The 140,247-nt window shown below is 52.8% G+C and overlaps 3 protein-coding genes and 1 long non-coding RNA gene across 7 annotated transcripts; 3 read left to right on the top strand and 1 right to left on the bottom strand.

Annotated features, from left to right (window-relative positions):
* The first annotated feature begins 11,711 nt into the window (after positions 1-11,711).
* On the top strand, positions 11,712-14,282 carry LGALS7 (galectin 7). The gene is made up of 4 exons (XM_003780309.5): positions 11,712-11,763; positions 12,147-12,235; positions 13,219-13,420; positions 14,108-14,282. Exons 1-4 carry the CDS (start codon positions 11,758-11,760, stop codon positions 14,219-14,221), a joined length of 411 nt encoding a protein of 136 aa, XP_003780357.5. The 5' UTR covers positions 11,712-11,757; the 3' UTR covers positions 14,222-14,282.
* A 26,236-nt stretch (positions 14,283-40,518) lies between these two features.
* CAPN12 (calpain 12) lies at positions 40,519-56,301 on the top strand. Its single transcript, XM_054540365.2, has 21 exons — positions 40,519-41,014; positions 42,057-42,126; positions 42,937-43,055; positions 43,572-43,705; positions 45,273-45,441; positions 46,844-46,918; positions 46,989-47,074; positions 47,145-47,219; positions 47,852-48,015; positions 48,103-48,332; positions 50,574-50,585; positions 50,807-51,015; positions 51,317-51,359; positions 51,432-51,491; positions 52,021-52,078; positions 52,501-52,577; positions 52,692-52,754; positions 53,114-53,192; positions 55,687-55,803; positions 55,888-55,946; positions 56,031-56,301. Exons 1-21 carry the CDS (start codon positions 40,778-40,780, stop codon positions 56,055-56,057), a joined length of 2,163 nt encoding a protein of 720 aa, XP_054396340.2. The 5' UTR covers positions 40,519-40,777; the 3' UTR covers positions 56,058-56,301.
* A 75-nt stretch (positions 56,302-56,376) lies between these two features.
* ACTN4 (actinin alpha 4) lies at positions 56,377-139,137 on the bottom strand. Of its 4 annotated transcripts, none has more exons than XM_054538473.2 (21): positions 138,845-139,137; positions 86,128-86,242; positions 85,726-85,845; positions 81,807-81,893; positions 80,695-80,782; positions 78,745-78,823; positions 77,464-77,545; positions 76,603-76,688; positions 72,367-72,459; positions 69,610-69,840; positions 68,851-68,998; positions 65,208-65,358; positions 63,163-63,271; positions 62,808-62,948; positions 62,546-62,728; positions 62,320-62,454; positions 60,982-61,161; positions 59,790-59,936; positions 58,524-58,952; positions 57,763-57,921; positions 56,377-57,644 (listed from the first exon to the last, which is right to left on the bottom strand). In XM_054538473.2, the coding sequence occupies exons 1-21, from the start codon at positions 139,004-139,006 to the stop codon at positions 57,486-57,488; spliced, it is 3,084 nt and encodes a 1,027-aa protein (XP_054394448.2). In that variant the 5' UTR covers positions 139,007-139,137; the 3' UTR covers positions 56,377-57,485.
* On the top strand, positions 102,480-104,720 carry LOC129051965 (uncharacterized). The gene is made up of 3 exons (XR_008516578.2): positions 102,480-102,700; positions 102,961-103,096; positions 104,458-104,720. It is a non-coding gene; the product is annotated as an uncharacterized LOC129051965 (long non-coding RNA).
* Positions 139,138-140,247: the final 1,110 nt, after the last annotated feature.

The following is a 140,247-nucleotide window of genomic DNA, read 5'->3' as shown; positions in this document are numbered from 1 at the left end:
TCAGGTGATCCGCCCACCTCAGCCTCTCAAAGTGCTGGGATTACAGGTGTGAGCCACCGCACTCAGCCAACAGGGTCTTGATCTGTCACCTAGGTTGGAGTGCAGTGGTGCAATCACAGCTCACTCCAGCCTTGACCTCCTGGGCTGAGGTGATCCTCCTATCTCAGCCTCCCAAGTAGCTGGGACTACAGGCACATGCCACCAGGCCTGGCTACTTTTTTAATATTTTGTAGAGATGAAGTTTTGCCACGTTGCCCTTGCTGGTCTTGAATTCCTGGGCTCAAGCAAACCTCCCACCTTGGCCTCTCAAAGCATTGGGATTACAGGCATGAGCCACTGCACCCTGCCAGACATTTCACATAAATGGAACCATACAGTATTTGCCTTTTGTGTCTGTCTTCTTTCACTTAGCATATTGGTTTTGGTGGTGGTGATACATTTTGTTTGTTTGTTTTTGGAGACAGGGTCTTGCTATATTGCCCAGGCTGGAGTGCAGTGGCTCAATCACAGTTCACTGCAGCCTTGAGCTTCTGGGCTCAACCTATCTTCCCACCTCAGCCTCCTGAGCAGCTGGGACTACAGGTGTGCATAAATAAAAGTTTTTACATGTTTTTATAGAGATGGGGCCTCACTATGTTCCCCAGGCTGGTCTTGAACTCCTGGGATCACATGATCCTCCCACTTCGGCCTCCCAAAATGCTTCGATTACAGGTGTGATTACAGGCGTGATTACCCAGCCAGCATACATCCAAGTTGTGGCATGGATGGGTACCTCATCCCTTTTTATGGCTGAGCAATACTCAATTGTATGAATATACCACAGTTTGTTACACATTCAGCACTGATGGAGAAGGGTGGGTGAATAGGATCTCCCCAAATACACCATTTTGGCATGAGGATTACGTGGAGCTAAAGATGCTTGAGAAACAGTAGATACAAGAAGAGCATTCTAATCCCCCTTTTCTTCCTGAAACAGGAGATCAAGTCTAGGCGCAGTGGCTCAGGCCTGTAATCCTAACACTTTGGGAGGCCGAGGCAGGCAGATCATGAGGCCAGGAGTTCAAGACCAGACTGGCCAACATAGTGAAACCCTGTCTCTACTAAAAATACAAAAATTAGCCAGGCGTGGTGGTGCATGCCTATAGTCCCAGCTACCCGGGAAGCTGAGGCAGGAGAATCACTTGAACCCGGGAGGTGGAGGTTGCAGTGAGCCGAGATCGCGCCATTGCACTCCAGCTTGGGCAACAGAGTGAGACTTTGTCTCAAAACAACAACAACAGCAAAACAAAAAACAAACAAAAACCCACGTGGAAGATGCCCTCCCAGTACCAGAAGAAAAGAAGTATTCTTCAAAGGGGGCTGATAGCCATGAGAATTATGTACCAATAGACCTTGTTCAAATAATGCTTGTCTTCCTTGAGCCTCCCCACGTAATTCGGTTACTTTTCCACAATCGTCTTTCTTTGTTCAACCTCACATGAAAGCATTCAGGTTTTGCCTGGGTGTTAATTTCCTTATGAAGGCTCCCAGGTCATGAAAAACTTACATTCAATGTGTGCTTTTCTCCTGTTAATCTACCTTATGTCTATATATATATATATAGAGAGAGAGAGAGAGAGAGAGAGAGAGAGAGACTGAGAGAGAGAGAGAGAGACTGAGAGAGAGAGAGAGAGAGAGACTGAGAGAGACTGAGTTTCTCTCGTCGCCTCGGCTGGAGTGCAATGGTGTGATCTCAGCTCACTGCAACCTCCGCCTCCCAGGTTCAAGCAATTCTCCCACCTCAGCCTCCTGAGTAGCTGGGATTACAGGCATGTGTCACTGCGCCTGGCTACTTTTTGTATTTTTAGTAGAGACGGGGGTTTCACCATGTTGGCCAGGCTGGTCTTGAACTCCTGACCTCAGGTGATCCACCTGCCTTGGCCTCTCGAAGTGCTGGGATTACAGGTGTGAGCCTTCTTATGCCAGTTTTGTTTGTTTGTTTTTTAGACAGAGTGCAATGGCGTGATCTCGGCTCATTGCAACCTCTGCCTCCTGGGTTCAAGGGATTCTCCTGCCTCAGCCTCCCAAGTAGCTGGGATTACAGACATGTGCCACCATGCCCGGCTAATTTTGTATTTTTAGTAGAGACAAGGTTTCTCCATGTTGGTCAGGTTGGTCTCAAACTCCCGACCTCAGGTGATCCGCCCGCCGTGGCCTCCCAAAGTGCTGGGATTACAGGAGTGAGCCCTGCGCCCGGCATTCTTATGGCAGTTTTATACTCAAGCCCACTCGAGACCATAGGAGGCAGAGGTAAAGTTTTCTTTCCCCTGAAAAGGACATTCGAGTTGTTTCCACTGTTTGGCTGTTATGAATAATGAATGCTTCTATGAACATTTCGTTTAAATATTTAGCGTGAACATGTTTTTATTCCCCTTGGGCATATCCCCAGGAGTAGAACGCCTGGGTCCCAAGAGTAACTTATGTCACACCTTCCTCCCTTATTCATGAGTCAATAAAGGCTAGTAAATTTCATCTGGCTGTCCTGTCATTCTCTTTGAATTTGGAACAATTATCCACTCTTTTTGGTTTATATGACATTGACTCTTCAAAACTCCCAACTATGGCCAGGTGTGGTGGCTCACATCTGTAATCCCAGAACTTTGGGAGGCTGAGGTGGGTGCATCACCTGAGGTCAGGCATTCGAGACCATCCTGGCCAACATGGGGAAACCCTGTCTCCACTAAAAATACAAAAAATTAGGCGGGTGTGGTGATGCACGACTGTAATCTCAGCTACTCTGGAGGCTGAGGCAGGAGAATCACTTGAATGCGGGAGAATCGCTTGAACCCGGGAGGCGGAGGTTGCAGTGAGCCGAGATCATGCCATTGCAATCCAGCCTGGGTGACAGAGCAAGACCTTGTGTCAAAAAAAGACATGGGACCTTCATTCAATTAAGATTCATAGTATGTGGCAAGATAGAATCCCCTAGTAGGGAGCGGTGGCTCATGCCTGTAGCGATATCAGAGGCTGAAGCAAGAGGATCATTTGAGACCAGGAGTTCAAGGCCAGCATCGGCAACATAGCAAGACCCCCATCTCTAGAAATAAAAAGCTGGACATGACCAGGCATGGTGGCTCATGCCTGTAATGCCAGCATTTTGGAGGTGAGGTGGGTGGATCACCTGAGGTCAGAAGTTTGAGAACATGGCAAAACTCTGTCTCTACTAAAAATACAAATATTAGCCAGGCGTGGTGGTGTGCGCCTGTAGTCCCAGCTACTCGGGAGACTGAGGCAGGAGAATCACTTGAACCTGGGAGACAGAGGTTGGTTGCAGTGAGCCGAGATCCTGCGCTCCAACCAGCCTGGGCATCAGAAAGAGACCTTGTCTAAAAAAAAAAAAAAAAAAAAAAAAAAAAAATCCCTTGTTTAAGAAAGATGGATTATTTCCTTCTGTTTCTGTCCATAGGCTCTTGATTTCTTCTTAGGACTTCTCCAAAAGTGGGAGAAACCAGAACACGTCATTCTAAAACATCTGTACTATTTTTCTGAGGCTGCAGCCTCGGCCAGCCCGCAATCTGCCTTTCCAGGCACAGCAGGTGACAGTGTGAGTGGATAATTTGTTACCATGTAGCAAGAGACACTGGCTTTCCACCCTGCAAAACAGGAGTCCTTCCTATCAGCCTCTCCTCTATCTCCTCCAGCCACACCCTCATTTTAAGTTCTGCTGCCTGTATCAGCCACTTCTCCCACTGTCATGTTGGGGTTGCTGGTTGCTGGCACCAGAACCCTCCTCCGCTAGTTTACAGAGATTTTTAGGGGCTATGACAGCTTACAGAATTTTTTTTTTTTTTTGAGACGGAGTTTCGCTCTTGTTACCCAGGCTGGAGTGCAATGGCACGATCTTGGCTCACTGCAACCTCCGCCTCCTGGGTTCAAGAAACTCTCCTGCCTCAGCCTCCCGAGTACCTGGGATTACAGGCATGAGCCATCATACCCAGATAATTTTGTATTTTTAGTAGAGAGGCGGTTTCTTCATGTTGGTCAGACTGGTCTCGAACTCCCAACCTCAGGTGATTTGCCCGCCTTGGCCTCCCAGAGTGCTGGGATTACAGATGTGAGCCACTGTGCCCGGCAATAGCTTACAGAATTTTCAGAGGACTAGGGAATAAGCTTCCGTGCTGCAAAGCTAGAGGGTGGATGCAGAGAGCATTCCCTGGCCAGAGCTTCCTAGGCTGTTCTAGACAAAAATAAATACCTCCATCACCTAACTAGCCAGAAGGTTAATCTCCCTCCCGTAAGTGTTACCTCATTTTCACCTTCTAAATTTTGCAGGGTGTGGAGTGCAGTGGCTCATACCTGTAATCCCAGCACTTTGGGAAGCTGAACTGGGAAGACTTCTTGAGGCCAGGAGTTTGAGACCAGCCTGGGCAGCAGAGAAAGACCCCGTCTCTACAAAAAAAAATTTAAAAATGAGCCAGTTGTTGGCCAGGCCTGGGGGCTCACACCTGTAATCCCAGCACTTTGGGCAACTGAGGCTGGTAGATTGCTTGAGCCCAGGAGTTCAAGACCAGCCTGAGCAACGTAGTGAGACCCCATCTCTACAAAAAACAAAAAAATTAAAAAAAAAAAATAGCTGGGCACAGTGGCACGTGTCTGTAATCCCAGCTACTCAGGAAGCTGAGGCAGGAGGATTGCTTGAACCTGGGCTGTTGAAGCTGCAGTGAGGCAAGATCACACCACTGCACTCCAGCTGGGGTGACAGAATGAGATCCTGTCTCAAAAAAAGAAAAGAGCCCGGTGCAGTGGCTCACGCCTGTAATCCCAGCACTTTGGGAGGCCGAGGCGGGCGGATCACGAGGTCAGGAGATGGAGACCATCCTAGCTAATACGGTGAAACCCCGTCTCTACTAAAAAATACAAAAAATTAGCCAGGCGTTGTGGCGGGCGCCTATAGTCCCAGCTAATCGGGAGGCTGAGGGAGGAGAATGGTGTGAACCCGGGAGGCAGAGCTTGCAGTGAGCCCAGATCACGCCACTGCACTCTAGCCTGGGCGACAGAGCGAGACTCCATCTCAAAAAAGAAAAGAAAAGAAAAGAAAAAATTAGCCAAGTGTGGTAGCACACAACCGTTGTCCTGCCTACTACTCCAGAGACTGAGGAAAATTGCTTCAGCCTAGGAGTTCCAGGCTGCAGTGAGCTATGATGGTGCCACTACACTACAGGCTGGGTGACAGGGCAAAAAACCACAGAGCGAGACCACTTCTTTCTTGGCTCTTTCTTTCTTTCTTCTTTCTTCTTTCTATTTCTTTCTTTCTTTCTTTCTTTTTCTTTCTTTCTTTCTTTCTTCTTTCTTCTTTCTTCTTTCTTTCTCTTTCTTTCTTTCTTTCTTTCTTTCTTTCTTTCTTTCTTTCTTTCTTTCTTTCTTTCTTTCTCTTTCTTTCTTTCTTCTTTCTTTCTTTCTTATCTCTCTCTCTCTCTTCCCTCCCTCCCTCCCTCCCTCCCTCCCTTCTCTCTCTTTCTTTTTTGGACAGTCTTGCTCTGACACCCAGCCTGGAGTGCAGTGGCACAAATTCAGCTCACTGCAACCTCCACCTTCTGGATTCAAGTGATTCTTGTGCCTCAGCCTACACAGTAGCTGGGATTACAGGTGCGTGCCACCATGCCAGGCTAATTTTTTGTATTTTAGTAGAGACGGGGTTTTGCCATGTTGCCCAGGCTGGTCTCAAACTCCGGAGCTCAGGCAATCTGCCCACCTCAGCCTCCAAAGTGCTAGGATTACAGGCGTGAGCCACAGTGCCTGGCCACGAGGGCATATCTTTAAAAAAAGAGTTTTCCAGGGGTGCAAATTCAGCTTGGGGAAACCCAGTCCTATGTGAATCTAGCTACAAACAACTCTGGGAAATGTAGTTTTTAACTTCCTAATGCAAGAAAGCAGGCCAGGCTGGGTGCGGAGGTTCACACCTGTAATCCCAGCACTTTGGGAGGCCAAGGCAGGAGGATCCTTGAATTCCAGAGTTTGAGACTAGCCTGGGCCACATAGTGAGGCATCAGCTCTACTAAAATAAAATAAAAAATAAATTAACTGGGGGTGGTGTCACATGCCTGTAGTCCCAGCCACTTTGGGGGCTGAGGCAGGAGGATTGCTTCAGCCCAGGAGGTTGAGGCTGCAGTGCATGATGATCATGCCTGGGCAATAGATTAAGGCCCTGTCTCAAAAAAAAAAAAAAAAAAAAAAAAAAAAGGTGGGCCCGCTGGGGAGTGAGTTAGAAGCTGAGTAAGCCAATCTTCAGTGGTGGTTACCAAATTACTTGGAAAGATATAATTAGTTACATAGTGGGTAAATGTCTTTAACTGTGGGAGCAGTTAGAATTCACTAAAAAGATTTTTACCTGTATCATTTTCATCACTGGAATGTTAATATATAAAACCAAAGGAGTCCCTCAAGTATCTTCACTGTGTTTAAAAAATAACCAAAACCACAGGGCATGGTGGCTCACGCCTGTAATCCCAGTACTTTGGGAGGCCAGAGGTTGGAGGATCACTTGGGCCCAGGTTCCAGACTAGCCTGGGCAACATAGCCAGACCCTTGGCTAGGCGCAGTGGTTCACATCTGTAATCCCAGCACTTTTGAAGGCTGAGGTGGGTGGATCACTTGAGGTCAGGAGTTCAAGACCAGCCTGGCCAACATGGTGAAACCCCATCTCTACTAAAAATACAAAAATTAGCCAAGAGTGGTGGTGCATGCTTGTAATCCCAGCTACTAAGTAGGCCAAGGCAGGAGAATCGCTTGAACCCAGGAGGCAGAGCTGAGATTGTGCCACTGCACTGCAGCCTGGGCGACAGAGTGAGACTCCGTCTCCAAAAAAAAAAAAAAAAAAAAAAAAAAAAGAACCCATCAGGGACGTAGATCTGTTATCAGAATGAGTCAAGACTTCAGGCTGATAACAGAGTTAATGTGCAAAGCCTTGGCCAATTAGCAAAGGCACGTTGGGACTTGCAGTATGTTGGCTACATGTGAAGTTACATCCAGCCACAATGAAGCAATCACTAAAAAAACTCAAAAATAAAACAAAACAAAACAAAAAACCCAAAATATCACTGACAAAATGGCATTGACAGAACCTGGGGTTTTAAATCCCTGCAAACAGTGTGCAATTAGTTACTTTTCACCTAAATTATATCCTGAAAGAGGCCTAAAATCAGAAAAATCAGTCTGTCCCAACCCACTTTCTCATTTTCACAGCAAATGAACTTATTTTTCTTTTCTTTTTTTTTTTTGAGATGGAGTCTTGGAATCTTGGAATCTTGCTCTGTCGCCCAGGCTGGAGTGCAGTGGTATGATCTCAGCTCACTGCAAGCTCTGCCTCCTGGGTTCACGCCATTCTCCTGCCTTAGCCTCCTGAGTAGCTGGGACTACAGGCGCCCATCACCACACCCGGCTAATTTTTTGTATTTTTAGTAGAGACGAAGCTTCACCATGTTAGCCAGGATGGTCTCGATCTCCTGACCTCGTGATCTGCCCGCCTTGGCCTCCCAAAGTGCTGGGATTACAGGCGTGAGCCACCGTGCCTGGCCTTTTTTTTCTTTTTTGAGACCAAGTCTCACTCTGTCACCCAGGCTTGAGTGCAGAGGTGCGATCTTAACTCACTGTAGCCTCCGCCTCCCAGATTCAAGTGATTCTCTTGCCTCATCCTCCCCAGTAGCTGGGACTACAGGCACGCGCCAGGCTGTCGCATTGGCCAGGCTGGTCTCGAACTCCTGACCTCAGGTGATCTGCCCGCCTTGGCCTCCCAAAGTGCTGGGATTACAGGTGTGAGCCACTGCACCTGGCCTGACCCTTTTTTTTTTTTTTTTTGAAACAGGGTCTCACTCTGTTACCCAGGCTGGAGTACAGTGGTGTGATCTTGGCTCACTGCAGCCTCGACCTCCAGGGTTCAGGTGATCCTCCTGCCCTAGCCTCCTGACTAGCTGGGACTACAGGCACATGCCACCACAATGGATCAAAGGAAACTTTGTGGCTACTAACTGCTCAGAAGTGACAGTGGCTTCATGTGGCAGAAGGAGCAGTGACTGTTTCCAGGGGCACCAGGAAACTTGATTGGAGAGGTGGTTACACAGGTGACTATATGTGTCAAAACTCATTGAACTATTCCATTAAAATCTGAACCCTGAGCAGGGGCTCACACCTATAATCCCAGCACTTTGGGAGGCCAAGGCAGGTGGATCACTTGAGTCCAGGGGTTTGAGAACAGCCTGGGCAACATGGCGAAATCCCATCAGTACAAAATAATACAAAAATTAGGCAGGTGTGGTGGCACAATCCTGTAGTCCCAGCTACTCAGGAGGATGAGGTGGGAGGATCACCTGAATCTGGGAGGCAGAGGTTGCAGTAAGTTGAGATCATACCACTGCACTCCAGCCTGGGTGACAGAACAAGACCCTGTCTCAAAACAACAACAACAACAACAAAATCTGAACCTTTTATTTAATGGGAAAAATACCTCAATGAAATAACAATTGGGAAATAAACACATTAGTTATTTAAAACTGAAAAAAGACTCACACAAATATTACCGTGGCCAGCCCTGTAATCCCAACATTTTAGGAGATCAAGGTGGGAGGACTGCTTGAGCCCAAGAGTTTGAGACCAGCCTGGGCAACATGGTGAGACCTCCTCTCTAGAAAAAAAAGAAAAAAAAAAAAAAGCTGGGCGTGGTGGCGTGCACCTGTAGTCCAAGCTACTCCAGAGGCGGGAGGATTCCCAAGCCCAGGAGGCCAAGCCTGCAGTGAGCCATGATCACCGACAGACAGAGCCAGACCCTGTCTCAAAAAAAAAAAAAAAAAAAAAAATTATTGCACAACTAATGAGAAAGATAACACAATTGAATAAGAACCCATCAAGGACTGGGTGCAGTGGCTCATGCCTGTAATCCCAGCACTTTGGGAGGCTGAAGTGGGTGGATCACTTGAGGGCAGGAGTTCAAGACCAGCCTGGCCAACATGGTGAAACCCTGTCTCTACTAAAAATACAAAAATTAGCCATGAGTGGTGGCACATGCTTGTAATCCCAGCTACTCGGGAGGCTGAGGCAGGAGAATCACTTGAACCTGGGAAGCGGAGGTTGCAATGAGTCGAGATCGTGCCACTGCACTCCAGCCTGGGTGACAGAGCAAAACTCTGTCTCAAAAACAAACAAACAAACAACAACAACAACAAAAAACCCATCAAGGATGCAATCAAGGATGCAGATCTGTTACCAGAAAGGAGTCAGGACTTCAGGCTAATAACAGAGTGAATGCAAACCTTTGGCTAGTCAGCAAAGGCACGTTGGGACTTGCAGCACGTTGGCTGCATGTGAAGTTACATCCAGCCACAGTGAAGCAATCACTAAAAAGTTGAGTTCCTGGGAAACACGGTACAGAGCATGAGGCGTCAGTAATGTGAGGAGTGTGTTCTTTAGAATGGTCAATAATGTTAGAATGATGGAGTCCACCATTCAAGGGAACATTCTCGGGAACTAACTGAGCTGGGCTGGTGGTGTGATCACCGGACACCCTGCTGTCCTCTCTGTCCGTGCCCATGACATGTCCTTGGCACAAAGACCCCTCTGGAGCCCAGGGCCTGCCGCTTCCTTGGCTGAGAAGCTGTCCCTGTCTAGGCCTCAGTTTTGTCCTCTGCAGAATGGGGGTGCTTGCAGCCCCCACTGAAATGCAGCTGCCAGCCTCTCTCTCTGAGCTCATGTCCCTAGGAACTGGTCCCCCCACCTTGGTGCCTTGGAGTGTGTGGGGAGGGGGCAAGAGGCTGGGGGCCTGGGACAAAGAGGGTGGAGGATGGTTCTGGGTCTGGTGTCTCCACCCAAACTTTCCACTGCCAGCCTGCCTCTGCCCAGGCCTCTCAGCAGCCTGCTGGGTGGGGCAGGAGTGCAAGAGTTGGGTGGGGAGTGGAAAAGGTCCAGGGCTGCTGCATTGCTAGAAGTGGTTTATTTTTATTTATTTATTTATTTGTTTATGTATTTATTTATTTTTGAGACGGAGTCTTGCTCTGTTGCCCAGGCTGGAGTGAAGTGGCGCAATCTCAGCTCACTGCAAGCTCCGCCTCCCAGGTTCATGCCATTCTCCTGCCTCAGCCTCCCAAGTAGCTGGGACTACAGGTGCCTGCCACCATGCCTGGCTAATTTTGTTTTGTATTTTTAGTAGAGACGGGGTTTCACCGTGTTAGCCAAGATGGTCTCGATCTCCTGACCTCGTGATCCGCCTGCCTCGGCCTCACAAAGTGCTGGGATTACAGGCTTTATTTTTATTTTTTGAGACAGAGTCTAGCTCTGTCACCCAGGCTGGAGTGCAGTGGTGTGATCTCGGCTCACTGCAACCTCTGCCTCCCCAGCTCAAGCAATTCTCCTGCCTCAGCCTCCCGGGTAGCTGGGATTACAGGTGTCTGCCACCATGCCCGGCCAATTTGTTGTATTTTTTGTGGAGAAGGGGTTTCACCATGTTGGCCAGGCTGGTCTTGAACTCCTGACCTCAAGTGATCCACCTACCTTGCCCTCCCAAAGTGCTGGGATTACAGGTGTGAGCCACCACGCCCAGCCAGGAGTGGTTTCTGTTCAGCTCCCACACCATCCCTACCTTTCAGAAACAGATTTCAGTCCTGCCCCCCTGCCTCCCCCAGTCTACTTCCCCAACCCTGGATTTTCTTCTAGAGTCTTGGGCCCAAGTGGGCTATATTGGGGCTGGCGGGAGGGTCCTCACTTTGCTCTGTTTTTGATATAGATGGTGCTGGAATGCTAGGCCACCCATCACCCTAAAACCCACCTCATCCTGACCTGCAAAATTGGTGGGAAGATGGTAACAGTCCTGGAAGGAGGAACAAGAGAGACTTGAAGGAGAGAAGTGGGACAGGAATACACGGTAGACAGAGTAATAGACAGAGACAAACAGAGCCAGCCAGACGGCCAGCCCCAGAGACAGAACCCACAGGAGAAGCACGCCCAGAGGTGAGGAGAGGCAGAGGTTGGGGCAATGGGTCCTGCCCGGCTTATGGAAAATCACTTCCCATCCCAGCCTCAGCCTCCTCCTCTGCACAATGGGGGTGACCCATGCTTCTCCCTGTTGGAATGGTGGGGTCCCAATCAGTGATTTCCTGCATATCCTTGGCAGCCCAGGGGCCTGGGAAATGACAAGCGTAGTCCTAGTGGATCCCCTCCTTTCACCCCTCCTGACTGAGGACTTCCATGAACTGGGCACACTCCAGGACCCAGGGGTGCAGCGCTGAGCCAACCAGGCCTCCCCCTGACCCCATGAAGTCGCCCTGTCTGGCACTATCGCCATTGTTGCGGCTGCTGTTCCATTAAAGACATAGAAGCAGGGATTTCAGCGCAGACATTTCCAGTCCAGGCAGGAGGTTCTCAGCTGGAGAGAAGGGTCTAGAGTTCCCGCCGGGCTCGGCTTCTCAGGACCCAACATGTCTGTATATAAAATGAGCATGAGAGACTCTCCTGTGCGCCAGGCAGTGGGAAGACAGGGCTGGAGGGGCGGTGGCTCTTATTATCAGCTCCTAGGAGAGGGGCAGTGCACCTGGGCCCTGGGTGATAGGGGGATCAGGGCCCCCAAGAAGAGGCGCCACTCCCACTTCGCCGGGCTTGCCCCAGGGCCGGGGTCCATGCCAGGTGTGGGTGGTGGGTGGGAGGGGTGGGGTGAGTCATCAGGGCCAGCCCCGCCCTGCTTTTATTTAAGGTCCCCAGCAGGCCCCACCACCACGGCTGCCTGACCCGGTCCCAGCCATGTCCGTGAGTGCTCCAGGGGCCCGGGGCGGGGCCAAGCAGGGAGAGGGCTGGGGGCTCTTCTTTCAAAGGAGCAAGTGGGCAGTGGGTGTGCCATGGACGGGCCTGGGCTGTGGCCTCCGGGTGACCCCCCATCCCGACTGTCCCCTCTACCTCTTTGTGACTTCCTCCGGGGCCCTCTTTGAGGATTTGTCTGTTTTCTTTGTTGCTCTCCCCATCTGTGTCCCTGTCTGTTTCTGGTCTCTTTCCTGCCTCTCCGCCACCCTTTTCTCTTCCACTGATTTCTGCCAGTCTCAGCCCTGGTCGGCTCCTCTGAGGGGTGACCCACCTTCTGCCTCCCTCCCTCGGTCTCACCGGCTCACAGTGGCCCCTGCACCCCACTCTTGCAGAACGTCCCCCACAAGTCCTTGCTGCCCGAGGGCATCCGCCCCGGCACGGTGCTGAGAATTCGCGGCTTGCTTCCTCCCAATGCCAGCAGGTGAGGCCCCAGGCCCTAGGGGTAAAGGGTACAGGTCTCAGGATCAGCTGACCCCCAATTTTTGCAGTCCAGAAGTAGGGGCCCAAGGCCATCTGTATCCACCAGGCTAGGAGTCTGAGGCCATTTCTGACCTCAAATCTGATGTATTCATATTTGCCCCATGCCTTTGTGGCTGGGGTCCCTAAGTTTCCCTAAGAATTTGAGGTTCCTGGGTAATCTCAGGGTTCCTAGATATAGTCCTATGACTGCCATGTCTGAGTCCCAGGGAACTCTGGAAATACTCCAAGTCCTGGAGATACCCTGGACCCTGGGAGTCCTTGCCAAACCATCCTTTGACCTCCTGGCTAAGGAACTTCAGGCCTTCTGGATTCTGGGGTACCCTGGAAATGCTGGGGTTCCTGGTATTATTCTTTGTCCTGTAGAACCTGAGGGTTCCCTGGGCATCAGGAGCACCCTGGCCATCACCCAGACCTCCTGGGCAGGTCCCAGGCTCTTTGGAAATGAGGGCACCCTGCCCTAAGCATAGTGACTTTGGTCTGGGTAGGTTTCTGCCAAGGGCCTCATGATATTTTGGCTGCCTTGGGAATCTAAGCTCCCCGGTCATTAGTGGGCCACCGCTCCTTCTGCGGTGTGTGCCTGTCTTCAGGTCCCTGTTAATTTGGGGGTCCTCTGGGAATGGGGAGTCCCAGCCCATAAGCGTTGCACTTTGGTCTGGGTGGTTTATTTTTCGTCTGTTCTTTCGTTTTTTTGTAAGATGGGGTCTTGCTATGTTGCCCAGGCTGGTCTTTAACTTCTGGGTCCAAGCAATCCTCCCTTCTCCACCTCCCAGAGTGCTGGGATTACAGGGTGAGCCACTGCACCCAGCCAACATTTCATTTACTTATTCATTCAAAGTAAATTGTAGACATCCGTATTCCTCACCCTCAACATTTCTCGGTCTGGGTGGTTTCTGAGCCCTGACGGCCACCATCCCTCTCTTCCAGGTTCCATGTAAACCTGCTGTGCGGGGAGGAACAGGGCTCCGATGCCGCCCTGCATTTCAACCCCCGGTTGGACACGTCGGAGGTGGTCTTCAATAGCAAGGAGCAAGGCTCCTGGGGCCGCGAGGAGCGCGGGCCGGGCGTTCCCTTCCAGCGCGGGCAGCCCTTCGAGGTGCTCATCATCGCGTCAGACGACGGCTTCAAGGTGCGTCTCTGCTACAGGGGCATGGACGCCAAGACTTAGGTCCCTGGAGCAGAGGGTTGGGCAAAGCCAGGCTATTGGTGGAAGGCAGGGAGGTTCGGGGCGGGGTGAGGGGAATAGGGAAGGCGTGGCCAAGGCGGAGAAGGGGGTCCTTCGACCCTCTGTCGCCTAAACAACTCCAATTTGGGTCTGAGGGGCAGAGAGACAGCAGGGTCTGGACGAGGCGAGCAACAGCCAAGTGTCCAAGGGGTGGGCGTCCTAGCTGGAAGGCGTGGCCCAGACTCGCCATCCCAGACCCTACTCCCAGTTCATTCCTTCCTGAGGTCCGGGGTTTGAGGCATGGGGAGGGATGGGTTGGAGACAGCGCCCAGGAACTCGTCCTAGCAAGGATTAGCGGGCGGGGGTGGCGGCAGATCCTCCACCACCCAGACCTTACGCGAATTCACCTCCCTCCTCTGCGCTTTAACAGCGGGTAATGGTCGCGGAAATGAGAATATCCATTACCAGCACTAAAAAAGCCGTTTTTTACTGTGCCACACAGTAAACTCGTTTGATCCTCACGCAAGAGTTAGAATGAACAATAGCCCCATTTTCCCAGTGAGGAAACTGAGACCCAGAGGGGATGAGTGATTTCCCCAGGGCCACCCAGCAGGGGCCTCCGGAATCCTCACCACCGACCCTCCCCTGCAGGCCGTGGTTGGGGACGCCCAGTACCACCACTTCCGCCACCGCCTGCCGCTGGCGCGCGTGCGCCTGGTGGAGGTGGGCGGGGACGTGCAGCTGGACTCCGTGAGGATCTTCTGAGCAGAAGCCCAGGCGGGCCCGGGGCCTTGGATGGCAAATAAAGCGTTAGCCCGCAGCGCGACTGTGTCTGTGTCCCATTCACTGAGATGAGCAAACTGAGACCCAGAGAGGCCAAGATACTGGCTCCGGGCCACACAGCGAATCCGAGGCGGAGGCGGGCTCTGAGCCTGCCTGTGCTTAGGACACTTTCTGTCTGCGAAGGCATGAGGGTCGCGATCTGGGAAGGAGTGGGTCTGGGGCGTGTCCTGGCGCAGCATTTGTGCAAAGCAAGCCAGGCGGGAATGCGGTCGGGCGGACCTGCTGGCGTTTGGGGCGCGGAGGCGCTCACCGCAGGTCCTGGTGCCCCCACTGCAGATCTACGGGGTGCCAACATGGGTCCATCTGCAAAGGGGGCGAATGAGTCCCACCTTTCTGGTCATTTGTGGGCCCCAGTCCTACGCGTGGAAAGCGTGTCATAATATCCCCGGGTCCCTGGGTCCCGTATCCCCCTGCAGCTCATCTCTCCCATCCTCTTCTCTCCTGGCCTCCCGCCCCCAGAGACGTCCCGGGTGGGGCTGGGAAGCCCGACGGGCGTCTCCAGGCTCCCGCTGTTCCCCGAGTCGGGACAGGTACCCGCCTGCGCACCCTCGGGGCAGACGCGATGGCAGCAGCCCGGCTCTGCGGAGCAGCGGGGAGGACTCCAAGGGCGGCGCGGGGTTTCCGTGGCGCAGCGAGCCCCATTCCCACGCGCCCTCCGCTCTCCCCGACGGCCCCGACTGCAGCCCTAGCCCTGGTGACTGTGACGGGAGGGGAAGCGGACGCCAAGTGCAGCCCTGGCCCCAGTGTGACTTTCAGGGTTCAGGGAGTCGCTGGGGCTCCCCTTAATGGCGGGGTTGGGGTGGGAGAGGCTGGGAGCACTGTGCGCCCCGAGCCCGCACCCTCGGCGAGGCACCCTGCAGCGGTCGCGGGTCTCTCAACTGGGGACCGAGGAGCCAGGCCAGGGCTGCGATCGGAAGCTGCACGTGGGTGCTCGGGACCGGCTGTTCCGGAACCCTCGTCCGGAGCCACGCCTTGGTGGGCGCGCCGAGGCTTGGGCCTGGATCCCGCCCTTGAGCTTCCGTCCCCCTGGCGGCCGCCGCCGGCATTGCCGCCTGGACCAAGGCGGGAGCAGGAGGCTGGGGTGGTTCCTGGCCTGGCCTGAATCTGATCCTGGTGTCGGGTGGGGACGCCAGGTTAGCAGCGGGGCCCAGGCGCGTTCAGGACCCGGGGCGCGTTCTGCCCCTGCGACCCTCGGGCTGGGCAGTCCCTTCCCGCGTCCGGCCCTGGAGTGGGTGGGCAGCAGTCAGGAGGGAGCCTTGCTCAGGTGAGGAGGCCTGGGAGAGTCCGGATTCTCTTCGTCCTCCAGGGCTCCTGCTTGAATGAGTTCGCTCTTATTTCATTTGGCTGTGACGAGTGGTTTCAACATACTATTTTTTTTTCGTAAAAATAACATATGCGTGTAGTACACATTTCAAAACATACAGTGAAATGAACATATTATTGGCACAAGTGGTGATTGTGGTTGGGCCTTCGGATTAGATGGTAGCGATCCAGCCGTGTTAATGTCCCGATTTTCACCGTGCCTTACAGTGTACACGTGGGAACCTGTCCCTGTTTGTGGAAAACATAGTTAGGTATTTGGAGGTGCAGCATGTTTGCGATTTATTCTCAAATGGTTCACCGAAAATGGAGATTTGGAGCTGGGCGCGATGCCTCAGGCCTGTAATCCCAGCACTTTGGAAGGCTGATGTCGGAGCATCGCTTGAGGCCAGGTGTATGAGACCAGCCTTGATCATATAGCAACAGCCCGATCGCTACAAAAAATTTAAATATATAAAAAATGGAGATTTATACTGTGTTATTTTTGTGTGTTTGTCATTTATAAATATACGTGTATATGTGTATATGCACATATATGTACACATACATCTATCCTCTTTACTGGGAGAATACTGCTGTTTCCCTGGTCTTCATTTCATGTGTATCTTTCAGAAAATCCCCTGTAGACCTCTGCACATATGCACGGGTAGTTTCTTCCCCTCCATGCATAAATGGTAGCACCCTCCACCCACTGGACCGTTTTCATGACTTAGGAACGTGAGTCCCAGCAGCATTCCCTGAGTTCCTACTGTGTGTAGCCGCTGCGCTAACCATTCCTTCAATCCCCGAAACAACCTTCTGAAGGAGATCCTCTATGCCTAATTTCCCAATGAGGAATTTGATGCCCACGAAGGTTGAGTGAATTGGTTTAAGATCACACATCAAGTAGATGGTGGACCCAAGTGAATGCGATTCCTCTCCTTGGGGTCTTAGCCTCTGGAAATTACATTTTGTTTGCTTTCATTTGTTACTTTATACATATGTGTGTGTGTGTGTGTGTGTGTGTATATATATATATATATCTTTTTTTTTTTTTTTTTTTGAGACAGAGTCTCGCTCTGTTGCCCAGGCTGGAATGCAGTGGCGCAATCTTGGCTGACTGCAACCTCCACTTCCTGGGTTCAAGCGATTCTCCTGTCTCAGCCTCCCAAGTAGTTGGGATTACAGGTGTGTGCCACCATGCCCAGCTAATTTTTGTATTTTTAGTAGAAATGGGATTTCACCATGTTGGTCAGGCTGGTCTCAAACTTCTGACCTCAGGTGATCCACCCACCTCAGCCTCCCAAAGTGCAGGGATTACAGATGTGAGACGTCTTGCTCTGTCTCACCCAGGCTGGAGTGTAGTGGCATGATCCCAGTTCACTGAAGCCTCAACCTCCAAGGCTCAAGCAATCCTCCTGACTCAGCCTCCAGAGTACCTGGGACTACAGGCATGCACCACGGTTCCTAGCTAATTAAAAAAAAAAAAATTTTTAGAGACAGGGTCACTCAACCTTTGTAGGCATCAAATTCTTCATTGGGAAGTTTCCCAATTGGGAACTCAAGGAAGGGTTGGCACAATGGCTAGACACAGTAGGAACTCCTGGACTCAAGCAATCCTCCTGCCTCAGTCTCCCAAAGTGCTAGGAACAGAGGCGTGAGCCACTTTGCCTAGCCTTGGTGTTTTTAATGTCAACTTCATTGAGATGTCATTTACACACAGTAAAATTCTTCCTTTTAAAGTGTACAGTTTTGGCTGGGTGGGGTGGCTCATGCCTGTAATCCCGGCGCTTTGGAATGCCAAAGCAGGTGGATCACCTGAGGTCAGGAGTTCGAGACCAGCCTGGCCAACATGGTGAAACCCCGTCTCTACTAAAAATACAAAAATTAGCTGGACGTGGTGACGCATGCCTGTAATCCCAGCTACTATGGGGGCTGAGGCAGGAGGATCGCTTGAACCTGGGAGGCAGAGGTTGCAGCGACCCAAGATGGTACCACTGCACTCCAGCCTGGGCAACAGAGCAAGACACCATCTCAAAAAAATAAATAAATAAGTAAATAAAAAAAATTTTTTTAAAGTGTACATTTCCATGAATTTAGACAAACACATCCCATTGTGTGGCCACCACGATCAAGGTAGAGTCTACTTGTGAGATTTCCATCACCCATCACCCCTCCCAGCCACACCCCTGGCGCCTGGGTGGCGACCACTGATCCGCTCTCAAGCTTCATAAATTAGTTTTTCCTGCTCTAAAACTTGGTGGAGGCTGGGCACGGTGGCCCTCTCCTATAATTTCAGTACTTTGGGAGGCTGAGGTGGGTGGATCACCTGAGGTCAGGAGTTCAAGACCAGCCTGACCAATATGGTGAAACCTGTCTCTACTGAAAATACAAAAATTATTTGGGCATGATGTCACATGCCTCTAGTCCCGGCTACTCGGGAGGCTGAGGCAGGAGAATCGCTTGAACCTGGGAGGCAGAGGTTGCAGTAAGCCAAGATCACGGCACTGCACTCCAGCCTGGGGGACAGAGCGAGACTCTGTCTCTAAATAAATAAATAAATAAATAAATCTGGGTAGAAAAGTATAGTACTCTTTTTGTAAAAGTCTGGCTACTTCTGCTTAGTGTACATAATGTTTAAGTTCATTCATGTGTTTTCTTTATGCAGTTCATTTCTTTGGGTTGTAATCCATTGTGTGAACCTGAGTTTGCTGATCTGTTCACCTGTTGATGTACACGTGAGTTGTTTCCAGTGTGGATATTTATGAATAAAGATTGTATGAAAAGTCTTTTTGTGGGCTGATGTTTTAATTTCTTTTGGATAAATACCCAGGAGTTGAGTTGCTGTGTCATACAAGTGTATGTTTAAGTTTATTTGTTTATTATTATTATTATTTCAGCCAAGGTCTCTCTCCGTCACTGAGGCTGGAGTGCAGTGGCACCACCATAGCTCAATGCAGCCTCCAACTTGGCTCAAGCAATCCTCCTGCCTCAGCCTCTAGAGCAGCTGGGACTATGGGTGTGTGCCACTACGCCTAGCTAATTTTTATTTTATTTTATTTTGTTTATTTATTTATTTATTTATTTATTTTTGAGACGGAGTTCCACTCTGTCACCCAGGCTGGAGTGCAATGGCGCGATCTCTGCTCACTGCAACCTCCACTTCCTGAGTTCAAGTGATTCTTGTGCCTCAGCTTCCCGAGTAGCTGGGTTTACAGACGTGTGCCACCATGCCCGGCTAATTGTTTGTATTTTTAGTAGAGGCAGAGTTTCACCATATTGGCCAGGCTGGTCTTGAATTCCTGACCTCAGGTTATCCACCTGCTTCGGCCTCCCAAAGTGCTGGGATTACAGGCATGAGCTACCACGCCCAGCCTAATTTTTAAATTTTTTTTAGAGGCAAGGTCTCACTGTATTCTCCAGGCTGGTCTCAAACTCCTGGGCTCAAGCGATCCTCCTGCCTCAGCCTCCCAAGATGGTGTGATTACAGGCATGAGCCCCTGTGCTGCCCAATATGCTTACCTTTATAAGAAACTTCAGGCCAGGCGTGGTAGCTCACACCTGTAATCCCAGCACTTTGGGAGACTGAGGCAGGTGGATCATCTGAGGTCAGGAGTTTGAGACCAGCCTGACTAACATGACGAAACCTCATCTCTACTAAAAATATAAAAATTAGCCAGGTGTGGTGGCAGGTGCCTGTATTCCCAGCTCCTCGGGAGGCTGAGGCAGGAGAATCACTTGAACCCGGGAGGCGGAGGTTGCAGTGAGCCAAGATCGTGCCATTACACTCCAGCCTGGGTGACAGAGCAAGACTCCATCTCCAAAAGAAAACAAAACAAAAAACAAAATGAACAACAACAGAAAACACTTCAAGTTTGTGATCTGCTCAGGAAAAAAAGAAAGAAACAGCCAAACTGGTTTTCAGTGTGATTGAACCACTCTACACTCCCACCCTTCAGTATATGAAAATTTCAGCTAAGCTTTATCCTTATCAATACTTCGTATTGCCAGGTTTTGGGGTATTTTTGTTTGTTTTAATTTTATCCATTCTAGTGGATGTTTATTGATATTTCATTGCTGTTTCCATTTGCATTTTCCTTTAATGTTCTTGACCATTATTCGACATGCCTGTGGCCATTCTATATCCTCTCTTGTGAATCATCTGTTCAAATCTGTTGCTCATTTTCAATTGGATTGTTTATTTTCTTCTTATTGAGTTGCAAGAGCTTTTCATATTTTTTGGATATTTCCTTTGCCAAATATATGTAATATGAATATTTTCTCTCCTTCTGTGGTTAGCCTTTTCATTTTCTTTTCTTTTCTTTTTTTTTTTTGAGATGGAGTTTTGCTCTTGTTGCCCACGTGCAGTACAATGGCATGATCTCGGCTCACTGCAACCTCCACCTCCCATGTTCAAGCAATTCTCCTGCCTCAGGCTCCAGAGTAGCTGGGATTACAGGCTCCCACCACTACGCCTAGCCAATTTTTGTATTTTTAGTAGAGACAGGGTTTCACCACATTGGCCAGGCTGATCTCAAACTCCTGACCTCAGGTGATCCACCCACCTTGGCCTCCCAAAGTGCTGGGATTACAGGTGTGAGCCACCGTGCCCAGCCAGCCTTTTCATTTTCTTTATTTTTAGTTTATTTTTTGAGACAGAGTCTCTCTCTGTCGCTCAGACTGGCGTGCAGTGGCACAATCTCGGTTCACTGCAACCCCCTCCTCCCAGGTTCAAGTGATTCTCCTGCCTCAGCCTCCCGAGTAGCTGGGATTACAGGCACCTGCCACCATGCCTGGCGAATTTTTGTATTTTTAGTAGAGATGGGGCTTCATCATGTTGGCCAGGCTGGTCTGGAACTCCTGACCTCAGGTGATCCACCCACCTCAGCCTCTCAAAGTGCTGGGATTACAGATGTGAGCCACCACGCCTGACCGAGCCTTTTTATTTTCTTAAAGATGTCTTCCTCAGAACAAAAGTCTAGTTGTGATGACGTTCATTTTATCAGTTATTTTTTCTGTTATGTAGTGTGCTTTTGTGACCTACTTAAATCTTTGCTTAAGAAATCTTCATGAGAAACATTTGTCACAAAGATTTCTTTTTACGTTTTATTGTAGAAGGTTTATAGTTTTAGTATTTAAGTTTAGTTTTTAAACCTTAGTTAATTTTTTTTTTTTTTTTTTGAGATGGAAATTCACTCTTGTCACCCAGGCTGGAGTGCAATGGCATGATCTTGGCTTACTGCAACCTCCACCTCCCGGGTTCAAGCAATTCTCCTGCCTCAGTCTACTGAGTATCTGGGATTACAGGCACCTGCCACCAAGCCTGGCTAAGTTTTGTATTTTTAGTAGAGACAGGGTTTCGCCATGTTGGCCAGGCTGTTCTTGAATTCCTGACTTCAGGTGATCCACCTGCCTTGGTCTCCCAGAGTGCTGGGATTACAGGCGTGAGTCACAGCACCCGGCCTATCTTTAGTTAATTTTTGTCTCGTTAGTTAATATATTATTTCTAGTTAATTTTTAGTTATTTTTAGTTAATTTTTGTGTGTGGTATGAGTTAAGGGTCAAGGTTCTTTTCTCACTCTATAGACCAGTTATTTCAGCACCATTTGTTAAAGTGTCTGTCTTTTCTCCTCATTGAATTATATTGGCAATTTTGTTAAAAATTAATTGACCATTTTTGTTGTTTTAAATCTGGACTTAATCATTCTTCTGATTCCTTGATTTATGTATCTATCCTTATGCTGATAGCATATTCCTGATTAGTGTAGCTTTATAGTGAGTCTTTCTCTCTCTTTTTTTTTTGAGACAGAGTCTTACTCTGTCGCCCAGGCTGGAGTACAGTGGTGCGATCTCTGCTCACTGCAAGCTCCGCCTCCCGGGTTCACGCCATTCTCCTGCCTCAGCCTCCAGAGTAGCTGGGACTACAGGCACCCGCCACCAAGCCCGGCTAATTTGTTTGTATGTTTAGTAGAGACGGGTTTTCACCGTGTTAGCCAGGCTGGTCTCGAACTCCTGACCTTGTGATCCACCTGCCTCGGCCTCCAAAAGTGCTGAGATTACAGGTGTGAGCCACCGTGCCTGGCCGTTTTTTTTTTTTTTTTTTTTTTTTTGTAAAAAAAAAAAAAAAAAGACGGAGTCTCTCTCTGTCACCCAGGCTGGGTGCAATGGCTCAATCTCAGCTCACTGCAACCTCTGCCTCCTGAGTTCAAGCAATTCTCCTGCCTCAGCCTCCTGAGTAGCTGGGATTATAGGTGCCCGCCACCATGCCCAGCTAATTTTTGTAGTTTTAATAGAGATGGGGTTTCACCATGTTGTTCAGGCTGGTCTCGAACTCCTGACCTCAGGTGATCTGCCCACCTCGGCCTCCCAAAGTGCTGGCATTACAAGCGTGAGCCACTGCGCCTGGCTTCTTTTTTTTTGAGACAGATTCTCACTCTGTTTCCCAAGCTGGAATGCAGTGGTGCAATCACAGTTCATTGTGGTTTCAACCTCCTGTGCTCACCCTCCTCAGTAGCTGGGACTACAGGCACATGCCACCACACCCAGCTAATTTCTATATTTTTTGGAGAGACAAGGTCTCGCCATGTTGCCCAGGCTGGTCTGGAATTCCTGGGCTCAAGCCATCCACCCACCTTGGCCTCCCAAAGTGAATAGTGAATCTTAAAGTCACATTATATGCTTTGCAACTTTGTTCTCCTTTCTCAAAATTGTTTTGTTTATTCTATGTCATTTTCAGTTTTCAATACGTTTCAATGGATACTTGTACAAAAATTGTATCTGTGTTTCTATTTTGTTCTTGAGTCAGTTTTGGTAATTTGTGTCTCTCTAGGGATTTGTTCATTTCATCTAAATTGCCTAATTAGTTGACCTAAATCTGTTCATAATATTCCTCTATGATTTTTTAAAATTTGTGTACCATGTTAGCGTTTTTTTCCTTTTTCATTCTTGCTTTTGGTAATTGACAGCTTCTGTCTTTTTTATTTTTCTTACTCTTTTGTTGAACTTTTTAATGAGCTAACTGATTTCATTGAAAACCAGTATACATACTAGTTTTGTTGATTTTTTTTTTTTTTTTTTTTTGAGACAGTCTCACTCTGTTGCCAAAGGCTGGCGTGTAGTGGTGTGATCTCGGCTGACAGCAACCTCCACCTCCGGATTCAAGCGATTCTCCTGCCTCAGCCTCCTGAGTAGCTGGGATTACAGGCGCCCGCCACCACGCCCCACCAATTTTTGTATTTTTAGTAGAGACGGGGTTTCACCATGTTGGCCAGGCTGGTCTTGAACTCTTGACCTCAGGTGATCCACCAGCCTTGGCCTCCCAAAGTGCTGGGATTACAGGTGGGAGCCACTGCACCCGGCCCAGTTTTGTTGATCTTTTCTTTTTTTGAGGCAAGAGTCTCACTCTGTCACCCAGGCTGGAGTACAGTGGCATGATCTTGACTCACTGCAACCTCGGCCTCTTGGGTTCAAGTGATTCTCCTGTCTCAGCCTCCAGCTGGGATTACAGGTATGTGCCACGGCGCCCAGTTAATTTTTGTATTGTTAGTAGAGACAGGGTTTCTCCATGTCAACCGGGCTGGTCTCGAACTCCTGACCTCAAGTGATCTACCTGCCTTGGCCTCTCAAACTGCTGGGATTACAGGTGTGAGCCACCACACCTGGCTTGTTAATCTTTTCAATACCGGTTTTGTTGATGTTTTCAATGAGCCAATTTCAGTTTCATTGCTTTTTCTCTATAGTTTTTATATTTCTGTTTCATTGCTGTCCATTTAGATCTTTATTACTTTCTTCTTACTATTTTCTTTGAGTTTGATTTACTCTTCTTTTTCTAGCTTTGGAGGTGGAAGCCTAAATTATTGATTTTAGGCCTTCTTTCCATTCTAATGTGTTGGGGTTTTAAAAATTTTCACCAGGCTGACTCAACACTAATATGTTTTTTAAGCTATAAGTTTCCCACTAATTACTGCATTGCCTGCATCCTGTACATTTTTATTTCCTGTGTTTTTGTTTTTATTCAGCTCAAGATATTTTCTAAATTCATTTTGGATTTTTTTTTTTTTTTTTTTTAGATGGAGTCTCATTCTGTCACCCAGGCTGGAGTACAGTGGCGTGATCTCAGCTCACCACAACCTCCACCTCCCAGGTTCAAGCAATCCTCCTGCCTCAGCCTATCAAGTAGCTGGGACTACAGGCATGAGCCACCATGCCCAGCTAATGTTTGTATTTTTTAGTAGAGACGCGGTTTCACCGTGTTGGCCAGGCTGGTCTCGAACTCCTGACCTAAGGTGATCCACTGGCCTTGGCCTCCCTTGGCTGGGATTATAGGCGTGAGCCACCACACCCAGCCAGATTCCTTCTTTCACACATAGGTCATCTACAAGTATGTTGTTTAATTTTCTCATATTTAGAGATTTTCTAAATTTCATTTTATTGTTGGCTTTTAGCTTAGTTCCATTATAGTTAGAAGTAATACTTTTTAAATTATTTTTTATTTTTACTATTATTATTTTCTAATAGAGATGGGGGTGTCTCATTATGTTGCCCAGGATGGCCTCTAACTCCTGGACTCATGAGATCCTCCTGTCTTACCTCACATAATAATTTCTTTCCTTCCCTCCCTCCCTCCCTCCCTCCCTCCTTTCCTTCCTTCCTTCTTTCTTCTTTCTTTCTTCTTTTTTTTTTGTGAAATGGAATCTCTGTCGTCCAGGCTGGAGTGCACTGATGCAATCAGCTCACTGCAACCTCTGCCTCCTGGGTTCAAGTGATTCTCCTGTCTCAGCCTCCAAGTAGCTGGGACTACAGGCAGGTGCCACCACACCTGGCTAATTTTTGTATTTTCAGTAGAGATGGGGTTTTGCCATGTTAGCTGGGCTGGTCTCAAACTCCAGACCTCAGGTGGTCCACCTGCCTAAGCCTCCTAACATGCTAGGATTACAGGCGTGAGGCACCATGCCCAGCCCAACCCTATCTCTCTCTCTCTCTCTCTTTTTTTTTTTGAGATGGAATCTCCCTCTGTTGTCCAGGCTGGTGTGCAGTGGCGTGATCTCAGCTCACTGCAACCTGGTTCGAATGATTCTCCTGCCTCAGCCTCCCGAGTAGCTGGGACTACAGGTGCCTGCCACCACACCCAGCTAATTTGTATTTTTAGTAGAGATGGGGATTCACCATATTGGCCAGGCTGGGCTCGAACTCCTGATCTTGTGATCCGCCCATCTTGGCCTCCCAAAGTGTTGGGATTACAGGCATGCGCCACTGTGCCCGGCCTCTCCCTATCTTTAACAAAAACAAAAAAAACAAAAAACAAAAAAACAAGAGACTGAGGCAAGGTGAAGTTTTAAATTTTTAAATAATAATAACAATAATAATAATTATGATTTTGAGACAAAGTCTCACTCCGTTGCCCAGGTTGGAGTGCAGTGGTGCAATCTCGGCTCACTGCAACCCCCGCTTCCCATCCTCCCACCTCAGCCTCCTGAGTAGCTGGGACTACAGTCGCACACCACCATGCCCAGCTAATTTTTGTATCTTTTCTAGAGACAGAGTTTCACCATATTGCCCAGGCCGATCTCAAACTCCTGGACTCTAGGGGTCTGCCTGAGTCAGCCTCCCAAAGTGCTTGGATTACAGATGTGAGCCACCATGCCCAGCCAAGGGGAAGTTTTCAAAGACAAAATGAGGAGGATTACATAAAGTGTTTTGAATCAATTATCCTTGGCTACAAGCCTTGAAACAAGGGTGGCATCAGTCCAAGGTTGGACAGGCAGTTACTGGACAAAAGTACTTTCTGTGTAACGTTGCAGTGGACTTCGTGCGAGGTTGTGGTTTTTGGAGAGTCTTCCGCAATCGTTCCTATCAGGCATTTGTGCATGAGCACCCTCCTTTCATGACCTTCCCAGTTCCTTTTTTTTTTTTTTTTTGAGACGGAGTTTCACTCTTGTGGTCCAGGCGCTGGAGTGCAATGGTGCGATCTTTGCCTCCTGGGTTCAAGTGATTCTCCTGCCTCAGCCTCCTGAGTATCTGGGATTATAGGTGCCCACCACCAGTCCCGGCTAATTTTTTTTATTTTTAGTAGAGACAGGGTTTCACCATGTTGGCCAGGCTGGTCTCCAACTCCAGACCTCAGGTGATCCACCCACCTCGGCCTCCCAAAGTGCTAGGATTACAGGCGTGAGCCACCACACCTGGCCCAGTCTCTGGTTTTCTATATGGTCATCTATACGGTCTTAAGTTCTAAGAAATGCATGGTTAGGCAATTTCATCAGGGTGTGAACATCATAGAGTGACTTATGCAAACGTAGATGGTACAGCCTACCCCACACCGAGGCTATATGAAGTAGCTACAGCTCATAGGCTACAAGCATGCACAGCACTTAACTGTACCGAACACAGTGGGCAACTGTAACACAATGGTACGTATTCATGTATATAAACATATCTGAACATAAAAAAGGTACAGTAAAACTATGGTATAAAAGATGACAAATGGGCCAGGAGCAGTAGTACACGCCTGTAATCCTAGCACTTTGGGAAGCTGAGGTGGGCGGATCACTTGAGGTCAGGAGTTTGAAACCAGCCTGGCCAACATGGTGAAACCTCATCTCTGCTAAAAATACAAAGAAGTTTGGGCCAGGCACGGTGGCTCACGCATGTAATCCCAGCACTTTGGGAGCTGAGGTGGGCAGATCACGAGGTCAGGAGTTTGAGACCAGCAGGGCCAGCATGGTGAAACCCCGTCTCTACTAAAAACACAAAAATTAGCCAGGCATGGTGGCGCGTGCCTGGAATCCCAGCTACTTGGGAGGCTGAGGCAGGAGAATCGCTTGAACCCGGGAGGCTGGTGTTGCAGTGAGCCAAGATCATGCCACTGCACTGCAGCCTGGACAACAGATAGAGACTCTGGCTGAAATAAAAAAAAAATACAAAGAAGTTAGCCAGGTGTGGTGGTGCACGCCTGTAATCCCAGCTATTTGGGAGGTTGAGGCAGGAGGATCGCTTGAACCTGGGAGGTGGAGGTTGCAGTGAGCGGAGATCATGCCACTGCACTCCAGCCTGGGTGAGAGAGTGAGACTCCATCTCAGAAAAATAAATAAATAAAAGATGACAAATGGTACACCTGTATGGGACATTTACCAGGAATGGAGCTTGCAGGACCAGAAGTTGCTCTAGGTGTCAGTGAGTGAGCGGTGAGTGAATGTGAAGGCTAGGACAGTATTGTACACTCCTGTAGACTCTATAAGCACTGTACTCTTAGGCTACCCTAAATTAAAAATAAATAAAGTAATTGTGCTACAACATTGTGATGGCTGCAGCATCACTAGATGATGGGAGTTTGGCTTTGTTGTAATTTTACGGGGCATTGTCGCATGTGCAGTCCATCACTGACCGAAACGTCGTGATGCAGCACCTGACTGTGTATGTTACCTAGTCAGGGATACAGGCCAGGTGTGGTGGCTCAGGCCTGGAATCCCAGCATTTTGGGAGGCTGAGGTGGGATGATTGCTAAAGGCCAGAAGTTTGAGACCAGCCTGGGCAACATAGTGAGACCCTGTCTCTACCAAAAAAAATAAATAAATAAAAAATTATCCAGGTGTGGTGGTGTATACCTGTAGTCCCAGCTACTAGGGAGGATAAGGCAGGGGGATTGCTTGAGACTGGGAGTCTGAGGTTACAATGGGTTATGATCATGCCACTGCACTCCAACCTGAGTGACAGAGCAAGATCATGTCTCTAAAAAAATACAGTGCTATATAACTGGTTTTTTTTTTTTTTTTTGAGATGGAGTCTTAGTCTGCCACCCAGGCTGGAGTGCAGTGGCATGATCTCAGCTCACTGCAACCTCTGCTTCCTGGGTTAAAGTGATTCTCCTGCCTCAGCCTCCCAAGTAGCTGGGATTACAGGCACCTGCCACCATGCCTGGCTAATTTTTGTATTTTTAGTAGAGATGGGGTTTCCATGTTGGCCAGACTGGTCTTGAACTGACATCAGGTGATACCCCCCACCTCAGACTCCCAAGGTGCTGGGATTACAGGCGTAAGCCACTGTGCCTGGCGTTTTTGTTGTTGTTGTTGTTGTTGTTGTTTTTGAGACAGAGTCTCGCTCTGGAGCGCAATGGCATGATCTCAGCCCACTGCAACCTCCACCTTTCAGGTTCAAGCCATTCTCCTGTCTCAGCCTTCTGAGTAGCTGGGACTAAACGCGTGCACCATCACACCCAGCTAATTTTTTGTATTTTATTTATTTATTTTTATTTTTATTTATTTGAGACGGAGTCTTGCTCTGTCGCCCAGGCTGGAGTGCAATGACGTGATTTTGGCTCACTGCAACCTCCACCACCTGGGTTCAAGCCATTCTCCTGCCTCAGCCTCCTGAGTACCTGGGACTACAGGCACCCACCATCATGCCTGGTTAAGTTTGTATTTTTGTAGAGACAGGGTTTCACCATGTTGACCATGCTGGTCTCATATTCCTGACCTCACGTGATCCGCCGCCTTGGCCTCCCAAAGTGCTAGGATTACAGGCGTGAGCCACCATGCCTGGCCATTTTTTGTATTTTTAGTAGAGACTGAATTTCACCATGTTGGCCAGACCTCGGCCTCCCAAAGTGCTGGGATTACAGGCATGAGCCACCATGCCCAGTCTTATAACCTTTCCTTTATTTATTTATTTATTTTTGAGACGGAGTTTCGCTCTTGTAGCCCAGGCTGGAGTGCAATGGCACGATCTTGGCTCACCGCAACCTCCGCCTCCCAGGTTCAAGCGATTATCCTGCCTTAGCCTCCCGAGTGGCTGGGATTACAGGCGCCCGCCACCATGCCCAGCTAATTTTTGTATTTTTAGTAGAGACAGGGTCTTGCCATGTTGGCCAGGCTGGTCTTGAACTCCTGACCTCAGGTGATCCACTGTCCTTGGCCTCCCAAAGTGCTGGGATTACAGGCATGAGCCACCGCGCCTGGCATAACCTTTAAACAATTTTGTGTATATATATATGTGTATATATATATATATATACACATATATATATTTTACAATTTTATTTATTTGTTTGTCTGTTTATTTTGAGACAGAGTCTTGCTCTGTCACACAGGCCGGAGTGCAGTGGCACAATCACAGCTCACTGCAGCTCCGACATCCCAGGCTCCAGCAATACTCCTACCTCAGCCTCCTGAACAGCTGGGACTGGACTATAGGTTTGCACCACCACGCCTGGCTAATTTTTGTATTTTGGGTAGAGATGGGGTTTCACCATGTTGCCCAGGCTGGTCTTGAATTCCTGAGCTCAAGCAATCCACCCACCTTGGCCTCTCAAAGTGCTGGGATTACAGGTTTGAGCCACCATACCCGGCCTTATATGGTTTTTTTTTTTTTTTTTTTTTTTTTTTGAGATGGAGTCTTGCTCTGTCACCCAGGCTGGAGTGCAGTGGCGCAATCTCAGCTCACTGCAAGCTCCGCCTCCCAGGTTCACGCCATTCTCCTGCCTCAGCCTCCCAAGTAGCTGGGACTACAGGCACCTGCCACCACACCTGGCTAATTTTGTTTTGTATTTTTAGTAGAGACGGGGTTTCACCACGTTAGCCAGGATGGTGTCGATCTCTTGACCTCATGATCCGCCTGCCTCGGCCTCCCAAAGTGCTGGGATTATAGGCATGAGCCACCGTGCCCGGCCTGACCTTATATGTTTTAAAATAAATTAAAAGAAGAAAAGAAAAATACATTTCTGGGGCTCTTCATTTCTTCCTGTGGATTTGAGTTTCTGTCTGCTGTCATTTTCAGTGCGAGGGGTTTCCTTGAGTATTCCCTGTGTTTAGGTATATGCTAGTCAGGAATTCTCTTTCTTTTTGTTTATCTGGGAATGGTTTTCTTTTGCCTTTTGTTTTGAAGTATAGTTTTGTTGACTATAGAAGTATCAGTTGACAGTTTTATTTTTCTTTCAGTGTTTTGAATAAATCATTCATCTGCCTTCCAGCCTCCATTGTTCCTAGGAGAATCTAGCCATTAGTTCTATTGTTCCTCTGTACATAATGGGCTGTTTTTCACTTGCTCCTTTAAAATGTTCCATTTTCCTGGCACGGTGACTCACGCCTGTAATCCCAGCACTTTGGGAGGCTGAGGCGGGCAGATCACGAGGTCAGGAGATCGAGACCATCCTGGCTAACAACGGTGAAACCCCGTCTCTACTAAAAATACAAAAAATTAGCCAGGCATGGTGGTGGGTACCTATAGTCCCAGGTACTCGGGAGGCTGAGGCAGGAGAATGGCGTGAACCTGGGAGACGGAGCTTGCAGTGAGCCAAGATTGTGCCACTGCACTCCAGCCTGGACCACAGAGCGGGACTCCGCCTCAAAAAAAAAAAAAAATGCCTCTTTGAATTGTTTTCAGCAGTTTTACTTTCACTCGCGTCTGTGCGAAGAGACCACCAAACAGGCTTTGTGTGAGCAATAAAACTGTTTATTTCACCTGGGTGCAGGCGGGCTGAGTTTGAAAAGAGAGTCAGCGAAGGGAGATAAGGGTGGGGCCGTTTTATAGGATTTGGGTAGATAAAGGAAAATTACAGTCAAAGGGGGGTTGTTCTCTGGCGGGCAGAGTGGTGGTCACAAGGTGCTCAGTAGGGGAAGTTTTGAGCCAGGATGAGCCAGGAGAAGGAATTTCACAAGACAATGTCATCAGTTAAGGCAGGAACAGGCCATTTTCACTTCTTTTGTGGTGGAATGTCATTAGTTAAGGCAGGAACCAGCCATCTGGATGTGTATGTGCAGGTCACAGGGGATATGATGGCTTAGCTTGGGCTCAGAGGCCTGACATTCCTGTCTTCTTTTATTAATAAGAAAAATAAAACGAAATAGTGGTAAAGTGTTGGGGCGGTGAAAATTTTTGGGGGTGGTATGGAGAGATAATTGGCGATGTTTCTTAGGGCTGCTTCGAGCGGGATTAGGGGCGGCGTGGGAACTTAGAGTGGGAGAGATTAAGCTGAAGGAAGATTTTGTGGTAAAGGGTGATATTGTGGGGTTGTTAGAAGAAACATTTGTCATGTAGAATTATTGGTGATGGCCTGGATACGATTTTGTATGAATTGAAAAACTAAACAGAATAAGAGAAGGAGAAAAACAGGTCTTAAAGGACTAAGAATTGGGAGGACCTAGGACATCTAATTAGAGAGTGCCTAAGGAGGTTCAGCATAGCCTTACCAGCAAAGATTATTTATTTACTTTAAGAGTTAAGAGTGGCGGTTTGGGGATAGTACCAGGAGATATCAGCTGTGATGGCTTGGAGAAACAGTGTAAACTGGCAGTGTAAACAAGAGCGGGGCATGTATGAGTAGTTGAGAACGGTGAATAGGAGTATGACTAGACAGAAGATAGTAGGGATGACAAGTTTTTTGGGGGCACAGTCCAAGTTGGTCTGGTGTCTGGAAGGAGACTGGGGCCTAATAAAAAGGAGTGTCTATACAGGAGCTTAAATGGGCTGTATCTTGTAGCATTCCGAGGACAGGCCTGAATTCTGAGAAGCGAAAGTGGTAAAAGTATTGTCCAGTCCTTTTTAAGTTGGTGGCTGAGCTTGGTGAGGTGTGTTTTTAATAGACCATTAGTCTGTCACTGAATACTAAGAGCCTGAAAAACTGCTTGGCTGATTTGACTAATAAAGGCTGGTCTGTTATCAGACTGTGTAGAGGTGGGAAGGCTAAACTGAGGAATTATGTCTGACAGAAGGGAAGAAATGACTGCGGTGGCCTTCTCACACCCTGTAGGAAAGGCCTCTACTTATCCAGTGAAAGTGTCTACCTAGACTAAGAGGTATTTTAGTTATCTTACTCGGGGCATGTTGAGTAAAGCTAATTTACCAGTCCTGGGTGGGGGCAAATCCCTGAGCTTGATGTGTAGGGAAGGGAGGGGGCCTGAATAATCCCTGAGAAGTAGTAGAATAGCAGATGGAACACTGAGAAGTTATTTCTTTGAGGATAGATTTCCACGATGGAAAGGAAATGAGAGGTTCTAAGAGGCGGGCTAGTGGCTTGTACTATAGCATAGCCTGCCTTTGCCGGTGTGTGGCGATTAGGCCCGGTAGAACTGCCATCAATAAACTAAATGTGATCAGGGTGAGAAACAGGGAAGAAGGAAATGTGGGGAAATGGGGTGAACATCAGGTGGATCAGAGAGATACAGTCATGAGGGTCACGTGTGGTATCAGGAATAATGTGGGAGGCCGGATTGAAGTCCGGGGCAGGAACAATGGTAATTGTGGGACTTAACAAAGAGTGAGAACAGCTGAAGGAGCCAAGGAGCAGAAAGTATATGCGTCAGGTATGAGGAAGAAAATAGATGTTGGAAATTATGAGAAATGTAGAGAGTGAGTTGAGCATAGTTTGTGATTTTGAGGGCCTCTAAAAGTATTAAAGCAGTGGCAGCCGCTGCACGCAGACATGAGGGCTAGGCTAAAACAGTAAGGTCAAGTTGTTTGGACAGAAAGGCTACAGGGTGCGGTCCCGGCTCTTGTGTAAGAATTCTGACTGCACTAACCATGCCTAGGAAGGAAAGGAGTTGTTTTGTGGAAGGGATTGAGGTTTGGGAGATTAGTCGGATGCAATCAGCAGGGAGAGCACGTGTGTTTTTACGAGAATTATGCTGAGATAGGTAACAGGTGAGGATGAAATTTGGGCTTGACTGAAGTAATGGGGTCTGTCTGTGAAGCCTTGCGGCAGTGCAGCCTAGGTAATTTGCTGAGCCTGATGGGTGTCAGGGTCAGTCCAAGTGAAAGCGAAGAGAGGCTGGGATGACGGGTGCAAAGGAATAGTAAAGAAAGCATGTTTGAGATCCAGAACAGAATAATGGATTGTGGAGGGAGGTATGGAGGATAGGAGAGTGTATGGGTTTGGCACCACGGGGTGGATAGGCAAAACAATTTGGTTGATAAGACGCAGATCCTGAACTAACCTGTAAGTCTTGTCTGGTTTTAGGACAGGTAAAATGGGGGAATTGTAAGGAGAGTTGATAGGCTTTAAAAGGCCATGCTATAGCAGGCGAGTGATAACAGGCTTTAATCCATTTAAATCGTGCTGTGGGATGGGATATTGGCATTGCGCGAGGTAAGGGTGATTAGGTTTTAATGAGATGGTAAGGGGTGCATGATCGGTCACCAAGGAGGGAGTAGAGGTATCTTATACTTGTGGGTTAAGGTAGGGGGGATATAAGACGAGGATGTGAAGGAGGCTTTGGATTGGGAAGAAGGGCGGCAATGAGATGTAGCTGTAGTCCAGGAATAGTCAGGGAAGCAGATAATTTAAAGTGTCTCGGCCTAATAAGGGAACTGGGCAGGTGGGGATAACTAAAAAGTGCTTAAAAGAATATTGTCTAAGTTGGCACCAGAGTTGGGGAGTTTTAAAAGGTTTAGAAGCCTGGCTGTCAATACCCACAACAGTTATGGAGGCAAGGCAAACAGGCCTTTGAAAAGAAGGTAATGTGAGTGCTACCCCTCTGTATTAAGAAGGGGACGGACTTACCTTCCACTGTGAGAGTTACTTAAAGCTCGGTGTCCGTGATGGTCTACGGGGCTTCTGAGGCAATCGGGCAGCGTCAGTCTTCAGCCGCTAAGCCGAGAAGATCTGGGAAAGAGTCAGTCAGAGAGCCGTGGGCCAGAGTTCCAGGGGCTCTGGGAGTGGCTGCCAGGTGAGTTAAACAGTCCGATTTCCAGTGGAGTCCTGCACAGATGGGACGTGGCTTAGGAGGAATCCTGGGCTGCAGGCATTCCTTGGCCCGGTGGCCAGATTGCTGGCACTTGTAGCAGGCTCCTGGGGGAGGCAGTTCTGGAGGAACGCCTGGCCACTGCGGTTTAGGCGTCTGGAAGTTCTTGTGTGCTGGAGATGTGGCTGGAGTTTGTCTCACAGTGGAGGCAAGGAATTGCAACTCAGAAATATGTTGCTACTTGGCTGCCTCTACTCTATTGTTGTACACCTTGAAGGCGAGGTTAATTAAGTCCTGTTGTGGGGTTTGAGGGCCGGAATTTAATTTTTGGAATTTTATTTAATGTCGGGAGCAGATTGGGTAATAAAATGTATTTTGAGAATAAGACGGCCTTTTGAACTTTTAGGGTCTAGGGCTGTAAAGCGTCTCAGGGTTGCTACCAAATGAGCCATGAACTGGGCTGGATTTTATATTTGATGAAAAAGAGCCTAAACGCTATCTGATTTGGGATAAAGAAAAAGGAGCATTAACCTTGACTATGCCTTTGGCTCCAGCCACCTTTTTAAGAGTAAATTGCTGGGCAGGTGGGGGAGGGCTAGTCACGGAACGAAACTGTAAGCCGGACCCGGTGTGAGGAGGGGAGGTGATAAAAGGATTATAGGGTGGAGGAGCGGAGGCTGAGGAAGAATTGGGACCTAGCTCAGCCTGGCGAGGAGGGGAGAGGTCAGATGGGTCTGTAGAAAAGGAAGATTAGAAAGACTCAGCGTTGGGACTGAGGGGACAGGAGGGAGGGAAAGAAGGAAGATTTGGGAAGAGTTGCATTGGGAACAGAGACTAAGAAGGGCCTGATGTGTAAAAGAATGCCTGGACGTCAGGCACCTCAGACCATTTGCCTATTTTATGACAAGAATATTTAGATCTTGTAGGATGGAAAAATTGAAAGTGCCATTTTCTGGCTATTTGGAACTACTGTCGAGTTTGTATTGGGGTCAAGCGGCATTTCAGAAGAAAATTAGACGCTTAGATTTTACGTCAGGTGAGAGTTGAAGAGGTTTTAAGTTCTTAAGAACATAGGCTAAGGGAGAAGGAGGAGGAATGGAAGGTGGAAGCTTGCCCATAGTGAAGGAGGCAAGCCCAGAGAAAAGACAGTAGAGACACGGAGAAGGGGTGGGGGCTTCTTGCCCTCCAGAAAAGCAGAGAAGGGGTTGGGGCACGGAAATAAGGGGTTGGGGCACAGAGAAAAGAGATCGGGGCACAGAAATAAGGGATGGGGCACAGAGATAAGAGGTCCAGGCGCGGAAATAAGGGATCGGGGCGCAGAGATAAGAGGTCGGGGTTCCTGCTCCTCCCCCAGAAAAGCGGGACTTGCCGCTAAGGGTGAAGGAGAAGGGATTGAGGGGTTCTTTCCACTCCCCCAGAAAGGTGGAGAAGGGGTAGAGACATGGAGAGAAGGGGTTGGGGTAGTTGCCCCTCCCCCAGAAAAGCGGGACTTGCCACTAAGGGTGAAGGAGAAGGGGCTGAGGGGTTCTTTTGTGGTGAAATGTCATCAGTTAAGGCAGGAACCGGCCATCTAGATGTGTACGTGCAAGTCACAAAAGATATGATAGCTTAGCTTTAGCTCAAAGGCCTGACATTTACTATGATGAATCTAGGTATGGCTCTCTCTGTATTTATACTTCTTGGAGTTTGTTGAGTTTCTTGAATCTGTAAATTAACGTTTACACCAAGTTTGATAAGTTTCCAGCCATTAATGCTTCAAAAAATTTTCTACTCTTTCCTCTCCTTTCCCCAGAGTCGTATTATACATATGTTTGTTTGCTTGATGTTGTTCAGCTGGTCTCAGAGGCTCTTTTCTTTTTTCTTTTTTTTTGAGACAGAGTCTCGCTCTGTTGCCCAGGCTGGAGTGCAGTGGCATGATCTTGGCTCACTGCAAGCTCCGCCTCCCGGGTTCACGCCATTCTCCTGCCTCAGCCTCCCCAGCAGCTGGGACTGCAGGCACATGTCACCACGCCCGCCTAAATTTTGTATTTTTAGTAGAGGCGGGGTTTCACTGTGTTAGCCAGGATTGTCTGGATCTCCTGACCTTGCGATCCGCCCACCTCAGCCTCCCAAAGTGCTGGGATTACAGGCATGAGCCACCGCACGCGGCCTTTTCTTTTTCTTTTTGAGACAGAGTCTTGCTCTGTTGCCCAGGCTGGAGTGCAGTGGTGCGATCTTGGCTCACTGCAACCTCTGCCTCCTAAGTTCAAGTGATTCTCCTGTATCAGCCTCCCAAGTAGCTGGGAGTACAGGCGCCTGCCACCACACCCGGCTAATTTTTGTATTTTTAGTAGAAACAGGGTTTCACCATGTTAGCCAGGCTGGTCTCGAACTCCTGACCTCAGGTGATGTGCCTGCTTCGGCCTCCCAAAGTGCTGGGATTACAGGCGTGAGCCACCGTGCTCGGCCTTTTATTTTTTAAATTGAGTCTTTGTAAATGTTTGATATATGCTTGAAAATCATGAGTGTATATAGATGTAATGAGTGTGCATATATATTAAATTCACCTTATTATTCAAAATATCAAATTTTAAAACACTTGATATTTGAAGAATAATGGCGGTTTTAAATTACCCGTGACCACTACTGTGTTTCTGTGTATTTTTCCTTTTGTTTCTAATAGTGTAATAAATGATCACTTTTTTTTTTTTTTTTTGAGATGGAATCTTACTCTGTCACCCAGGCTGGAGTGCAGTGTCTCACTGCAACCTCTGCCTCCCAGGTTCAAGTGATTCTCCTGCCTCAGCCTCCTGAGTAGCTGGAATTACAGGCACGCACCACACCTGGCTTTTTGTATTTTTAGTAGAGCCAGGTTTCACCATGTTGGCCAGGCTAGTTTTGAACTCCTGACCTCAAGTAATCCATCTGTCTGGGCCTACCAAACTGCTGGGATTACAGGCATGAGCCGTTGCTCCCAGCCTTTTTTTTTTAGACAGAGTCTTGTCCTGTCACCCAGGCTGGAGTGCAGTGGCACAATCTGGGCTCACTGCAACCTCCACCTCCCGGGTTCAAGTGATTCTTGAGCCTTAGCCTCCCGAGTAGCTGAGATTACAGGCATGCACCACTATGCCCAGCTAATTTTTGTATTTTTAATAGAGACGGGGTTTCACCATGTGAAACGAGGTCGAACTGCTGACCTCAAGTGATCCACCTGCCTCAGTCTTCCAAAGTGCTGGGATTGCAGGCATGAGCCACTGCACCCGTCCAATCACTTTTCATTCTGGATCATACACTTTATCAATAGAAAATAACTACTTTTGTCCAAAGTAATGCTATATGCTTTAAATCCAGTTTTCTCTAATATCAAATTTGCCCTGATTTTTGTGTATCTGCTTTTGACTAATACCTATTTCTAATCCTTTTATTTTAAAACTTGGTGTTATTATCTTTGGAAAGTGTTTTGAAAGCTAAACAGTTGAATTTTGTTTGTTGACTTACCCAAGTATGTTTCACACGTTTGCATAATGTTGTTATAACTGATATGCTTGGTTTTATTTAGGTCATTGTGTGATGCTTTCTGCTTTTATTTTCTATGATTCGCTGCATTTTCCTTTGCTTTTTGACCATTGCCAAATAGATTACATTTTCTTTTCCTTTCATTTTAAACTACTTCAGTGGTTTGAAAGTTGTACATCTGGCCAGGTGCAGTGGCTCAGGCCTATAATCCCAGCACATTGGGAGGCCGAGATGGGAAGATTGTTTGAGCTCAGGGATTCAAGACCAGCCTTGGCAACAAAGTGAGACTCCATTCCACCAAAAAATCTAAAAATTAGCTGGGTATGGTGGCACAAGCCTGTGGTCCCAGCTACTCAGGAAGCTGAGGCAGGAGGATTGCTTGAGCCCGGGAGGTCAAGGCTGCAGTGAGCCAAGATTGTGCCACTGCACTGCAGCCTGGGCAACAGAGTCAGACCCTGTCTCAGAAACAAAACAAAACAGTACAAAAAAAGAAACAGCAAGACAGGGTGCGGTGGCTCCCGTCTGTAATCCCAGCACTTTTGGAGGCCAAGGCGGGTGGATCACCTGAAGTGAGGCTTTCAAGACCAGCCTGACCAATATGGTGAAACCCCGTCTCTACTAAAAATACAAAAATTAGCCAGCCGTGGTGGCACATGCCTGTAACCCCAGCTACTCGGGAGGCTGAGGCAGGAGAATCACTTGAACCTGGGAGGCGGAGGTTGTAGTGAGCCAAGATCACGCCACTGCACTCCAGCCTGGGTGACAAAGCGAGACTGTCTCAAAAAATCAACCAACCAACAAACAGATGAAAGAAACAGCAGCCCAGATCCAAGGAGACACGTGACCGTGGATGGCCGAGGCCGCCCGCCTCGGCCTCCCAAAGTGCTGGGATTACAGGCGTGAGCCACCACGCCCAGCCAGAAAGCCCATTTTGTAACCCACTTTTGGTAGCCATGTACGTGGGTGGCTTGGACAATATCTGTAGGTCCACTTGGAGGGAAGGAGGCCAGAAGGCTTGAGGGACATCTGAGTGGCATGGAGGTGACAAGGCTTTGGGAGGGCAGCAGACACTCTTGAACGCCAAGGAATGGTCAATGCCTCGTGCAGTGAGCAGCGACTCTGTGTCAGGTACTTCTCTGAACACATCCCACATACGAACTCATTCGCTTCCTACAGCAACCCTCCGAGGTACGCCCTATCATCATCCGCGTTGCAGAGATGAGGAAACTGAAGCACAGAGAAGTTAAGTGATGTGCCCAAAGACACACAGGTGTAGGTGGCAGAGCTGGGATTGGAACCCAGGTGCTCTGGCTCCTAATCCTGGAAGCACTCCCATATGACTCCCGTGGGGCTGGGGTAGGCTTGGCAATCCTACACGAAGAAAACAGTTTTTTTTTTTTTTTATTTGAGATGGAGTTTCACTCTCTCGCCCAGGCTGGAGTGCAGTGGTGTGATCTTGGCTCACTGCAACCTCCGCCTCCCAGGTTCAAGCGATTCTCCTGCCTCACCCTCCTGAGTAGCTGGGATTACAGGTGTGTACCACCATGCCCAGCCAATTTTTTTTTTTTTTTTTTTGAGATGGAGTTACTGCAGTCTTGGCTCACTGCAACCTCCACCTCTCGGGTTCAAGCGATTCTCCTACCTCAGCCTCCTGAGTAGCTGGGATTACAGGTGCGTGCCACCACACCTGGCTGATTTTTTTGTATTTTTTAGTAGAGATGGGGTTTCACCATGTTGGCCAGGCTGGTCTAGAACTCCTCACCCGCCCGTCTCAGCCTCTCAAAGTGCGGGATTACAGGCGTAGTAAACCACCACGTCCAGCCTAATTTTTGTATTTTTAATAGAGATGGTGTTTCACCATGTTGGCCAGGCTGGTCTTGAACTCCTGGCCTCAAGTGTTCTGCCCACCTCAGCCTCCCAAAGTGCTGGGATTATGGTCGTGAGCCACCACGCCCGGCCCTGTTTTGGGGGTTTTTTTGAGATGGAGTCTTGCCCTGTCGCCCAGGCTGGAGTGCAGTGGCACAATCTCGGCTCACTGCAACCTCCGCCTCCCAGATTCAAGCGGTTCTCCTGCCTCAGCCTTCTGAGTAGCTGGGATTACAGGTGCCCGTGACTATGCCCGGCTAATTTTTATATTTTAGTAGAGACAGAGTTTCACTATATTGGCCAGGCTGGTCTCGAACTCCTGACTTCAGGTGATCTACCCACCTCGGCCTCCCAAAGTGCTGGGATTACAGGCGTGAGCCACCACGCCCAGCCAGAAAGCCTGTTTTGTAACCCACTTTTGGTAGCCGTGTACATGGGCGGCTTAGACAATATCTGTGGGTCCACTTGGGGGGAAGGAGGCCAGAAGGCTTGAGGGACATCTGAGTGGCATGGAGGTGACAAGGCTCTGGGAGGGCAGCAGACACCCTCAATGAGGGTGGAAGGTCTGCTGGGACCAGCGCTGCTGAGGTTCTGGCATCTCCGTACCTGTTTCTCCCATTTCCTCCAATGGCTCCAGAGTCCTTTGGGGGAAATACTGCTCCACCCAGACCCTGAGTGGCGTGGGCCAGGGCAGGGCATCAAGGTCACCAGATGGCTCCCAGCACAAGAGAGGTACAGAGCTGTCCCTCCAGGGTCAGCCTCCCTGGGCAAGCAGGCTGAGTCTACCTTGTCAGGGAGGGAAGAGGCACATCCTGAGGGTTTAGGGGGCGTGAGCGGAGGGGAGCTCAGGGTCCCTTGGTAGATGATGGAGGAGCCACATGTGGGTTACAGGGACAGAGAGAAGGATGGAGAAGAAGAGACAGGGAGGCAGACACAAGGCACACTGACAGGGTCTGAGGGAGGAGGGGCTGAGGGCCTGGACTCCTGGGTCTGACAGGTACAGAGAGGAACAGACACACGCTGAAAGAGACACAAAGAGAGAGGGGCCGCGTGTGGTGGCTCACGCCTGTAATCCCAACACTTTGGGAGGCCAAGCAGGGAGGATCACTTGAGCCCAGGAGTTCGAAACCAGTCTGGGCAACAAAGTGAGATCCCCACCCCATCTCTACAAAAAAAAAAAAACAAAACAAAAAAAACAAGAGCAGGGGAGGGGGTGGAGATGGGGCAATACAGAGACACAAATATTGCCAGAAACAAAAAACAAGAAAGGGCCAGGTGCAGTAGCTCACATCTGTAATCCCAGCTCTCTGGGAGGCAGAAGCAGGAGGATCAACTTGAGGAAAGCAGTTTAAGACCAGCCTGGGGAACATATGGGACCAACCCCTGCCACCCCTGTCTCTACTTTAAAAAAATTTTTTTAATTTAACAAAACCTGACCGGGCACAGTGGTTTATGTCTGTAATCCCAGCACTTTGGGAGGCCAAGGTGGGTGGATTGCTTGAGGCCAGGAGTTCAAGACCAGCCTGGTCAACATGATAAAATCCCTTCTCTACCAAAAAATACAAAAATTAGCCGGGCATGGTGACACGAGCCTGTAATCCCAGCTACTCGGGAGGCTGAGGCAGGAGAATCGCTTGAACCTAGAAGGCGGAGGTTGCAGTGAGCTGAGATCGTGCCACTGCACTCCAGATACTGATGGAGAAGAAACATGAAGGCGGGGAGAGAGAAACTGTCAGAGGGAGCGGGGGAGAGGCAGTCTGAGAGATAGAGACACTGAGGTAAACCCACCTCCTTTCCCAGCCTCACAGGCTTAAGTAGGCAGAAGCACACCCCCACACTGACCTCCTTCTTGGTGCTCTGACAGCGGCAGCCGGTCCTCCCTCAGCTCTGCCCGCCTTCTCTCCTGCTGCTGGCCAAGCCCATTAAGCTGCTACCTTGGCCACAACTGAAGGCCCCACGCCCTGGGGAGAAAACCACTGAAGAGGCGTCCCTGCTCCCCAGCACCCCAAACCATCAATTAATATTAACGAGGGAAGGCTCCTCATTGCCTAAAGACCCCCACTGGGGCTCCAGTGGAGGAGAGGCCCCGCCCCCGTGACTCAGGAGGTTAAAGGGCCTGGTGCCGGCTTGTGAGGCCAGTGTCCAGATGGCGTCCAGCAGTGGGAGGGTCACCATCCAGCTCGTGGACGAGGAGGCTGGGGTCGGAGCCGGGGGCCTGCAGCTCTTTCGGGGCCAGAGCTATGAGGCAATCCGGGCAGCCTGCCTGGATTCGGGGATCCTGTTCCGCGACCCTTCCTTCCCTGCTGGCCCTGATGCCCTTGGCTATGACCAGCTGGGGCCGGACTCGGAGAAGGCCAAAGGCGTGAAATGGATGAGGCCCCATGTAAAGTGTGGCTGGGGTCTGGGCTCCGGGGTCTGAGGGAGGAGGGGCTGGAGGCATGGACTCCTGGGTCTGAGGGAGGAGGGCTGGGGGCCTGGACTCCCTGGTCTGAGGGAGGAGTGGCTGGAGGCATGGACTGGGTCTGAGGGAGGAGGGGGCTGGAGGGATGGACTTCTGGGTCTCAGGGAGGAGGGATTGGAGACCTGGACTCCTGGGTCTGAGGGAGGAGGGGCTGGGGACCTGGACTCCTGGGTCTGAGGGAGGAGGATGCTTGGACCTGGACTTCTGGATCTGAGGGAGGAGAGGCCAAGGCCTGGACACCTGGGTCTGAGGGAGGAGGGGCTGGGGACCTGGACTCTTGGGTCTGAGGGAGGAGGGGCTGGGCCTGGACTCCTGGGTCTAAGGGAGGAGGGGCTGGGGACCTGGACTCCTGGGTCTGAGGGAGGAGGGGCTGGGCCTGGACTCCTGGGTCTGAGGGAGGAGGGGCTGGGCCTGGACTCCTGGGTCTGAGGGAGGAGGGGCTGGGCCTGGACTCCTGGGTCTGAGGGAGGAGGGGCTGGGCCTGGACTCCTGGGTCTGAGGGAGGAGCATGCTGAGGATCTGGACTCCTGGGTCTGAGGGAGGAGGGGCTGGGGACCTGGACTCTTGGGTCTGAGGGAGGAGGGGCTGGGCCTGGACTCCTGGGTCTGAGGGAGGAGGGCCTGGGCCTGGACTCCTGGGTCTGAGGGAGGAGGGGCTGGAGACCTGGACTGTTGGGTCTGAGGGAGGAGGGGCTAGGCCTGGACTCCTGGGTCTGAGGGAGGAGCATGCTGAGGATCTGGACTCCTGGGTCTGAGGGAGGAGGGGCTGGGTCCTGGACTCCCAGGTCTGAGAGAGGAGGGGGCTACCATGGGACTGGCTCAGCACAGCTTCTGGAGACCCAGGGAAGCCATGCTCCTGCCCACAGCCTTCCAGGCCTTTCATGGGCTTGGAGGCCCTCACTCCTCTGGATGTGACCTTTCCTCGCTTTCTTGGGCTGAGGCCTGGAATCCCCCACCACCCACAGGAGTTCTGTGCTGAGCCGAAGTTCATCTGTGAAGACATGAGCCGCACAGACGTGTGTCAGGGGAGCCTGGGTGAGACCCTGAACCCACCTTGAGTCCTCAGATCCAGCCAGTTTCAGCTGGAATCCTGACAGCTCCATCCCTTGGTCCCCCCACTCCCGGCCCCTGGATCCCTCCTCAGTCTCTTTTCTCCCTAGTCCTCTCTCTCCCTCCTTCCTTCTTTCTTTCTTTTTGAGATGGGGTCTCACTCTCACCCATTCTGGAATACAGTGGCACCATCATAGCTCACTGCAGCCTTAACCTCCTGGACTCAAGCAATCTTCCTGCCTCAGCCTCCCAAGTAGCTGGGACTACAGGCGCATGCCACCATGCCCAGCTAATTTTTAAATTTTTTTTTAATTTTTATTTTATTTTATTTTATTTTATTTTATTTTGAGATGGAGTCTGGCTCTTGTCCCCTAGGCTGGAGTGCAATGGGGCAATCTCGGCTCACTGCAACCTCCACCTCGGGTTCAAGCCATTCTCCTGCCTTAGCCTCCCAAGTAGCTGGGACTACAGGCACCTGCCACCACACCCAGCTAATTTTTGTATTTTTAGTAGAGATGGGGTTTCATCATGTTGGCCAGGCTGGTCTCAAACTCCTGACCTCGTGATCCGCCTGCCTTGGCCTCCCAAAGTGCTCGGATTACAGGCGTGAGCCACCGCACCCGGCCTAAATTTTCTTGTAGTGGAGTCGTGCCATGTTGGCCAGGCTGGTCTTGAACTCCTGGGCTCAAGTGATCTTCCTGCCTTGGCCTCCCAAAATGCTGGGATTAGAGGCATGAGCCACCGCGCCAGGCCTCCCTCCTTCCATCCTCACCTAATCCTGGCCTCTCCTCCCAGGTAACTGCTGGTTCCTTGCAGCCGCCGCCTCCCTTACTCTGTATCCCCGGCTCCTGCGCCGGGTGGTCCCTCCTGGACAGGATTTCCAGCATGGCTACGCAGGCGTCTTCCACTTCCAGGTACAACTCAGTTCCTCTGCCCATGTCTCAGTTTCCCCCATGGTGACTTGGTGATATGGATTTTTCTTTTTTTTTTTTTTTTTTGAGATGGAGTCTTGCTCTGTCACCCAGGCTGGAGTGCAGTGGCACAATCTCTGCTCACTGCAACGTTTGCCCCGCCCCTGGGTTCAAGCAATTCTCTGCCTCAGCCTCCTGAGTAGCTGGGATTACAGGCACCCGCCATCATGCCCAGCTAATTTTTTTGTATTTTTAGTAGAGACGGTGTTTCACCATCTTAGCCAGGCTGGTCTCGAACTCCTGACCTCGTGATCCATCTGCCTCGGCCTCCCAAAGTGCTGGGATTACAGGTGTGAGCCACCGCACCCGGCCAGCGATATGGATTTCATAGTTAACATTGACTTGGGGCTGTAATTCCTGACTCTGGGACTGGCACAGCAGAGTCAGGGCCCAGAGGCAGGGCCCAGGTAGGCTTGGAGGTTGTGAAGCCGAGTCCGGCCCTGCATCTTCTCCCGCCAGCTCTGGCAGTTTGGCCGCTGGATGGACGTCGTGGTGGATGACAGGCTGCCCGTGCGCGAGGGGAAGCTGATGTTCGTGCGCTCGGAACAGCGGAACGAGTTCTGGGCCCCACTCCTGGAGAAGGCCTACGCCAAGTGAGGACCCCAGTTCCAACCAGCTGCAGCCCCAAGTCCCCGCAGCAGGCATCAAGCCACAGGGGGACCCAGAGTCCCCCAAGCTCTGCAATCCTCCAAACACCCCACCAAGAATCCCAAACCAAGTGACAACCCCCAGAACCCTCATATCACAACATCACCTGAGCAACTTCACGTCTTTTTTTTTTTTTTGAGACAGAGTCTCATTCACTCTGTCACTCAGGCTGGAGTGCAGTAGCGTGATCTTGGCTCACTGCAGCCTCTGCCTCCCAGGTTCCAGTGAGTCTCCTGTCTCAGCCTCCCGACTAGCTGGGATTACAGGAGCGCACCACCATGCCTGGCTAATTTTTGTATTTTTAGTAGAGATGGGGTTTCACCATGTTGGTCAGGCTGGTCTCTAACTCCTGATCTCAGGTGATCCACCTTCCTCGGCCTCCCAGAGTACTGGGATTACAGATGTGAGCCACTGTGCTCAGCTGTACCTTCAAATCTTAAACCCCTCTCTCCATCAATATTTCACACAAAACATTCCTGGAGACCCCCAGTCACCCATAATTCTTAAGGATCCTGAAATCTCATATATCAGGCCCTGGATTCGCCAAATCTGGGATTTATCCCCTCGGGTGAGCTATAATCTTAGATTGTCTCTCCTGGTCCATTGAGAAATCTAAAGCACCCCCAAAATATTGGGTGTCACCCTGGGACCCTGAAATCTTTGCCTTTTCCCCATTCCGAGGCTCTGAAATTCCTGACAAGCCCCCATAGGGATGACCCCCAAAGCGGACATCTACCAGAGGCTCAAGGTTTCAGACACAGCACCAGGACTCTCAGAATCCTAACACAGCTCTCCCATGCCCCCTGCCAAACCGAAGTCCTGGTCACCCCAAGGACCACAGGCCCAATCTCCAAGGGCTTCTGTGTGTGTCACAGTTCCTCCTGTCAAGAGTCTGAATTATTTTTTTTTATTTTTTATTTTTTTTTTTTTTAAGATGGAGTTTTGCTCTTGTTGCCCAGGCTGGAGTGCAATGGCGTGATCTTGGCTCACCGCAACCTTCGCCTCCCGAGTTCAAGCGATTCTCCTGCCTCAGCCTCCCAAGTAGCTAGGATTACAGGCATGCGCCACCACGCCCAGCTAATTTTTGTATTTTTAGTAGAGACGGGGTTTCACCGTATTGGCCAGGCTGGTCTCGAACTCCTGACCTCAGGTGATCCACTTGCCTTGGCTTCCCAAAGTGCTGGGATTACAGGCGTGAGCCACCATGACCAGCCAAGAGTCTGAAATTGTTTTAGCTGGGTGTGGCAGTGTGCACCTGTGGGCCCAGCTCCTCAGGAGGCTGAGGTGGGAGGAGGATCGCTTGAACCCGGGAGTTTGAGGCTACAGTGAGATGAGATCATGCCACTTTACTCCGGCCTGGGCCACAGGGTGACCCTGAAAAAAGTCTCAAAACTTCAGGAATTTCCCCTGGGGATTCCACACCCTGAGACACGGGCCCCTGCAGATCCCAGGGCAGGGGTGCCTGAGATGCTCGTACTTGCCTCAGCCCTCACCCCAGATCTGCCCCCACAGGCTCCACGGCTCCTATGAGGTGATGCGGGGCGGCCACATGAATGAGGCTTTTGTGGATTTCACAGGCGGCGTGGGTGAGGTGCTCTATCTGAGACAAAACAGCATGGGGCTCTTCTCTGCCCTGCGCCATGCACTGGCCAAGGAGTCCCTCGTGGGCGCCACTGCCCTGGTAAGAGACCTGGACTCACATGCGGAACCCCCACCAGGACCAGAGCACAGTCAGGGTTGTGGTGGGGTGGGCGGAGTGCTTCCTCTGTTCTTCTCTGCTTCTGTTACTGGCTTAGGCTTGCTCATAAATCTAACTAGTCAAAATTAAATACATTTGCTCTCATGAATCAGGGGCTTCAGGCACAGCTGGATCCAGACGCTGAGAGTGTTGCAACTATGTTTGTTTATTTCTCATTTTGCGTTAGTGTCACTCTCAGCCAGACTCTCCCCTCATGGGCATAAAAGGGTCCCCCATAGCTGCAGGTATCTCCTACTACACCAGGGGTTATTAAAAAAAAAAAAAAAAAAAGAGTGCCTCTTTCTGAGAATTTCAGTAAAAGTCCCAGGATTAATTCTCGTGGGCTTAGCTTGGGTCATGTGTTCATCTGTGACCCCATGACACACTCATTCAGTGAGTTGATCTAACTCCTTCACTCATTCATTTACATAAATCCTCTACAGAGTTACTGCTTCTCTTTTTCTTTTGTGTCTGTTTGTTTCTTCTGTATCTTTCTTTGTCTCTATGTTTCTGTCTCTCCTCTTTCCATCTATTTTTTTTTTTTTTTTTTTTGAGATGGAATCTTGCTCTGTTGCCCAGGCTGGAGTGCAGTGGCACGATCTTGGCTCACTGTAACCTCTGCCACCTGAGTTCAAGCAATTCTCCTGCTTCAGCCTCCTGAGTAGACTACAGGTGCCCGCCACCATGCCCAGCTAATTTTTTGTATTTTTAGTAGAGATGGGGTTTCACCGAGTTAGCCAGGATGGTCTCAGTCTCCTGATCTTGTGATCTGCCCACCTCGGCCTCCCAAAGTGCTGGGATTACAGGTGTGAGCCACCACACCAGGCCCTCTTTCCATCTATTTTGTTTTTGTATTTGGAGGCAGGGTCTCATCTCACTCTGTTACCCAGGCCAGAGTGCAGTAGTGTCATCATAGCTCACTATAGCCTTGACCTCTGGGCTCAAGGGATCCTCCTGCCTCAGCCTCCAGAGTAGCTGGGACCACTGGTGCGCACCACCATGCCTGTTGAATTTTTAAATTTTTTGTAGACTTGGGGTCTTGCTATGTTGCTCAGGCTGGTCTTGGACTCCTGGCCTCAAGCCGTCCTTCCACCTCGACCTCCCTAAGTGTTGGGATTACAGGCGTGAGCCTGTACCTCCATCTCCTTTTGTCTCATTTCCATCTCCCTTCCTCTCCTTTTCTCTCTTGCCTTCAGTCACTAACTCTGACATGGTCTCTGAGCTGAGAGCCATTCAGTTCAGTGCTCTGGTTGGCTCCTGCCTTGGTGGCAGGAGGTTGGGGGCAGGGAGGAGCAGCTGCCCTCCTGTCCCCTACCTCGGCCTCACCATCCCATCCCCTGCCCAGAGTGATCGGGGTGAGTACCGCACGGAAGAAGGCCTGGTAAAGGGACACGCGTATTCCGTCACGGGCACACACAAGGTAAGTGTCCCCCATGGGTGGGGTGGCAGGCCATGTCCAGGCATCACCCCCACTGACAATGCTGCCCCAGGTGTTCCTGGGCTTCACCAAGGTGCGGCTGCTGCGGCTGCGGAACCCATGGGGCCGCGTGGAGTGGACGGGGGCCTGGAGCGACAGGTGGGATGGGTCTGGGGTCGGTATGGGGCTGGACCCCACCTGCCCGCCCCTCACACCGCAGTCTCTCCAGCTGCCCACGCTGGGACACACTCCCCACCGAGTGCCGCGATGCCCTGCTGGTGAAAAAGGAGGATGGCGAGTTCTGGTCAGTTTGTCAGGGTCCCAGCTCTGCCTCTGGGAGGGTCTCCATGCCAAGGGGTTCAGGGAGGGCAAGCCCCAGTTGAAGGATGGGTCCTAATAGGGGGAAACTGTGTACATCGGTGGTAATTTTGGGGCCAGGTTCTATTTTGGGAAGTCGAGGAAGAATTGGTAGTAATATTAGCCTCTGATTGGAGCGGGTTTTAAAAAGTAGTAATATTAGGGGACTTTGAAGGCATAGTTCTCTATGGAGGGTTGAAAGGGATGGGCAGTATTTAGGGCAATGGAGGAAGGCTTGGTGATATTTGGGGCATTTCTTGAGATTTGGCAATGTTGAGGGGCTGAAGGATACTTGTTGGTAATTTAGAGTCTGAGGGTCTTGCTATTTGGGGGTTGGTGCCAATTTAACGATATTTGGGGGCAGCTTGTGAATCTTGGTGATTTGTGGGGCATATCTGAGGACTTGGAGGAATTTGGGGGAGCTAGAGGCCCAGCCATTTGGGGGTCATTTCTGGAGCCTGAAGGGTATTTGGCAATATTTAAGAAATGTGAGGGGCTTTGGGATCTGGGAATCATTTCCGGGATCTTGGGACCTCCTCGAGGTGGGGCCGGGCAGGGTCTGACTGGGTCACCGTGCAGGATGGAGCTGCGGGACTTCCTCCTCCATTTCGACACGGTGCAGATCTGCTCGCTGAGCCCGGAGGTGCTGGGCCCCAGCCCAGAGGGGGGCGGCTGGCACGTCCACACCTTCCAAGGCCGCTGGGTGCGCGGCTTCAACTCCGGCGGGAGCCAGCCTAATGCTGGTGAGGCCTGAGGGGCCCTGAGAAGCTTCCCGGGGTGGGGGGGCGCTGTGGCCAGCTGGGAAACCCCCTTTTTTCCTCCTCCCTTAGAAACCTTCTGGACCAATCCTCAGTTCCGTTTAACGCTGCTGGAGCCTGATGAGGAGGACGAGGATGAGGAAGGGCCCTGGGGGGGCTGGGGGGCTGCAGGGGCACGGGGCCCAGTGCAGGGGGGCCGCACGCCCAAGTGCACGGTCCTTCTGTCCCTCATCCAGCGCAACCGGCGGCGCCTGAGAGCCAAGGGCCTCACTTACCTCACCGTGGGCTTCCACGTGTTCCAGGTGAGGTCCTGGGCAAAGCTGAGGCTCGAGGGAACCCGGAGGGTAGAGGGGCGGGGCGGGGCGGGGCGGGGCGGGGCGGGGCCAAGGAGCGGGAGAGGCATGGAGGGGCGGGGCCAATGGGAAGAGGGGAGGTGTGGAGGGCGGGGCCAAGGGGGAAGAGGGGAGTGGTGAAGGGGTGGGGCTGAGAGGGATCGGGGAGGAGTTGGAGGAGCAGGGCCAAGAGGTGACGGCGCGGGAAGGGAGTAGGGGGCTAGTAGGGCTGGGGGCCAGGTCTCAGAGGAGAGAGGGAGCTAAGGGAATGAGAGGGAGGGGCTCAGGGACAGACAGAAGGGTGAGGTTTAGGGGACAGAGAGAGGCTGGGGGTTAGAAGGGAAAGAGGGGACCAAGGAGACAGAGGGGTGAGGTTAGGAACAGAGAGGCTAGGGGTTAGAAGGGCCAGAGGGGACCAAGGAGACAGAGAAGGCACTGAGAGCGCAGATAGGGAAGGAAGAGTTGGGGAGGGGTCGGCGAGGGCCTGGGTCGGGGACTGCGGGGCAAAAGTTCAATAAGGGTCTAATAGAACGAAGAAAGAGGGAGAGGGCACAGAGATGAGAAGGGGCAGTGAGGAGACCCTGAGCGGCGGCCACCTCTCCCCCGCCCCGACGCCCCCCTCTCCCCCGCCCCGACGCCCCCCTCTCCCCCGCCCCGACGCCCCCCCTCCCCCGCCCCGACGCCCCCCTCGCCCCCGCCCCGACGCCCCCCTCGCCCCCGCCCCGACGCCCCCCTCGCCCCCGCCCCGACGCCCCCCTCGCCCCCGCCCCGACGCCCCCCTCTCCCCCGCCCCGACGCCCCCCCTGCCCCCGCCCCGACGCCCCCCCGCCCCCGCCCCGACGCCCCCCCGCCCCCGCCCCGACGCCCCCCCGCCCCCGCCCCGACGCCCCCCCGCCCCCGCCCCGACGCCCCCCCGCCCCCGCCCCCGCCCCGACGCCCCCCCGCCCCCGCCCCGACGCCCCCCCGCCCCCGCCCCCGCCCCGACGCCCCCCGCCCCCGCCCCCGCCCCGACGCCCCCCGCCCCCGCCCCGACGCCCCCCGCCCCGACGCCCCCCGCCCCCCGCCCCGACGCCCCCCGCCCCCACGCCCCGACGCCCCCCGCCCCCACGCCCCGACGCCCCCCGCCCCCACGCCCCGACGCCCCCACGCCCCGACGCCCCCACGCCCCGACGCCCCCACGCCCCCACGCCCCCACGCCCCGACGCCCCGACGCCCCCACGCCCCCACGCCCCCACGCCCCGACGCCCCCACGCCCCCGCCCCCGCCCCGACGCCCGCCCGCCCCGATGCCCCGACGCCCCCCCGCCCCGACGCCCCCCCGCCCCGACGCCCCCCCGCCCCGACGCCCCGACGCCCCCCCGCCCCGACGCCCCCCCGCCCCGACGCCCCGACGCCCCGACGCCCCCCCGCCCCGATGCCCCGACGCCCCGATGCCCCGACGCCCCGATGCCCCGACGCCCCGACGCCCCCCCGCCCCGACGCCCCGACGCCCCCCCGCCCCGACGCCCCGACGCCCCCCCGCCCCGACGCCCCGACGCCCCGACGCCCCGACGCCCCGACGCCCCCGCCCCGACGCCCCCGCCCCCGCCCCGACGCCCCCGCCCCCCGCCCCGACGCCCCCGCCCCCGCCCCCCGCCCCGACGCCCCCGCCCCAACGCCCCCGCCCCGACGCCCCCGCCCCGACGCCCCCGCCCCCCGCCCCGACGCCCCCGCCCCCGCCCCGACGGCCCCCCCCGCCCCCGCCCCGACGGCCCCCCTCCCCCCAACCCGACGGCCCCCCCGCCCTGACGGCCCCCCGCCCCGACGGCCCCCCCGCCCCCCGCCCCGACGGCCCCCCCACCCCCCGCCCCGACGGCCCCCCCGCCCCTGCCCCTGCCCCGACGCCCCCCGTGCCCCGACGCCCCCCGTGCCCCGACGCCCCCCCGACGCCCCCCGTGCCCCGACGCCCCCGGTGCCCCGACGCCCCCGGTGCCCCGACGCCCCGCCCTCCCCCGCCCCGACGCCCTCCCCTCCCCCGCCCCGGCGCCCCCCCTCCCCCGCCCCGACGCCCCGCCCCCGCCCCCGCCCCGACGCCCCGCCCCCGCCCCCGCCCCGACGCCCCGCCCCCGACCCCGACCCCGACCCCGCCCCCGCCCCCGCCCCCGCCCCCGCCCCCGACCCCGACCCCGACCCCGACCCCGACCCCGACGCCCTTTGTTTTTGCTTCTTTCAGATTCCAGAGGAGGTGAGTCTGGGATGGGGTCAACCTGCCCTGGGGCTTGGTCAACCTGCCCTGGGGGTGGGGGGCAGAGCCGGGTCCGGGGGCAGGGGAGGTGTGGACAGGGGTTGGGTAGGGTGGACGCGGCGCGCTGGAGGGTGTGGGGATGAAGGGCCGGGGTAAGCTTGGTCCGTGGTCACGCCGCCCCGTGGTCACGCCGCCCCGTGGTCACGCCGCCCCGTCCCCAGCTGCTGGGCCTCTGGGACTCCCCGCGCAGCCGCACGCTCCTGCCGCGGCTGCTGCGCGCCGACCGCTCGCCCCTCAGTGCCCGCCGCGACGTGACCCGCCGCTGCCGCCTGCGCCCCGGCCACTACCTTGTGGTGCCGAGCGCCGCCCACGCCGGCGATGAGGCCGACTTCACTCTGCGTGTCTTTTCCGAGCGGCGCCACACGGCCGTGTGAGCCCCGGGCACCCAAATCCTACCCCATCCCTGCCTAGACAGGTCCCGAGACCCCCGAGACCCCCGAGACCCCCGAGACCCCCGAGACCCCCGAGACCCCCGAGACCCCCGAGACCTGACCCGCCCCCAGAACGCCCCGCCCCGCCCCGCCCCGCCCCGCCCCGCCCCGCCCCGCCCCGATGAGCCCAGGGCTCCACGGTCCCCACCTAGACCCCACGGTCCCCACCTGAGACCCCGTCCCACACAGCCCCAGCTGGGGCAAACCGTCCCCTCCCCACTTCCCATCTGTAATTTGCAGGGAGATCGACGACGTGATCAGCGCAGACCTGCAGTTTCTCCAGGTGGGGACTGTCCCGGGAGGGGCGGGATGGGGCAGGGGTCTGGGCCAGCACTAAACTTCTGGTATGCCGCAGGGCGCCTACCTGCCACTGGAGCTGGGGTTGGAGCAGCTGTTTCAGGAGCTGGCTGGAGAGGTGAGGAGGGGGATTGGGCTGAGGGGGCATCCCGCTGCGGCCTCCCCTTGGGGACCCCCCTTCCCCCACCCCAGCATCTCAGGTGTCTCATTTTGCTTGCTTTTTCCTCCCTCCGGGCTTAAATCTCCTGACCTTTTCTTGAAATGCTCACAGCTCCTTCCTGCCTCAGGGCCTTGGGCTCAGTCCATATCCTCTCCCAGGACCACCCTCTCCCTGGACCATCCTCTCCCTGGACCACCCACCCTCTCCCTCCTGACACCTCCGGGCAGGCTCAGGCTTCATCTAAGGTGCCCAGCCCTGGAAGTTCTCCCTGACCCTCCCCCAGGCCGGTCTGCTGGCCCCCCACCAGCTCTCACAGCCCGGTGCTTCCCCCTTCACAGCCCTGGCCCTGTGGGGACAGGTCTGTCTCCCCCACTCCTGGAGCTAAGGCTCTGAGGCTCTGTCAGCTCCTGCCGTGTCCCTAGCACAGGGCTTGGCCCAGAGCAGCTAGATGAGTAAATGGTCTCATAAGCCCTCTTTCCTGGACTAGGAGGAAGAACTCAATGCCTTTCAGCTCCAGGCCTTACTAAGCATTGCCCTGGAGCCTGGTGAGTTGGCTGGGATGGGGGCAGGAGGAGGGGTCTTAGCCAGGGGTCCTGCAACCAGAGCCCGTGCCACCCTATGTCTATGAACCCACCGTGCTGCTGGGAGTTGGGCTCAGGAAGCCAGGGCTCAGCCTGGCAGCATCTCCCTGCAGGGGATCTTGTGTGGGCCCCGTGACCTGGGCCACGGCTGCTCGCAAGCTCTCCTTCCGCTGAAAGGCAAGGCTGACTTGAGCACAGACTGGGCACCCCCTGCGTGGATTTGAATCCCAGCCCTGCTAGGCACAGTAGTCACTGGCTCCCTGTGCCTCGGCTTCTGTAATATGGGACTGACAACATCACTTGCTTAAGGGAGTCACATCCACACAGCCCTTAAAGTGGTGGCCAGAATGCAGAAGTGCTGTGGTTTGATTTTGTTTTTCCTGTAGCCAGGGCCCATACCCGCACCCGTACCCCCAGAGAGATCGGGCTCAGGACCTGTGAGCAGCTGCTGCAGTGTTTCGGGGTACATGGGGGGCAGTGCCTGGGTGAGGGAGGGAGTGGGGAAGGGGATGTTGGGGTCTCTCCTCCCCTTCTGGAGAGATTGACCTTAACCAGATGCCCCCTACCCCCAACACAGCATGGGCAAAGCCTGGCTTTACACCACTTCCAGCAGCTCTGGGGCCACCTCCTGGAGTGGCAGGTGAGGTGGGAGACTGGGCCTCTTCCCAGAAAGAGAGAAACCTTTACTAACGGAGACATAGGCACCCTGTGGGCTATCAGGCCCCCAGGGAAAGGGGGTACTGGACTATGCTGACTTAGAAAGATCTGCTTGGGATATCCCTGCCCCCGCCCAGCCTCAGCTTGTCCTCTGGGGATATTGCTCTTATTCCCATTTTACAGATTGGAAAACAGAAGTCCAAACTGGTTAGGCTGCTTGCTGGGGGTTCATACCAGAAGAAAGGGAGTTGGGATGGGCACCAGGCTGTCTTGACTGGGAGGCCCCATTGGCAGCCCTCTTCAGGGCCTGGAGAGTAGCCCTGACTCATCCTTCCTGCCTAGGCCATATTCGACAAGTTTGATGAGGACGCCTCTGGAACCATGAACTCCTACGAGCTGAGGCTGGCGCTGAATGCGGCAGGTGTGGACAGGGTCCTGGGGTGGTCATGGGGACAGGACCTGTTCTCTCCCATCCCATTGTCTCCAAGTCCCCCTGCTCAGCTGTGGCCGTCTGCACCTCGGCCATCCACAAGCCCACACCTTAGCTTGTTGCCGGTCCCTGGCAGGGGTTGGGCGACCCTGAAAGAGGCCAAATAAGGAAGAAGGAGGGCAAGGGGTTTGTGTGGGGTGGGGAGGACATGAAAAGGGGATGTGCCTGGTAGGGTGCTGGGGGAGGGAGAGGCCCCTCCAGGAAGGGGAAGATTAGGAGCTGGTGTCTGAGAGGCTCTGGCCCCCAGGGCAGCATGGTAGAATGTTCTGGATTCTGGTGCACCGGGGTTGGAATCCTCACTCTGCTGATTCCAGGAGGGGCCCTGGGCACTTGACTTCATCTCTTCGAGTCTCCATTTTCCTCTCTGAAATGGCCAGGGCCTGGTGTGGTGGCTCACACCTATGGCCCCAGCCACTCAGGAGGCTGAGGCTTGAGGATGGCTTGAGCCCGGGAGGCTGAGGCTGCAGTGAGCCGTGATTGTGCCTGGGCAACAGAGCAAGAGCCTGCCTCTCAAAAAAAAAAAAACCAGTACACAGGGTGGTGAGGAGTCGTCCATGCACTGCAGGGCATAGCACTTAGTGATGGGAGAACACAGCTTTCATTACCAAAAGCCCCAAAGAGAGCCGGCCAATGGCCTCTGCTACTAGGCTGAGTTCCTCCTGATGAGCTGGAACAAGCCCAGCACAACATCCTAACCAAGAAACGAAGCCAGAGAGCAAGGCTTTCCATGGGCTCCAAGGCAGATGAGACAGTACAGGACTGTGACCCTCATGTGGAGGGGATTTGGAGAGTGGGCTGGGGTCAGAACTTGGAGTTCCCAGATCCCCAACCCCACTCCGGGGCCTGTCTGCCACCACACAGTAGAGGGAGCCATAGGAAGATGGGGGCTGGGGTGACTGTGATGGAGTCGGAGAGCCAGAGGGAGAGGGTTTGGGTGTGGCTGTGAGTGTGAGACCCAGAGAAGGTGGTCAAGTGTCCAAGACGTGTAAGAAAAGAGCCAGACGGGTGTGGTGGCTCACGCCTGTGATGCCAGCACTTTGGGAGGCTGAGGCAGGCAGATTGCTTGAGCCTAGGAGTTCAAGACCAGCCTGGGCAACATGGCGAAACCCCCATCTCTATTAAAACTACGAAAATTAGCCGGGTGTGGTGGTGTGTGCCTGTAATCCCAGCTACTTGGGAGGCTGAGACAGGAGAATCTCTTGAACCCGGGAGGCGGAGGTTGCGGTGAGCCAAGATCATGCCATTGTACTCCAGCCTGGGCAACAGAGCGAGACTCTGTCTCAAAAAAAAAAAAAACAAAAAAACAGCCCAAGTCAAAGGGGGAGAAATGGGGTCAGAGACAGCCAAGGATTGGGAGACGTGGGGCAGAGAGGGAGAGGCTGAGCCGGAGATAGGAGTGGAGGTGAGGGAGCAAGGACTCACAGCAGGTGGCAGGTGGCAGGTGGCAGGCTTGTGTTCACGCGTCTGGTACCAGTGAGTGCCTGTTACATGCCAGGAGTTATTCCAGGAAGAAGGAAACTGATAAAAGTGCCCTTGAGAATTTCTCAAACGGGAACTCCTGCAGGGGCAGCTGAGGGGCTCCAGCCCCTTCTCGGGTCCTTCCACCCTATCTGGCTGGGTTTCCCCATAGCCCTGGGCATGGCAGCCTCCACCCCTATGCCCGAGGGCAGATGAATGCCAGAGGGAGAGTGACCTGGGGCAGGTCACACGGGCAGGAAAAGGCTGCAGGCCACCTGACCTCCTGTTAAACAGCACCTGGTACTGGGCACAGCATGGAATGGCACTTACTTGGTAGATATTTGTGAAGAGAATGAACACACAGAATGGGAGTGAAGATGGGCTTTGGAAGCAGCAGAAGCCCATGAAATGGTCCTTGGAACTGGGTTTGTCTGGCCGTGTGGGAGACGAAGGAGGTCATCAGGCACAACCTTGCATCTCAGAAGGGGTCAAGAACCCATTGTTTTGGGTTTTTAAAAGCCTCCAATGAGACTGCACAGCAGACCTGGTTTCTCAGCTTAGAAATCGCCTGAGGTGGACTGTAAGGAAACTGATTCCATGTGGGATTGACTATATTTTTTGCTGCACAGAAATATCCTCCAGTGCCCATTAGCAAGGAGAAAGCCCCACAGGATTTAAGGAGCAACAGTGCCCACACACCGAGTCACGTGTCAGACGCTGTCCTGAGCGCTCTGTCTTCACACACCCTATGGGGTCGGAGCTGTCTTAGTCCCCGTTTGATGGATGAGCAAACATAACAAGCCCAGAGGATTGAAGGGATCAGCCCGTGCTCACCCTGCCGGGATGGGGCAGAGTTGGGGTGTGACACCCTGTGGCATCTGTGTCCTTCCTGAGGTGGTGGGATGGGGATGCAATGCCAAGGTGGGTTCCCTGTGGGCCGCTGGGCTCAGAAGCAGCCTCCCCCTAGGCTTCCACCTGAACAACCAGCTGACCCAGGCCCTCACCAGCCGCTACCGGGATAGCCGTCTGCGTGTGGACTTCGAGCGGTTCGTGTCCTGTGTGGCCCAGCTCACCTGCATCTTCTGTGAGTACCACCCCTGGCACAGGGGCGCACGGGGGGAAGGGGTACGGGGACTGGTGGGCACTCACTCTGCCCCTCTCTGCATAGGCCACTGCAGCCAGCACCTGGATGGGGGTGAGGGGGTCATCTGCCTGACCCACAGACAGGTGAGCCAGGTGGGAGAGACGGGAGCTCAGGCTCCGTCCCGGAAGCTCCCTGCCTCGAGCCACTGTCTTCCTTCTCTTCCTTAGTGGATGGAGGTGGCCACCTTCTCCTAGGATCTCAGGATGGGCGCACCTGCTGCTTGGGGCAGGGTTGCTGAGCAAGACCACCTCCCTAGGCCCTGCCTGGCACAGGTGCGGCTCTCTCTGGCATCCACCTGCCTGGGGCTGGTCTCTGGCCCTCACTGCTCACAGCCGGGCGACCACTCTGGCCTGTGTACTCCTCACTCAGAAGAACAGCAACAGCCCCTCTCAAGCAGATGACACGAGCTAGTCCACGTTTACAGCTTAAGACAGTGCTAGCTCTGCCCTGGCTCTCCTAGGAGGTGGAGGACAGACATGGGAGAGAGAAAAAAAGATGACGCTGCAGGAATCCTTCTTAAAAATATTACATGTTTTATTATCCTGTCCCCAGAGGGTGGTTTATCCAGAAACCGAGAAAAAAAAAAAATCAATCAGAAAAACTCAAAAAAAAAAAAAAAAAAAAAAAAAGGTAGGGGGAGCAAAACCATCAATCACCAGGCAGCCAGGCCAGCAGCCCACCTCCACCTCTGGAGGGTCCCCAGAGACCCACGCCTGACGCAGACCTGGAGGAGCATCAGCAAGGGGCCCGGGCAGAAAATCGGCTATGTCTTCATTATGAGAGCAGGAGAGACGGCAGAGATATGTTGCTAAGTGAATATATATTTATATAATAAATCCGTAAGTTAATAAAGTAAATAGTAATTCTCTGAAAGTTTTTAATTTTTTTATAGTTTTTTTGTGTTTTTTGTGATTTTTTTTTTTTTGGTTTTTGTTTTGTGTTTTTTTTTCTTTTTTTTTGGTTCTTAGAAAATCTGAGACATGTGAGGCCAGACAAAGCAAGGCCGGGGCTGGTGGGATGGGGTGGGGTTCAGGGGGGCCCGGTCTGCCAACTCAGCTCCTCTGCTGCGAAAGCGGGGTGCTCGTTGGGGCCCCCATCTCCTGGCAATGGCAAGTGAGTCTGGAGCAGGGAGGGGAGAGGGGCTGGGGTGGGTCCCCAGCCGTCGGGTGGCGGTGGCGCCCTCTGCTGGCCCCTCGCATGGCCCAGGCGGTTCCTGGACAAGGCACATGGGGCTTTGGCCTGGATTGGGGAGGCCTTGAAGAGATCTCGCGGCCAACGAAGAGACCTGGGTGTGGTGAGGCATCCCCAGGGCATGGAAGGGACCGGTTGTGCTGTGGGAATCCACTGGCCCCTCCTTGGTTAAAAAAGCACAACACATCATACATATTTACCAGACCAGAAGCACTGGCCCCAAGTCCCCCAACCTGGTTGGGGGAACCTCCTGGCCAACCCACAAAGAGAGAGAGGAGAGAGCCTGCCCCAGCCCCTCCCTGCCCACCCACCCACCCCGGAGGACTGCAGAGAGTGCTTTGCATAGATACAGAGTGGAGGAACGGGACTGTGGGGCTGCCCCGGCCCCTCCTGGAGGCCGTGGGGGTGTTGGGTTGGGTCTCTCCGGGGCCTCACAGGTCGCTCTCGCCATACAGGGCTGTGGAGAAGGACTTGTAGTCAAGGGCGCCGGGCACGGCATCAGGGCCCTGGTACGGCGCCATGCGGGCGATGCAGTACTCAGCCTGGTCGGGGGGCAGCTCTCTCCGCAGCTCCTCAGCTGTGATGAAGTTCTGAGGCAGGCAGGATGGGGCTCTGAGCCATCCCCACCCACATACTGGCCCCCAAGCCCCTCCCACTGCAGGGACCCCTCTCGCCAGCCCCCATGCGCCTCGTAGGAGTCTCACTCACCTTGTCCCCTGCCAGGACCTTGAAGGAAGCGATGACCTGGTCGGCCGTGTCCGTGTCGGTGGTCTCCCGCGACATGAAGTCGATGAAGGCTTGGAAGGTCACAAGGCCACTATGGTTGGGGTCGACCAGGCTCATGATGCGGTTGAACTCGGCCTCACCCTGCAAGGAGGGGATGGGGCGGGGGACACCCGACATTTAGTGGGGCAGGGGCAGCCAGGCCCACACTGGTGGGGTCTCCAGGGAAACAGCCAAGAGAGTAGGGCCCAACCCACGTGTGTCTGCGCCCTGTTCCCTGCCTGCTCCAGCAGCCTTGGCCCCAGGCAGAGCCTGCCACTGCTCCGGCTGCCCCAGGCCTCCAAGCCCCCAGTGCCCCAGGCCGGGAAGCAGGGCCTCTCTGCACCCTCCCCTCCCGTGGTATCTGACAGCAGGGAACTGGGGTCTACTGCCCTCAGCCCAGGCTCATGAGTTAGCTCTGGAGAATGGGGAAGAAAGAGAGAGAGAAAGAGAAAGAAAAAGGGGAGAGAGTGGGAGAGCTGCCCCCTCTCTCTGGAGACTTCTAGGGAAAAAGGGGGGCTCGGGAAGTCATCGGAGGGACCCCACCCCGGCAGATGCAGCAGAGGGAGAGGCAGGCACGGCTGCGCTGCTCGGGCGGAGGAGTGTCCCCGAGGACGAGGAAGCTCTGGAGGCGGTGAGGGGGAGAGGTGGGGGGAGGAGGAGGAGGAGGAGGAGGAGCGGGTGGCTGGGGAGACAGAGCTGCATACCAGGCTGTATCCTGTGGAGATAAGCAGAGCCCTGAAGTCATCGGAGTCCATGCTGCCTGTCTGCTTCTGCTCCGAGGACGCAGGCATAGCAGAGGAGGCCGGGCCCAGAGTAGGCAAGAGGGCCGCCCCATGTGCACAGCGGGCAGACAGGACAGTGGCGGGGAGCAGGGAGACAGCGGCCCCAAGAGACCAGGTAAGAGGGAAGGTGTTCAGGGAGATGCGGGCAAGGAGGCAAGAGAGCCGTGAGATGGCACACAGGATGGCAGGGGTGGGATGGCGAGGGGAGAAAGAGAGAAGGAGAGAGAGAGCAGTTAATGCCACGGTCCGCTGGGGCCCAGGGTGCGGTACCTGCCGGTCGTTCTCCACGTCGTAGCCCAGGCTGATGAGGCAGGCCTTGAACTCCTCGGGCCCCAGCGCCCCGCCATGATCCTGCCGGGGCCGTCCGAAGGCAGGTGTGCGGGAGGGGCGGCGTGGAGACCAGGATGAGGGATCGGGGCCGCATGCAGAGGGCAGGGGGAGGAACACGTAGGGGAGGGAAACACAGAGTTAGAGGCGACGTGGACAAGGAGATGGCCAGGGACGCGTGGGGTCAGGGGCGGCGTGGGCCCCTTTCATCCTGCCCCCAACCTCGGAAGCTCAAAGGCAGGCAGAGGCCTCCCCGACCTCTCTGCCCACAGCAGGGGTGGCAGCTGGATGCTACAGAACTGAGGACAAGTCCCAGGACTGGGGGGAGGTAGGGGGGGTTCTCCTTGCCTTTGGGATTTGGAGTGGGACAGAGGAGACTGTACCCTGTCCTGGGGGCGCCAGGTACAGAGCTGAGGCTGCACACTTCTCAGTCTGTCAGCCCGGAAGGGTGGGCTGGGGATGGCAGCAAACTCTGGCGCTCAGAGCCCCTCTGATGAGGCTGCCGGACCAAATCTGAATTCTAAAAGCACCGTGCGGGGTGTCTGTGTCCAGGTTCACAGACCGGGTCGCAAAGCCTGGGTGTGCTGAGACTTCATCTGCCCTGGGGGTGGTGAGGATGCCACCCCAGAGGGCAGGACTTGGGACCTCCAGCCCCCTGCCTGTGTGTGTGAAGTGGCCCGGGCTGGGGTCTTGGTGCTGCACGCCCACACCCTGACAGTGGCAGGGCCCTGCTGGCCCTGGGAGTGGCGGCTGATGCTCAGCAACTGTGATGGGAACGGACGAACAGATGCAGAGACGAAGGTGTTGGCTGGGACGGCAACGGCGGGAGGGGAGAGGCCGAGGAGGCGACAGGCTGCTCACCTTGTCGAAGTGGTTGAAGGACGCCCGGAACTCCTGCATCTGCTCCTGGCTGATGCCCTTGGCGTCGCGGGTGAGGATCTGGTTCTCCACCTCATTGATGGTGCGGGCAATGGTGGTGAGCAGCTGCTCCCAGCCCACACGGATGTGCTGCGGAAAGACGGGGGCATGATCGTGGGCTGGGTGCTGTGAACTGTCCTCACTGTGGTGGGGATGTCCTCGGGAGCCTGCCCCGCCCTGGGGAAAGCCCCTGCTCTCCTGTACACCTCACGGGGGACACGGGCCATGGTGCCTCCCTGCTGCCTCTGATCACAGGGCTTATGTCTCCACAGTAAGTGTGTTTCCCAGGTACAGGGGCAGCAGAAGGGCAAGGACCCATGAATCTTGTGCCGGGATCCCTGTGGAGACTGTTTGGACATACTCTGGTCAGTGTCTCACCACTGGCTCTCAGGGGAAAAAAACAAAAAAGCCAACTCTGGTTTGAAGCATCTGTGGACCTGTATGGGGTGGATCAAGAGTGTCCAGTCTTTTGGTTTCTCAAGTACCAATATGACGGCGACCAGCCTGTAACGTCCCCGGAGTGTTAGCCAGTGGGAGCTGCTGCCCTGACCCGGCACCCGCTGGCTGGCTCTGGCCCCGAGCAAGGCTGATACTGCTGAGGCCACAGGGCAAACGGTGCCCTCTGGGGGCCCCTAGAGCAGCTTGTCCTGTGAGGGGCATTGTCATGGTGATGAGAGCAGTGCTAGGGAAAGTGTAATTTTAAAAAATGTCTAAACATTTTGATCTAGTGTTTTCAATCTTTTTTTTTTTGAGACAGAGTCTGGCTCTGTCACCCAGACTGAAGTGTGGTGGCATGACCTCGGCTCACCTCAACCTCTGCCTCCCTGGCTCAAGCAATCTGCCCACCTCAACCTCCTGGGGAGCTGGGACTATAGGCATGCACCACCATGCCTGGCTAATATTTTCATTTTTTGTAGAGAAAGGGTCTTGCTATATTGCCCAGGCTGGTCTTGAACTCCTGGGCTCAAGCCATCCTCCCACCTTGGCCTCCCAAAGTGCTGGTCTCTTCAATAATTTTTAAACAGAGTGAAAAACAACAGACAGCAGACAGCTATCTTCTCACTGGCCCGAACCATTTCCAGTGAGGAAGCCGGCCGTGCTGGTGGAAGGGCCAGCGGGCGGGGCGGCCACGCACCTCCATGGTATAGTTGGTGTGCTTGTTGTCGAAGATGAGGGCCTCCTGGATGAGCTGGTGCTGCTGCTCCAGCAGGTCCAGGTTAGGCTTGTAGTCCACGATGCTGCGTTCATACTGCTTCAGGTGGCTCAGCTGGTCCTCCAGGGTCCCGTTCATCTCAATGGAGATGCGCCCGATCTCCTACAGGGGTGGGTGCAGGCGGTGGGGTGAGGCTGGTGGGCCTGCCACCACTGACCACCTGGAGAAGCCCACTGGCACTGCTGGCCTGCATCTTCCCCGGGGCCCCTCTGGCCTAGGGCCTTGGCCCATGGGTCCCTGGGAGGGAAGGCCCACTGCTCACGACTGTCCCCTCCGGTCCTGTCCTCTCATGTTAAACCAGCTATGACAACGACAGGGAGGCTTTCTCTGCCAAGCACTCCCCGTGCCCAACTTCATTTTACCCTTGACCTCTCTGTGAGGCCAGGGCTGTCACAGGCCCTGACTGCAGAGGTAGAAACCGAGGCTCACGGAGGACAGCTCAGTGCTGTTAGAGGCATAGTTGGGATCTGAACCCCAGCCTGGCTGCGGCTCCTGACCTCGGGCACTCCATTTCTCCACACCCACAAGTCCACATGCTGCGTGGCTGGCATGAACCTCAGGGCTGACCTGCCTGGCACCCGGACCCCCTCTCAGGCTTGCTGGGTTTAAACGAGGTTGCCTGCTGCCAGCCTGGTTGCCTGGTACGTAGTGATTGCTCAGTGAGTGGTGGCCAGAACTGCTGTAAGAATGACAGCACTCATGTGGCTGGTTAGTCGGTGCAAAAAGCATTTGTTGAAGTAATAAAGTAACTGTTTTCATCCCCATTTTAGAGCTGGGAGGACAGGATCAGAGGTTCAATAGTGCCTGAGTCTCATAATCATCAGACCAGGGCATTCGGGGATCAAACCCACCTCCCATGGGTAGCCCACTGGAGACCACAGGGTCTCGCTGTCAGGCTGAAGTGCAGTGGCATGATCAGAGCTCACAGCAGCCTCGACCTCCTTGGGCTGCGCACCATCATGCCCAGCTAATTTTTGTATTTTTTGTAGAGTTGGGGGTCTCACTATGTTGCCCAGCTGGTCTCGAACTCCTGGGCTCAAGCTATCCGCCCGCCTCAGCCTCCCCAGGTGCCGGGATTCCAGGCGCAAACTCTGAGGACTCTCCTAACCCCGCAGGGTGATCACGGCCCCTGGGTGGTAAGAACTGGGACCTGCTCTGCCAGGCGCCTCAGTCTGCAGGCCCTGGGCTGGCCGGGGACCCCCTCACTACGGGAGCTCCCTTGGAACCTTCTCAGCTCTGTTGGGTTCAGCTGCGCCTCACCTCCATCTTGGTCTGGATCCAGGGCCCCACGACGTTGGCCTGGCTGGCAAACTGGCGGCGCAGGTGCTCGTTGGACTGCTGCTTGCTCTGCTCCTCCAGGAGGGCGTGGTCCCGTTTTGGCACCAGCTGCTGTACCTGGCAGAGGAGACGCGGTGCGGGAGCGGTCAGGGAGGCAGCCCCCAGCCCCACCGTCCTGCCCCAGCCCCTCCCGATGGCCCCGGCCCACCTTCTCCCACTTGGAGTTGATGATCTGTGGGGTGACAGTGGTGTAGGGGTTGCTGCCCGACAGCTTGATGTGGTTACTTTCAGCGATCCTCTGGGCCTCCTTGTGGATGGCCAGGATGGCCTCGCGCTCCCTGTCGGCGTCCGGCAGGGTGGACTTGAACTGGTCGTGGGCTGAGATCAGGCCCTGGGGGAGGAGCTGGAGTGAGGGGGCGGCCCAGCCCCACAGAAGCTCTTGGGAAGATAGGGGGCCGGGGGGCGCGGACCTCAATCTCCTCGATGGTATGGACAATGAACATGTCCTGGAGGTCCTCCATGGCGCTCTCCATCCAGTTGTTGAATGGGGCTGCGCGCTTGGCATACTCCAGGTGCAGCTGGTCGATGGCCTCCAGCTGCTTCTCTGTTTTCTGGTGTGTGGGAGGGAAGGGGGCAGGGACAGAGGGAAGGCAGGTCAGTATGTGAGCAGGAGGGGCGGGGAGGGGACCGGAGGGCCCTGAGGAGTCAGAGAACATCCTCTCCATGGGAGGTGGGGGGAGCTCATGGGTCTGGATGCTATCCACACCACCAGCCCCGGGGCAGCAGGGGCACAGAGCTCCGTGGGTGATGTCACCCCCTCCTCACCTCCAGGGCTTCCCTGCGACTGTGCGTCAGAGAGCCGAGGGCGTCCCACTGGTCGCAGATCTTCTGGCACCGGGTGTTGACATTGTGGGAGTCGTAGTAATCCAGCTCGCTGCGGGCCGGGCAGAGAGCAATGAGACCCAGCAGGGGCGAGTGGCAAGGTGGCTTGGACCCATCTACCCCCAAGGTTCCCAGGCCGGGGTGTCGAGGCAGTCAACATTCCAGGATATCAACAACCAATCACTAATAGGTCAATCAAATCACAGCTTGGTTCTGGCCCGTGGGACCCCCAGGGTAGAAGGGAAGGGGTGATAACAGGGCTGGTTAACAGGTGATAACCAGGGGTGAGCAGAAAAGGGGCTTCCTCCTGCTCACCCATCCCTGACTCATTCTGCCACTATCAGCTAAGAGTGTGGCCCTTCAACCAGGCCTTGGGGCCTGAGGAGGGGTAGGGGGCAGGGAACGACTCTGGGTAGGAACAGGACATGGGGACCAGGCGAGCCAGCCACAGACAGCAGACAGGGGCTGAGGCCGTGCTCCACAGTAGGGCTGGGGGCCTGGGCTCCGTTCCCATCTCAACCACTCCCTTGCTGTGTGACCCTGGGCAAACCTCTTGGCCTCGCTGTGCGTCGGTTCCCTCAGTAACACGGTTGCTGTGGGGATTAAATGAGCTGGTACACATAAAGCCCTGAGAGCTCAGTGAGTTTTTGCTGTCGCCATTAATCAGTGCTCATTAATCAGTGCTCAGCAGGGCTGCCCATCCGGCTCATCCTGGACGGTCCACAGGCCTCTGTAATTCCCCCTCAGCAGAACAGACAGGACCCAGATAGCCCTCCCTTCCGTTCCTCCAGGGCTACTGTCCAGAAAGCTGCTTTGGGGACCGCCTGTTCCTGAGCAGAGTAATGGGTTTCACATAGCGTTGCCTAGGGCCTGAGAAGGGGGAAGGCCTAGGGTTTATTTCAAATCTGTTTCCTACCAGCTTCCAGGGGCTCCTCCATCACTGGGGAAGCTGCCTGTGTCCCACCCCCACACCCCCGAGGGTGCTTCGTCTGTGACCTTGCTCTCCTTGGCCTGGACGTGGTGGTGGCAGGACCCCTGGGGTGCCCCAACTGTGCCAAAGAAAAAGCTGTGGTTCCCAGTGCTGTGACGGCCCCATGGGACTCTTGCCTCTGGCTGAGCCAATGGGGAACCCTCAAAGCACCCGGGCAGCGGGAGGGTAGTGAGTTGGGGAGGAAACCAGCTCTGCCCAGCATGGGGCTCCACTGGGCATCAGGGCTGGGCCTTGGACTCATAGGAATAAGCAGACCTTTGGGGGTGACTGTGGTGGGGTGAGGGTGTCGGTGGAAAGAGCAGTTATAGCCAAGGATCCTATTTTTGAGCAGACGGCTATTTTGGGAGCCCTGCTGCCCCTCGAGGGCCTGTGGATTTTCCATGAGGTAATGGCCTGGGCCTCCTGCTGCCTGGGCCCACCCTGCTGCTGGCCGCCGCACTGGTGGAATAAGGCCCCATTCACCAGCGCGAGCCTCAGCGTACTAATTGTGTACACAAGTTTATCTGACTGGGTGGGGAGGGGAAGGAGCCCGACTGCCTGGAAGCTCTTACAATAAGAGTATTCTGAGCAAGAAAGGGAAGGGGCCGAGCAGAACAATAGGCTCACTGTGCAGCCTGGTTCCCTCAGGGACCTATGGCTGGGAGCAACAGAGGCCGGGGCCCATCCCATCAGGGGGCCAGGGCCTACTTGGGGTGGCCAGGAGAGGTGGCACCCCCAGGGACCCCTAAAGCCTGAAGAATCAAGACAGGGGGCCAGACACCTCCTTCCTGCTAGAGAATCCAAATCCTTCAGGTGTCCCATCTGGGGCTGAGACAGGATAGGCAAAAGGCCTCATCCCATAAGGCCCTTCCCTGGCTTCTGGAAGGAGGTGCAGTTGGGGCATTGGGGACCCTATTCCAGGCCTTGAGGCAGGCTGGGCCTCGGTGTGCTGCTGCCACCAGTCTGGGCAGGCTGTGGTGGGAGCCAGGTGATGGTAGTGTCCTGAGCCCGCACGTACTTGAGCTCCTGGGCAATGGCGGCGATCTGCTCCACGCGGTCCTGGTGCGCGGCCAGGTCACTCTCGAAGGCCTCGTGCTTGCGAATGAGGGCTTTGATGTCCGATAGCGTGGCCGTCTCGTAGTCTCGGTGCTTCAGCATGGCTTCCTTCCCTGGTGGGAGCAGAGAGGCGCTTAGACCACAGCACGGCAGCTGCGGGGCAGGAGTCTGGAGGGGCTGTCCAAGCAGAGGAAGGGAGAGAGACTGTGGACCCCACATCCTTCCACGCCAATGACGGTGGCATGCAAACTTCCAGAACCTTCTTCCGTACCCTCCAGGGATCTCTAAGCCCAACTGTAACCTGGATGGACCTGGATGGACACTTCAGGGTTGGTAAGCCTGAGAGAGAGATTCCATCTCAACCCGTGTGTCCTAAACTTAGCAACTTTTGTTAGTAGGAAACCATACAAATCGGGCCGTGGTAGCACGGCTTGAAAAGTTAGCACCTGTTTCTGGAGGGCTTTGATCCGGAGAAGCACCCGGGGTCAAAGCCCATGTCCCAGCAGGCTTGGGGAAGGGGAAGCATCGGAGCTAGCTTCTTCTAGGAGCCTGAACCTGCACCCGCACAGGTGGTGGTCCTCTCCACGTCTAAGTGCCCCACGCTGTCCTAAAGTGTCCTGTGTGCAGTGGGGCGGGCCCACCATCAGGCCCTTTGAAGGAAAGGAGGAACGCTGTTATTAGTCCCGGATCCTGGCTAATTACACATCCCAGAACCAAAGCTCAAGGAAGCCCTGCAAGCAAGTGAAGGTCTTTAGGGAACTGCAGGGAAAATGCTAGCCTGGGAAGGTGGCTGCACCCCAGCTCCTACAGGGGCCCTGCCTCAGGTACACCACCTTGGGCTTCCCCCAAGTGGTAGCGGAGATCCCCTCAGCTCTGTCCCAGCACCTGATAGCTGCCCGCCCAGTGCAGCCACCGGGGCCTCTCTGGGCCTGTGCCTTCATCTGTAAAATGGGGCCAGCCCCAGCACCTGTGTGACATGGAACTATTCTCAAGTTTCAGTGAGGTGGTGTTCGAGCACAGCAGGCATGGAGCCAGTACCAGCCTCACCTCAGCCTCTCCCGGTCTCAACTGTCAGGCACCTACCAGACTCCCCACAGGATCGGCTCTGGCGCTGACGGCCAAGAAGTGGGAGGCCTGGGAGACTTCGGCTCCACCGGCCCTGCTGCGCAGCCCTGGGGCAGGAGGCTCAGCCACAAGGCGGCCCTGCAATTCCCTTCTCCAACTGCTTTCTCCCAGGGGCGGGAACCAGAAACAGCAGGTGACATATCCCTCTGCCTCCGCAGAGTCCCGACAAGGGTGCACCGAGAGGATGTGGGCAGCGGGCCATGGCCACAGCTATCTGGGATCCAGGCCAAGGGACAGCCAGAGTGGGGACAAGGGGTAGTTGGGGGCTGGTCATATTCCCAGGAAATCAAGTCCCTCAGAGAAGCATCCATGACGACCCTCCCGCTGCGGGCTGTGGGGGATGGTGAGGGGTGTGGAGTGAAGGTGGCCCACCCACCCCAGGGCGGAGGAGGCCGCTACGACCAGACCCTGGGGTGTGGAGGGCCTGCCTGTCCTGTTTCACATAACTGCTACTTGAGAGGACAGAGGCTCTGAGTCTTGGGAATTAGTAGGCCAGCCTGCCTGGGGGCTCTGGCAGACGCCATGGGCAGACCCGGGTGGATGCCCCGTCAGGCAGGGGTGGGGCAGGGATGTGTGGAGGCCGCTGAACCAGTTGGACCCTGGCCGGAGATGGAGCTGGCTTCTGAACACCTCAGGTGAAGGCTGCCCCAGAGCCCTTGCCAGGGGAGGAATGCCAGTGGGGCCACCACACCCAGCCCCTTGGCCTCAGGAAACCATCTGCAGGGCCTCACGGAGCTCTGTAGAAGGACTGAAGAGCTGATGGGTGGGCAGAAAGACCCCCAGAAGGTTCAGCCACAGGGCGACGCCCAGGCCTCCATGGATAAGGACGGCTGGAGCCACCTGAGCTGTCTGTTGAACGACTGAGTGAATCCAGGAATGGATGGAGGCCACCAACCCACACAAGATGGCATCAGTGCCAACATGCTCTCCTCACATGGGTGCCTTTCTGCCAGGCAAGAGGGACGTGCGGCACCCGGCCTGGCCAGGCCCTTCCTCCCTCACCATCCACTCTCTCACTCACACTCTTTCCTGGCAGCAAAGGGGCTGGGCTGCTCTGAGGCTGGCAGCTGCCGCGGGAATGGCGAGCTGAGCTCATGTGAGGAGGGCACAAGCTGGGCCGTGGCCAGGGCTGCGGGCCGTGTGGAGCTGCACACTTGCATGCGGGCCAGGGTGGGGAGGGGTGAGAAACTGCACTCAGGAATGCAAGGAAGGGTTCAGCTGGGCGGAGTGGCGGCCGGAGGGCCAGGGAGACAACGTTGGGAAGGTGGTGGCCAGAATGGGACAGGAGTCCTATGGGTGGCTCTTGTGGCTCTCCCAGGCACTGACAGCTTTCTGAAGGCTTCCAGACCCCTGGGATCTGGAATCTCAACCTTGGCATGACCCAAAGGAGGGCCAGGGACGTGATGGAATCCCACATCCGGAGCCAAAGGCCAGGCAGCTGCAGGGCTGCCGAGAACAGAAAGCACAGCAGCGCTCCTGCAGGGGGAGCCAGGCCCCGGGAAGGAGGCTCTGGGAAGGGATGGGAGGTGGGAGGAGCTCGCAGGTGGGCCATGCTGAAGGGTGGGCCGAAGGCAGTGGGTGAGCACTGTCTGAGGGTGAGCACTGTCTGCGGTCCGGCAGCAGGCCCAGGAGGCAGGCCCTCCTCTAGCCTGAGGGACGTGCCAGTGAACACGGGCTCCCCAGCCTGCCGTCCACGCTCACAGTGGTGTGGGAGAGGGAAGCCGACTCTGAACATAGGGTGCGGGGGATGGAAGAGGCCTGCCCCACACACTCGCCCCGGATGGGCAAGACACACAGAGGAGACGCAGAAGGGACAAACGGACGGGTATAAGGTCACTTCCCTGAAGTGCTGGAGCGGGCTTGGCTGTGTTCCTGGATGACTGACAGGGGCCCACCTGTAAGTAATCTCTGAGGCCAGGGCAGACTGGGCAACAAAGAGGACCTGGCCCCTGAATGGTCCCTGCTTTCTGGGGCTGAAGGAACCCAAAGCAGCATTTCTTTCCTTTTTTTTTTTTTTTTGAGACAGGGTCTTGCTCTGTCACCCAGGCTGGAGTGCAGTGGTACAATCACGGCTCACTGCAGCCTTGACCTCCCTGGCTCAATCGATCCTCCCACCTCAGCCTCCAAAGTAGCTGGGACCACAGGTGTGCACCACTATGCCTGGCTAATTTTATTATTCTAAAATTTTTTTGTATAGGCAGGGTCTCACTATGTTGCCCAGGCTGGTCTCAAACTCTTGGGCTCAAGTGATCCTCCTGCCTTGGCCTGCCAAAATGCTGGGATTACAGGTGTGAGCCACCGAACCTGTCTCTAAAGCAGCATTTCTGACACACACACATGCTCCCAAGCAGCAAGAAAGGGCACCTGAGAAACAGACCCAACGCGGCAGAGGGCTGTGTGTGCACTCTCAGGCATGCCTGAGAGACAGGAGGGGAGCGCGGGAGCGGGGCTGGGCAGGGTGGGGCAGAGCTGGGCCGTACCGTCAGTCCAGGCCTCGTGGATGGAGGCCTTCTGCCGGAACTTCTCTGCCAGGTGGTCGAGCCGCTCCAGCCTGCGGATCTCATTCAGCAGCCATTCCTCATAGCCCTTCTCAGCCTGCTCCAAGTGCTGCCAGCCGTTGTTGATGTCCTGGGGCAGGGCAGGAGCAGGCAGGGCTATCACAAGGAAGCAGAGGCACCCAGAGGGATGTCTCCAAGGGATGCCGATGGGAAGTTGGCAGAACTTGGCTGGGGTCATGTCTGTGTCATGCTTTGCTATTATATCTGGATGCTTACACAGGAACCCCCAGCACTCGGCAGGTACAATCAATTCTGGATTAACAAAATGAATGCGTGAACGGGTGAGTGCATGAATGAATGGATGAATACCACAGATGGGGAGGTGGTAACCATCCAGGGCGCACTGCCCCTCCGCTGATGAAGGGCCTCAAGCACATGGCAGTCCTGCCATCATGGCAGATCGGGGCTCCAAATTCATACCACTCCACACCCACACAACCCGTGGCAAGGATTTGGGGTGTGTATAAAACCCTGGGTGTAAAATACAGTTAGTGAGGGCCAAAGGGGAGCACAGTGCCGAGTGAAGTGCACCCCTCCCTGACCCCTGCATCCGAAAGGCCATGCCATGTCCCACAGGACATCAACAACTTAGGAAAGATGACGCTGGCCAAACTGCCCACAGGCAGTTCTAGGGCTGCCTCTGCCCCTCACAGCTGCTCCCCTGTGAATCCTGGCGCTCACCGAGACCATCTTGCCCTCGGAGGGCATGAAGGCGGGCCGGTTGCTGAGGCGCAGCTTGGTCTGCAGTGTGTTGAAGTTGATCTCCAGCTGGCACTTCTCCTGCACCTTGGGCGGCTTGTGCACGCGCCGGTAGTCGCGGAAGTCCTCCAGCTTCTGCTGCATCTCCTGGATAGTCTTTTGGGGCACACGGTCCTCCAGCCAGGGGATGGTGCGCCGGATCCACTCCAGGAGCTGTGGGCCACAGAAGCCAGGGTGGCCTTCGTGGGGGACCCTCAGAGTGCTGACGGGCTGCCCCCCAGCTTATGGGCACATGGGATCTGGATCTTTGAGGGCCCCACCTTAGGGGGTTACCCCTGCTCCCCAGCCCAACTTCTCCACGATTCCTGCTAGAACCCCCAACCCAGAACTCTGGGAGCGTGGGCCCCCTCCCTGTCCCTGCATCACTGTACTGTTCTCTTGTTACTTCCTGTTCCTGCCTGTGCTTTTCTTTTTAAAGACAGGTTCACGCTTTGTCATCCAGGCTGGAGTGAAGTGGCACGATCATAGCAACCTCCCGGGCTGAAGCCATCCTTCCACCTCAGTCTCCCAAGTAGTTGGGACTACAGGTGCCTACCTCCGAGCCTGAATGATTTTTATTTTAAGTTTTTATAGAGAAGGGGGTCTCAGTATACTGCCCAGGCTGGTCTTGAGCTCCTGAACTTCAAGCAATCCCACTTTAGCCTCCCAAAGTGGTGGGATGACAGGGGTGAGCCACCATGCCTGGCCCATGCCTTTGCTCTTAGTCTTTTCCCTCAGGTCTAAGAGGGGAAACCTTCACTCCCATGCCCCCGCCAAAAAGATCCCCTTCCATGCTGTCACATGCCCCACTGCCGCTGTCTTCACTGAGCTCCATGCTGAGAGCCTGACTGCTTCTGGGCTCACTAAGTGCCTCAAGGGCAAGGCCGACAAGCCCACCTGGCTCAGTCTGGCTAGGCCAGTGTGTGCACTGGGCCTGGGACATAAATTAGAAAATAAAATTGAAAAAGAAACAAACATATTATTTTAGTAACTACTCAGATCTTTAATGGAGTGAGGAAGGGTAACAAACAATTGGACATTCTAAAACAATTCTAGGCCAGGCACGCTGGTTCCCACCTGTAATCCCAGCACTTTGGGAGGCTGAGGTGAGTGGATCACCTGAGGTCAGGAGTTCAAGATCAGCCTGACCAACATGGTGAAACCCCATCTCTACTAAAAAAAATACAAAAATTAGCTGGGCGTGGTGGTGCGTGCCTGTAATCCCAGCTACTTGGGAGGCTGAGGAAGGAGAATTGCTTGAACCTGGGAGGCAGAAGTTGCAGTGAGCCAAGATCGTGCCATTGCACTCCAGCCTGGGTGACAAGAGTGAAACTCCATCTCAAAAAAATAATAAAACAATTCTAGAAGTATAAAATCAGTTATCTGCCAGCACGGACAAGCTGGAGAAGTGGTTCCCAAATGCCAACTTCTGGCAAAGTGAGAAATTCAAGGACAGAAATACCCCTGTGTGGATACATTGTGAGGCATGCTGCCAGCTGCCCTTTCTTGGCAATGGCTGGGTTTCTAAGAATAACCTTTTTACCTTATCTTGGTGTTAGAAGTGCTGGTGGTAACAGATGGTAGTGTTTCTTTTTAAAACATCCGTAACTTGGCAAAATAAAAAGCTGGCCATCTTAGGTTGGACATCAAATAGTTTTTCAAATTTTCCTGGTCTATGAGATTGCAAAATCTGGGAACCACTGGTTCTGGATGAGCAGTCAAACCACTGCTCTTTGGGAAATTTTATTTTATTTTATTTTTATTTTAATGGAGTCTTGCTCTGTCGCTAGGCTAGAGTATAGTGGCGCAATCTCGGCTCACTGCAACCTCTGCCTCCCAGGCTCAAGCGATCCTCCTGCCTCAGCCTCCCAAGTAGCTGGGACTACAGGTGTGTGCCACAACGCCCGGCTAATTTTTGTATTTTCAGTAGAGACGAGGTTTCACCATGTTGGCCAGGCTGGTTTTGAACTCCAGACCTCAAGTGATCCGCCTGCCTTGGCCTCCAAAAATGCTGCAATTACAGGTGTGAGCCACTGCGCCCAGCCTACTTTTATTTTTTAAATATGGAGATTTCAAAAATGAAGAGCCTCCAGAAGAGTTGTACTAACCACCCTTATTTTCAACTGAAGCATTGGGTTTGGACTCTAGAGCAGGGCTGCCTGGGCTTGAAGCCCAGCTCTCTGTCCCACTAGTCATGTAACAGCAGGCAGGTGCCTGACCCTCCCTGGGCCTCAGTTTCCTCACTTGGAAAGGAGGATAATCCGAGTTCCCGTCTTGCTGGGCTGCTCGTTAAGTACCTGCACAGGGCCTGCTATCCTGTTGGTTCCCAGGCCCCTCTCCATCCTTCTGAATCACTCTCTCCAGGACCAGGGCACGGGAAGAGCAGCTTTCACAAAGCTCCCCGGGTGATTCTAAAGCACTGAGGTGCCCAGGAAACACTGTCCCTGAGCATCTCTGTAGGAACCCAAGCTCGGGAGCCCAGGGGCTGGCTGGCAAGGTGGCTGCCGTTCTGACCCTTAGCCTTGTGGAAGCAAACGGAGAGGTCGTGTACACACTAGCTGGCTAAATGCCATGGTCTGTGACCATGCAGCCTTTTCTAGGTCATCTCGCTGCCACACCTGCTTTCCCCCTGCAAGAGTCACAGTGATCTCTGGCTGAGGGTAATGAGGTGGCCCTGACTTTCACTGGGGGAACACTCACATCGCTGGCCAGCTTCTCGTAGTCCTCCATCAAGTGCTCGTTCTCTTGGTTGACAGCCAGCACCTTGCAGATCCGGTTGGCGGCAGTTTCAGCCTGGAGGGGAGCACACAGTCAGGGCTGCCTGGGGGCTGGCCACCCTCCCTCCTGACGGGCATGTCCCTTGAAAGCAGCTGATCCATGGCCCACAGAACTCCTCACAGAGGGGAAGGAGAGGAAGCACAGCTCCAGTGAGATGGTGCCCTGTCCCAATAGGCCTGGTTGGCATCCTCACTGCTGACTGCAAAATGCCCCTGGGTCCAGAAAGCCCAGACCCTGGAGGCACCGAGGAGGGTTGGGGAGCCCTCCCACTGCTGCTCGCAAACCCTCTAGTGCCCCACACAGAGGAGGGTGAGGCTGGATGGGTCGGCTGCGTTGGACCTAAGACCGCGGAGGAGTCTCTCCCGGTGGGAAGGTGAACGGATGGGAAGCCGAGAGCTGGAGAGCTGGGGGCAACAGAGCAGGGGCGCCCGGGCCCCGGAGGAGCCTAGTGGTCCGTGCACAGGAGCACACTCAGGCCTGTCCACTCTTCTGCCTTGGAGGCAGTGTTAATAAGAGCTCCAGAGGGCAGAAGTCACCATCCGTGGGGCAGAAAAGCGCTGCGGCTTTGGAGGGTGAGAGTGGTGGACATAGTCCCTGGGCCTGAACTACAGGAGAGCATCCTGCCCTGTCCTGCTAGGGGGCAGTGAACAGTGTAGAGGAGGCAGGGGGTGCACACGGGGAGAGAGAGACCAGGTACCTTTCAGGAAGCACAGAAAGGGTCCAAGAGGAGGAGTTGAAACGGCAACAGAACAGGAACAGAAAGAGTGAGGAGGGTCTACAGAGTGATGGGGAAGGAAAATGGAGAGGCTTGGCCAATGGCTCAGAGCCAGTGCTGCAGGCAGCGACGCCCAGCCTCTCCCCTCCACACATGGCACCTGGAGACAGGCGGGGAGGCGGCAGCCGGGGCTCCTGTGAGCGCACACACGCACGTGCACACCCCGCACCATGCTGCGGGACACACACCCAGGGCCCCAGGCGGTGCTCCTCAGAGATGAGGTCCAGGAGGTTCCTCGGCCAATGAACATGGGCCCCAGACCAGTGTGGAAAACACAGCCAGGGCTGCAGCTTGTGGGGGTCACAGAGGTCAGTCCCTGACTCCTAACTTGGCAGAGACAACTGGCACCCGGAACTCAAGTCCTCTCTGTGAGCACGGGGCTACCGCAGGGCAGGGGAATCATGTTTCACCGCTGAGTTCCCGCATCCAGCTTGGGGCTCGGTGCACTGGCGGTGCTCAGGGTTGCTGAATGAGTGAGTGAATAAAGAAACGAGGCGGGAACGCTTCGGTGACTAGAAATAAACGATCAGGACAGAAGGGGCTCACCGGCGCTAGGCCTGGGGTTCACTCTGCGTTTATAAAACATGAACCCCAGAGAGCACTCTCGAAAGAGCTTGGACTGGGTCTCTGGGGAAATGAGGCAGCAGGAGCAGCACCACGGGGCTGTCCTGAGGAGCACACAGGGACCCAGCACTTTCCTTTCTGACTGGCCAGCGCCCTGCAGCTGGGCCTCCACTACCCCCTCAGAGAGGGGCCAGTGACAAGCCTCCAGGCCCAGCGCCTCAGCACCCACACATACTGTCCTGGGCTCGCCTACCAGTCCCTGCTCCCCCAAATCCCTCAGAGCCTCCAGACGAGTTCAGCCCTAAGCAGAGGGAAGCAGTGTGGGTAGAAAGAAAAGCAATCTGGTGAGGCCATGTGGTGGGCAGGGGGCTGGTTCGGGGCCCGTAGGGGTGAGTCCAACGGCAAACATGCTGTTAGTTGGGGTCTGTGGTGACGAATTGTCCATGGCTGCTGGTCCCTGCCCACCTTCCCGCGGGAGTGTGGGTCAGGGGTCCTCCCTCCACCCTCCTGGCCCGTGCCCTCTAGCAGAACCCTCCAAACACAAGCTCCAATTGCATGCTTAGGAGGTGAAGAGGCCTTTCTGGCCTGAGGCTGGGAAGAACCACACTCCCCACCGTGGCTCCCCGGCAGCTGCCTACATGGCACCTGCCGTGCCAGGCACTGTGCTAAGCCCTTTGCCTGCAGGAGCTCGTTTCACGCCCAGAACAATCCTGTGAGACCGAACTACAGCGATGCCCATTTCACAGGTGGGGAAGCTGAGGTCAAGTGACCCACCCAAGGTCACAGTACCAAGAGGTGGCAGAGTGGGGCCAGGCCAGACTGACGGTAGGTAATGCACCTGCTAGATGGGGGGCTTAAAGCAGGGGGTCCACAGAAGGTACAGCCCCCGCCCTCTAGTTTTAGGAACAGCTCTCTGTTAACCTAAACTTCAATTCCTCCTCTCTCAAATGGGGCTAACTGCGCCTAGCCCTCCTGGGGGTGTGCACAGGGACCCTCTGGAAGCCTGTGCATGTGAAGGCCTTGAAGGGTGCCTAGCATGTAGTACATGTTCAGTAAACAAGAATCGATTCTGCCTCCTCCTCTGAACCTGTGCCAACTGCTGACACTTCAAAGCAGGCATCGGGAATGCTGCCTGAGATACTTCAGAGACCACAAGGCAAGCGGGAGGAGCAGTGCTTGGGCCTCTGCGCGAACGCTGAGAGCCCGGCAGGAGCTGTGAGGCAGCATGAGGTCAGCTGGGCCCAGGAGGGTGGCCACTGGCACGCACGCTCTGCGGGCTCTGCCTGGCCTCTGGAGGGCCGGGACCGTGAGTGCAGGTCGGGCTGCACATGCTGAGCCTTTCCTGGCAGGAAGGAGCTGCAAAACTGGGTTAAAGCCCAGTGCTCCCCACGAAAGGGCTTGGCAGGGGCAGGCAGGCAGCCCTGGTGTAGATGATGGACAGGGCAAGTGGGAACGCTAGGCAGTCAAATCCCAGCTCTGCCATTGACTGTAACGCAGGGCTTCAGTTTCCCCGCCTGAGAGCCTGGGATGCCACCACCCACCTCCCAGGGTGGGCTGTGTTCAAACAGAGAAGGTCTGTGACTCCTCAGCACAGGCCCAGCACAGGCCCAGCACCGGCCAGGCGGGAAACCTGCCCCAGGGGACCCTTCCGAGTCAGAGCCCGGCAGGGTCCGTCTGTGTGGTGTGGCGGCCCACGGCCTGGCCAGGGCTCCAACCACAGATGGCCGGCAGTGATGCAAGGGCGGTGGTGAAGGCAGGTCTGCAGCCCCAGCAGCGAGGTGTGCCTGGCCCAGCTCACCTTCTGAGCCCCCGAGAAAGCGTGGTAGAAGCAGGACACGTAAGTCATGATGGCCTTCTCATCTGGCCTGAGAGTGCCCACAATATCTGCACAGAGAGAGAGAGAAAGAGAGAGAGAGGCAGGAAAGAGTGAAAGACGCAGGGAGGGCGGCCGGGCCGGCCTGAGGCTCATGCAGGAGGAAGAGCACTTGCTCTGGACTGGAAGCCAGCCCCAGGCCTGCGTGGACATGCCTTGCGGGGTTTTGTGGAGTCCGAATGGTGTGCATTCCTTTTCTAACCAGGCCTGGGCTGGAGACAGACTAGCTGTGGGCCCTATAAAGGCAGCTTTGTTTTGGGCTAGAGGAGTCAGTTGCTAAATGATCTGTCTGAAAATGTGAGTGAGCACCTCCCACCACAGAGTAAGACCCTAAGGGGCTCCCGTGGCCCTCAGAGTGAAACACGAATTTCTTATCCCACACCACAAGGGTCTTGTTGGGCCTGGCCCATCACTGCTTGTCACTCACTCCTCTCTAGCTGGTCCTTGAATAAACCAAGCTTCTTCCTGTCTCAGGGCCTTCGTAGTGCTTCACCCTCTGCCTGGAACACCTGTGCCCCAGCCTGCATCTAGTAGCTCCAGCTGCAAGTACCTGCTCACGTCACCCCTCCACATTGACAGCACCAGCTGAAGGTCACCCCAGCCATCTCTGTCCCCTCATCTGGCCCCATTTTCTCTATTCCACTCCTGTGACAGGCCTGCTGTGTGTTTCTCCCAGTAGCATGGAAGTGCCCAGAGAACAGGGACCTTGTCTGACCCAGTCACCAGGGCATCCTCAATGCCTGGAAAAGCCTGGCACAGATGAGGTACCCAATAGGTGTGTGAACTAAGGCTGAGGGGGCAGCAACGCCAGGGAGCTGGGGGTGGCTTCCAGTCGGAGAGAGGCCACTGCCGTCTGCAAGAGAAATGAGGTGAGCACGGGAGGCGAGAGGCAGCGGCGGCATTGCGCGGTGGCGGCGAGGAGGGCCTGCCTGGCCCTGCTCGGTACCTTCTGCGCTCCTGAAAAGGCATGGTAGAAGCTGGACACATAGGTCATTATGGCCTTCTCGTCGGGCCGGGCCGTGTTCACGATGTCTGCAAGTGAACAACAAGGGTTAAACTGCCCGAGTGGGGCGGGGGGTGGAGGCGTCACTCACTGGGATCCACGGGCTCCCAAGGCCACAGCCTTGGGGGAGAGGGACCCGCAGAGTGACTCGTGACTTGGGTGGGCTCAGCCACACCCTCAGCCCCTCCCTCTCCTATGGCTCTGGAAGGGACAAGGCTGTGGGAAGCAGATTAAAATGAGGCCACTTCCTCTCTCTGAGAATGACCTCAAGGAGCAGCAGGACAGTCAACTCCAAGGGCCACCAGAGGCCAGAGACACAGGTCCCAGCTGGGCAGTGCATGGCTAGGAAATGGGGCAGTGCATGGCTGGGAAATGGAGCAAAGCCGGAGAAGGAAAAAACAAAACACTCCACTCTGGCGGGCTCCATACTGCCTGCTGCAGGTAGGGAGGGAGAGGCCAGGGTTGCTCACAGGAAGCCTGGAGCACCCCTCCTCAGCCACCTTGCCCTTCCTGGGCCCTGCGGAGATGCAGCCTCAGGAGAGTTGATCCCTCAGCTCCCCCTCCCCATACCCTTCTTCATCCCTGAAGGCATCTGGCCAGCCCAGGCTGCCCTTGCTCTGTCTCCCAGGGCGACTTGGCTGTCCTCAGTTCACCCGGAATCATTCAGCCCTTCTCGCTGGCTCTGCCAGCTCCCCGAGGTGACCCAAAGCTCTGATATGCCCACAGGCCGTTGCCCAAGGCCAGCCCTGGACAGAAAAGGCCACCAGGAAGCACAGTGCTGGCTGAACAGAAGAGATGACTTACCCTCTGCATCCAGCATCTTGGGGATGTCGAGGTATTTCTCAGCCACTTCGAAGGCATTGTTCAGGTTGGTGACAGGGTCGTCCTAGAAGGAGGCAAGCGGGGACAACAAGAACTCTGTCAGGGCAGGGTGTGGGAGCAGGAGAGAGGCAGGGCTGGCCCAGAGGGAGAGACCCAGGAGGGTAAGGGTTGGGGGTTTCTTCAGGCAGTTCTCAGCCACATGTGACGTGTGAGCGGGAGGGCACCGCCTGGATAAATTCAATTCCCACTCACAGGAGTGCCTCGTGAAATCTTTGTGGGGCAAACCATGGACTTTTTCTCCAGAAAAATGCAGGTGTACTCTTTTCATACAATTTCCACCCACCCACAGACCCTAGATTAAGCCCCCTGCCCTAAAACCTGGTTTTCACATTGACTGGAAGATGTGGGCCAGGCCTGAGAGAGCACTCGGGACTGGGTAAGGGAAGCAAACTGACAGGTCCCAGATCCCAACCACCCTGAAGTGTCCCCCAGCCCCCTCACGGGCTCCCCACTGCTTACAGGACTAAAGCCCACTGCACCCCAACTCTCCCTGGCCGGGGCCCAGCTCTCTTGCTCGCTGTGGCTGGAACGGGCTGGGTGCCATCTGGTGCCTCCCCCAGGAAGCCCTCCTCTGGCTTTAAGCTGCCTCTTCTTCGGGACGCTTCCTGGCTCCTGCTGGCTCGGGGTACACTATCCTCCTCCGCAGCACTGCTCTGACCCCATGCCCTGCCACCCCATTCAGCCTGAGCACATGTACACGGCCTGGTGTGGTGCTTTGCTTTGGACACAATTTTTGTCCTGCCTTCCCTCATGAGGCTGGTAGCTTCTGGTGGGCAGGGCCTGGATCCATACAGGCTTTGTACAGGCAAATGACAGCAGGACCCTGCATGGGCAACATGGGCTGGTGGTGATGGTTTGGAATTCCTTGCCCTCTGCCCCTTTGGGCAGAGGAGGTTCTAAAATCCAGAAGGTTGAGGAAGGGGAGTTATAAAGCATGGCTGGCCAGGCCCTTAAATAACCCCGGGTTGGTTGCAATGCCATGGAGGGAGACTGGACAGTCCCCGAGGAGAATAAGGGAGGTGAGAGTCAGCCACTGAGCCAGGGGTTGCGGAGAGCCTGCACAAGGCTCTCCCAGGCCGCCCATCTGTGTGCAGAACCCAGATCTGGAGGCTGGCGATGGAAGGGCATGGGGATGGTGACCCGGAGTTAGGGGGTCAGACAGGGCACGTCTGTGGGCCATCAAGGGGAGCTGGAGACACTCACCTTCCTTAGCTTGTCATACTCAATCAGCTCTGGTCTGTGCCGGTGGATCAGGGCATTGAAGGCAAGACCATCCTTCCAGCTGGGGAAGGAAAGGCAAAGGTTATAGGAGGGCCCGCTCACTGTCACGAGAGTGCTGTATGGCCCTGCGCACCCACAGCAGTGACTAATTCCCATTCACTGAGGTCTGGCCTGTGCCAGGCACTGCATGGAGACAGTGTGGCAGAGAGGCTGCGAGCATGACCTCTGAGGCCAGGCAGTCTGCGATCAAATCCTGACTCTTCTGCCTACTGACAGCGTGACCTCGGGTAAGCCAGGCTATCTCGGTTTCCACATCTGTACGATGGGGATAGTGACATACCTGCTACATAGGGCTGTTGTGCGGATTAAATGAGTAAATGCTTGGATCAGTGCCTGACTCCTGACAACTGCTTTATAACTGCTAGCACCTTCCATGGGAGGCCGCCCTGAACCGGACAGGCCGCTTCGGGGGAGGTGGCCACTGCAGGAGGCTGGTGCTTGTGCTGTGTGGCCTCCACACCCTGGCGGACCTGACTTACAGGAAGGCCAGTCCGTGGGCTGGCTAAATGCCAGGATTTCGCTTGGCATGCGGGTCTCTGGAGGAGAGGGACCTTCCCCAAGGCCACAAGTTGGTCAGTTACAAGCTAGATGGGTCACATTCTCCTCCCTGAGACCCTCTAAGGGTTGGTTCCCTCTGAGGTCAAGCTTGATGTCACCTCCTCAGAAAGGCCACCTAGGGAACTTTCTTCATCTGACTTCCCTGTCGTTGTGCAGCACTTCTCACTGAAGTTATGCTGCAGGATTACTGGCTGCTGTGCTCACAGCTGGTCCCCGCGCTGTGGCGTAAACTTCCCACAAATGGGGACTTTGTTTGGGTGCCACGGTATCTCCACTAGCAGCATGCAGCGGGCATGCTAGATACTTACTAGTTGAAGAAAATGAATGGAAACTATAGAAAGATTCAGTCAGTTAGTGGCAGGAAAAAAAAGGAGACACACAGAGAAGAGTGACCAAGGGAGGGACCACATGCTATCAGGGTGAGCACGATGAGAAAAGCCCTCTGTACCCAGCAAGGGTCCCGGAGAGCCTGAGGCTGCTGCAAATCCCATGAGGCCCTGCTCTTCATTCCTGTGCGGGCCATCCAGGAGACTCAGAGGGTAGAGCCACAGGGCAAACCGGATCTGACCTCAGGACCACCCCCAGAGCCAGTGCTCCCAACCACCAGGCAGTCCCGCCTCTTGCCGCCCCCTGGACCTCATGCGGCACTGCCCATGCTCGCCTCAGCTACGGCGATGGTGGACATGTCTCATCTCACTCTTGAGCTGTCAAAATAAAGGAAGAGGCCAGAGGCAGGCAATGGCTCACATCTGTAGTCCCAGCACTTTGGGAGGCCGGGGTAGGAGGACTGCTTGAGCTCAGGAGTTCAAGTCCAGCCTGGGCAACATAGGCAGACCCTGTTCCTACTAAAAATAAAAATTAAAAATTAGCCAGGTGTGGCTGCGTGCACCTGCAGTCCCAGCTACTTGGGAGGCTGAGACAGGAGGATCACTTGAGCCTAGGCCAAGGCAGCAGGGATGAGTGATCGCACCACTGCCCTCCAGCCTGGGTGACAGCACAAGACCCTGTCTCAGAAATGAAGAACTTTATTGTTGCTTCTCAGAGTCACCTTGCCTGGGGACAAAGAAGATTCTATTAGGCTGGCGAGAGGGCTGACCTTACTGCCTTCAGCCAGGATGGCTGGGAAACTGCCTCCTCTTCCTCAGAGAGGACCAGGTGACCTTCCCATGGGCTTGTACGGCCGGTGGCCAGGGAGGGGCTGACTGAGGGCTGGCATCTCACAGACCATGACAAAAACACAGGAAACAGGGCAGGTGGGAGGAAGGATCTCGGGTTCCCAGAGGAAGGGAGAGGATGACCAGGACTGGCACTTACCTGATGTGGAAGTTCTGCACATTGACGTTCTTATACGGGGCTGTCTTTCTCTGGCACCAGAGAAGGAGCCCTTCCTTGGCCGAGGTCTCTGCAAAACACACAGAGACAGTGAGCACTGGCTCAAAAATAAACCCTCAGAACTCAGCCCAAGTTGGATGAGACTTTCAGCTCAGGCCTGGGGGTCAAACAAAACCCAAGGGGAGAGGACATCAGTCCTAACAGCAGCAGCAGTGATAGCAGCGGGACGGCCACTCCCATTCCGGATGCAGACAGATGCTGCCAGGCCCAACTGCCAGGACACACGGCCCTGCTTAATCCTCACGGCCCCGAGGAGAGTTGCTTGACCAGGGCTGCCCCAGGAGGTGGTGGTGTCAGGGCCTGAATCTGTGCCATGTGCCTGGCCACCAAGCCTGTGCCTTTCACCACCAGAACACACTGCAGACAAGCCCTTGATACCGGCCTTGGCCTCTTTTGAACAAGGTGAAATACCAGCTGTGGAGAGGCCTAGGGGGCCCTTCTGTTCCCAGTGGATAGCTCGGCTGTCCTCACAGACCGGGAGCCCTTCGAGGGAAGGAAGCACATCTCTCCTGGTCATCACTGCGACCTGGCACCTGGGAGACCCTGCACACTGGCCCAGGTGGCTCTGCCCATCCTGTGTGCACACAGGTGCTTGCAGGGAAGCAAAATCGTCCATTCCTGGATGGCCTGAGCTCATAACGGGTCCATGGAGGCCAAGTTTCAAGGATGGGGATGTTGAGCAGACAGAGAACCAGGCCCAGGCCCAACTCTCTCACTAGTCTGTTCTGGGACTTGGGTTCCTGGACTGTAAAATGGGCCCAGCCATCCTAGCCCATCTCATGAAGGTGGTGTGAGGGTCCACTGAGATGAGGCTGCGAGAGCAAAGGCACTCGGAAGGCACTGGAGCCAAGAGGTGGGCAGGTGGGAGGAGCCTCTCTTCACCTGCCACCCACTGACTACTCCTGCGAGGGCCAGGTCCTGTGAGTAACCCCAAGGAAACAGGAAGAGGCTTGAAGCACGAAGACCACACTTCAGCTCTCCTCTAACCCGCCCTGACTCAGGTGGGAAGCGGGGGCAGTACAGGTGGCTCTCACCTTCCACGGAGATGTCCTGGATGGCGAACCTAAGGATGATGGTCCAGATCATTCCCAGGGTCATCTTTGCATTGCCGTCCACAATCTCTGCACACAGGGACGGGGGCAGAGGGCAGAAGGTCGTTAAAACCAGAGTGAGGCTCCTCCGCCCAACCTGAAGGTGGCCTTCCAGCCCCATCTAGAGAAAGGCTCCAAACCACCCCCCGGTTGCATCTCCCAGGCCCGTCCTCCTCCACCTCCCTCAGGAGAAAATGCAGGGAACAGTCTCTAGGCAGCACTGTCCCAGAGCCTCCTGCTGCTGAGCGCCTGCAGGCTTCTGGCCACAAGGGTCCCTGGCCCCACAGCCAGCTCCTTCTCCTGACCCAACTCAAAAAATCGCTCCTCCAAGATGCCTCCGGTCCCAGGCGTGTGGCCTCTGTTCACACCTCTCTCAACTCTCAGTGCTCTGTACATTTCTGCCTTCATCTGCGTACCTCCTGACTACAGGGGGGCACCCCAGGCCCCCACTCTCAGGGCAAAGGTGGTCTTTTTCATCTCGCAGTCAGCAAATGTGCACTACATTATTGTTTATTGTGAATCTGTCCACTTCCTTCCAATCCTACTGCCGACACTCTCCACCAAGCCACTGTCATCTCCAGAGCTCAATGCGGCTGCCTCCTATGTACCCTTCCCGCCCATAATCCACATCGACACAGCAGCGAGCATGGTTGGTTTCTTTCTTTTGAGACAGGGTCTGGCTGGCTGGAGTGCAATGCAGTCATAGCTCACTGCAGCCTTGACTGCCTGGGCTCAAGCAATCCTTCTGCCTCAGTCTCCTGAGTAGCTGGGACCACAGACGCATGCCACAACACCTGGCTAGTTTTTAAACTTTTTGTAGAGGCTGGGTCTTATGATGTTACCCAAGCTGGTCTCAAACTCCTGCTCAAGTGATCTTCCCGCCTTGGCCTCCCAAAGTGCTGGGACTGCAGGTGTGAGCCACCATGCCTGGCCCACAGGGAAAGGGCTTGCCCTGAAGGCCCAGGCCCTGCCATCCTCCTGGAATTCTGTAGCTGCATCCTCTGGCAAGCCAGGCTCTTTCTTGCTTTGATACGCTCTGTCCACTCACAAAGCATGCCCCTAGCCTGCGACCCTCAACTGGCTGGTCCTTCTCGTCGTGAAGCTTCTGCTTGTGTCACCTCTCATGGTGGCTTCCCTGACTGCCCGTCCCAAGGAGCTCCCCGACCTGCCACCCAGCTCCTCTCCCTGGCCCCTGTGCTGCCCCCAAGGCATCACTACGTGAAATCACGTGTTGGTCGGGCTGTTTACTTGTTCACCGTCTGCCTGCCCTCGTGAGGGCGAGGCTGCTCTGACCACCACTGGATCCAGTGCCTGGAAGGCCAGTGAAGAACAAGCACGGCTTCTGTGTTGTTAGGAAGGGGAGAGCACGGGCCCGAGTCCAGGTGGCCAGGCTGCACACTTTCTGAACTAACCTAAAAACAAACATTTGCGGCCGGGTGTGGTGGCTCACGCCTGTAATCCCAGCAATTTGGGAGGCTGAGGCAGGTGTGGATCGCCTGAGGTCAGGAGTTCGAGATCAGCCCGGCCAAGATGGTGAAACCCCATCTCTACTAAAAATACAAAAATTAGCCTGGCGTGGTGGCAGGTGCCTGTAATCCCAGCTACTCGGGAGGCTGAGGCAGGAGAATTGCTTGAGCCTGGGAGGCGGAGGTTTGCAGTGAGCCGATATTGCACCATTGCACTCCAGCCTAGGTGACAAGAGTGAGATTCCATCTCAAAAAAAAAAAAAAAAAATTGCTGAAACTTCTCAAAAGAAGGGCTTGGACCACACCTTCTTCAGCCTCAGTAACTTAAGAGAAAAACCATCTCTGCAAGGCCCAGGACAGCTGTGTGTCTGTGGCTGGGTGAGAGAAGGCAGTGCCTCATCCCGGAGTCCATCAGCCAGCCGTGCCTAGGGCAGTCCTCCCCACTTGTCAACACGCCATATGCAAGGGGCATGGTGAAGTGGCTTCCAAAGAAGACAGAGGGGCTCCACTGCTGCAACCACTCTCGGGGAAGGGCTGGGCACAGGGGTGAGTTCCAAAGCTAACTGCAGAGCTGGAGGCCCAGGACACCACAGGAGACCCTGCTCACTGACCTCTGAGCAGAACACTCCAGGGCAGGCTTGCTTAGAAGCCAGGTGGAGAGGTCACAGAGAAGATGGGGCCCACCTTCCCCCAGGGACACACCCAGAGGAAGGGGGTGTCCATGAGCCACAGCTTTCGGGTTTTGGGAGGAGGAAATATGCTCATTCTGCTGCCCAGAGACAGGGGAGGGACCCAGTGTCCACCGTGTCCTAGGGTTCAAAGCCCCAGACCCAGAAACTGAGCAGCACCACCTGCCCCTTAGTGCAGCGAGACAGCTCGAGCCTCAGGAAATCTATTCTGTGCACCTCCTGAGGGCCGGGCCTGCAGAGCTGGGCAAGGCCACAGCTCCCCGGCTCAGCGGGTACAGGTGCAGCTGGTAACAGAGGGCTTATGGAGTTCCGGTGAGGAGAGGAGGATGGCATTTCTCATGACACATCCACCAGCTGCTTCTCTGACCTGCAGCTGTGCCTCCGGCCCCTCTCATCACCCCTACGGGAAGCCAATGCTCCTGCGAATGCCCAATCATGTGGAAGGACAGGGGGACAGGGTGGGGCGGGGTTCTCAGGTGCCTTGAGCCCCAGGAACGCCTCCATTAGGCTTTGTTCCAAGGCCCCACGGTCGCAGGGATTGGGAGTGAACCAATTTGGGCATGAACAGAGAACATTTTTAGACCAAGTTTTTCTCCAAATGAAAACTGATGACTGCCATGGGTCTCTCCTCTAACCCCTTCTGTATTTACAGACTAGCATTTGAGCAAAATAAATGCAGCTGTGAGAAGCAGAAGGCTGGAACAGAGCCCGGAGGAAAGATCCATGCAAGGACAGAAAATCTCAGGGCCTGACTGAATTTTTGGGTTGTAATTTTTTTAAACAAACACCAACCACCTCGACTGTGGCATGCAAGGCTTGGCACCCCTCATTGCAGAGGTCCTGGGCCGGGGCAGAGCCTTGGAACTCAGTACACACATTCTGGCCCGGAGTCTTGGCCAAACTCTCAGAGCCCTGTCATTAACGGCAATTAGTTTACTTTGTTTTTCTAGAAGCTGGGACAACATGGATGTCAGGGTGAAGAAACCTTACTCTGAATAATGAGCGGACTGCGAGCCCATGCTGCTGGGGAGCTTCTGGGCTCCATCAGGCCTCGCCTGTCTCTAAAAGCGCCTGGGAGCTCAACCCAGGGGCCCCTGCTGAGAGCCTGCTGCTCCAGTGAGGGCCTGCAGGTAGTGGACTGTGGTCCTGGTTATCTACATGGGGCCCAGGAGGATCCTGGGGTGGTCAGAGGCAAAATTCTCCAAGCCCATGCACACAGGGCAAAGTCTAGGCACTGACCTTTGGCCATGCACTCCCTGTCCCCATGCCTGACACAGGGCCTCCAGTCCCCTTCTCTGATACTGGGCAGGGCATAATGAGAAAGGTGTTCCTGGTACAGAGAGAGGCCATGGCACATGTTTGTCACTGTCTGCTGAGCCTGGCACGAGGAGAATCAGTGAGGGCAACCTGAGTCCGAGTCAAAACCATTCCTCCCCTTGCAGAAGCCGCCGCCCCCGTGGTTGGGTGGGTTGCACTTCCTAGATTTGGACTGCGCCCACCGGATTTTTCCAAGGGGTTGGGGGAGCTTGTGGGCCCAGCATCATATCAAGAGCAGTTGTTGTGATCACTGCTGAGTAGGTACTGAGGCTCTGAGTGCCCCAAGCGCCCTGCCACCAACAAAACTTCTCTTCAGAATGCAGATGTTGTGCTTCAGAGCCTAAAGGTCAGAAACCGAGCAGGACCCTTGCTGCCCCACCTCCAGCTCACCTTCTGCCCCGATGGAGACCAGCTTGACGCCTTTGCTGGCAATAAAGTCCAGCGCTTTGTTCACATTGTTGATTTTGTGCACTCTCATCTTCCCCCGCTCCGGCTTAGGTAACCGCTCCCCTGAGAAGTGCACAAAGAGAAAAGAAGAGGGGGCGAGACAGAGAGAGAGAAAGGGAGAGAGGGAGAGAGGCTTTAGAGTCTCCTCTGTTCTCCAAAACCAGGTTCCTCTGCTGGCCCACCAGGCCACTCTGGCCCCACCCATCAGACCACCGTGCAGCTATTAAGGGGTGCCCTCTCCTCCCCAGGAGCAGTGGGACAGCTGGGTGGGCAGGGTCTCTGGGGACCGCTGTGGCAGAGCACCTGTGCCAGGGCTGGGCCGCACTGCGTGGCTGGGAGCCTCACCTGATATGACCTCCAGGAGCAGCATGAGCTTGAGCCCGTCTCGGAAGTCCTCATCAATGTTCTCGATCTGTGTGCCTGCCTTCCGCAAGTGGGAGTTGCACCACGCCGTGAAGGTCTGGGGAAGCAGAACAAAGGACAGTGCGCAGAGTCAGCCTGGCTGTCAGGGCTCTCTCCACACACCTGCCGGGCCGCAGCTCTGACCTCAGGAGAACCACAGCTGCCACGGAGCACTCGCCAACACACACCATACATGGCCAATACACACATTGTTTCTGATCCTTACAGTGACCCCGGAAGGCAGATGTGAGGAAACTGAGGCTCGGGGTGGTTAATGACCCACCACAAGACCATCCAGGTGGTAAGTGGCAGAGCTTGGATTTGAACCCAGGTCTGTCAATTTTGGCAACATGTGCTTTTTCCACACCCCCAAGCTGCCTCAAGGGAGACCAGTACACACATCAGACAAAAGCGCCTCAGCCCGCCGCCGGCTCACTTGGTCACACAAACACGACTGAGCACCTGGTTCAGTAGTGTGGAATGAACAGGTCGGGCTCCTGCCCTCATGGGGCTTGTTTTCTTGATGAAGGCCAGCCTTTCATCTGCCAGCTAGACCCAAAGGCCCCAGCTGGACCCTGGCTTCCGTGACCCGTGGCTGCTCTCCTCAGGCAGGAGCTCAGGCTGCCACGTTCCAATCACGTGCACAGATACAACCCAGAACAGGAAAGTGGCAGGAAAAGAAAAGCTCCCATAAATGCAGGATTTCCTTGAGTCTCTCTTTGAGCTTTGGGCAGCCCAACAGCAAGCCCTCCCGGGAAAGGCCAGGAACAGAGACCCTCTGAGCCCTGCGCACACACCTGTGTCGCCTGGCTTCCTGCGAGCAAGATGCCCCCCGCCCCTCTCTCTCCTGGAGAACATGCCATGCCCCATCCTTCCTATTCTTTTTTCTTTTTCTTTTTCTTTCTTTTTTTTTTTTTTTTGAGAAGGAGTCTCGCTCTGTCACCCAGGCTGGAGTGCTGTGGCGCAATCTCAGCTCACTGCAACCTCTACCTCCTGGGTTCAAGTGATTCTCATGCCTCAGCCTCCTGAGTAGCTGGGACTACGGGTGTATGCCAACATGCCCAGCTAATTTTTGTCTTTTTAGTAGAGATGGGGTTTTACCATGTTGGCCAGGCTGGTCTTGAACTCCTGGCCTCAAGTGATCTGCCCGCCTCGGTCTCCCAAAGTGCTGGGATTACAGGCGTGAGCCACCACACCCGGCCCTATCCTTCCTATTTTTAAGACTCAGTGCAGCTTAGAGGAGGCTGGAAGGCAAGTGGGAGGCAGGCCCCCTCACCAGGGTTAGGCAGCCGCATATAAGGAGAATGTTTCTGAGGATCAACTGGAAGGGATGGAGGGTACTAAACAAGAAGCCTAAGTCCCTGACCCTAACAGACCAACGATGCTAACAGGGCATGGGTATACCCAAGCACAGGGCACGCAGCCTCCTGGTGGTGCCCGGCTACTCAGCCCCCTGCAAGCTGGGGCATGCTCACAGACATCAGGGCCACAGAAGATCTCAGATCAGTTAACGCCAACACGCCCAGGCGCCTTCAGGGAAACCAGCCCACGCACCCTCCTGCAACAGGGCCTGGGAAAAACCCCAAGTGTCTGCTTCTTATAGGAGCCCCTGTACCCCACCCCCTCCATCTGCAGGGGCCAGTGTAGAAGCGGGCAGACAGCCAGGGACACACAAGAGCACATTCCACGCCCCGGGTGCAGGCGGAGGCCATGCGGAGTACAAGGGGCTTCTACGGAGGCTCTGGCCAAGCACCATGTGTTTTGACAACTGTCGCCAGCCCTGCTCATTCAGGGAGACTCGACACAAAGCCCCCTCCCAGACAAAGCAGCTGCCTAATTAATACGCCATACCACAGTGTGGACCAAGCACGGGGCTTCCTTCCAAATCCGATAGGGGGCAAGCGTGGACAGCTAGACCACCCCCCCACCACCTCTCGCCATGGAGAATTCCTCTACCTGGGAGACAGAGACCCCTCCCGGTGGCACAACGCTGTTCCCCCACTAAAGATACCTCCGCCCCGCCATGTAGCCAGCCCTGGGCACCCCTCAAAAGTCAGGCCAAATGCCGTGCCTGGAGGGTACCCGCACCATGGCCTCCCTGACCCGGTTCTGCCTCGGACAGCCTCCTCCCTGCAGACCGCATCACGCCCTTGCTCTCTGGTCTCTTGACAGTTCTTGTCTCCCACCTTCCCATGGCTGTGAGCTCCTTGAGGGGAGGGAGCCAAAGCAGGTTCTCATTACGGAGAGTACTAACTCACCTTCCCAGCCTCCCCACACAATGCTGAATTCAGAGAGCTCAGGGCGCGAACCCTGCTTACACCACTCATGTGGGCACGCCACCCAACCTTCCTAACTTCCATTTCCTCCTCTGCAACGTGGGGATGAAGACCCCACCTAGGCCCACGGGCAGTGTGAGGACTCAAGATGGCCATGCCTGCAGCGTGCATGGCAATGCTCAGGAAGTGGCAGCTCTCTGGATGGCCCTGTGCCTCCCAGCGTCTCCTCCCTCCCTGCTCTGGTCTCAGGAGTCCTGCCTACCCCTTCCACAGTGTGCCTGCTCTGTCCCCGGCCCACCCTCAGCACCTCTCCCGTAGCACCCCCCAGTCACTTTTAGTCTTATTGGATGTTCCATGCACATGAGCTCTCTCTCCTACCATGTGCAAGCTCCAGGGGGTGGGAAGTACTGTGCCTGCACCTTTACACCCTCAGCACCTCTCCCGTAGCAACCCCCAGTCACTTTTAGTCTTATTGGATGTTCCATGCACATGAGCTTTCTCTCCTACCATGTGCGAGCTCCCGGGGGTGGGAAGTACGGCGCCTGCACCTTTACAGCCCCAGAGCACTGCCAGCCTTGATGGCAGGCAGCAAGCAGGCATGGAGCCCAGCAGCCCTGCGGAGCAGAGGGCAGCAGCAAATGGGCTGGGAAGGAAGTGGCCACGGATGCTAGGCCTCTACTCTCACATGTGCCTGAGGGCAGGCACTGCTGGGCAGCAAAGTAGCCAAGACACATCCCACAGCCTGAGGACACAAGAAGGCTGTTCCCCTAGGGCAAGGCCCCATGCTCTGATGTTGCCAGGCCCAGACCTAGGCACCTGGGCTGCAGGGAGGGCCGGGCACGCGTGCAAACAGCATCCCTTACAGCCTCACCCTGTGTGGGCTGCTCCTGCAGGCTCTGCAGGGGCACAGACCTGGGTTTGGGTTTGAATACCAGCCCCTTGGCTTACTCATTCCATGTTTTCAACCAAGTGACTTTACCTACTTAAGTCTGTTTCCTTACCTGTAAGATGGATTTATAAGAATCTACCTCCTGCAGCGTGCTCTAAGAATTAAACTGGGGAAAATACATTTAAAGCATCTGACAGGCTCTTTGGCATAAAGAGCCAGATGAATCACACGCATGTGTGTGCATGTACACACACGCACAAGCACGTGCTGAGATCCAGTCTCTTCTCTGCAAAGGCCCTCAGACCACCCACTGGTATGCAGGGAAAATGGGATGGCAGAAGACCCTCTGCAGATGGCCCCACCCCACCCTGTGGAGGCTGTGAACAAACCTCGCCACTTGGGTTCTGGCCACCTGTCCTCAGAGGGGCTGCTGCCCTATCCGCCCTCCATACGTACATCCCACCTGTGCTCATCTTCTCTGGGTAGTAAACAAGAGCTCTGGCTTGGGCATCACACAGGTGCGGATTCATATCTTGCTTCTGCCACTGAGGCCTCAGGCAAGCAATAAGCCTCAGTTTCCTCACTGATAAACAGGACCCTAACCGAGAGGTTAAGATAGGGATTAAACACAAGGACGCATGTCAATCACTCCGTGCTGTGTTAAATGCATGTCAAAGGAAGGTCTGCTCTGAAATCAATGGTAACTCTTCCGTGTGCTCTGTCTTCCTGACTGACACAGGCAAAGCCCCAAGCACAGGTGCTCAGGGAGGACGCCCACTTGCCTGGCCTGGATGACGCAGAAGGGAACTCCCGCCCAGATCCGGACCTGACACAGGCTTGGGGAACCCCACTGATGCGCTCCTGTCCTCACCCCATGTCTTGCTTTGCCCTGTTTTGTCCTCCTGGAAGATGAGGGGCATCTATTGACATCAGAGGTTCACAAAGCCCTCAGCTCTGGTGAGGAGAGCCTGCACTCACAAGGCCATCCTTGGGAACAGGTCGACCACGACGGCCACTTCTCCATGCGGAGAGACTGGTGAGTAGGAGCTGGAGTTCGAATGGGACATTAAAAATTCATCGCTTTTTCTACTTGGTTACAAAAATAACACTCTGCTTCCATCCTTCCTCTCCCTACCCGGTTTAGACTACGCTGCGTGGGGTGGATGGTGTGGAGAGGTGGTTTCTATAGATGGAGGCCCTATGCGCCCACCACGCCACCCTCCACCATGCAGAATTCTCAGAATGTGGGCAGCCGACCTCGTGATGCCCCAGGCCACCATGGGTCCGTACATATTCATTCCCTGGACAAGCAAGTGCTGGGGGTCAGCAGAGGGCCAGGCCCTGTGCCGAATCCGTAACAGTGAGCAAAAGCAGACACTCTCATGAGGCTCCAGGTCTGATCTCATTAATCAAGCAATCAGTCCACTCCAGAAATAACGCCCTTAGAAAAAGTGGTAATAATAACAGCAATAACTGCAGCAGACACTTCTATAGAGTCTACTAGGGGCGGGCACTGCTCGAGGCATTTGGTCACTTACTAATTCTCTCACCCTCGTAATCATCTCTGGAGGGAGGTGCTAGTGCTGCCTCCATTTTACAGATGAGGGAACGGAGGGCCTGAGAGGTGAAGTGCTTGCTCCCATCAGTCACACACCTAGAAAGTTACAGAGCTGGGTTTAAAGCCAGGTGCTGGGCTCCTAGGGCCGAGTTTGTGTCCCCTCCCCTGTGATGGGAGCTGAAGAGTGCGGTCAGCATGGTGGCGGGGGGGCAGGGGCACCAAGCGAGTGGCGAGGCAGACACAGAAAGGTGCCCCTGAAGAGGTCATTCTCAAACTCTGAGCTGAAGGATGAGGAGTTAATAAGACAAAAATGAGGGAGATCTTCCAGATACTGGGAAGAGCACATGCCAAAGCCCTCCTGCAGAAGGGACAGAGCTCACTCCGAGAAGGAAGGGAGTAAAGGAGTGAGGCTGGCATGCTGGCCTCACAAAGCCATTAAATGGTCATGCTGTCCCTGCCATGCGGGGAAAGAGCTGAAGGGGACAAGGGTCAATGTGTGATGGCCAGGAATAAAACAGGGTGAAGAGCCCCTGAGAAAAACTCCCTCCCCCTGGCAGGAAGAGGAAGGCAGAGGTGCCCTGCCGGCACACCAAAGAAGAAATGCAAACTCAAGATTTCTATTTCATTTGGGAGGAACCACAGCTGCCAGCCCTCTGTGGGAGGAGGGAAAGGCAAAAAGCATCAAGCTCTCCTGGGCTTCATGATCGCAGTCATCTTCTAGGGGCAGCAGCGACTCTGACTGTCCAGAGCGTGGCAGTGGCCATGCCCTCAGGACCGCACCTAAGAGGCATGCACCTGCCTCACAAACACTGACTTGGAGCCCTATTATGTACTGGACACGGGAGGAAGCAAAACAGTTACCATTTACGTTCTGGCCAGCCAGGCATGGTGGCACACACCATGTAATCCCAGCATTTTAGGAGGCCGAGGCGGGAGGATTGCTTTAGCCCAGGAGTTTGAGACCAGCCTAGGCAACATGGCAAAACCCCATCTCTACAAAAACTACAAAAATTAGCCAGGCATGGTACTGAGCGCCTGTAGTCCCAGCTACTCGAGAGGCTGAGGTGGGAAGACAGCTTGTGCCTGGGAGGCAGAGGTTGCAGTGAGTTGAGATTGTGTCAGTGCACTCCAGCCTGGGTGACAGAGCCAGACCCTGTCTCAACCCGCCCCCCCGCCCACAAAATTACACTCAGCGTTGGGGTGCAGGGGGGCATGACATATTAAAGGTAATTATGCTATAAGGGCTAATTGCTAGTTCTTACTATTTACACATTAGCAACTCTTTAAAACCTCCAACCTCATGATCACATGAGATATTATCTCCATTTGATGAGGAAACTGAGGCAGGGAGAGGTTCAGTGACTTGCTTAATGTCACACAGACACAGATGATACATACAAACACGGGGTGGGCATCCATTCCACGATGTCTGAGTACAATGGGAGGTGCTGGCCAGTGAGGGAGAGACAGCAGTCAGGTCAAGAAGCCCCCAGCCAGGGCCGGATGCGGTGGCTCGCACCTGTAATCCCAGCACTTTGGGAGGCCAAGGCGGGCGGATCACTTGAGGTCAGGAGTTCAAGACCAGCCTGGCCAACATGGTGAAACCTCGTCTCTACTAAAAATACAAAAATTAGCTGGACGTGGTGGCGGGCTCCTATAATCCCAGCTACTCGGGAAGCAGAGACAGGAGAATTGCTTGAACCTGGGAGGTAGAGGTTGCAGTGAGCCGAGATCATGCCACTGCACTCCAGCCTGGGAGACAGAGTAAGACTCCGTTTCAAAAAAAAAAAAAAAAAAAAAAAAGAAGGCCCCAGCCCACCCTTGGTCCCCAAGCTAGAGGTAAACTCAGAGAGGCAAGGCAGGCAGGCAGGCAGGCAGGCAGGCAGAGCAACGCCTCAGAAGCTCGCCCGCTTCTCAAAAGGTGGCCCCGCTGCTCCCAGCCTGTCCCTGGCCCTCCTGTGAAGGCAGCCTGCACCCAGCCCTTGACCTATCTAGGGAGGAAGGAATGATGTGGACTCATCTGTCTTTGAGAACACATGTGAACCAAACCACAGAGAGAAGGCTTTAGAGCTTGCCCCTGCACGCGGGCAGCCTATTAAAGAGGCTTCTCTGGTTGCTAAAATAGCATAGGGTGTGAATTGGGGGAAGGGGGGTGGAAGAACAGAGAAAGGCAAGCTTGTCGGTTGAGTTGGGATCCACTGTCACACCTCCGTGTGCCAAGGCCCATGGTGACCCAGCTAAGGTGCACTTCAGGGGGCCCCAAGAGCAGTTTCTGCTTTGTCACTGTGGGCTGCAGGAGGGAGATGGGAGACCTAGCATCTCTGGTCATAAAGTCCTTCCTGTGTCACAGGGACGCCTCCCAGCCGCCAGGATGTGGGGCGGTAGGTGAATGAATGATGGATATTGTTCAGGAGGTGACCTAAGCACCCAGGAATGTGGCAGCAGTGGGCTTTAATGAGCCATTCATCAATGACTCCCTCCCTCAACCCGAAGAGGCAAAGCCCTCTCTACTCTGGGGCACTGATTAAGAAACAAACATTCGGCAGACACAGGGCAACCGAGTGGTTCCAATGGGCAGAGCGATGGTGAGCTGGAGGGAAGAAAGGGCCCTGGTGGGATGCGGCTGACCCAGCTGAACAAACTCGCCTTCTCTTTTCTTCCTGCCTTCCTGTTACAAAACATGTTCTCAGAACTGAAGGGGGTGGAGGGAAATGGCTGTTGGAAGCTGGAATTCCACTAAGCCCAGAATAAAGGGAGTCTCTTGCAAAGTCGCTTTGGACCTAGAAATAGGCTCGAGCAATCCCTCAGGCGGGGTGAGCATGCAGGCTCTGCACTGTGTAGCACAGGATCCAGACTGGATCGCAGGCTTCACTCTCCCCACCCACCAGGCTGATGCTCACATGTGGATTCCACGGACCCTGTGCTTGACAAGATTTTAGAAAAAACTGTTTGCTGCCTCATGCCGCAACCCTCTTCTGCCGTGTACACTGCCCACTCGCCTAGCAGGGTATCACCCAGGAGGACCAGCCTGCATGCATTTTGCCCAGGCTCAGGGTTGACTGCAACTGGCCACAGCCAGCCCCACCCCCAGGTACCCGGAGGCCAGACGGAGCTCCCTAGCACCCTAGGAATTTTCAAACCTTGGCTCTGAAATACCGTGTAGGGTTTGTCGCTCCGCTGGGGCATCAGTTGCTTTGAGGGGGAGGGCGCCGTCCCACCTCCTGAACTCCCACCTTGCCTGCTGTGGCCTCTGACGCTGCCCATGGTTCCTGCTTCCACGGGTCCTAGGGAAGGGTGTCCAGGGCTTGGACACACGGGAGGTACAGCTATTTATTCCTGGGTAGGCTTATCACCTGGGTAGGCCTTCTTATCACCCATCTGGCAGGCTATTGCCAGACCTCAGGCAAGGCCTAGCCCCACTGGGGCATCTTTTCAGTTCCTGAAAGCAGAAACGGCTCCCCAGCCCATGGGCTTCATCACCAACTATAAAGGCGCTTTCAGGGCCAGACGGCTAAGCCTTCTGGAATCTGGGTTACCAGCGGCACAGGTAGAGATGCTCGCCCTGGCAAGGGGGCCCGTGGAGCCTCTGGCCTGTCTGTGAGACTGCACACCTGAGCACTTTTTGAAGATCCACTGCCACCAGATTCTGAAGGAGATAAAAGCCAGGGAGCAGGTTGAAAGAACAGAAAACAAGCAGGTCAAGATAACACAGCCACAAATTAGATGGGTGCAGCAACATGGGACGCAGACAGCCCCACTGCCCAGGCAATCAGGGCTGGCACTGTGGCAGTTCAGCAACACACGGGGCTGCCTGTCCAGGACCCAACCCCGGCCGGGGGCAAAGCAAGTGCACTGTGTGTGCCTGTTACATGACGACATAACCTAATTTGAAAGCAATTACAGTGAAATATGGAATGCGTCTTATGTCCTGGCCTGAAGTTGCCTTATTCGGAGTTTTCTCAGCCTGCATGAAAAAGCTCTGACTTCGCAGTTGGAGGAGAGGTATAAATACTGCTGAGTGGGGTAGCGAGCATTCCAAAGGTCCTGCGTGTCCACCCAGAAACCAGCTCTTTGCACCCGGCCCCCTCCCTGCAGCCAGTGTTCCAGTCTTGGACAATCCCCTTTGAGGTGCCAGAAAGTGTGCGTGTTGTGCTGCAAAGGACAGATTTTGTTTGTTTGTTCTTTTTTTTTTTTTTTTTTTTTTTTGAGACACAGTCTCACTCTGTCGCCAGGTTGGAGTGCAGTGGCATGATCTCGGCTCACTGCAGCCTCCACCTCCCCGGTTCAAGTGATTCTCCTGCCTCAGTCTCCCGAGTAGCTGGCATTACAGGCACCCACCATCACACCCAGCTGATTTTTATATTTTCAGTAGAGACGGGTTTCTGCCATGTTGGCCAGGCTAGTCTCAAACTCCTGATCTCAGGTAATCCACCCGCCTCAGCCTCCCAAAGTGCTGGGATTACAGGCGTGAGCCACCGCGCCAGGCCAAAGGATGGATTTTGGAGTGCTGTCTCCTCCTCATGAGAAATACTGGTCTAAGACTTTCGTCTAGCTCTTTATAGAGCTGGTTTTGTCTCATCACTCAGGACTTGCCTCAAATGTCAGCAACCCAGGAGGCCTTCCTGGACTCTGTCATCTCCCCTAGGCCCTAGGCTATCACTCCACTCTGCGTTGTTGTTGGTTTGTTTTTGTTTTTTTTGTTTTTTTTTGAGACGGAGTTTCACTTTTGTTGCCCAGGCTGGAGTGCAATGGCGTGATCTCGGCTCAACGCAACTTCTGCCTCCTGAGTTCAAGCTATTCTCTGGCCTCAGCCTCCCGAGTAGCTGGGATTAAAGGCCCGGCTAATTTTGTATTTTTAGCAGAGACAGAGTTTCTCCATGTTGGTCAGGCTGGTCTCGAACTCCCAACCTCAGGTGATCCACCCACCTCGGCCTCCCAAAGTGCTGGAATTACAGGCATGAGCCAACACACCTGGCCTCACACTGCGTTGTTTTACTCACTGCACCTTTCACCATCGAAAACTATGTTCTTTGTTCATAACCAGTCTCCCTCCCAAGTGCAGCATAAGCTCCCCAGAGGAGGGTTCTGTTTGCTGTGGGAACCCACTGCCTGGACTGGTGCCTTTCACATAGCAGGTACTCAACAAATCTAGGGGTGAGTGGAACCAGGTTGCGGCACCTCGCATCCAGCTTTTCTTTCTCTCCCTCTCTTTCATGTACTCTTTAAATATGTACATAATTTGAGGAATCAATTTTTAAAAATTGCAATGTAATTTACATAACATACCAAAAAATTCACCCTTTTACGTAAAATTCAGGGAGTTTTAGTATATTCACAAGATTGTGCAACAATCACCACTATCTAATTCCAGAACAAGGCTAGGCAAGGTGGCTCATGCCTGTAATCCCAGCACTTTGGGAGGCCAAGGCGGGCAGATCACGAGGTTAGGAGTTCAAAACCAGCCCGGCTGTTACCGGTGGGTCTTTGTTCTTAGAGCTCCCAAGATGGTGGCGGCTGCTCCCAAGATGGCAGCAAGCCTTTTGTTCTCTGATCTGACATTCTTGGCCTCACGGATTCCAAGGAATTGAACCTTGGGCCATGCAGTGAGTGTTATAGCTCTATTAGAAGCCGTGGGTCATGGAAGAGAACCGTGGAACCCAGTGACTAGTGTTTAGCTTGATTAGGACGAACTCGAGCACTTAGCCGCACAGGAACAATGGCGAGCCTCTAGCCCGAATGAGCAGCAATGGGCACCTCGCTGGATCAGAAATGCAGCAGACACCCTGCTGGATCTGGAGGGGTGGAAGTCAACAGTGGGTCTGTGACGGCGGTGAACAGCAGTGAAGGACGCTGAGCGAAAGCTCAGCTCAAGCCGAAACAAACGTGGACCAGAAGAGTGTGCAGTTGCAAGATTTAATAGAGTGAAAAACAGAGCTCCCATACAGTGGGAGGGGAACCAAAGGGGGTTGCCCACTCCCGGCTCAAATGCCTGGGGTTTATATCCCAATCATTGTCCCTCCTCCTGTGCTCTCAGATGATAAGATGATTTGACTATTTCTTTACCTCCTGCTTTTAACCTAATTGGTATTTTAATGAGCCCTCTTTACTGCCTGATTGGTCAGGTGTGAGCTGAGTTACAAGCCCCGTGTTTAAAGGTGGGTGCAATCACCTTCCCCAGCTAGGCTTAGGAATTCTTAGTCGGCCTAGGAAATCCAGCTAGTCCTGTCTCTTATGGCCAACATGGTGAAACCTCATCTCTAACTAATAACACAAAAAGTAGCCGGGCATGGTGGCGCACGCCTGTAGTTCCAGCTACTCAGGAGACTGAGGCAGGAGAATCGCTTGAACCCAGGAGGCAAAGGTTGCAATGAGCTGAGATCGCGCCACTGCACTCCAGCCTGGGCAACAGAGCGAGACTCCATCTCAAAGAAAAAGAAAAAAAAAATTAAAAATTAACTGGGTATGGTGACTCTTGCCTGTAGTCCCAGCTACTCAGAAGGCTGAGGTGGGAGGAACACTTAAGCCTGGGAATTCGAGGCTACAGTGAGCTATGACAGCGCCACTGCACTCTAGCCTGGGCGACAGTGAGACCTTATCTCAAAACAAAAAACAAAACAAAACAAAAAACCAAAAACACAAGGAACATGTCTACCACCGCAAAACTGGTACAGTTACTCCCCAACCCCACTTCCCTCCTACCCAGCCCCCAGTCCCTGGCAACCACTAACCTACTTTTCGTCTCTTGCAATTTGCCTATTCTGGGCATTTCATACAAGTGGAACCATATGGTATATGATCTTTGAGTTTGGCTTCTCCTTAGCATGTTTTCAAGGTTCAGCCATGTTGTAGCACGTATCAGTACTTCATTCCTGTCTGAGTAACATTCCATTGTATGGATATACCACATTTTATTTATCCATTCATTGGCTGATGGGCATTTGGGTTGCTTCTATCTTTTGGATATTAGCGCCACCATGAATATTCATGTACAAGTTTTATGTGGACATGTTTTCAATTGCCTTGGGCATATACCTAGGAGTAAAACTGCTGAGTCATATGATACCTCTTATATTTAAAAATTTGAGGAACTTGGCTGGGTGTGGTGGCTCATGCCTGTAATTCCAACACTTTGGGAGGCTGAGACAAGACCAGCCTGGGTGACATGGTGAAACCCCATCTACTAAAAATACAAAACATGTTTAAATTTTGAGGAACTGCCAGACTGTTTTCCCAAGAAGCTGCACCACATTACACTTTGACAAGCAATGTGAGGGTTCTGATTTCTCCCATCCTAACCAATACTTATTATCTGACTTTCTGATTATAGCCATCATGGTGGGTGTGCAGTGGTATCTCATTGTGGTTTTTTGGTTTTTTTGTTTTAGGGTTGGGGTCTCACTCTGTTGCCCAGGCTGGAGTACAGTGGTGTCATCATAGCTCACTGCAGCCTTGAACTCCTGGGCTCAAGCAATCTGCCCACCTCAGCCTCCCAGGAGTATGCTACTACACCTAGCCAATTTCTCATTTTTATTATTATTTATTATTTTGAGACAGGGTCTCACTCTGTTGCCCAGGCTGGAGTGCAATGGCGTGATCTCGGCTCAATGCAACCTCTCCCACCCAGGTTCAAGCGATTCTCCCACCTCAGCCTCCCCACCAGCTGGGACAACAGGCGCCCGCCACCATGTCCAGCTAATTTTTGTGGGTTTCTTTTTTTTTTTTTTTGGTAGAGACAGGGTTTCATTCACCATGTTTGCCAGGCTGGTCTCAAACTCCTGACCTCAGGTGATCCACTCGCCTCGGCCTCCCAAAGTGCTAGGATTACAGGCATGAGCCACTGTGCCGGGCCTAATTTTTTAATTCTTTGTAGAGACAGGGTCTCACTATGATGCCCAGGCTGGTCTCCAATTCGTGGCCTCAAGCCATCCTCCCACTTCTACCTCCAAAAATGCTGGAATTATGGACATGAGCCACCAGGCTCAACCACGTTATGGTTTTGATTTGCCCTAATTAATAATGACATTGAACACCTTTTCATGTGCTTATTGACCATTTGTAGATCTTCTTTGGAGAAGTGTCTATTTGAATCCTTTGCCCATTTTTAACTGGTGTGTCTTTTTACTGCTGAATTTAAGAGTCCTTTATACATTCTGGACAGTAGACCCTTATCAGATATACAATTTGTAAATATTCTGTGGGTTGTCTTTTTACTTTAATAGTGTCCTTTGAAGCAAAAAGTTTCCAGTTTTGAAACAGTCTAATTTATCTATTTTTCTTCGGTTGTGTTTCTGCTGTCATATCTAACAACCATTGCCTAACCCAAGGTCATGAGATTTACACTTGTGTTTTCTTCTAAGAGTTTTACAGTTTTAGCTCTTACATTTAGGTATCTGATCCATTTGGAGTTAATTTTTGTATATGGTGTGAGGTAAAGGTTCAACTTCATTCTTTGCAGATGGGTATCTATTAATAGTTGTTCCTGCACTATTTGTTGAAAACACTATTCTTTCCCCCATTGAATGGTCCTGCACCCTTGTTGAAAATCAATTGACAGTAGATGTATGGGACCTGGGAGCTTTTTAAAAATACCTGAATTTCACCACAGGCAAATGAGACAGATTCCCTCAAGGTGGGCCCTGGGCAATGACATTTGACAAAGTCCACCTAGTGAGTCTAACATGAAGTGAGGGCTGAGAGCCACCAATCTAATCCAACCCCCTTGTTCCATAAATGAAAGATCTGAGGTCTTAGTAGAACCAGAGGGGCTGAATGCAGGGGCTCATGCCTGTAATCCCAGCACTTTGGAGGGCCGAGGCAGGCGGATCATTTGAGATCAGGAGTTCAAGACCAGCCTGGCCAACATGGTGAAACTCCGTCTCTACTAATAATACAGAAAAATTAGCCAGACGTGGTGGCACACGCCTGTAATCCCAGCTACTCAGGAGGCTGAGGCAAGAGAATCGCTTGAGCCCAGGAGGTGGAGGCTGCAGTGAGCCGAGATTGTGCCACTGTACTCCAGCCTGGGCAACAGAGAGAGACTCTGTCTCAAAAAAAAAAAAAGAGACTCTGCCACCAGATTTGTTAGACTGGAATGGACGCTTGGAGCTAAAAGAAACTCCAGGGGAAAGGGGGATAGGCGGCCCGGGGTAGGAGCTGCCCCCGTCTGAGCCTGCCTCTGTTCTCAAACAGACTTCCGGAGCCATCCCACACACGGGAAACCAACCAACCAACCCAAACCACTCAGATTATACGTCAAAGAACTGGGTTCTCCCCAAGGGGAAGAGCCTGCACTCCTCACACAGAGTCCACTTGCACAGGAAGAGATAGGTCTAAACCCAAGGCAGGTGGGGCCCACAGAGCAGAGCGGGAGGCAGTGCTCAGCCCTCCAGGCAGAGCTTCTCTCCGGGAGGAGGAGATGGTGAGTCCTACCTTGAAATAACTACCTTTAACAGAGGAAACTTCCACTCCCAAAAGGCAGTTTAAAAATTAGGGCAGCAGCATAGGCTGGGGCCTTGCCCTCCGCCTCCTCTGGCCCCATCTAGCATTTTGCTATGAAATGATCAGGCACACGGGGCCCTTCACCTGGAGAACAGGGAGGGTGAGCTACAAACACCCCATTTACTTTCAATGCTTACAGCTGAGCTCAGGTTTCAGGGTGGGGGTGGGGGACTAAACTTTGATCTTTCAAAAAGATAGCCAAGTAAGCCAATTCGGGCCTTGAGACGGTGTGGCCTGGAATCCTAGCGAGTGCCTAAGGGGCCCAGTCTTTAGAATTAATGTTTTAGTCTGGACAAATCCGCCCAGGGATTTGTTCATCCAGACAGGAGGCCTTTGGCATTTGGGGAGAAAAGGTCAGACAGGGCACTGATGGGATTGTTATTTAGGCAAGTGCTACACACCCGTCCTGAGCTAGTGGGACCCTGGGAGTTCCCCAGTAGATCTTGCCAGGTGCAGAAAGTGCCACAGGAAAGGGGTGTCTGGGAGCAGGGCAGACACTCCTGTTTCTCCCTCTGTTCATCTCTCCAGCAGATGGCTTGTTTTTTTGCTAGTATTCAAATGATCCGTAAACTGGGCCCTGCTGGTGGAAAGGTGAATATGCCAGGCCCTGGAGTAATCTTTAATCGTGGTAAGGGTTTTGTCTTTGACAACTGAAACTCCTACTTGGTGATCCTTTTCCTTTTTCCTGTTTTGAGAGGCTCTGATTCAACAGTCCACCCGGCCAAGTCAGGGCCATTCTCCTATTCCAGCAAAAGCAGAGAGGGGTGTCTCAGAGTGGGCATCCCGGCTAGGGTGGAGCCATCTTGGTCTGGAAATCTGTGATCTTGACCATGTACAGCCCCACAGACTTGGGCTTGTTTCACGCATACTCGGTCCCCGAGGGCTTCCTACTCTCTGAACCCAGGGTAAGAAGATCCCTTTCAGAAGCAGAGTGAGTTTGGAGCACTGAGAGGATTAGGGGCCTTCATCTGCATAATTGAGTCCCCTCCCTCCAGAGGTTGGGTGCTCACCAGCCTGCCTGTCCTTCGCCGAGGCCACAGGGCTCCTCTCCAGGCCTGCACCTCACAGAGGCTCCGTGAGCACTGGATGAGGGGGTGAATGAATCCCTGAGTCCATCTGGGAAGTGACTCCAACCAGAAATTTCAGGCTTGGAGTTGGAAGTTTGCCAGAAGGCAACTAACTGGTGGTGTTGAGTTATCTAAACTTGCCCTTAGCCTCCTGTGAGTGGGTGTTGGCTCCCAAGCACTAGGATGGTGTGGGGTACACAATTTGGGTGGGTTGGCCGAGCACGGTGGCTCACACCTATAATCCTAGCACTTTGGGAGGCCAAGGTGGGTGGATCACGAGGTAAGGAGTTCGAGACCATCCTGGCCAACATGGCGAAACCCTGTCTCCACTAAAAATACAAAAATTAGCTGGGCATGGTGGCACGTGCCTGTAATCCCAGCTACTTGGGAGTCGGAGGCAGGAGAATCACTTGAACCCGGGAGGCGGAGGTTGCAGTGGGCTGAGATCACGCCACTGCCTTCCACCCTGGCTACAGAGCAAGACTCCGTCTCAAAAAAATAAATAAATAAATAAAATAAAATAAAATAAAAAATAAAAGCCATTTGGGTGGGTTAAGAAATCCCTCTGGATTTGGGGTCTCTTTTTTTTTCCCTTGACAATATTCAGTCCATCTCAGATTCCTTGGATGCATGAGACAGACAACATTAACAGTGTCTTGGGAGGATTTAAAAAAAGAAAAACCTGACCATGACCACAGAGAGAGAAAGAAGAGAAAGAAAAGAAAAGAGAAGAGAAAAGAAAAGAAGAGACCAAAACAGGATTCTATAGCCAAAGAGTAATTATAGGATCGGGAGGAACCAGTAGACTGAAACCTCTGACTCATAATTGCTCCATTAAAAATGGTGAAACATCTGCCCTGGCCGAGGAACAGGGCTACACTCTCACCCTGGCTCGCCCCACCTACAAGCCTTCCTGGGGCTGGCATGAAGGGGTGGCTGTCTCCAGGAGCGGTGTGAGTATGACGTCAAAGGACAAAGGGGCCCCTGCTGCTCTCAGGGGCAGATCTGACTCCTGGCCCCAGAACAAGGGAGGAGCAGTTTGTCATGCAGGGGGTGGGGGACCAGGGTGGGGCAGCACCGGGAAGGTGTGGGTTCAGTTTTCCAGGAAAGGCCTAGATGGTCCTGAGTGCTCTCACTACACCATGGGAAGAAGACTGAGGAGGACTCTGGGTACCATGTCAACCTGCCCCATGAAAGCTACTAAGGGGCTTAGCCTGAACCAACGACAGTAAGAGGCATTTTTATGACTGGGTGGGGCATAAGGCCTACCCTACTATAATTACACAAATGACTCACATTTATTGAGCACTTAGTGTGTACCAGGGTTTGTTCTGCGTGCTCTAATTTTACAGATAAGGCTCTGAATGCTGGGGGATATACCCACAGCCACATGGCTGTTAAGCAGCAGAGCTGGGACCCCCGCGACCCCCAAACTAACCTCAAAGCCTCACTGAGGCTGCTTTCCACTTCTTGTGTTTGCTCTGTTAGGCCCTGTGTGAGCTACTTCACATGGTTCCTCTCATTTGATCTACTCTAAGGAAGACACAAAACCAAGGGCAGTCCCAGGAGGCCCTTGGCAGATTCCAGCAGCCACAGTGCAGCAGGCCCCATGCTGAGCCACTGGGTGAGTCATGGGGGAGGGCGGGCAAGTCAGGTGACCGGGTGAGAATCAGAGCTATGCTGAGGTGGCCTGGTTACCTTGACATTCCTGTGATTCTGCCAAGGTAAAAAGTAACCCAAGGAGTTTGCCTTATATGGGCATGATGACAGATTTCAACAAGACAGCGTGTTAACTGACCCCATATCAAATCGGTTCCCGGACTGCACAGGCAACGCCCGATAAAGCTGCTCTGGAAATATAGGAAATAACAATTTATGACGGGCTATCACCGGTGACTCACAAAGGTGCAGCCCAACTGCCATTGTGTGTCTTTTAGAGAAGGGGGGTAAAAGTTGGTGGCCTGTGGGCCAAATGGCTGTCTCATTCTCCCTCCCACCAGTGGCCTAGGAGGCCTGGCTCAAGGAGGACTGGAGGAAATCAATTTCAAGCTGGGGCTGAACAGCAAGTCCTGTCTGGGTTAGAGAGCCCTCACCACCTGCTTTCTCTGAAGGAGGGCGGGGGGCGAGAAAGAGGAGAGTCAGGGGCTGCACTGGGAGGGAAGCAGACCCTTTTAAGCCAGCACAGAACAAAATGGTTAGGTCTGAGGGCACTGCACTGCATGAGAACCAAAGAAACTGACTGGGCCTCACAGGATTCCAGAGTCATCCCAGCCACTCCAAACCGCTGGCACCAGATAGCCCCTCCCAGGCACTCCCCAGTCCCCCCCACAAGGGGGAGACTCACTGCTCTGAGCCCCTCCCAAACTTCATTCATTCTCATTTTAAAATGTATTGGGCATCTATCACAAGCCATACACTATCCTGAGCACTGGGATTAAACAGACATCCCTGCCCTCATGCAACTTACTCTAGTGGCTCTAGTGGAAGAGCCAATACAGACAAAAACAAGCTAAGGAGACAGGGATGGGTACCATAACACGGAGTAACGTGACGGGAGGGGAGGGAATCAAGCTCAGCAGGTCAGGAAAGGCCTCTCAGTGGAGGTGACATTTGAGCCTGAGTAGAAAGAGCCAACCAGGGGGAGATCATTCCCAGGGAAGGCACTAGGTGGGAACTCAGGCCTGGTGAGTGTGGCTGGAGCAGAAAGAGCCTGTAGAGGGTGGGAGCCTGAGGAGCTTCGGCTGGCAGTGTGGGTTTCATCCTAAGAACAACAGGAAGCCTTTGGAGGGCCTCACGGGGGAGGAGCACAGCCAGATTTTGCGGGGAGAACACTGCCCCAATCCCAGTGGCCATGTGTGGACTGCAAGATGGTGGCTTGGGCGAGGGCTCCAGCAGTGAGGCTGGAGAGAACTAAGGACCTGGGGTAGATTCTGAAGGGAGAGCTAACAGGACTTCTTGACCTTCATCAATGCCTCCCCTCTACAGGGCCAGGTACGGTGGCTCACACCTCTAATCTCAACACTTTGGGAGGCCAATGCGAGAGGACTGCTTGAGGTCAGGAGTTCAATCCAGCCTGGGCAACATAGTGAGATCCTGTTTCAATTTGGAAAAAAAACAAACAAAAAAAGAGACAGGGCATGGTAGCTCACGCCTGTAATTCCAGCACTTTGGGAGGCTGAGGCAGGCGGATCACTTGAAGCCAGAAGTTTGAGACCAGCCTGGGCAAGATTCAAGATCCCATCTTTATTAAGAATAAATAAACAAAATTTAAAAAGAAAAAAGAAAAGCAGTTGCTTTGTTGGAAAATATCCTCTTTGCTTTAAATCTAAAATCCTCCAGGCTGGGAGCGGTGGCTCACGCCTGTAATCCCAACACTTTGGGAGGCTGAGGTGGGTGGATCACTTGAGACCAGGAGTTCGATATCAGCCTGGTCAACATGGCAAAACCCCTTCTCTACTAAAAATACAAAAATTAGCCAGGTGTGGTGGTGGGCCCCTGTGGTCCCAGCTACTCAGGAGGCTGAAGCATGAGAATCCCTTGAACCCAGGAGGCAGAGGCTGCAGTAAGCCGAGATGGCGCTACTGCACTCCAGCCTGAGCAACAGAGCAAGACTCCATTTCACCCAAAAAAAAAAAAAAAGATTGAAAGTTGAAACCTGCCTTCAGGTAACATCTCATCTATCAGGAAAACTGAGATTCAGGACAAGGAGAGGGAATCACAACCAAGGGTCTGGGGGAGACCCTGACAGTGCTGCCCTGGAGGAGTGCACAGCTCGGTCAGAGAGGGACACTGGTGAGCCAGTCGCTACAGGGAGGTGTGATCTGAGGACAGCAGAGGTCAGGTGACACCTGATCTGGGCCTTGAAAGGAGAGTGCGATTGCGATCAGTGGTGACCTGGAGAGAAGGTCGTTCTGCAGAGTGGGAACACCAAGGGCAAGAAAGACAAAAGTACCACAGACGTTTGGGGACCCCAGGAGAAGTGGCAGGGATGGTGTCAGCCGGGGCCAGAAGGTGGAGAGACTGAAGAGCTCAGAACCTGCTCTCTGGGCAGTGGGGGGTGGAGATCTCCCAGAGTAACCTGACTAGATACCAGTCTCAGAAAGGTGGGGTCTAGGGAGCCTCAATCCAAACCAGGAGACTGGAGAAGGCCAGTCAGGAGGCTGCTGAGGGAGACATGGGCACAGATGATGACGAGAGCCAACGTCGCAGCATTTCCTGTGCATCAGATACCATCTTCACAGAGTGGTTAAGTCATTTGTCCAAAGCCACACAGCTCAGGCAGCCAGCAGCAGCACTGCGAGTTTAGAATCTGCTTTTTTTTTTTTTTTTTTTTTTAAGAGATGGAGTCTTACTCTGTCACCCAGGCTAGAGTGCAGTGGCGCAATCTCAGCTCACTGCAACCTCCACCTCTTGGGTTCAAGTAATTCTCCTGCCTCAGCCTCCTGAGTAGCTGGGATTACAGGCACATACCACCACATCCAGCTAAGTTTTGTATTTTTAGTAGAGATGGGGTTTCACCATGTTGGCCAGGCTGGTCTCGAACTCCTGACCTCAGGTGATCTACCCGCCTTGGCCTCCCAAAGTGCTGGGATTACAGGCGTGAGCCACCGCAAGGACTCAGCACTTTTAAACCCTCACTATATGGTCCTGAGTAAGGACGATGGTAGGAATAAAGAGAAGGAGGAAGGTGAGGGTTCTAAGAGATATTCAAGAGAAAGAAATCAAACTTGGTGCCTGTTACAGGATGAGAAGTCAAAAGCTGACTCCAGGGTTTCTGACTCGGATGGCTGACGAATGGGCAATGCCAAGCCCAAGAAGTGGGACTCGAGAATGAGTTTGGTCTCAGACACGCTGAGACTGAAGTACGTACTGCACAACCGGTGGGCATCAGGCAACGTCAGTCTAAAGTTCCGCAAAGAGGTCATTTGCTCACGTGGGCATTCATTCAGTCACTCATTCAACTACTTCCTGAGGCCGGGCGCAGTGGCTCATGACTGTCTGTAATCCCAGCAATCTGGGAGCCCGAGGCAGCCAGATCACTTGCAGTCAGGACTTCGAGACCTGACTTCACCTGGCCAACATGGTGAAACCCCCATCTCTACTAAAAATACAAAAATTACCCAGATGTGCTTGCTTGAACCCAGGAGGTGGAGGTTGCAGTGAGCCAAGATTGGCCAAGATTGTGCCACTGCATTCTAGCCTGGGCAACTGAGTGAGAGTCTGTCTTTAAAAAAAAAAAAAAAAAAAAAAACAACTTCCTGAGCTCCAACTATGGACAGGTGTGGTGCTGGGGATACAGGGACAAATACGACAAGGTTGCTCCATCAAAGACCTCAACGTCTGATAGGGGAGAGAGATGCATCAGTAAATAACTGCGATAGAGTGTAGTGAGTGAGTCAGGACTACAGGCATGGGCATCATCCCCACATTGTGAAATGCCCATGTGTAAGCAGCGGACAGAGGGAGAGAATTTAGCCATAGGAGGTGAGGAGGAAGAGTCAGAGAAACAGAGAGACTGTGATGTCAAGGAAGCCAAAGGGAGGAGTTTTTGTTTTTTTCTTAAGACATGGTCAGAAGCATTAAATATAACAGTATATGGTTATGTTTAAAAATACATACATTGGCCGGGTGCAGTGGCTCACGCTTGTAATCCCAGCATTTTGGGAGGCTAAGGTGGCAGAAACACTTGAGGCCAGGAGTTTTGAGACCAGCCTGGGCAACAAAGCAAGCCTGGGAGTTCGGAGGCTGCAGTGAGCTATGATCTCATCACTGTACTCCAGCCTGGGTGACAGAGCGAGACCCTGTCTCTAAAAAAATACACACACACACACACACAAATCTATTTGAGCACGTATGGGTAATGTCTGGGGCGAGTGCGATGGGAGACACTGATGAAACAAGTCTGGCAAAATGCTGATAATCACTGATGCAGGTGACAGGTACAAAGGAGTCCCACCACTTTTGCATACGGTCTGTGTGTGTGGGTTACGTATCATATATTGCAAAGGTTGAGGGGAGTGAGGTGGGGACCAGCACCTGTATCCCCAGATCCTGACACAGTGCCGGGCACACTGGAGGTGCATGGTACACCATGGTAAGTGATGCTGCGCAGATGCCCTCGGGGATGGAAACCAGGCAGTCTCTGGAGACAGAAGACTCAGTGGACTTGTGGGGCTGAGAAGTATTCGGGAAATAAGAAAATGGAATCCACAAGGAAAGGCTTACACATAAACTGCGCCCAGGCCAATAGCCAAGCACATGTCTTTTTCCCAGGATGTAACCCAGCTTGGAGGCCATACAGCACCATTCTGTTTTCCTACAGGAGAAAGACTTGATTGCTCCAAGGTAAAAGCTGAACTTTCCCACTCCCACACTCCAGTTTCAAATTTCCACTAAGTTCCCTGTGTTTTCCTTCTCTCATTATCCTGCAAAGGCCGCTGGGCAAAGCAAAGCTGGGCCCTTTTCAAAGGCATATCGGAGCACACCCCACTACCATCAGATAAACAAGCCACCTCTTTCTTGCTTTTCTCCTCTCCTGTGGAACAAGGTTGCATTTAAAAGGAGAAACAGTCCCGGGTTTTGTCTCCGAACAGAGCGAAGGTCCCAGGGGCAAGGACTCGGGGGAACACACAGTGGCTGATTCCACGGGATTGGTCACCACTGACAGCGAAGAAGGTGTGGAGGGACACAGGAGACAAAGCCCAAGCCCAAGCCAGACAGCAGAGAGAAAAAGGGCGGCTGTGTCGCCCTGGGTCCCATGGCCCGGAGAGAGCCAGGGAGCTATCAGATTCTGCTCAACCACACTGTGTATCCTCTATCTTTCTCTAGATTTTCCATGATGCTGACTTCTCTGCCGATGCCCCATAAATAACAATGGCCACCAAAGACAGCCCGGACTACCCTTCCTTCCCTGGTATTGCATGTCTCGAGGATCAGCCCAATAAATGGAGACGAGTGGGCTGTCCCAGAACACAGCACCATAGTAAACCCAGCTGCAGGAAGGTGGCCAGCCAGCCAAACCACAGGGCTCTGTTCTTAGGTCTTTAGCTATCCCTAGAAACAAAACACTTTACTGTCGCTTTCACGATGTAAGTTAATTTTCCATGCAGGTAGCAATTTCTGTATAAAAAGGAAGTCTCAAAAAGGAAAAAACAAAAAGGTCTACAGCGTTTTAGCCACACGTATCGTTTTTAAGGGCAAGGGCCTTCTCTTTGTCTTACTCACCTCTGTGTCCCTGCTGCCCGGACAGAGGTCAATCCTAGCTCAGTAAACATGAGCACAAAATAGGATGAATTATCCTGTACTAACGATGATTTTCCCACCTCTGATGGGATGGTGATGTCTCCCTCTTCTGCCTACCTGCAAAGCATCCTGTTTGGCCAGGCATGGTGACTCACACCTGTAATCCCAGAACTTTGGGAGGCTGAGACAGGCAGATGACTTGAAGCCAGGAGTTTGAGACCAGCCTGGCCAACATGGTGAAACCTTGTCTCTACCAAAAATACAAAAATTAGCCGGGTATGGTGGTGCGCACCTGTAATCCCAGCTACTTGGGAGGCTGAGGCAGGAGAATCACTTCAATCCGGGAGGTAGGGGTTGCACCCACTGCACTCCAGCCTGGGCAACAGAGCGAGACTCCGTCTCAAAAAAGAAAAAGAAGAAAAAGAAAAGCATCGCATCCTGTTTGTGTTTCATATCTAGCAGGGACCGATGCAGAACTCAGGACAGCTGGCTGAACACTGGGCCTAGAAGTGTCCCAGGTGAGGACTTCTTATGACCTTCCAGAGCACACAGCTTAGTGTAGGGTCAGCTTTTAGACGGGATGCAATGAGCCTGGCAGGGGTGAGTGGGGCCTGGACGGTCATGATACCCTCGTCCTCAGAGGACGGACCATGGGCGATCCCTCTACTCCTAAAGCCAAGCAGAAAGACAGAATGGATCTGCCACTCATGCATCCAGCCACTTGTTTGAGTGTCTCAACAAGTGATGTCTCCATCTTCTGCCCACTTGAAAAGCATCCTGTTTGTGTTGTGGCAGATCCATTCTGTCTGCTTGGCTATCTATTCATTCAATACATATTTATTTAGTGCACACTTACATTTGCCTTGACAATGTCCCACATGGTAGGGACACAGCGGTGAACAAAATAGATTCTCTCTCTGCTCTCGTGACCCTCGACAAGGAGAGCCAAGGATGGTTGGAGTTAAAAGGAGAAGTAGAGGTGATGGACATGCTCCTAACCTAGGCTGGAGGCATCAGATGCGATGGCCCTACAAACAGTGAAGCATAAACTGCCATCTAAAGAATGAGGAGGAGGTAGGTGGGGAGCTGAGGGGAAAGGGGCAGAGGCAAGGGCCCCGTGTGAAGGCCCTCAGGAGGCAGGAATGAGCATGGAGCAGAGAGGCAGCTGGCATGCGCCTGGAGCACAGAGAGGAGAAAACAGATCCTGCAGGGCCTTGGGGACTTGCAGGTTTGATCCTGAGGGCAAGGGATACTGATCAAGATGTCAAGCAGGATGCTCTTTGGCCCCTATGTGGAGAATAGATGGGAGTGAGTGGGGGGATGCAGGGAAACCCGCCAGGAGCTGTTGCTCGAACTTGGCATCAGCACCTGGGCCACTCTAGTTCTCCACTGGTGCTCCAGGAGCTAGAGCACCTGGTCATGCTCTTACAAAGGGACAATGAGGCTGCTTCAGGAGAAGCGGTGGGACCTCAGGGCTTCCTGAGACGAAAAGCTCCTACTCAGGCCTTTCCAGGCCTGTCTGTGGTAGAGAGCAGAAAGGCAGCCTGTTTACCTTCCACATCCAGCCCCAGAGGCCCTGCCCAGGTGGAAGGTTTCCCAGAGGGAAGGACACATGTGGTGTTCTGCAGGATGGAAAAGACCTCCGCAAGCCTCCTCCCGTGCACTCTGAGGCCCCCTGGCCTCCCTCAGCCACGTCTCCAGCCCACTCGCAGGACACTGCTATACAACACACTCGTCTCTACTGGCTCATGTTCCTTGTCCAGCAATACCAAGAGTCAGCCCCTAAACCACAAAGGTTCCATCCACCACTCTGTGTCTGAGATAATCGGGGATGAGTAAGAGACTGCTGCTTCTTTCCAGGAATCTTACTTCCAGGACCCCTTAAATGCTCAATGCTTACTTATCTAGCAGTTGGCTTTCTGGAACTCAGGATAAATCTTCAAAGAACCGCTGGCTTCAAATGCAGACACCATAAGACATCTCTATGGCATTAGTTCTTTGGCTGAAGTTTCCTAGTTGAATAAAGATTCCCAGATGCCTCGTCCCTCAACTAATAACTCCTATATGGGACTCCAGATCCCACAGAACAAGACCCTATAAAGGCTCCATCCCGCTGCATCCTGACAGCCCTGTGGTAGTCAGATTATTGGCCCCATTTTGTAAAAGAGAAAATGGTGACTTCCTTGCCCAAGGTCCCATAGTAAGTAGCAGGGCCAGGCTGAGAATCTGAGTCCATGGCTTCACAGCCTGCGTTTGTGAGAAGCCAAGTCTATAGGCTTCTAACACAGGCGAGAGCTGCGGGCAGCCTCTCAGCACCCAACAACACACCGGGGCCCTCTGCTTGGCCTGGCTGGGTATGGCAGGAGCCCCAGGAACCTCTGTACCCAGGCCTTGTGCTCTATGAGGCCTCTCGGTTGGGTAAGGAGAAGCTGGGCCCACTCAGTGACCTTTCATCAGGAAACCTTGTGGTAGAGGCTGAAACCTCTGCTCAGCACCTCACCAGCCAAAGTGCACATGATAGCAACATGGACTTGAGCCTGATAGGTGGAGGCCTCCACAGCCAGCGATCAAGAATGCGGCTCAAGATGTTCACAAAGATCCTCCCTCTTGAAAGAAATTTCTGGGCTTATTAAAAAGCAACAAAGTCACCAGGGGCAGCGGCTCACACCTGTAATCCTAACACTTTGGGAGACCAAGGCGGAGGATCACTTGAGCCCAGGAGTTCAAGACCAGCCTGGGCAACATGGTGAGACCTCACCTCTACAAAAAAATCAAAAAATAAGGCAGGAGGATCACTTGAGCCCAGGAGGTTAAGGCTGCAATGAGCCACGACTGCACCGCTGCGATCCCACTTGGGTGACAAAGCAAGACCCTGCCTCAAAAATGCAACAAAACCAAGAAAGCAACACCCAAGCCAGGTTGGCTGTACTCTCCCATATGCTTTCCAGGCCAGGATTAATTCTTCGGCTGGTTTCAGACCTTCGATTTCAAAAATATCTAGTTTGTGCTTGTCTACAAAGGAATGTGCCTGGGCACCTCCCACCAGCAACACAGAAAACAACTCCTACTGCTATCACCTGTTCTTTGAGATCAAGCCATATATAGGCAGATTGAGCCCTGAGGTTTGGCCACAGAGCTAATTCAACTCTCCAACTCCACACGGCTGTTTAGACAGCTTCCCCCAGATACGTCATTCAGCCACATGCTTGTCTCCAATCTCAGATGCCTGGGTGAAGGTGAAACACCCAAGGACTTGTACAACTCTGGGCTACTGAATCAGCGATATCCCGAGTTCTCTCCTTTCGCCATACCCTATCCTCCAAGACCTGAATGGTAGGCACTCTGATGTCACCATATGCCTGAATTCCAAGAGGCACTGTGAGCCCTGAATCTTAATACCAGGGACATGAAGTCAGAGGTAAAGAGAATCGATACTCGGCCCTAATGTGAGAGAAATAACCTAAAAAGGGAAGAGTCTGGTTGGATTCTCAATTCTGTCTTTTACTGACTGAGGGGCCTGGGGCAAGTCACGTCACCTCTCTGAACTTTAGTTCTCTCATCTGTAAGGGTAGGGATAAAAATGCTGGGACTGACGTAAAGTGAAGCTGAAGAAAGAGACGGAATGCTGCTATCTGCTTTAATGAGCTGTGTTAGGGATCTGTCCCAGCATCGAAACAGATATGCTCCACGGCATTCCACTCGGCTGGGAAGTTCTTTTCTCACTGTTGTACACCCAGTACCTAAAACAGTGACTAGCATGCAATAAATATTTGTAGAATCAAAGCTCTCATTGCAGCTAGAATAAAATCCAAGATCCTCGCTACCGGCACATTCTGGCTGCTGTCACCCCTCTGACCTCAACTCACACTGCTCTCCCCACTGTCTTGGTCTCATTTTATTTCTCTCTTCCCACAACCCTGGGTCCTCTGCCTAGAACAGTGTTCCCTTCTCTGAGGTTGGCTCTAACTCTTCCTCCAGGCCTCACTTCACTGTCATCATCTCAGAAAGTCTCCCCTGACAGCTCCCACACAATCTATTGCAAGTCCCCCACTGTCCCCTCTTAAAGGACTCTGGTCTTTTCCTTCATAAAAATAATCACACCGGGCGCAGTGGCTCATGCCTGTACTCCCAACACTTTGGGAGGCCGAGGCGGGTAGATCACAAGGTCAGGAGTTCAAGACCAGCCTGGCCAAGATGGTGAAATCCCATCTCTACTAAAAATACAAAAATTAGCCAGGTGTGGTGGCAGGCACCTGTAATCCCAGCTACTCAGGAGGCCGAGGCAGAGAATTGCTTGAACCTGGGAGGCAGAGGTTGCAGTGAGCCAAGATCATGCTACGCTACTGCACTCCAGCCTGGGCAACAGAGACTCCATCTCAAAAAAAAAAAAATACATATATATATATATTTTTTTTATATATATATATTTATATATATATTTATATATTTATATATTTATATATATTTATATATTTATATATTTATATATATTTATTTATATATATATATAAAAAAATAAAATCACAATTTGGAACACTCTATGTATGTCTTGGGTTTTCATTGTTGGTATTTTTTAATGCCTGTTGTCCCCAACTAGGCTGTAAGCTCCATGAGGACAAGAAGGACTATTCTGTTTGCACCTCATTACTCAGCACCTTGTTTATGGCACACAGTGGGTATAAATAAATGCTCAATAAATGATGAATAGGCCGGGCGTGGTGGCTCGTGCCTGTAATCCTAGCACTTTGGGAGGCTGAGGTGGGGGGATCACCTGAGGTCAGGGGCTTGAGACCAGCCTGGCCAACATGATAAAAATCCTGTCTCTACTAAAAACACAAAAACTGGCCAGGCATGGTGGCGCATGCATGTAATCTCAGCTATTTGGGAAGCTGAGGCAGAAGAATCGCTTGAACCCAGGAGGCAGAGGTTGTAGTGAGCCAAGATTGTGCCACTGCACTCCAGCCTTGGAGACAGAGTGAGACTGTCTCAAAAAAAAAAAAAAAAAAAAAAGAATGGATGGCCAACCCCATCATCTCCATCAGTCATGCTGAGATGATCAATCACTTAAAAATGGTTACAGGGGCCGGGCACGGTGGCTCATGCCTGTAATCCCAACACTTTGGGAGGCAGAGGCAGGTGGATCACTTGAGGTCGGGAGTTTGAGACCAGCCTGACCAACATGGAGAAACCCCATCTCTACTAAAAATACAAAATTAGCCGGGTGTGGTGGCACATGCCTGTTATCCCAGCTACTCAGGAGGCTGAGGCAGAGGATTGCTTGAACCCGGGAGGCAGAGGTTGCGGTGAGCCGAGATCATGCCATTACACTCCAGCCTGGGCAACAAGAGTGAAACTCCATGTCAAAAAAAAAAAAAAACAACAACAAACAAACAAAGAACATAGATCAAATAATAGAACCTCGGCAGGGCGTGGTAGCTCACACCTGTAATCCCAACACTTTGGGAGGCCAACGCGAGTGGATCACTTGAGGTCAGGAGTTCAAGACCAGCCTGGCCATCATGGAGAAACCACGTCTCTACTAAAAATACAAAAATTAGCCAGGTATGGTGGCATGCATCTGTGGTCCCAGCTACTCAGGAGGCTGAGGCAGGAGAACAGCTTGAACCTGGGAGGTGGAGGTTGCAGTGAGCCGATATCACGCCACTGCACTCCAGCCTAGGCAACAGAGCAAGACTCCGTCTCAAAAAAAAAAAAAAAAAAGAACCGCATGTAAGAAAATGTAAGAAATACTGCTGTGGGGCCCATACTATGAGAACTCCCGCCACATTGGTCCCTACCCTCATGTACTTTAGGTGGCACACCCAGGGAGAGCAAGAAACTCTCTCATCCTAATCGCTGTAGTATAGTAGAATAACATGACAGGCCAGCAGGACAATGAAGTCTACGCTGCCCAGCTCTTTTTCTGGGTGGAAAGCCCTCTTTCCCTCACAGAATTTCCATCCATGGAGAGCAGTGAGCAATGCAAAGCATTACAACCATTTTTCTTCCAGCTATTTCTAGGCACACAAATAACATCTAAGGACTCAAGGCCAGCCTGAGAAAACAATTGAGCCAGGAAATACTCAAACCAGTGCAGAGGCAACAGAGCCTAAAAAAGTTAAAAGCAGAGGGCGATGCCTTCATGGCGAGCTTCCTGGCTTTTCCCAGACAGACTGCCTGCTCCAAATGCGAAGTTTGATAAGGACTGTGGGGCTAGTACTCCAATCACAGGGACTCAATTAGAGCTTAGGAAATGGCCTGAAGTTTTCAGGGATAAGTGTCCAAATTTGTTTTCAAGTCAACAAATTCATTGCACATCTACTATATCCCATTTTCCTGAAATCCATCAACTCTCCTAGAAATAAGAAACGCTGTATTCAGGCTTTTCCATTTACAAAGATCTCAGGATGGATCTCTGTCACAAAACCTGGACTGCCAGTATCTTCCAGAAGTCAAATTTAAGGGATCAATCCTAAAGAAACTATTTCTGTCCATCTGCCACATGGGTACAAATTCTGAACTGGCAGTTCATTTATTAATAGAAAGCTGGCATTGTTCAGGTTATTGTGCATGCAGAATGGCTGCCTCTGTAGAAAAGTGTTGCTTTGGGCTACCCAAAACAAACAAACAAAAAAACTTTCCACTATTTTGGTTCACAGAAACCTGAAGCCTAAAAATATGCAATATGGTGGGAGGAATTTTAAGGAGTCAACTCTTAGTTATCTATGGTGATGGGAAAGGGGGAGGAGTCCGGAGGCTGGAAAACCACAGCTAAAGCAAACCCTTTTTACTACCATCCACTTCAACCACCTTTTATCAGAGCTGTCACTAAGGGGCAAAATACAATTTTCTCACTCCTAGTGAGAGGATTACGCAGCAGCAATTCAGACAAGAGGAAAGGGAGACTAGAGGAGAGGCAGAGACAGGGTCAAGACCATGCAAGGTCAGGGGTCACAAATGGGTAGCTCTTCACACCCAATAGGCCCTATTTTGTATGGCCTGCACGTTTTTTGTTTTTTTTTTTTTTTTTTAGTTGGAGTATCGCTCTGTCGCCAGGCTGGAGTGCAGTGGTGACATCTCAGCTCACTGCAACCTCCGACGCCCTGGTTCAAAGGATTCTCCTGCCTCAGCCTCCCGAGTAGCTGGGATTACAGGCACAAGCCACAACGCTCAGCTATTTTTTGTATTTTTAGTAGAGATGGGGTTTCACCATGTTGGCCAGGATGGTCTCGATCTCCAGACCTGGTGATCCACCCTCCTCAGCCTCCCAAAGTGCTGGGATTACAGGCGTGAGCCACTGTACCCGGCCAGGTTTTTAAGCTGAATGAAGTGCCCCATAAAACTCTCCATTTCCAGCTTCGTGAAGTCCCAGGCCCCCATTCCCACCTGGCCACCATCAGCTGGAGCTCTGCGGTGGCCGCCCCAGTCCCCATCCAGGATACTTCCCTCCATTTTGTCACCTCACCTACCCTGTGATAATCCAAGACCACAGTCCCTCAGCCCCAGGAGAAGAGAACCATGTGCACACTCACATCCATTCTCCTCACAACAGGATCACCTGCTGTGAGCAATAAGATACAGGCCGGCCTGTCCTTGCTGTTCCTGAAAGGGGGCTGCAGGTGGAGCTGCCCTGGCTTGGCTTCCACCCTCCTTTGACCTCCACCCCACCATGCTCTTGCGCTCCCACAGATGGCCTGAAATCCCAGGTGGAAAGGGAGGGTGTTGTGTGATTCCCCAACTCCCTTGAGTGGAAATACCAAGTTTCCTAGAGGACCTAAGAGATGTTCTTTCCAGCCACTCTATCTGAATGGTGGGGCTGGGAGGGGCAAATGGAGGAGAAAGGGGTGGCTAGGAAAATGTTAGAAATACCAGATACACTGGCTCTGGGGACCCCTGAGGAACGACCCCCTTCAGCTGCCAACACTTTCCAATTGGCGCTAAGAGTGAACAGCTATTTCCACTAAAGATCAGAAAAGGACTGAAGTTTCCATACACTGAAGACTGAGCCTTGAGATTCTTGGCTGGGCTGCAATTGCCTCTCCCTCCTTCCCCCAACGCTTGCTTCCAGCTACCCAAGGAGTCTTTCACTTGTGGAGCTAGTGAGCCAGCATTCTGAGTGACACATTCCAAAGTGTCCCAATAACAAAATCCCAGGGCTGCAACCATGAGGATGTCAGCTCCGGCACTGTTACCAGCCTGTTAAAAAGTGGTGCAAACCTCACCAACTTCCTGAGGCCACACTGGGCTCCACTTCCTGGCAGTTACCACAAAAATGTGGCACCGAATGCAGCTACTAAAACAAGCAGCAGCTCGGGCAACCCAAGGGCCACCATCTTCCTAGGTGATGGCTAGGGATGGCTTCTGCCACCCACACCACAGCGATCTCCTCCCCAGCTACCTGTGCTCTAAGTAAAAACAGCATGCTTGCAGCTTCAAGACTAGTCCCCTACCCAGTCCCATCTACTCCAAACCAGACTGGGTCACCTATGCCTTTCCAATGTAGAAATTCTAGAGGTGCCATTGACAGGGGATACCTCCAAACTCTAGTTTCCTTGGCCAGGAGATGCATCCTTTTTGCCTCAATCTGTCATTCCGTTCCAGCAACATGTCCCAAGCCAGGAACTAAGAAAAAGCTGGATTTTGGCTGGGCGTGGTGACTCACACCTGTATTCCCAGCACTTTGGGAGGCCAAGGCAGTGGATAACCTGAGGTCAGGAATTCGAGACCAATCTGGCCAACATGGTGAAACCCCGTCTCTACTAAAAATACAAAAATTAAAAAAAAAAAAAATACAAAAATTAGCTGGGCGTGGTGGCAGGCGTCTGTAATCCCAGCTACTCGGGAGGCAGAGGTAGGAGAATCGCTTGAACCCGGGAGACAGAGGTTGCAGTGAGCCAAGTGCATACCACTGCATTTCAGCCTGGGCGACAGGGAGAGACTGTCTCAAAAAAAGAAAAGAAAAAGAAAAAGCTGGATCCCAAGGTGACTCCTCAGCCCTGGGGAGCCTACGAAACCATACGCCAAGAACCAAACACACAACTCACCTGGAGGTTGATTTATAAGGGAGGCAGCTCTGAACACCTGAGCTCTGAGACACACAGAGCACATTGGAAAGACTCGTTCCAAACCCATGAAGGCAAAGTCAATGGGTTTACTTCAGTAAGCCAGTGAGCAGTAAAACAAGACCACATTTACATCTGCATATCGCCCTAACACTCTGTTCACTTCCATCATGCAATTCATTGTCCATCCTTTCTTTCTTTTTTCTTTTTTTGCGATGGAGTCTCACTCTGTTGCCAGGCTGGAGTGCAGTGGCACAATCTCGGCTCACTGCAACCTCCACCTCTCAGGTTCAAGCAATTCCCCTGCCTCAGCCTCCTGAGTAGCTGGGACTACAGGCGCACACCACCACGCCCAGCTAATGTTTTGTATTTTAGTAGAGATGGGGTTTCACCATGTTGGCCAGGATGGTCTCAAACTCCCGACCTTGTGATCTGTGCGCCTTGGCCTCCGAAAGTGCTGGGATTACAGGCGTGAGCCACTGCGCCTGGCCCTTCATCATCCATCTTTTCTTTAAGGACAGGGTTGGGTTGGTTTTCTTTTGTGTTGTATGTCCAAGCCTAACATGGTATCTGGGTAAATGTCAGGTGGATTGAAGAGAAAGAATATTAACAAATCACAGGATCCAGGATCACAGGAAACCTACATGGCTCTCCTGTTTAATCTTCAAACTTCCTTCTAAAGCTGTTAGGATGTTAGGAGGGGCACAGGAAGGGGGGCACTCTAACTGTATCCTGATCCTGCATTAGCATTTCAGAGGCCGTTGGTTCCATCAAGAAACTGGACTGTGCAAAGCATGAAATGAGATACCACATTACAACCTCATCTGAGTAATCACCCAGGGTTTATTTGTAATTCTAAGGAACAGGCACCTCCAGAGACATAACTCCTTCCTTAACCAGGCCTGGCTCTTCTGACTGCCTTCCGCCGTATAAATAGGAAGCCAGCTTGCATATTTTGCATTAATGCCTTCACGCAGGGCTGCTTTGAGTTTATTTTTGTTGCTTTCATTTTAAGACTGTGTTTATGCCTCTTAGACTTCCAGCCAGAGGAAAAATGACAAGATACAAAGCTTGTCCTTTTTTCAGGGACGCTCCAGACGGTTCCTGGAGGCACATGGGAAGATTAGCGACTTAGAGATGCCAAGTCACTGGCATTGAGTAGTTCTCCAAAATGGTTTTTTTTTGGTGGAAGAAACAGATACATCAGACTAGTCCAGCGTCTCAGTTTCCACACTTCATAACGATGGGGCACCGTGCACCTAGTGTCTAACTTACCACGCCGTCTTTGGGCCACAAATTCCATACTGTAACAGCCAATTACCCAAAACACTAAATAGGGAATGGCTCAAAAAAGGCTGTCTCTGAAAAAGCAGCAGCATTTTGATGAGCAAAAATAGTGAGAGGATTTTTTAAGCTTAGAAAAACGAGGAAAGTTGAACCCAGCTAAGAATATTTCTGAGATCCTCCCGCCTTGTGATTTTTCTCCCGCTAGGCTTTTCCCTTGACTTGCCTCTTTAGAGACTGCTAAACACACACACACACACACACACACACACACACACACACACACACACACACACACACACACACACACACACACACACACACACACACACACACACACATTTTTTAATCCCACCAACTCTCCTCGCCCCAAGGCCAGAGGCTTGGCGGTGACAGCTTCGAACAATGACATCACCCTAGGTTTGCCTCCCTGGCAGGGTCACCAATACTGTTTGCAGTGAATTTCCTGTAAAGGCTCTTTAAGGCAGGAAACTAGTCCTGTGCCTTGAGTCCTCCCCCTGTTCTGAGCCATCCTGTCAGGTCAAAACAAAGGCTTTTTGTGTTGTTGTTTTTTTCCCCTTTTAGGAAAACAAGACTTCCCTGCACTTTTAATGAGCACCTTAATTACAAGCTAAAGAATTAGATATATTTACGGATGACCTCATGCTCGCTGATAATTAGCAATTTGAAAGACGTGGCACATCCCTAGACTCGGTTCTTTCTCCTTCACCCCCTCCCCCAAGCATTCAAGTTAATTACTAAGCTTGACCTTCCAAAACAAAGTGGGTTGGGCCCAGTCAGTCCCTACCTCCCCCAGAGCTCCCCAGCACCGAGGGGCTTGTTCCTCCCTCCCACTAAGTCAAGAATGGAATCTGCCTTAGAGAGGGCTGATTAGCCTGGGATAATGATCTAGGAGGGGTGACAGATTTCTAGGGGCCCCACTCTAAGTGTTGACAAGTTTTAATTAACGCCCAGGCTAATTTAACCCTGGCACAGTCAAGGGGAAGAAAACTGCTCATCTCAGAGGCAAGAAGTGTTGGGATATGCACAGTCCCAGCCGTGATGGCGGGGAGGCGTCTCCGAGCGGGCTCCCACTGTGGACCTGTGTGTACTTCGTGTTCTCCTGGCACGTGGATCCCACAACTGGAGATGCAGCTGACTCAGGCAGTTACTTTCCATACATTTTTTTGTGCTAGAAGGGTGTCAACAGTCTGATCAGGAAAGCGCAAACCCGGTGGCCTTCCCTTAGGGTCCTGCCTCAGCCAACAACGGGCAGCTCCTGAACAAGGCTGCACCACCCCACCCCCAGCCCCCATCGGTTGTCACTCCGTTGTAACATTTTTCCAAATTTGCTTCAGGCCTGCGCCCTGTTAGGGGAGAGGCTGGGAGGCGGACATTCTCCTCATTCTTTTGCCTTATTAGGTTGTGGATTTGATTGCTTTTGCGGGGGACAGGGGCGAAGTTGAAGAATGGCATCAGGAAGTGACCCCAGGAAAGGGGGGGCGCCGGAGGAAGGAGGAAAAGGGGATGGAGCGGCAGGCGTGAGAAGCACTGTTGGGAAGAGGCCTGGAAGGGGCAGGGCTCCTCCAAGCCCTCTAGAAAGTCCCACGTTCCAGGTCGGCAGCTGGGCACAGGCTCCTGCGCACCTCTTGGCCCCATCTGACAGCATTTCTGGGCAGTTATTTTTAGGGTTATCAGTGGGAAGCCCTTCCTGCTTCTACATCACACACCAACTGAAGAGAGGGCAGCCTGACTCCAGGCTGTGGGATGTTTCTAACTTGAGTTGGACTTTGGGGGGAAGGGGACCCAGGGAAAGAAGGGAACCCGGGGAAAGAGCCCCCCAGCTGATAGCAAACTTAGTAACAAGTTAAATTACTCATGAAAGAACCTTCCTGGCACTGCCTATGCCACATCCCAACACAAAATTGTTCAGGGCCTGTAACTCTGAAACAAGCCACCTCCCAGATAATGAGGCCCAGATGGATGCAGGGGCTGGGGAGAGGGCTGCGTTAAGTCACTTGCTCAAGTGCCCACTGCCACTTGTTAGAGGGCGCTTCTTCGAAGTTGCTAGCTGGGCTCAGGAGTTGGTGCTTCCTGGGGAGCACTGGAGGAAAGGGGTGTATGTTTTGGTTTCCCACTGAGCTGTGTATTTCAGCAGGCCCCTTTGAGGGGGAGACTCAAGTAGCAGACCCCACCTGGATGCAGGACCATGTGCCATTGAAATCATTTTAGAAGCTGCATTTATTGAGCACTTACAGTGTACCAGGCACCAGAGTGCTTCCTACGCACTATCACGTCTAATCCTCAGAATCAAACTGAGGAAAGGATGATGCCCCTTTTCAAAGAAGGACACCGAGGCTTAACCCCCGCCACCTGCCCAGGGTCGCACAGCCAGCCGGTGGTGGAGGAGGTGGGTGTGGAGCCCAGGTCAGCCTCCCTCCATGCTCTGGCCCAGCCTTCTTCCTACTGACACCTTTCACTACCTCCTAGTTCTGGGGAGTGGGGAGTGGGGAGTGGGGGATGTCAAAGGCACTCTCCCACAGGAGCTTCAGTGCTCTCAACACCCCCTCCCGGGGTGCAGCTAGCTAACTGCTTGGGCCCAGGGACAGCCTGTGGTACTGCGAATCCCAGTGACATCTGAGCTGCCTCCTATCTTGGTGGGTAGGCTGGGTGCTATCAGCTAACCACCAGCTGAGCAGGCGGCTCCTCCCAGCCGCTGGGACCACGCAGGAAACTCTCTGATCCTGAATAGCCTTTAACTTCCCCAGAAAAAACTCTCCCAAAGTGGGAATGAAGCAATACATGCCTCAACTACAAGTAATGAGCTCCAGGTTCTCTTCTCAAAACACGTCCACCTCCTTATCATCTATGCCTTTCAGAAAAGAGGAAGGCAGCATCTCATAAGGACTGCTGGGCAGGGCCTCCCCGGGGAAGTCTTAACCAGGTGGAAAAGGAAATAGGAACCGGCTGTGCTAATATCCCCCGGCCCTCTCCTTCATGGCACTGCAGTGCTCCCGTGCCCAGGCTGCAGGGACAGGCTCAATCCAGCAACACTCACCACCCTCGCCATCTCCACAAACCTACTGATGCCAGGCAGTCTAATCCTTTAGGTTGGAGGCTGGAGTTCTCCTGGATGATTTCTGCCCCTACCTTACTTGCACGAGCTGAGCTATATTACAGCTGTCATGCGTTATCTGAAGTGGGGAGAAACACATCTGAAACCACACAAAGAGGCAAGCGCCGCTACCCTAACCTTATCCCACAGTGGGACCAGAATGCAACTCGGTTTGTCAGTGTGGGGAAGGCAATATCAAGGGCACTGCGGTATTTAAGTCAGACATTTGGCCATGAGCATCTGAATGAGTTTAAAAAAAAAAAAAAAAAAAAAACTGGAGTATTTCCTGGGATGGGAACGCTAAGTTCCACAAGCAGCACTAAGGCAGTTATTTAAAGAAAAGAATAGCACCTGGAAGCGTAGCTTGGCAGGCAGTAATAAACTGAAGGCAGCACACTCCTAGGCCACCCGCGTTGCAGGGCAACAGAGGAGCTGTGGCAACCCAGCCCCGCCAGCAGACTGGGAGCCGATCCCACTTCTCAATACGGGGCGCCGTTCCGGCTGTGCGTGGTCATCCGGGCGGCAGTGTGCAGCACCACATGCCCTGAGGGGCTGAGACACAGGGCTTGGGGAGACCCTTGGACATGAGAAGGGAGCCTCTCCATTCTTTTTGTTGAAACCTGTGCTTATTCTGAAGAGGCCATCAGCAGGCTGAAAACATATGCCTCAGAAGGCACCCCCTCCCACCTGGGGAGAAGAGTCTGGCCCACTCACAATATCTGTGACAGTGACAGGACGCGTGAATGGATACGGACCCAGAACCCCAGGTCTGGCTATCACAGCTTCTAAGACATGGCCAAGATGAGCATAGTACCTCATCCTTCAAACCAGCAGCTCCCTGAAGACGATGCTCATGGGGACAGGAACTGGTAGGGCTACTCGAAAGAGGCAGCTAAGAAATGTTCGATTGCACGCGGGACCCCCTAATACTTGCCCCCAGCAACCTGCCCGCAGCGGGGGCAAAGGCCCGCCCCTCCTGCACACTCACCTCCTTTATGAAAGTTTCCATGACTGACCCCACCTGCCCTGATTCACCCCTTTCCTCTCCCGGGACACAGCTAGAGTGCTGTGGGCTTGTCGGTGTGCCGTTTAGTGTCCTTCTGAGGTCTCATGTGGCCTTGCTCTCTCCCCAGCTACATCGTGAGCTCCTTGAGAGCACGGACCAGGTCTCCGGTTTCTCTGATACCCCTAAAGGCTCGGCACAGAGCTCTGCTCTGCAGAGGGGCCCAGCGAGGGCTGCTGTCTGGCCATGGCGGTCATATTTCTACCTGAGTGCCGGACTCTGGGGCCCAAGAAGCCCCAACTCATGTTACACAAGAAGCCGGTTGGCTATAAAACGTGGCCGGGCGCGGTGGCTCACACCTGTAATCCCAGCACTTTGGGAGGCCGAGGCGGGTGGATCACCTGAGGTCAGCAGTTCACAACCAGCCCGGCCAACATGATGAAACCCCGTCTCTACTAAAAATACAAAAAACTAGCTAGGCGTGGTGGCGGGCGCCTGTAATCCCAGCTACTTGGGAGGCTGAAGCAGAAGAATCACTTGAACTCAGGAGGCGGAGGTTGCAGTGAGCCAAGATTGTGACATTGCACTCCACTCCTGGACAACAAGAGGGAAACTCTGTCTTAAAAAAAAAAAACAGACCCACTTTGCTCAGCAGCCCCTAATTCTGTTACCCAAGTGGTGACTGCTGGAGTCTTTCAAAGGACCTTTTATGTCTTTATAGTGTGATAGAGGCAGCTTCCCCTCCAAGACAGACTTTCCTATCTGCAGCAGCTTGGAGCAGGTTCAGCTCAGCATAAATGCATAATAAGCCACCCACCATGGAAACTTACAGCTGTGTCCCAAACGTGGGGTAGGACTCAATCTAATCTGACACATTGTCTATGTGCCATGTACCTCTTCCCACTCTGAATTGATTTTATAAAGGGGAAGTTTTGTTTTTGTATTTAAGGGGATAAGAATAAACACACACACACTTATCTCCCCTCCTATACAGCTACTTAAAAGATTTAACAAGTTCACATGGGTATGCTGCCAGGAGAATGGAAACCTCACCATCTTCCTTCCAGCTGAAGCAGCTGGGCTGGCTGCACCATCACAGGCCACCATACTCATTTGCTCCCTTATACTCTACCCAAGGGGCGATTTTTGTTGTCGAATCATCAGTGGTAAGGCTGAGAGAATCCCAGCCCATGTTCACTCTAGACAACCCATGAAGGTAACTTCTTGCCGGGTGCTGTGTGTACAGAGGCAGGAGTGTCTATCAGTAGCCGGGAGCTGTCTGTTGCTTTTCCTTCCTCTTTGAGTAAAAGCCACATAACTCGTTTGACAAGCTCTGCCTTCAAATGGGGAGTTGTGGGTCCAATGAAACCTACTAAAACCTATCGTGTTCCCTGGACTGGCTTCCAGTGAGGTACAGAAAGCTGAGCACCTCAGACTGAATCAGCCTGTATGCCTGTCTCTTTCTCTGAACTAGAACCACCCTCACTCCAACTGACCAAAGAAAACAAGGAGGAAATACTAAGTGAAAGAGGGATTTATAGAGAAGGAAAAGACCTAGGAGAAAAGCCAGTTTAAAAATCAGGCTGCCAGGCCAGGCGCGGTGGCTCACGCCTGTAATCCCAGCACTTTGGGAGGCCGAGGCTGGCGGATCACGAGGTCAGGAGATCAAGACCATCCTGGTTAACACGGTGAAACCCTGTCTCTACAAAAAATACAAAAAATTAGCCGGGCATGGTGGCGGGCGCCTGTAGTCCCAGCTACTTGGGAGGCTGAGGCAGGAGAACGGCGTGAACCTGGGAGGCGGAGCTTGCAGTGAGCCGAGATTGTGCCACTGCACTCCAGCCTGGGCGACAGAGCGAGACTCTGTCTCAAAAAAAAAAAAAAAAAAAAAAAAAAAATTCAGGCTGCCATCTTCTACAATATTTATTGTAGGAAAAAAAAATCAGGCTTCCTGGCTTCCAACTTCAAAGAAGGAGACTCAACATTTTACAAAAGATGCTTTGTAAAGCAAGTGGCATCCCACCAGGTAGAAATGGCCTCTTGATGGGACCAAAGGGGGCTGGAACTTGTTCATGTTGTAAACGTTAAGCTCCCTAAGAGAGCCACACTACAAAGCCACTATGAGTACACAGTGCCATAAAACTCCAGATTCAAAGTTACCAACGCTTTAATCAAATACAGGTGCCGACTGCCAAAATCATCACAGAGATAACTGCAGCTTTTGTTTGGCTGATTCATGTTCTGCCGTCTTGGAGTTCCCACTTTAGAAGTCAGTTCTGGTTTGGCCTGTCCAGGAGGCCTGGGAGGAAAGGGTAGGAGTGCCAGAGTCCTGGAAGCATGAGGTTCCTAACCTACTGGCATCTAAGAGGGACTGAGTTTGCAGGCGCAAGTTGAATGTAGACTCTTCAGCACTTCTAACAACACAGCTCTAAGCAATCTGGCTGTGCCCATCTCTTCCACGGGCCCTGCTCTGACCACTCGGGCCTTTCTGCTCCTCGGGGGCTCCCTTGCTTGGTTTTCTCTGTTGGAAGCGCGTTCCTCTGGTGCTCTCTTGGTTCCCTCTTTCTCATCCATTAAGGAACAGCTGAAATGCCACCTCTTCCAGACCTTCCTCTCCATCTAAAGTACCTGCACTGCACACTCCTCCCCTCACCACCCTCTCGCAAAGCCATTCCCAATCACTAGACTTCAGTGTAGTGTAGAAATAACAGCATAAACTTGAAAGCCTCAACTTCTACATTCAAATCCTGGCACTGTCACATGGGCAAGTGGCTTAAAGGCCCATGGATCCATTTCTGCATGTAAGGGTAACAACACCTGCTTCACAAGATTATACAAGTCAGTCCGTGGGCCGGGCGTGGTGGCTCACGCCTGTAATCCCAGCACTTGGGGAGGCTGAGGCAGGTGGATCACCTGGGGTTGGGAGTTCGAGGCCAGCCTGACCAACACAGAGAAACCCCGTCTCCACTAAAAATACAAAAATTAGCCAGGCATGGTGGTGTGTGCCTGTAATCCCAGCTACTCGGGAGGCTGAGGCAGGAGAATCACTTGAACCCAAGAGACGGAGGTTGCAGTGAGCCGAGAACACGCCATTGCATTCCAGCCTGGGCAACAAGAGCAAAACTCAGTCTCAAAGGAAAACAAAAAACAAAAAACCAGTCAGTCCATGGGAAGCACTTAGAATAGTGTCTAGCACAAGGTAAAATGCTAGCTGTTATTTAATTTATAGCACACAATCCTATCTGAAGTTACCTTGTTCATTATTTACATGCATGCTGTCTCCCCCACCAGCCTGTGATAGATCAAGAACATACAGAAATAAGGATGGGGACGGTGGCCCATGCCTGTAATCCCAGCACTTTGGGAGGCCAAAGCGGGTGGATCACCTGAGGTCAGGAGTTAGAGACCAGCCTGGCCAACATGGCAAAACCCCGTCTCTACTAAAAATACAAAAATTAACTGGACATGATGGCCACGCCTGTAGTCCCAGCTATTTGGAAGGCTGAGGCAGGAGAATAATGGCTTGAACCTGAGAGACAGAGGCTGCAGTGAGCTGAGATCATGCCACTGCACTCCAGCTTGGGCAACAGAGCGAGACTCCAACTCAAAAAAAAAAAAAAAAAATCATCTAGAAATAAGATGGAGGAAGTTTTGCATTTGGTCATCTGATTTCCTTGGTGGCCACAACCAATCCCAAATAAGGGGGCACGCTCCCCAAAGACCCTCACTGCCCATACTCTGACATAATTGAACCCACAGAGCCTGAGCTGCTGCTCAGAAGTCTCATGTTTAAACTATGCTTGGAATGTCTGATAGGAACATGCATTTATTTTTAGGCAAGAAAGTTGTCTCCTAAGCTAACCCTGTGGCCCCAGAGCAGGCCGTATTTGGCAAGAACTGCTTTGTGCTTGTTTATTAAAGAGGCCCAAAACTTTCTCAACTCTAAGGTAGCTGCTAAGAGAACTCGGTGCGCTGTGAGTCATATTTTTACGGTCAAAGTTTGTTTCCTGTGAATCTCTGAGGTGTTTCTAAAAGGCTGGTAGGAGTCAAGTGTCACCCCTTACCTTCCACAGCTTCAAGCCACAATCTATTAACCAATCATCCCTGAATTGGCTCACAGCTCTCAATGGATTCAATTCTATCCTATGGCTTGTGCCTCATCAGTGTTAATGAAAGTTACAAAGGGGCTGGGCGCAGTGGCTTACACCTGTAATCCCAGCACTTTGGGAGGCCTAGGTAGGCATCACGAGGTCAAGAGTTCGAGATCAGCCTGGCCAACATGGCGAAACTCCATCTCTACTAAAAAATAGAAAAACTAGCGGGGCATGGAGTGCATGCCTGTAGTCCCAGCTACTCGGGAGCCTAAGGCAGGAGAATCACTTGAACCCAGATGAGGAGGTTGCAATGAGCCGAGATTGCACCACTACACTCCAGCCTGGGTGACAGAGTAAGACTCTGTCTCAAAAAAGAAAAGAAAAGGAAAAAAAAAGTTACAAAGGGAAAGGGAAAATTAGTTCAAAAAATGGCCAAGAAGGCCCTCCCCTAACTGGTCTAGGTATTTCATCTCACCCCACCATGAGACACAGTGTCGGGTGACTATAGCCGACATCCTTGAAAAAGACATCTAGAGACAGCCCTTTCTGTTTTACACAGACAAGTCCTACCACAGTCTTGGCAGTGTAGCTCAAACGATCCAAAAAAAAAAAAAAAAAAAAAAAGTAACTGCCTCACAATCCTGGTGATGTTTACCGTCTGGATACCTTCCAGGACTTGAACATCTGAATCATGACTGGTTTGTAGACAGCCTGTAAGAAGGGTCGATTCATCTGACTGCCCTTGAACCGGCCTGGCAAGTTGGCTCTTCCAGACATTTTGAATTTTGAAACTGACTGTATTTCATAGGCCAGAACTGGAAGATCACAGAAGTCTTCAAACCTCTGACCCTTCCAAATGCAAGGCATACCAGTAACAGCCAAAGAAGCACTTTGTGAAAGCGTTTAATATTTTCATCCAATACATAGTTTAAGGCAAGGTACTCATTTTCTTAAAGAAAAGGATTTGCTGTTAGATTTGGAGTAGGGAGGATGTGGATTTAAAAAAAAAGTTACTTGTGCTCGGGATTTGTGGGAAACTTTAAGAGTTCTTTTTAATTTATCAGTGTTTGTGGAAGTAGGCAAAAGATACAGGCATATTTTGTCCTATTATTAAGAAGTCACATAGCTGAGATTCCAACTCCAAACTCCTAGAGAAAAAAAGCACTCTTCTAGGCTACAAAGCCAGCAGCGGCTTTCATGGGGTGCTCTCCTTTTTCTTCTCCCTCTCTCATGCACAAATGCACACTCCTCATCAGCAAAACCAACTGGCCTAACTCCGGCCCCGAGGACAGAGGGCCTTCATCCCCTACCTGGCAAGGCTGCTGTGCCTGTAGGTATTTTCCTGTGATACCAAGTGGCAGGATCTTTTTTTCTGCCCAGGGACCTAACACTCCACCATTAGCACTGCCTCTGGTATGAGGGCACTCCCCAAAACACTAAGTAAGCAACTCGGTTTCCATGGTGATAGCAACTAAATACCTTTCACTCACACCCAGATGGAGATTGATCATAGAATAGTAATTTGTTAACCGTTACACATACTGAGGCCTTGATGACACTAACTGAAGTCAGCTTCCACCACTGCCCTTGGCCTTGGTAAAAGAAGGCCTGTCATTTTGCTAAGGCAGGCTGTAGACCCACAGTCCTCTTCTTGAGACGTCCCCCTCAGGCAACTTCCCAGCATGCCCAGATGCCGAACCACCTGTGAGCTTCCTTCCGTGATGCCTCTCCTAACCTCAAACTGGCCTTCACCACTGAAACAAAGTGTGTATTTAAAAAACGAAAAGAAAGAAAGAAAAAAGAAATGCATCTATTTCACTTCCTGTAGTCCCCTCAATCTGGATGGCTATAATTAAGACATTATTAGAACTGGAATCAGTCATTACTACTCAGGAAGTAAGATATTAAAACTCTTTATCTTGGGCTTTTTGCAGATTAAAAGCCTGGGCAACATAGTGAGACCCAGTCTCTACAAAAAATTTAAAAATTAGTTCAGGCGCAGTGGCTCATGCCTGTAACCCCAGCACTTTGTTGGGCCAAGGTGGGTGGATCGCTTAAGGTCAGGAGCTCAAGACCAGACTGGCCAACATGGTGAAACCCTGTCTCTACTAAAAATACAAAAATTAGCTGGGCGTCGTGGCGCGCACCTATAATCCCAGCTACTTGGGAAGCTGAGGCAGGAGAATCACTTGAACTGGGGAGGCAGAGGTTGCAGTGAGCTGAGATCGTGCTACTGCACTCCAGCCTGGGTGACAGAGTGAGACTCCATCTCAAAAAAAAAAAAAAAAAAAAAAAAAAAAATTAAAATTAGCTGGCCATGGTGGTGCACACATAGTCCCAGCTACTAGGGAGGCTGAGGCTGAAAGATCCCTTGAGCCCAAGAGTTCAAGGCTGCAGTGAGCTATGATCAGGCCACTGTACTCCAGCCTGGGTGACAGTGAGACCCTGTCTCTAAAAAATCAAAACAAAACAAAAACCACATGTGTTCCCTTCAGACATGGAGAACAAAAAGTAGGGTGTACTGCCTGCCTTCTGTGCTTCCTCTGATCCACTAGACTGTGGCTTCCACCCACTCTCAAAAGACATCAGGGAGGGGAAAAGACGAAAAGAAAAACCCACTAGAAAGCTAGTGATAGACATCACTCAGCCCCACACCTTTGGGGGGGGAAACTTTTAAAAACATAAAACAAACCACAAAGTCTTCTTTATTCCTGCCTGAAGCTGAAGACACAAATGCTATTGTATTGCTGGTGTTCTAGCATCCCATTCAATCATTGCAACCCCATCCACGACATTTCCCAAGATGACTTCATTGTGTTCTGCAGGGTAGTAACTGCCGCTTCCAACTACTTCTGCCCCATGTGGATAGTTCCACTGCAAGACAAAGAATCTGTTCTGCTCTGATATTTGGAAGAAAAACATTTAAATAAGCCTTGTTAACTCGGCAGGAGGGCACTGCTTTCCTTTTGGAATGTAGGGTTCAAATCCGCTGAAGGGGTGGCAGTCTGCTTTCTTCGTGGGAGGGGCCCAACTCTAAGAAGAAAACTGGAGCCTTAAGAGAAAAAGTTGGCTGGGCGCGGTGACTCACACCTGTAATCTCAAGACTTTGGGAGGCCGAGACCAGACTGGGCAACACAGCAAAACCCCATCTCTACAAAAATACAAAAATCAATCAGGCATGGTGGTGTGCACCTCTAGTCCCAGCTACTTGGGAGGCTGAGGTGGGGGAGTGGCTTGAGCCCCAGAGGTCAAAGCTGCAGTGAGCCAAGATTGTTCCACTGCACTCCAGCCTCGGTAAAAAGAGTGACATCCTGTCTCAAAAAAAAGGAACGAAGGAAAGAAAAAGGAAGAAAGAAAAAAGTTGTGTGAGGAACAAATGATAAACCCACATTTCTTATAGTTAGCCCTCTGTATCCATGGGTTCTCTATCTGTGAATTCAACCAAGGATGGATCGAAAATACTGGAGGAAAAAAAATGAATGGTTGCATCTGCACTGAACATGTACTTATTTTTGTCATTATTCCCTAAACAGTACAGTGTAACAACCATTTACATAGCATTTAGCATTAGGTTATAAGTAATCTAGAGACGATTTAAAGTATTCAGGAGGATGTGCATAGTTAAAATGCAAATTACACATCGTTTTATCTTATATAAGGAACTTGAGCATCTGTGGATTTTGGTATATAAGGGGGTTCCTGGAACCAATCCCCCACAGATACTGAGAAATGACTGTATTTTCAATGTGTCCTGGTTTCTTACAAAACTTCAAAAGCACTAACACTTAAAACTGAAGATGAATCAAGCATCATCCAGTCATGAGCCATATGTTTGAGTCTAGTATGGCTGGATGACACACAGAGCCAAGAGGGTCTGTGTGTTCCTGGACAAGGTGCTGCCCTGCCCACCTCGACCAGATGAGATCAAGTTTTTTCCCCAAGTGTGACATACACACGGAAAATTTTAAGGATTATCTGCACCTTATACTAAACCTTGAATCACATTGAGAAAGTTATTTCCTTTGATTCTCTTGTAAACCTGAGGACTTCAAAGAGAAAGTCTCTGCTTGGTGCTGGCGGGTCTTTAACACCTCACCAACACTTGCCAATCCCTTTCTAACAAAGGGAGCAGGCCTCAGGCCTGGGGGGCCTTCAGCCAGAGTGGTAACCACCTGGAAACAACACTGTTTTGTTTTCAATGTGTTTATTTTTGCAGTTTCCTTCTATTATATTTATGGCCAGGGAAGCTGGATTTTCCAGTTGCCATACTCTTGTCAGTTTTCCTTTCAAAACTTAATTTAAAATGCAAACTGATTCAAAGGAAATTATTATGTGTCTATAAAAGTGGTTATGGAAAATCACAAATGGCTGCAGTTTAGGAAAGAAGGGGATAAGCACAGGGGGACTGCTCTGGCTGGGGAGCCTCACTCCTGGGGGAGGGGGAGAGAATGGAACTCATCCCAGGAAGGCAGGAGCCAGCACAACAACAGGTGGCAAACAGTAAATCCCACGTAAACTCACTCCACTCGCCTTCAGATAACACTTGCATAAATCACAACCAAGAAAAAGGCCACTGACCTCTTCCAGAGTAAACGCTGTTCAAACTAAAGGGAAGGCAGGCAAGTTACACCCATCAGCTTCTAAGACTTTCCACGGACATTCCAAGTTAATGCCTCTGTTGTTTATGGAGAAAGGGGAGGGGAGGGACGTGAAAAAACACAACCAAAAAAAGGCACAACACCAAGACAAGTGTCTCGGGGATTTCTATAATCCCAGGGAGACTGCTACTTGGATAAAACTTCCCATGCACTGATATAAGGATGCTCTTGCTAGTTAAATATACGCAAAGATTTCACTCCTTTTTTCTCTTTTTTTTTTTTTTTTTTGAGACAGAGTCTTACTCTGTTGTCCAGGCTGGAGTGCAGTGGCGCGATCTCAGCTGACTGCAACCTCCACCTTCCAGGTTTGAGTGATTATCCTGCCTCAGCCTCTCCAGTAGCTGGGATTACAGGGGTGCACCACCGTGCCCGGCTAATTTTTTGTATTTTAGTAGAGATGGGGTTTCACCATGTTGGCCAGGCTGGTCTTGAACTCCTGACCTCATGTGATCCACCTACCTCGACCTCCCAAAGTGCTGGGATTACAGGCGTGAGCCACCACACCTGGCGATTTCACTTTCTGGAGGAGGTGGGATCCTTCTCTGGGTCAGGTGGTTAATTTCTCCCCTTCATAAGATTCTTCTTTAAACAGAGGCTGGAATTTAAAATGATTGTTTCTCTTTGATTCATTGAAGTTACACTCCTCGATACCTGGGATACTGAGTAAAATGTAACTCACAGACCTTCTTGAAGAAAAGTTAAGTGATACTTGTGCCACTTTATAACAAATTCTGGCCTACGCTGCCAACACTGTAAAACTAAGTTTCCTTGTAACTTGCTTTGATGTTTCCAAGTTTAAACCCATTCTAAAGAAGACTAATGAGCTCTCAAACTACCCAGTGATAGAAAGACTTCTTTCAAATCTCCACGGATGACAGTATTTATATCTGCTTAAGTAGAAGCTTCCGTCTCTCTTGTAACAGGTCAGTGCTTCAGTTACCACTGCCATTGAATTACCCACTTGCTATCACTTGCCTCTTATTTCCATAAAAAAAGAAAAGGAGGAAAAAACTGTTTAAGTTTTACCTTGTTTAAAGGTAACATGACTGCTTTTGTTATTCTGTAAACTAAATACATAAATGAAGGCAAAGGAAGAAAACTGAGGGAAGGGAACAAAATGTGAGTGATGAAAACATGGAGTTCATTAAATGAAGGAATAAAGATAAAGCCGGGGGAAACACTGCTCTAGGATATACTAAGGCCTGGGAAGAGATAAACATGTTGATATTTCAGCTATTCAGAAAACCTGAAGGAGCAAGTGATACTAGAGCAAACAGCTATTCACTAATTATATTTGCCCTTTCCTTCTGCCCTTCAAAAAAGTAAAAGCGGCTGCAAGGGAATCATTTTTTTTTTAAAGAACAACCCTAAGATCTGGTCAAAGGCTTGTACAATTCCCAGCACAACATAAATCAGTGTAGCAAAAGCGGAAAGTGTTCATCTCAACAGTTTCAAATTCCTTGGGCCTTCCCAAATCAATTCTTTTTTGGCTCCATTCTGTTTGCTAAATAGCACTGGCAAATAACTTGTGCTACACACTCAGTTCACTCTGAAAAAGGGCGCTGTCTGGCCAAAGTCTGCCATGACTGGAGCATATGTTGAAACGGCAGAACTCCCCACCCCAGAGGCTTAGACTTAAAACTTGTCCCCGCTCCCCTCTGTCATCTGATTAGGACATTTTGAGAGTACAAGACTACATTTTTTTTTTTTGAGATGCAGTCTTGTTCTGTCACTCAGGCTGGAGTGCAGTAGCGCGATCTTGGCTCACTGCAACCTCCGCCTCCCAGGTTCAAGCAATTCTCCTGCCTCAGCCTCCCGAGTAGCTGGGATTACAGGTGCCTGCCACCATGCCCAGTTAATTTTTGTATTATTGGTAGAGACGGGGTTTCACCATGTTGGCCGGGCTGGTCTCGAACTCCTGACCTCAGGTGATCTGCCCACCTCAGCCTCCCAAGGTGCTGGGATTACAGGCCTGAGCCACTGCGCCCGACCATAAGACCACATTTTAACTGACCTCCCTGACTGTGTCAGAGCTTAATAGCACCAGCACTACTTGGATATTCACACACCACCCTGCTTCCTCCAACACTTTCCGCTGAACTTTCCCCACAAGGCAGCCCACTTGGGGCCAAGCAGTCGGCTGCCATTAAATGGAGGCTTTTAGCACCAGTTCCAACTGGAGGGTGAGTCAGCTCCCTGTCGCCAAAGTAGCCTCCCTGTTGGTCTTAGCAGCCGGAACCAGGGAGGGTGTTTCAAAAAGCAGAGGGCAATCCTGGGCCCATACCCTGGATTGCCTAGGATTAGGTGAGTGGCAGGTGCCACTCCAGGGCACCAGCCAATCTCAACTCTTAGCCAGGTGAGTGTGAGTGACCCTGCAGTCCCAGGCCATCTTCCCATACCCCACCTTTTCTTCAGTCATTAGAAGAGTCAAGTTCTAAAATACATTCTGGAGAGGATGAGGGGAGAGAACAGAGTGCTAGCAGCTGAGTGGCCTCCCCATCCGTCTTACAAGAGGGCAAACAGAGTATACCTGCCTCTCACACATATTTACACAGTCTTTTTTCTAGATAACAGTTGTTTGAGTTTGGTTCCTTTTTTCTTTTTTTTTGTAAGTGTGTTACTCAATTTTGAAAACTGTTAGTCCTAGCCAGATCCTAAGAGGCAAGCAATTAGAGTAATGGAACAAAATAACAGATGGCTACTTTGGGGCCTCCATTATCAGCCTTTAAAAAGAAAAAAAGATCTACTTTAAGAAAAACAAGGCAGGGCACAGTGGCTCACGCCTGTAATCCCAGCACTTAGGGAGGCCAAGGCAGGCGGATCACTTGGGGTCAGGAGTTCGAGACCAGCCTGGCCAACATGGTGAAACTCTGTCTCTACTAAAAATACAAAAATTAGCCAGGCACGGTGGCACACGCCTGTAGTCCCAGCTACTCAGGAGGCTGAGGCAGGAGAATTGCTTGAACCTGGAAGGAAGAGGTTGTGGTGAGCCAAGATCACACCATTGCACTCCAGCCTGAGTGACAGAGTGAGGCTCTGTCTCAAACACACACACACACACACACACACACACAAACAAAAAAAGAAATACAAAAAACAAACAAAAACTTTCAAATAATTAACTCATACCTAATACAGCCACATGGGCAACAAGAGCAAAACTCCGTCTCAAAAAAAAAAAGCCAAAGGTCAGGGTTGAAACACTGAGGCCCCTGAAATAGTGATGTTTCGGTGAACACAAAAACTTAGCAAGTGAGGCATTTCTTCTTGCTGTAATGAGATTTGGCATAACCTTCAAGAGATCTCACCCTTCCAGGACAACAGAGGGTGATGAGGTTACCCAGGCCACTTTAGAAATTGGGAGAGGGAACTGTGGCCCAGAACTATAATTGCTCAAGAATTTGCTCAAAGACCAGAACAATGCTTCTCCATCCTGCCAGGAGAACACTCATGGCCCTCTCATGTAAAAACTGTTGCATAACCTACTTATGGGTTACAGGGGTCCCTAGAAGTCAGAGCAAAGGGCTTCCAAGCAGAAGTGAGACACACGTCCCCTCTGATTTGGGCCAACTCTTGCTTAATTCCTAGAAGAATTCAATTCTACCCACTTTGAGGGCCTACAGCTGTTCTGGATGCATTTTTTTTTTTTTTGGAGTATGCATGTACAGAACCCCCAGCACTGTCATTCTTCCTGTGCCCAGTGGCTCAGCCTTGGGGAGGCAAGAAGGGCAATCTGTCATTCACTAAAGCAACACTGCAATGTAGAAAAAACCCAGCCAGTCCAGGTGCAGTGGCTCACTCCTATAATCCCAGCATTTTGGGAGGCCAAGGCGGGCGGATCACCTGGGGTCGGGAGTTTGAGACCAGCCTGACCAACATGGAGAAACCTGTCTCTATTAAAAATACAAAATTAGCCAGGCGTGGTGGCGCATGCCTGTAATCCCAGCTACTCAGGAGGCTGAGGCAGGAGAATCTCTTGAACCTGGGAGACGGAGGTTGCAGTGAGCCAAGATCATGCCTGGGCAACAAGAGCAAAACTCCGTCTCCAAAAACAAACAAACAAACAAACAACCCAGCCAGCCTGGGAGCGCGTGGATGTTTCTTAGTAGGAAGGTAGAGAGCCACACAGATTGGTGTATTCCTTTCCATTACTCCTTCCCCCATTTCATAAAGGATCCCTACCCCATAACGGGAAAGGGCACAGAGGTGAAGCAGTAGTTTCCCCCACAGAGCAGCTAAGGGTAAATATTTGCTGGAGGAGGTGTAAAGCAGGAGGTACTAGAATCTGGCCCTGGCTGAGACACGAAAGCAGATGGTATTAGCGGACGCTGTGAGCCACCCTTTTCCCTCAACCCTGCCCGGCCCCAGAGGAAGGGAGCTGGGAGGTAAGAGAATGACACATGGCAGCAAGGCCTGGAGGTTCCGGGGAGTCCTGGTTTCCACCCAGGGCCTGAATGGTGCCCCAGCCTCACCCTGTAGGCAAGGGACACTATAACCACGAACAAAGTCCACACCCTAACTCTCGGGAGGGAGTGAAACCCGGTTTGCAAAAGGAGTCACTTGGGGAGTGGCGGAAGACAGGAAGGGAGAGAAAAGGAAGGTCCCCCACCCCTATCACCTGAGAAAAAAGGGGGAGGGGTTTATTTTCTCCAGCACCTTCAGCTGCAGAAGACAAAGCCTAGACATTCTCAAAACCACCACTGCGGCCCCTGCTCCCTCCCAACTTTCCAGGTCTCTTGGCAACGTTTTCCAACCTGGCACTGCCTTGGGCAATAAATTATTGTTGAGACTCCAGAACAGATCTCACCTTCCCCTCAAAAAGTGAATTTATGCCAACTATCGCAACATGTCCACCCTGCATTAGGTGGGGCCACGGATAAGGACACCCCTCCCACCAAGCCACTGCCATCCCCCTCAGTTACTGTGGATGAGGAAATTCAAGCAACGCTGGTAATGGACCCAAGGTTATGCCCGGCCCCACCTCAGGCTGCCTTGGAATAGCTGCTCCTTCCACCCTTCCCACCCTTTCCCCTCCAGCCTGGGATAGGCTGCCTGTGCCAAGCTCCTGGCCACCAACTCACGCCCTCGAGAGGCTTCCAGTCACTCCCCACTCTGCCAGGTCACCACTCAAAGCCCTGTAGTCTGTTCCTGAAAAATCTCCACCAAACCCACTCTCCTAAACCTTCAGAGCCCTGTCCAAAGTCCCAACTCTACACACATCCCTCTTGATTAACAGAATCACCGCAGGGACCCCTCGGATCCCTTCGCATTTTGCAGATAACAAAACTGCACGGAGAGTTCAAGGGTCTTGTCCAAGGCCACAGAGCGAATCAGTAACAAATCTGGAAAGAAAATCCAGATCTCCAGATCCCACGAAATGCTTCCAACTTCAAGTACCTCCCACCCATTTCACGCACAAAACTTCTGAACAACCCCTTCCCCACACACACACCCACTCACCACGCTCCTTTCTTTAGCTCTTCCTACACACACTCAGAGCTCCCCCCTCAACGACACTGGATTTATTCCCCCCCCCCGCACCGACACTGACACCTCGCTCGGGGATCCCACTCCACTTCTGATCACCTTTTCACTGCTGTGGGGCCCTCCCAAGTTGCCCCCCCCGCCCCCCAAAAAAACAGTGCCACCTGAAAACAGTCTCTGCTTCAGGATCCCTTCACCTGCCTCCGGTCTCTCCAAAAAAGACACAAGTCTTCCTGGACACTCTGAACGCTTCCTCCCCAAACTCCTTATTCTGCCTGCACGACACACACACGCTCTCCAGTCCCGGGACTGCACCTCCAGGAGCCAGCACCCCCTCCTCAAATTCCTTTCTCATTTGTCCATTACGCATTCCCTTTCTAATGAGACTTTCATTTTCCTAAACGAACCTCCCTCCCATTATCCACCATTCCAGCTCACACTCCCTCCCACCGATCTCACCTTCTCCATCTACACTTCCTCATTCTCTCCAACGCTTTAGCTTTTCAGCTTCCCATCAGTTCTTTAGAAACCCCTCCCCAAATTATCCCCACTCTCCGTATCCCCCCTACTTTGGCTTCTCCATCCCTCATCAATTCCTCTTATTATTCCGCCTATCTCTTAATCTTCTCTTCTTCCCTTTGGAACAGGGCATCCCAAATAAATCTCACCCCATTCAAAAACGTCTGATTCACGGGCCCCTTAACTTCTTCCTTCCGCACCCCACCCTCCTCAGACCCCTAGTCCTGGCACCTCTACCCTCCTCACACCCTAAGCCCATGTCTTTTCATGCCCAATTCTACCCTTGGCCCCTCTGTTTTCATCTTCCCAGCCTCCCTAGTCTTCCCACCCGTCTTCAGACCCCACAATCTCCACTGCATCCTCACACTTGATTCTTCATCCCCTTTAGAACTCCCCCAACCTGAGGCTCCCCCAATTCCAATCTCCTTCAGATCTTTCTGCTCTCCAAATAACCAACCCCTCCACACTCAAGCTCCTCCTCACACTTCCCAGACCCAGAAATTCCCTTCCCAGCCTCCCCTGATTCTCCTCCCAGCACCCCCAATCCATGCTCCGACCCTTCAAGCCCGCCCTCGGATCCCAGTTCCATTTCAGCCTGCCCAGTGATCTCCTCGGTTTCCCCTAATGGCACGCCCAGACCCTCCAAATCCTTCATCAGCCTTCCCGATTCCTTTTTTTTGACTCCCATATTCCCCACCCAGCCGCCAATTCTCTTTTCAGATTCCCAATTCCTTCCTCTAGCTCGGCGATTCCTCCTCAGGACTCCAATTCCCTTCCCGGACCCGCCAATTCCTTCTCGGGACCCCCCCGTTCCCATCACAGACGCTCCAGTTACCTTTCAGGACCTCCCACCCCTCCCCGGGCCCCCTCAGAAAAGCCCCTCCAGCCCGTCCGGCCCGTGGGCCGCGCACCTTGCGCTGCTGCTTCTCCCAGGCCGGGTCCAGCAGCAGGTCCCGGTCCCAGTCGTCCTCCTGGGCCATGTAGTCGCCCATGCTGCCCCCGCCGCCAGCGCCATTGCCCGCGCTGCTGGGGCCGTACTGGTACGACTGGCTCGCCGCGTGGTAGTCCACCATTCCGCCGCCTCTCGCTCGCCCACCAGCCTGTCCGCTCCCGCCCCTCTGCCCGAGCCGCCGCCGCTGCCGCCGCTTCAGCCGCTTCAGCCCGCCCTCCGCCCGCGCCTGCGCACTGCCCGCCGCGCCTGCGCACAGCGCCGAGGTTGCCGCCCTCCCGCGCGCGCGCGCCTGCCAAACCAGAAAAGGCACCAAGGCCGCGCTCGGGAGCTTGGCGCCTGCGCAGAGTCCCGCTTCCCCGCTGCCCGACTCAGCCCGGCGGCGAGCCGCGCCCCCTCTCCCGCGTGAACGCGCGCGCCGTTCGCGTGTGGGCGGGGACAGATTCATGAATGATTCATAAGGGCAGGCCTCGCCATCGGACCTGAACCAGCTCAGGCTTGGAATTCACTGCACCGGGTTCCCAGTCAGTGACACAAATTCAGCAAATATTTATTGAACACCTACTCTGTGCCTGACTATGTTTTACGCAGGCACTAAAAACAGAAAAAAATCTCGACCTTCATGAAACTACCTTTTAGTGAAGGGAGCCACATACACACAAATCTACTTTTATTTTTATTATTTTTTGAGACGGAGTCTCGCTCTGTCTCCCAGGCTGGAGTGCAGTGGCGCGATCTCGGCTCACTGCAACCTCCGCCTCCCGGATTCAAGCAATTCTCCTGCCTCAGCCTCCCGAGTAGCTGGAAACACAGGCATGCTCCACCACACCCGGCTAATTTTTGTTTTTTTTTTAGTAGAGAGGGGGTTTCACCATGTTGGCCAGGCTGGTCTTGAACTCTTGAGCTCAAGCGATCCTCCCACCTCAGCCTCCCAAAGTGCTGGAATTACAGGCGTGAGCCACCGCGCCCAGCCAACACACACAATTTTTTTTTGAGACGGAGTTTCGCTCTTGTTGCCCAGGCTGGAGTGCAATGATGTGATCTGAGCTCACTGCAACCTCCGCCTCCCAGGTTCAAGCGATTCTCCTGCCTCAGCCTCCCGAGTAGCTGGGATTACAGGCATGTGCCACCACTCCCGGCTAATTTTGTATTTTTAGTAGAGACAGGGTTTCTCCATGTTGGTCAGGCTGGTCTCAAACTCCCGACCTCAGGTGATCCGCCCACCTCGGCCTCCCAAAGGAGGCTGGGATTACAGGCATGAGCCACTGCGCCTGGGATTACAGGCATGAGCCACTGCACCTGGCCTTAACATTCAAAATTTTAAAAAATATGTGGACAGGCCAGGCACAGTGGCTCACACCTGTA

The sequence above is a fragment of the Pongo abelii genome, chromosome 20 (genome assembly GCF_028885655.2).
Source record: "Pongo abelii isolate AG06213 chromosome 20, NHGRI_mPonAbe1-v2.0_pri, whole genome shotgun sequence".
NCBI classification, from domain to species: Eukaryota; Metazoa; Chordata; class Mammalia; order Primates; family Hominidae; genus Pongo; species Pongo abelii.
This window is presented reverse-complemented; position numbering and strand designations above follow the sequence as displayed.

Excerpts from the sequence above, each read along its gene's own strand:
- LGALS7 (XM_003780309.5), top strand. Across the intron at positions 12,236-13,218 it reads CTTCCTCCCAATGCCAGCAG|GTTCCATGTAAACCTGCTGT; the intron begins GTGAGGCCCCAG and ends CCTCTCTTCCAG. Across the intron at positions 13,421-14,107 it reads CGTCAGACGACGGCTTCAAG|GCCGTGGTTGGGGACGCCCA; the intron begins GTGCGTCTCTGC and ends CCTCCCCTGCAG.
- CAPN12 (XM_054540365.2), top strand. The coding sequence starts at position 40,778 with ATGGCGTCCAGCAGTGGGAGGGTCACCATCCAGCTCGTGGACGAGGAG. Across the intron at positions 43,056-43,571 it reads CAGGCGTCTTCCACTTCCAG|CTCTGGCAGTTTGGCCGCTG; the intron begins GTACAACTCAGT and ends TTCTCCCGCCAG. Across the intron at positions 52,079-52,500 it reads AAGCATTGCCCTGGAGCCTG|CCAGGGCCCATACCCGCACC; the intron begins GTGAGTTGGCTG and ends TTTTTCCTGTAG.
- ACTN4 (XM_054538473.2), bottom strand. The coding sequence starts at position 139,006 with ATGGTGGACTACCACGCGGCGAGCCAGTCGTACCAGTACGGCCCCAGC. Across the intron at positions 65,359-68,850 it reads CCACGAGGCCTGGACTGACG|GGAAGGAAGCCATGCTGAAG; the intron begins GTACGGCCCAGC and ends TGCTCCCACCAG. Across the intron at positions 59,937-60,981 it reads ACACCAACTATACCATGGAG|CACATCCGTGTGGGCTGGGA; the intron begins GTGCGTGGCCGC and ends GTCTTTCCGCAG.